Below are 144,179 nucleotides of genomic sequence, written 5' to 3' on the forward strand. Positions count from 1 at the left end.
GCCACGAAGACTGGTGAAATACCTAGCCAGAGCTATAGCAGAAGCTTGTTGATGGCTACCAAAAGCATCTGGTTGAGGTGCATTTTGCTAAGATGATATTAATAGGGTGTGTATGCATATATTTCAGCTTGTATTTATAATTTTGAACCTGTGTAGATTAGAAAAAATCCAATAAATCCAACTCTGATGCTGTACATCCAACAGATTTATGCTGTATAATCATGTCACTCTGCAAAAACACCAGTCCAAAGAAGTCATTAAAAACCCAAAATTACGAGGACATTCATGTCCATAATGAGTGTATGCAAACTTATGACCACAACTGTATACAAAGGTATCGACTGTGAGGTCACCAGGTGGTTTATGATTGGCATTTTGCAGCTTACCATCAGCTAACATTATTGAGCTATTAGCACTGCAGTCATAAAATGCAAAGACACATATCAGCTAGTTGGTGCTAAGCAAAAACAAAAAACAAAAACAAACAAAACTATAATTTCACTCACGACAGCTGAAGTAACAACTTCTCAGATGGTCCATACCTCACAGAAATTCATAGCACTAATTAAATAATCCATTATAAAGAGTCTCCAACAGCATGCATAGGGTGCTTCCACTGGATTAGCCTAGCAGCAGTCAGCTCAGGTCAATTAACATGGCCACGCCCCTAATACGTTTAGCCAGGCAGATGAGTGAACAAAAAAAAGCAAAAAGCAGTCGTTATGAAAGGGGAAGCTAAAGAATGTTTCCACTTCCAGGAATTAACAAGTTTAAAATAGCATCGTTATCTGTTCTCTTTTTGCTCTGAAATATTGGAACAAGAGCTCATTAGCCTGCTCTCTGCAGGGTCTGCATACTGCTGAGTTCCTTATTAACAAGTCACTCAAATGCAGCACTGTTGGAAATGACACGTTCGTGTACTTAAATGAACCTGCAAAAGTCTGACCTAGTGTTGAATTTACATTCCTGATTGTTTAAATACATTCTTCGTAAATCTGTGAAGATAAGATGTGCTTATACATCTTATCTCCGCTTTTGCTAACCTTGAAGTTCAGAAAGCAAGCACGTCCATACAACACAGATATACTCTGCAGGCTATACGTGCACTGAATGACACAGGAACCCAACACTGACTGCAAATGCAGGTGGACATTGTCACTATGCTGTGACATCAACCACTGCAATGTGTTTTAGGTCCAGACATGTTGGGTTATGGAGCCTCAGATTAACATGTCTGACCTAGAGCGTGGAGACTGATGAAGTGCAACACAAACAGACACACGTATCAGCTAATGAAATAATAAAATATCACCAATCAAAAAATGAAGTTCTCCGATGGTCTGTATCACCCAGCAAGCCGTAATATTTGTCAGATGATTCTATTACCCAATTTCAATTCTGATACCCAATTTCGTTGTGCAAGAAACTGCACAATGACAATGAAAAGCTCTAAGTCTCTAAGTCTATTAAAAATGCTCCAACAGCAGCATGTACCTGTCAGTCAAAGCAGCCACATGTTAACATGCTTTTTAATGCTATGAAGTTGGACATTTTAACAGGTGAGTCTGTGGGGATTTACTCAGTTTTGAGCCCAGCCCTAAAGAGCCATTAGAGAAACTGGAGTTTTTCGCACTTCTGCATTTAGCTTCAATTTTTCAGCCCCACAGACTGCAGCCCGGCACCCTTTTGCATCCTGTTTAAAGCATCTCTAAGCTGCCTTCAAGCACCTATGTGAGCTTCAACCATGAAACCTACAAAAACGTTACAGCTTCCATTTCAAAAGGTAAATGGAATATACTTCTTTTTTTACTTAACTTGAGACTTAAAGGTGTTTTCTTACTACAAGTCTCAGTCACCTATTCACTCAAATACTTTTTCTATGCCTAAGCATATAACATTCGCAGACACACACTGATGGATGCATCAGGGGCAACTCGGGGTTCAGTATCTTTCCTAAGGAAGCTTAGCCACAGGCTCAATAATACCAATGGGAGGGAATTCCAAGTGTCTATTAATGTGCATGAAAATATATCCAAGGATTATGTTCATCCTTTATATACAGTCTATGGCATTAGCATCAGATCCTGTTTTATTACTTAATTTAAAAAAAATTGTTCTAGTATGTTGTAAGTCACAAACAGCTTCCCCAGGTTTGCCTTATGCTGCACTGCACTTCTGTGCTCAGTAGGGGGCAGTGACATCAGATACCCATGAAGCCCCCCCACGCTGTCACTTATTAACAGATAGTACAGTATGAATAAAGTTTCCAGCTGCCCTGGACACATTCCTGTGTGTAATGGTATCCAAGATGGTTTCTCATATTTGCCAGCACATTTCTACCGCAAACACAGACACTCAGCTTTGTGGTCTGTGGTTCACTTTGATCATTTTTTAAAATATATCCATTATGATTTAATAAATGTGTGACCAATGTAACAGTGAAAATGCAAGATGATAAAATATTTATTGAGTATGTTATGTATTATACTGTATAGCTATCACAGAGGGGGGTCAGGCCTCCTTCATTATCATATTGTTGCCATGGCATTTCAAACTCTCTCCAGAGGGAAGCCGTGGATGACAAAGAGGTGATGAGAGGAGTGAAGTTCTCCAATTCACTGGGACAGCGTATGATAGCTGGGGAAGAGTAAAGAGCACACAGGCAGATCCAGGATACTCGCTCAGAAGATGAGCGTTGTTCCCATGAGGAGAGTCCTGAATGACAACGGTAAGACCTGCTATGCAATTTTAAACAGCCCATCATCCTGTATGCAGATTACACTAAGCCGCTGTAGCCTTTTCTTCCACTGCTGCTCTTCTTAAGTGGACTTAGGGTTTTTCTTCTGCAGGAAACTGCTTGACACTCATTAAATCACTGCTGTTTGATATTCATTAATTTATTCCATTTGCACTGACATGGCCTTATTGGACACGTTTCTGGTCAATTCCAGCTCTGTGTTTAAACATTCATGAGTGCCGTAAAAGCCGATTACACTGTGTCTGTGTTTCTCTCTATTAATCCAGTTTAATTAGAGCCAAGTGGTCCCTGAACTTTTGGATGTTAAGTCTCAAAGAAAGTGATGTCACTGAACACTAAACACCGGTTAAAACTATTGGGTTAGCTAATGTGTGCCTCCATTCTATCATTTCATTACATTTTAGACAGAAGAATCTAGGTTTAAGGTCAGAGTAAAGGTTAAAGGTCATTCAAGTAGTTGTTAAAGTTAGAATAAGTCTGCAGGAAAATAGATGGAGGTCAATGTAATGTCGCCTAAAGCGATGGAAACACAACTGAGTGCATGTGTGTTGGTGAAGCAGCTGCACACAGATGGTTTTAGAGGGTCAGTCAGAGGTGGACCTTTGTGCAGGGTCGGGCAGCGGTCCATTATTTATTCATGCCGACGTATCCAAAAGGCCGCCTAATTGCACCAGGAGGAGCCCAATTACGCACAGGGGCCTGCGGCCGCTCTGTCTCACATTCACAGGAAAGTGGGAGGTGGATCACATGTCAGCTATGACCGATGCTGTGCGTCTTATTTACATTTGCAGAGCTCGGGTTCAGCTCTGTAAACACACAGTGTTTGTGTGTGTTTATATGCTCGCTGGAACAGCAGATGCTGGCAGGAGTGCCAAACAAGAAAAGACAAATGTTGTCAGATAGACTGGAAATTGCTTACAGAACCTCTTGACAAGTGTTTGTTTTTTCTCTGATCATGGCAGGCAAAGGTAAGGTGTTTACGGTGCTGCTGGTTGTGTATTTGTGTAACATGAGCACACATACGTAGTCTTTGTGTTACAGTGGGCTCCGGCGAGGATGTGAATACGAGCTCTGGGATGGAGAAGGCGATCAGCAAGGAGCCTTTCTCCTCCCTGCTCCCTCGACTGCATTCATCTTCTCATTCTACAGGTGATATCCAGTCTTAAAACTTGCACTGCTTATCTCATACTGTATTTACCAAACTGCAAGTGAAATGCAAGAGAAAACTACAATTTTCGCAGAACTTTCATCTTGTGAAAATTAAGCATACAGCATTTTTGCTTTCATGGTAATTTAGAGGATAAGTAGCAGGCAAACGCTGCTAATTAAATACTCAATTAACTGGCTGGTCATCAGTGAGTGACAGTGCTTATATAAAAGCAGAGGTTTTGGCAGTTTGCAGGTCAGTATTAAGACATGCCAAGGAGAAAAAAACATTTGCAATGATTTTAAAGAAGCAACTGTTCCTGCCATCAGTCTGGGAAGCCCAACATTGTACAGTGAGATTATTGAAGACAGTCACCAGTCTTCCCAGGACTGGACATCCCAGCAAATTCACCCAAGGTCAGACTGGGCAAAGCACAAAGAATGGTAAATGGCCTGTATTTGTATAGCGCTTTACTAGTCCCTAAGGACCCCAAAGCGCTTCACACAACCAGTCATCCACCCATTCACACACTGGTGACGGCAAGCTACATTGTAGCCACAGCCACCCTGGGGCGCACTGACAGAGGCGAGGCTGCCAGACACTGGCGCCACCGGGCCCAGTGGACACAACGATCGAGACTGACCAAACCGGGGCTCGAACCGGCAACCTTCCGATTACAAGGCGACCTCCCAACTCTTGACCCACGGTCGCCCCGTTAAAGAAGCTCCAAAAGACCCCCAAAACAACATCTTAGGCTCTAAAGGCCAAGGTTAGCATGTTAAACATCAGTGTTGATGACAGTACAATAAGAAAACGCCTGAACAAGTATGGCTTGTTTTGAAGAGTTGCCAGGAGAAAGCCTCTTCTCCCTGAAAAAGAACACGAAAGCAGATGCAACTTTGTAAAGTTACATCTTTGCATGTTTGAATAGAGAGCAAAAGAAATCCTTAATGTTATTATTAATACCCGCTTTTAAAAAACAGCTGCCAACAGAAACTAACAATATCTAACAAACCCCGACACTTTTCTCTCTATTCAGATAATCAACACCGTTCTTTGTATCGTCTCTCCAACTTCCTCCCTCCACCTCTCTCGTGCCGCCTTTGTTTCTCCTCAGCCTATCATCTATCTGATCAGGTTTACCTACAGGCTGCAGATATTTTCCAGCAGCTGTGTAGAGACAAGCCAGCCAGCCAACATCAGCGTCTACATTATGGAAAAAAGACGGAAACATCGCTGCTCAAGAGCGGGGACAAAACCATGGAGAAGCATGCCTTCCAGCTCGCCTTTAGCACACTTAAATGTAAGATTACAGTGAACTTCTACAGTGAACAATTTAGAATAGCGTACCATACTTTAACCATATTTAGTTTTATGAATGCAGATGAACTGTACTGTATATCCAGCATGGAGCGAGCCCACTGGTGGTTAAACATAAAGTCAGGGGGAAATTAATTTGATCCCCTCTACTGCCACCTCTGAGGACTTTACCCAACTCCTAGGGATAAGGCAGCCTTATCTCTATAATGAATAACAGAGGAGCTGCAGCATATGTCAGCTCCAATATTCACTTTCTGAATAGCATCTTCAACTGCAGGCAGCAGATTAAATAATATATAGTCATACATTTCATTTCTCCACGTGACTGCAAATTGCTTGAGTGGAAGTGCAGTACATGTCTGTTTGGGAGGTGATAACAGAGTGCATGCCATGGGCAGACACACACACACACACACACACACATATATAAATTCACTTTAAAAAGCCACAAGTGCGCGTATAGTAAAAAACACAACGTTTTACATACATTATTTGACCATTTAGGTGGCAGCAAGTTTTTCCAGATACCCGTCTTTTCTTTCTGGTTGTCCACAACCACCTACAATGTAGGTAAACAGAATTTCTTCTAAATATTAAAGCGCAGCATTTTGTATTTTTGCAATAAACAGTTTGTAAAATGCACATCATTGATCCTCTATGACAAAACAAGAAATAGTCATCCTGAGTTTGAACATAAGACAGCATAGTTACTAAGTGTCACTACCTATTTAAATGTTCTGTAAAGTTCATTATATAGGTTTATCCTTCACTTTAGCTCAAGAATTCCCTTCGTGATATATCTAGAGGCCAACATGGTGCAGTCGTTTGATACTATGTGATTCTGTTCCCATGTCACCATTTCCAGAATGGAGGTGTGTCAGTTTAGCCACTATGACAGAACCAGCTAATTTGACTGGCACCTTGTTTGGTTATAGAATTATTCTGGGTAGACATCCACATCTAAATGATAAATCTCCAATACTGTGTAGCATTTAGGCTACTTTAGCCATCCCATTATTGGTGCACATCTGCAAGCCGCTTTACAACCCACCTCCACTCCTACATCCCCCTTTTCTTCCAGACTTTCTCAGTGTCACATCTGTTGTCATCTCTGTACCACCAAATATAAAATTACTACAGATGAAAATGGCAATATCATGACTACAGCAGCCTCGACTGAAACACATTTATGACATGCGTATGTATCTGCATGTGAAACGAATTCCTGTTATATTGTGTATTGCATGGTGAACTTGCACAGGTCTCTGGACCGCCACAGAGCATAGCAAACACCCCCCTTCCATTCTTGCCCAGCAACACGAGTAAAGGAAGGGAAGGGGCAAACAGATAGGGTTGGCGGGCTGCTTTTGAAGTGTTGCTGCATGTTGCATTTTTCATTCACTGGATAGAATTCTTTATCATGAAAATTGCATGAATATCTATGAATGGAATACAATATTTTTTTAAAAAGGTTTTTCAATATTAAAAAAAAAAAGAATTCTGAAATCCTACAGAAACCAGTTCCAGATGCCACACACACGCACACACACACACACACACACACACACACCTACATGCAACATACTCACTCTAAATTTGGGTATTGGCCTGGTTTTGCCACACAGAGCTGGTAACCATAACAGAGCATTTGGCAGCTAATGAGGCAGATATTCTCTCAGGAGGAGGTGGAGACCAAATTAGAATTAAAAGAGGTGAATTTGGACTTACATTTGTCAGCTTATCAGAGGCACGACACCAACTGAACACTAAACTTTCTGCATTCATTTTTTGTTTTTTATCAACTGGTACCATCTTGCTGACAGAGCTCAACAGTGACTGAACACAGTTTTAATGGCTCCAGTTCCATAAGTGATTTTCTGGAATAAGCGTTTACTCCATTGACAATGTCTAAAATCCTTATAGAAAGACTTTTAAGCCTTGAACCAACCCAACCAGTTATGATATGACTCATGGCAGTGAAAGAGATGATTTGAATCAAAAAATAAAATGAGGCAAAAGACAAGACATGTCTACATAATTACTATCTGCATAATTGTCTACATAACTACCCAACCTATAAGCAAAACTATCCCAGATTTCACAGGAAATGAATTCCAGCCTTGTCAGATTTAATCCTTTTCAGTGTTCTTTAATAGCTTTTGTTGTTTGTGTGCATTAATGTGTACACAAACTTACACATTTCCATGGTAACAGCAATCACAAATGTCACTGTTTCAGTTCAGGATTCTGGTTAGAGTACTTCTTTCATGTGACAGCGCAAATAAAATGCAAACACAGGTTTGTGGTTTCCACAGGAGCTCGCAGTAAGTCTGCTTTGGATGCTCACAAAAGTATGGCTCATAAACAGGTTTTTTACTTAGTTTTCCCACCGGAACCTCTCTATTGAGCTCACATTGAGTTCTATTTGCCATAACCTCGTGATACTTTTGTGTTTTCTTCTGAACAGGAACACTCATTTCCAGAAATAACTTTCTTGTTACTCTGAGTAATTTCTTGGCAGCAGGGACAGACTGACAAGATAATTCAGGCTGGTTATTTGACTCCATCCCAGGGCACTTAGACTGACACTATGTGTTACTTAATACTGCCTCCATATCATAATTTCTGCTGTGTCTGCTATCCCTGTATTGTTGTCGTTCCTGCATCATCGTACGTAGCAATGTTGCAACTGACCAATCACATTGCTGTGATGTCATAGCTTTGCAATGTGGTCGGGGGAGTGAACAGCATTTCTTTATAGAAAAGTAATTTATAGAAAACTAGTGGAACAAATGGTAAGCATTTAAAGTATATATAATAATAACTATATTATTATTCAAATGAAGCTGCACCAATCAGATGTTTTAACATCTCCATCACCACTGGTTGAAATGCAGCCACAAACAATGACAGAGCTTCCACCGTGTTTACATATTGCTATATGTTATATGTTAATGTTAAATGGGAAGGATTTCTGTTTTTGCAACATTCTGCTAGACACAAAGTGCCCAGAGACACAATTTAAAATCAGTGCAGTGCTGCACTCCATATGTGATTAAAGTGTTTTCAGTAAACTGACTGTTTTTCCATGTTTAGCAACAAAATTGTGTCCAAAATAAAAGTGAATACATGTGTAGACAGTTGTCTGCATCTATAACAGTACAAAAGGAATAAATGAACATTTTTAGGATATTATACATGTTATTATATGTGTTATTACTCCCCTCAGGCTGAAATTCACGCACCATGTTTGTCTGAAAGTTATTTGGATTAAAAATGCAAAGCTTTGGGACAAAGAGCCTGTCTGAACCTGAGTTTTCAAGGTTCAGGCTGCAGGTGAACCCTCAAAAACCCCTCTAGGAATAAACTAATCAATGCACATACTAATTTCTAAAGGGAGCCACTGACCTAAAAAACAAATAGCCTGCATGTTTTAAACAGAGATACGCAGTAAGCTCAAGGATTTTTGTTTAGCACTTTTAGTTTTTAATTAACTCTGATTGGCACTTTAGCATTTCTTCTTCATTCTTCCACCCTCTCGCTCTCTCTCTCCTAGAACTTTGTATTCCCAAATTCATTATACCAAAAGGTTTTAACTTTATGTGTAAAGAAGCAAGTAGATATACTTATACTGAGTCTTTTTAGAGGTCCTTCTTCTCATTCCTGCGCTCTACTAATGCTGCTCAAATTGACCGTCAGGGCACAGGGAAATATCCCAGCATCCACCACTGACTGGCAATGACTTTGCAGGCTCTGGCATCTGTAGTTCTGACTCTGAATCAGAAATTATTGTGTATTATCTAGAATAATAACCAAAACACAGTTGCTGTTAGCATATCAAAAAAGACCCATGACCTTGGTTCAGCTGAAGACAGAGCTTCAAAATATCAGCAAATACAGCCAAACTGTCTACATGACTAAACAAGTCACAGAGTATGAGTATCCTCCGCTTTGATGGACACTACGATTCAAATTTCTCTTAATTCATTAAAATTCAGCCGATGTTTTCTTGCCTTTGTTCATTAACAACTTTGTTTTCCTCCTAGATCAAGATTTACTCGAGGACATCATCTCCGACAGCTGCTTCCATACTTCGCAGCATATTGTGAGTCCCACCAGATTTGACATTTGGGTGTTTACAGACTCAAATCCAATTTTTTTTTTTAAAAGAAAATATGAAATACGCTCACACACTGAGTGTGTGAAACAGTCTGGGAGTTATCTGTCTTCAAATGAAGTGTTTGTGGCTGTATGAGTGCGATTCATCCGAATATTGCGGAATGATAGCGAGGGAGGCAGGGATGCAGTTAACGGCCATTTGTATTCAGACGTGTACATGGTCTGGCTGGTTACAGGTGGCAAGTGATACACACAAGGGAGAGGCAGACACACTCTCTCTGACTGGGAACCGTAAATTACGCTGTGAAACACTGCGCTATGACACATACATGGATAAGAGACTCGCTCCGCTCATGTGTGGCTCTGTGTGGGAATGATAAGTTGAGGGAAACGCAGAGAATGGGCTGAGGCTGTTAGTCTGCGAGTGCGACTATAAAACCACCACACAGCTCTTTATAATTCAACACACATCCTTACTGCAACATACATATTCTACCTCCTGCACACACACGCACACCCTGACAAAAAGAGTGCGTGTACACAGCCATAAGGAAGAGTGCAGACGGACGTGCTCATCATTTTTACTTTTCTCTTTGGTGATCATATATTCCTCTGTTAAAGAATGAAAAGAACCCTTAACTTCAGCTTTTGTGAACATTTCACTGCCTTCTAACTCCTTTGTTTGGTTTCCTGGTTTGAAATGTCACCGTTTTGACTCAGTGGCACCCAGTGTTTGGATTAAAGGAGAGCCAGAGGGAGGCTCAGACCTCTCAGCAGAGAGCTGAGCTTCCCCTCAAGCTACAACATTTTGAGTCAAAGAGCTAAAACAATAGAAATAAATAACCATCAATATTTTTATGGTGCAGCTTCACGTAGAAGAGTCCGAGTGGTGAACTAACCTGCCTGCAGTTCAGAAATCTCATCAAGTGAAAATATTTAACACAACATCAAACCAAAAATACGACCCAGGGCTGTTTAGGAGCTACACTCCTCTATCAGACAAGAACTGGACAATGTTCCTCTCCCAGAAGTCCAGCAGTTGGTCTCCTCAACTCCCAGATGTTTACAGAATGTTTTTAAATGAGGCAGGGATGTTACACAGTGGTGAACAAGGCCCTGTCCAATTTTTTTTTGAGATGCATTGCTGCCAGTAATTCAAAATGTGCTGATATTTTTCTTAAAATTGCACATTTTCTCTGTTTAAACATTCTTAAATATATTTAAAAAATACAAAATATGGTTTTATAACATTTGCCCAGCGGTTTTTTGCCCATTTTTGCACAGCAGTCCAATTGTTTCAGCCCTGCAATGTTTTTCAGTCTGACGACTTACTGCCTTTGGCGATGGTGATGCTGTTCGACTTTCAGGACAAAAAGTTTTCTCCGTGTGAACGTCCAGCGATAGAAGAGCAAGAACCCATCCAGGAAGTCAGGAACCTGGAGAAAAGTCTCCACAGGTGTGTGTGCGCGAGTGTAAAAGTCACATGTGAACATCAGAAGTTTACTTATGCGTAACCAAATAACCAAAACTGAATCAAAGAAACATGAAAATGGGCTCTGCTGTGTTTTTACAGGTGTAAGACCAAGCTGGCTGCCTCTCTAGCTCGCTGCAGAGTGAAGCAGAATCTGCAGAGTGTCTCCTGCTTCCTGTCCGACAGTGTCAGGACCAAACAGCAGCGAGCAAGAGGTCTGCCACTGTGCGCATGGATCAATACTCTCAAGATCAGGTAGGTGCTTGTTTCAGCATGATGGTCCCAAATTTATTTCTTCGCTGCACAGAAACAGCTCACAGCAGCCATTGTGTTTCATGGTACGTTCAAGAGCCCAAAAATGTCCTATTTGTTATGTGCAAGTTAAAGTGTAATAGAGCGGCTGTTTATTAAACTCATTGTTTTTTTGGCTTAATGCAGCATGTGTTTAATGCCTGGTAAAGTTTACTGGCAGTTAAAGCAGAATACTGACATGCTGCTAATCAGAGGGCACTGGTGTCTCTGTATTACAATGATCTAGTCTCCTGTATCTGTACCTGGTGATGTGTGTCTCTGACAGCATGTTTCGTCCTCTCCCTGTAGTCTTGACGAGATGTGTGAAGTGTTACAAAGCGCCGGTTTGTGTCAAGCGGAGAACGTGACCGAACTCAAGGAGTCCACATTCTGTAGGGACCCCCTCTGTCCCGACACACTCATCTTCTCGCAGCATCTTCAAGCTTGGCTCCAGCACAGCAGCCTCACCGCCACACCTGTGCTGAACATACAGGTAGAAATCTGGGTTTACCTATATTTCAGTCCTAAGAGCTTGAAAAGAAGGTGAGTAGACTTCTTCTGAGGTTTTTGGAAGACATGTCACCTTTCATCCAAGAGGTTTCTTCAGTATTAAAATTAAAGGTGGAGAGTCCCAGGTATTTGAACCCTTGTGGTGGGGTTGTTCCTTGGGAGGTAGCTGTTGACTCGCTGTTAATGTGTAGCTGAGTCTCCAGAGTATACTTGTACTTTGACCTTTGACCTTTGAGTATACTTGTACTTAAAGGTCAAAGGCCACTCTTTCAAGGATGCCAAAATATGAAAGCCAAAATAACTTGAAAGAGGAATATAAGTGACCATCATCAAACAGAGGTGGTGGCTTAGGACACCTACTGTCACCCACCTACAATTTATTCTTCAGATCCCTTACCAGGGACCTCAACCCCCACTCACACCACACGTCAGGTGACCTAAATGGCTCACATGATTGGGTGGGGCAAGGTCTGACAGTGCTTTCCCCCAAAACCGCTGGTGATATTGACCCCTGCCTTTTTTCAAGCTCTTAAGGCGACCATGACTAGGATAACTGAGAACCTGCACAACACATATGTTTTCTCTGGGGTGAGCACTTAAACATAACTTTAGCAAACTGGGGCAGAGTGCTGGACTCATGAGGTGTTCTCACACGTAAACTCAAGACAACATCAGCAGAGTCAGGGCAGAACAAAGTAGCACACAGCAGGAGATCTTTGGGATTGGACACATTCTCACCACTGGAAATGTTTAGTTTAGGTGAAGATGCTGCCTGAGACGTGGGAGGTGTGGATGCCACAAAGCCACATAATCAGACAGTTTGTAGTAGAGAGCTGGCAGATTTAAGCCCCTCAAGTGACTCAACCAGGATTTATGTTTTCAAGCGGTGGTGCTTATTGGAAAATGTATACAGACTAAATCAAGTCAAATCTGCATTCTTTCTAATGATCAGCAGCGGGACCTTTCTCTAGAAGCAGAAGTATGTCAGATTGCATAAATGTCTATGAGATGATTAAAGCTCTCCCTTACTTGATTTACCTTGGTAAAGGCTTTCTTAATGGATGTATGGTCTCAGCAAAGCCTTCTAGTATTATTTATTACTGCCTGATGGGGTCCTCAGTTTCTCAGTCAGATCTAGTCATACCTATGAAGTCTGGTTTCAAAGAGCAAGATGGTGATGACCATCAGCTGAAGTCAGAAGGGAGTAGAAATCTGTTTGTAAATCTGAAAGAGTCAAGGTGAAAGCTGAAGGTAAGAGTTAAAGGCGAAAAAGGATTCAGCGAGAGATGAAAATCACTGCATATATTCAGATTAAAGAACAGCGACAGCGGAAATCCAGCTCACTCATTTTTGTCAGCTTTTCTATTGATGGTCACTTTATGGCCAAATTTTGCAGATCATTAGCAACACGTGCATTTAGCATGAGCGCCGTGTGCTCCTCTATAAAAGACTTAAATTAAGAAGGAAAAAGTTACAAGTTTTGAAATCAGCAGAGAGAAATGCACTCAGTCTGTATAAAGGCTGCCTAATAGTCTTTTTCTAGGTGGAAAGCACTTCACCGCTGTGCGATAAAGTGCAAGTTTTGCCCTTTGATCCAGGCCGACTTCCTGTTGTGATGTGAAGTCTGAAGTCTTGAGTTAAATGACTTGAACTCCATTAGCTGCACAGCGGTCTGTAAGTCCGGAGGGTCCAGCTTCTTTGAGGAGAAAGTAGTTCACCGGGCTTGTGTGAATAACAGACACACCTGTATGTCTGTCTTTGTAGGACAGGAGCGTGTGCGTGGCAGCAAGTGTGTTACGCCCCCTGCTGTTTGATAAAAGTGACGTCCTGCTAGCGGGGGCCTTCTCAGCCATGACCGTGGCACACGTCGCTGTTGTGGCTGCTGCCCGCTCGGTCCGAGTGCTGGTGTGTGGTGCTGAGCACAACCCCTCACACAAAGAGGAGATCCAGGAACTGCTCAAACAGATGGACTTAAAAAGTGAGTGACAAACACTTCTGGATCTGGAATGTCCTTGTTGCTGCTGATGTCACTGTATTTGTCCTTTAAGCTTTAACATTCATGAACCCTAACCCTGAGTTTTGAATATTACATATGCTGGCAGCACAGTGCCAACACTAATCCGATCACTCAGATGTTGCTCTACATCCTGTTGAAGATGTTCGTGTCCTGTCACAAGCGTTTTACGGTCTGGATGACGGAGATGCCACCATCCAGCGAGTAAAGGTCATCATGGTGCTGCCTCAGTGCTCGTCCTCTGCCCTTAACGACCCGGTGCCCACTATCCACAGTGAACACGGAGGTAGGGAAATATAAGCGACCCCAACCTCCTGTTTCAATGAGTAAACATAATCTATGTCTGTTTTGTTTTTTTACATTTGAATATTATGCAGTCATGTCAAGTAGAGTTGAACAAGGGCCGAGTGACTTAAAAACTACTTGCAGACTTAATACAAGCTGATGCTGGAATAGAAAACATCATGAGGGTAACATGAAGAGTCCACACGTTAAACAGGTTCTCCTCTGCTGACAGACTGGGGTCTGCTGCCAGATTTGTCCCATGGTTCTGTTTCCAAGAGAAAAATAAACTCTCTGACCGCCCAGCAGGCAAAACTGCTGGCACACGCTCTCACTTGTGAGTAAATACCAAGCACACACACTTTTCACCGACCGAGCTACCACTTAAACACGTTCTGCATTTTTATTCCTGTTGGTAAAAAATCCATTTATTTCCTTCCTTCATCAGTCCCAAAGGTTCAGACTGTGGTCTACTGCACACGCTCAGTGTATCCCGAGGAAAACGAACAGCTGGTGAAGAGAGTGTTAGAGAAAACACACACTCACCCCAAACTGCTGCCCTACAGGTACAACAAACACACTCGGCACACATGCTCCATCTTTATACAGTTGTCTGCTTAATAGGCATTTAATCCTTTTAGTCATATATAAATATAAAGTACTTTTTTAATCCACAGGCTTAAACAAACACAAGCGTAATGAGGAACCTACAGGGCAGTGTAACAGGAAACAGGAGGCACTTAAACCATCTCAGATACTTTCTGTTTAATTGGATGGTCCTTTTTTTTACTTTTATCTTTTGGCATCATTCGTTCATTTCCACAGCAAATAGAAATGTAAGCAATGAGCAGCCCATCTTCTTTTCTAGGGCTCAGCTCACCGCCAATAACCACAGAAACCAAATGTCATTTCAGCTTTTTTAAAGCTAAACTGTTCGTTTTTTCTTATTGCAGCTTGATTATTATCTCTGAGTCCAAACACACAAAGTAGGACAAACCCTTGCATGGGGCTCATGTGAGCAAAAACTCACGAAAGCTATCAGATAAAGCATGCTGACCTCGATAAATTCACTTTGTAAGCTTGGAAAGCATGTGATTCCAGCGGATATGGCGGTTTGGGTCACCATTCCTGTGCACAGATTTCTAAATAACCTATTATTTTTACCTTTCTATAAGAGTGTGTGTGTATGAGAGAGAGAGTCTGTCAGCAGGCTGATGACAGTCTAAAGGATCAGCTGCTGTTACCGGTGGGCCTGAGATTAATCCCGCAGTCGGGGTAAACGGGGCGGAGAAGATTTCAGAGTCTGTTTCACGCCTGCTGCTCCACAAAAGTCATTTCCTACCATCCGTCCGCTTAAAGGAATCCAAATGTTATTAAATCAGCTCACATAAGCTCTTTTATCAACTTGCGTTAGGATTTTAGGCACATGTTTGATCTCTGTGTTTCCAGTATCTGTTCTGTGAAAACACAGTTGTTTCAGTTGTTTTTATAAGGGATGACAGTGGACTGCAAACACCACTGCACTTCAGCGAAGTTTGGAGGAAGGAAGGAGTGATCAGTTCATAGCCAGGTTTTTGACACAGTTTTTGTATGTTTGCGTCTGTACGCTACCACAGTGGATTTTAAATCAAATGGTAAATGTGTGATTGAAGCACTGACTTTCAGCAACTTGCATTAACTGTTTAGGAATGACCGGCACATTTATACACAGTCCACAGAGGCTCGAATGTACTTAGACAACTGACGAGCAGTTTCATTGCCAGGTGAGGTCTGTTCCCCTGGTATTTCATGACAGTGTTGAACTTTGTATTTTATATGAGGCCCAAAGAGATGTCAGTGCAAGTGGGGGAAGCCGCCATTAGGCTGAAAAGCCATAATAAACCTATCACAGAGACCAAAAACATCAACAGAGGCCAAATCCACAACCTGGTATGTTCTTAAAAACAAGGAAATTCCTTTGGCCGGCTCAGCAACACCAAAAATTCCTGAAAGACCACAGAAGTCAAACAAAGTGGGATGATGACAGAATTACAACCAAGTCAAGAACACTCTGAGGGAGGCAGGTGAGTCGTTGTCAGGATCTACAATCAAGAGATGTCTCCATACAGACGGTTTATGACAAAGTGCAAACCACTGGTTACACTGAAGGACTGGAAGACCTGATTAGACTTCAGCAGAAAACATCTAAAAGAGCCCGCACAGTTCTAGGAAAACAGATTCTTTGGACAGATGAAACCAAGATGAACTAGAAGAGAAATATAGAAAAGCAGGGAAACTGCTTTTCCCCAGATAATTACCAGATTATTTTTCAAACATGGTGGAGGCAGCATATTGACATGTGCATGTATGGCTGCCAGTGAAACTGGGTCATTAGTGTTTATTGATGCTGTGACTGCTGTGATAGAAGTAGCAGGACTTATTCAGGGCAGCATGGTGGTGCGGTGGTTAGTGCTGTTGCCTCCAGTTAATGTAATACTTTTGTTAAACCCATCAAATTAAAGCTAAAAGTCTGCACTTCAGTCACATCTTTACTATTAGATTTAAAATCTCCTGTGTTGTTGCACAGAGGCAAAACTGCAGAACCTGGATCAATATCCAAATACTTATCAGCCTAACTGTGCATTCTGCTTCCACACATGTGACTGCAGCCATTTAACTTAACGTGTGAGCTCACAACCCATTAGTTTTATTTTAATAGCATTTAGTGGAGATGAATAGTTGCCCCACTAAACTGTGTGTGTAAACACTCAACATAAAGAGCACCTTGCTTTCACAATCAGCATTGCATTGAGAATTTTAATGCGAACGAAGGTCACATCTGCACATCATCTCCATATTTCAGCAAGATTTAGACAGCGCTTGGTCCGCTGAGATTTCTCATTCAACATCCCCTAAAATATTGAATCCTGAAGGGAACTTGGGCCAGAAGTACGGCCTGACAGCAACAGCTGCGAGGCCCATAAACAAGACTGTCCTTAGGCTGTGAACAGGACAATCTGTCAAGAGACACCATGAGGAGCACCTGATGAGCCACCCGCTCCCATCCACTTACATACAGGAAACCTTTGTGCCTGTAAACTGCTGCACTGACACTGAACTGCAGGATGCCCACGTACTATTTCATGTGACTGCTGCTGCTTGTATATCAAGTAAAACTGCCAGTAGCATTATTTTTCAAGAACTTTGCCACGGCGCTAGAAAGTTTGAAGAGAAGCTGAGGCCGATTAAACAAATCCTGTTTTCTTTATTTGGTTGTCAAAATAATTTATTTCTCTTTGGTTCAATTTCCAGAAGCTGCCAGTTCTTGTGCGCGTTACACAACCATTTATTCACAGCAGGGGGGCTCCGACTTCTGACGACCAAGTGCCAATTTAGGAAATTTGTTTGTGACTGAGGGCCGCACAGGAAAAATACATCAAAAACATTTAGCATTAGTTACCGTTCTCTGTAACTATGTTGGTATTTTTTATTATGGTTTACAGCCTTTTAATCATTAGTGTGGTGGTATTATTATGACCCCTGCTTTATCAGTAGCTCCTAGGAGGTTTTTAGCTGGTATCGTGGTTGAAACAGAAGAAAAACACCCCTATGGTTTCATATCTGATAAACTGTGCAGTGATCATCTTTCATTGGCTCATGGGCCACACAAAATGTTCCCAAGGACCACAACTATGCATCCTGGGCTTACAGTAATCCTCGTCTAAATGCATGTGATGATGACGAATCAGTGTGAAAACGCTTTCTTTTTCTTCCCGTTCTGTGCCGCTCCCTCAGGGTGAATGGTCCAATTTTCCCAGACGACTCCTCGTCAGGAGGCGAAACAGACTCACACAAGTTTTTCAGGCTCGAACCATCGAAGGTCACCAATGGCTGCTTCGTCGCCAGACTGTCCCGACAGGTGAGACACATGGGAGGAGGAAGCTTAAGATGAAAGTAAGAAGAGAATAAAGGACAAGGCTGCTTTCAAAGGACTGAGATTTTGTGGTGTGTGTAGAGTATTTACGCGTGTGCGCGCTTGCAATTGCTTTGCAACAAGACCTTCCAGTAGTGCTGAGGCTGCACTTCTTTGCAGTCTGTCTGCAGGGAGGTCAGTCAGCTCTGCTAGCCTGCACACGCACACACACACAGTAGGTAGGTGTGTGTGTGTGGACCATTGCTCTGTAAAAACACTGCAGCATTATTCCAATATTCCATAAAAATGAGACAAGCTAAAGATGAAATGCCTGTGAGCCAGCGAAACATTTCAGTGCTCCAGAGCCAAGATGAATGGATAATTCTCTGTGTCGCTCTTTCAGCCTTTCCTCCAAGCCCTCCAGCCTTGTTGCATCACCTCATTGCTCCATCCATTTGCCCCCTCCCCTTTCTTGCCTCTTGCTGCACTCATAAAAAGAGGGAAAAATACAACAGAAGGAGCTGAGACGCTGCTCCTTTGATCACCTGCAGCTCGAAAAATGCTGCAGTGAGGTCCGTAGAGCCACAACAAAAACTATTCAATCACATTGAGTTTATAAAGGTTTACTCATTTATAAAAATACATTTACATGAGTTGAAAGTGATATTTAATATGTGCCTAGTAACGCTGATCATTTAAATCTATTATCATAACAGAATGTTGCAAAAGACAAAGAAGCTTTAAAAAATTTGCTTCTGCAGTGATGCAGATCTACATGCTAAATGTTCACATCTGGAAGTAAACATGGAAAAGATAATGTAGCATCTTGAAAGCTGAGGGATGAAACGAGTTTAAAACTCCTCGACACCTTTCTGAGTGCTGAAGAAAAAACAAGAAAGTGCCTTTAAGTGAAATCAGACATTTGACAACAAGAAAAATGAGACTTTATGGAGGCAGAGACGTTAATTGACATGCATGTACAAGTACACAACAAACCTGTTTGTGCAGACAGCAAACTCAAACGCTGGATGCTGTAGGACAAATGAGCGTGAGAAGCACAGCACACACCACCCGTGTACTCTGCTTGTAGGTACTTGTCAGTGTGAACAAGCCAATTCCTTCAGCAGAGAAGCACTGTTTTGAGACACGGCTAAAAGATCGGTTAATAGAATAACAATTAAAATATAGCACATTCTGCACTCTGTTTGTGACCAAAAGCACATAAAAGTTACCAGGAATCATTCTTAAATTGCTCTTTCTTCCTGGATTTGTCCTACATACACACACACACACACACACACACACACACACACACACACACACACACACACACACACACAGTGTAGCAAGAGACACAAATAAGATATATATTATAAAGATCAGGTGATTGATGTGCAGGAAAGGGTTTCATTTAAACGTTCTCATGCAGAATGCGCTGCTGGTTAAAGTATCATTTCTAATGCAAGTTGTATCTTTCCAACACAAATGGGCACGCTGCTGCCGACACCGCTGTCCCGTCCAGCTCACCGTTGTAATTTAAAATCTAATGATCACATTGACGTTCACTACAGTGACTACAATGAACACAGAGAGCTGCGGCTGCAGATTTTGTTACACTGACGCTGCTGAGATACCTCATCGATGCGTGCAGATACACAGAAATGAAGGAACGAGAGCCCGTGCTCATAGACAAGGGGACAAACTGCACCTGTCCCACATCTGGGAGGTTGTCGAGCTCTAATCCCCTCTCAAGTATCTCCAGTTTTTTCCTCACAAAATGTAGATTTAGCATTTTAATTTAAAAATGTGGGGTTTACACATGACTCAAGGAGCTAGGCTGGAAGCTCTGTGTGGTTATCAGTGCTGTTTTGAGCTAATAGCTGAATTTTGAGTTTTGAAGAGTGGTCACATTTTCATGATCAATCAATCAACCTGATAGGCGAGATATTTCAGCCTGGACCAAAGTGTTAGACCAATGATCTTGTCACTGAAACTAAAAGTAGACATTTTCATTAGAAAATGATTCATCAGCCTAAACCTGAAATATTTTATCTGTTAAAGACGTCTGACGGGCTGCAATCAGTCATACCGCTCTCCAGTAAACTGTAGTCTTCTGCATTTTACCACCACATTGGCAGCGCAATTAAAGTTCTGAGGCTTATGAATGACTCAAAGTGTACAATGCTGTCAAAGTAAGAAAAATGGAAAACTGCAGAGGCAGATTAAACTCTCGGGGGTGAATAGAAAATGCATTTGTAATATTTTTAAGCAGCTTTCATAAGAGAAGAGAAAGTAAATGGTGATTCAGAGAGACTGTGACAGAAAACAGACAGTTGAAGGCTCGGGAAAATTTAATGGGATTTCTTGTTTCTGCACTGCCGATGAAGACACCCTTTCACTTCTATGCATATAATACTCAGGCTGTAACATACAAAATTCATCTGCAGTCCTGTAAAACACTGAGCATGTCCTTATAGCTTCCATAGGAACTAGGAGGGCAAGTAGCAGCCAGGTGCTGATAATCAAATGCATTTGATTAAGTGATCATCAGCGAGTGTGAGCACCTCTGTAAAAGCAGAAGTTTGCATAATTTGCTGGTTTGGAGCATTCAGGTGTGTGTTTATGTGGATTTACTTTGAAGCCTTAGGACCTGGGCACCTTACAGTCATGGATTTTACCATGAGCTCCTCTGCATGCCGACATATTCTAGAGTCAAATGTGAGACCATGTGTCCAACAGCTAAAAGATGGCTTAAATCAGGCCACGCAACAGGACAGTGACCCCAAACACAGCAGCAAATCTACAACAGCATGGCTGAATGCCCGCAAATCTCAGTGAACTGAAGCAGCGTTGTAAATAAGAGTGGACTAGAATTCCCCCACAACGGCATGAGGGAGAAAACCTTTACTCATTATTTACTTTGGGTATTGCTGCTAAAGGTGGTTCAGTGCATGACTGAATCATGGGGTATACTTAGACTTGCACGAGACTGCAGAGTCCTGTGCAAACTTTCTTTTCCACAAGGTTATTTGGGTTTCAGTGTAATGGAAAGTTATACATTAAAAATGATGTTGCCAAGGTGACTTCATGAAGTAGTTTTGATCCCTTGAATTCAGCTTCATGGCTTTCATTATCTTAGTTTTTGGTTGCATAAATGGTCGTTTTTAGACAAGAGTTATTAACTAACAGCAACAAGCTTGGTTAGCAAGCTGCATGGAGTATAAATACACACAGAGATAAATATGATCTAATTTGCACAAAGTAACAAGAACTGAGCACAGACTTCTTCAGACCACAAGACAAATTTACAAAACTCACAACATGATAAAGATGCCTCGAACTCAGATTTGCCAAAATTTTTTTATACTGAGCTTCTAATCTGTGCATTTCCTCTGTAACATGAGTCTGTGGCACTAACACACCTTCTAAAGCCAGTCTGGAGTGGCAGTGTGGGAAGCTACACTGTGACAATTTTCAGCCCGGGGGCTTGTCAACAAAATTCATCTTCCCCGAATTTATCGCTTATCTTCCCTCACCTTTTATTCATGTATTTGACTGGCTTAATGGCCTTGACGCTTTAACGCTGGATGATTTTTCGATTGGTCCTGTGTTATTAAAAATAGTTTGTATACTGCCATGAGGTCACTATCCACACAGGATAACCTGTAATTAATTTGGCAATGCTCGTGCATCTGATCGGATAAACCGAGATAAATTTCAGAGAACTTCTGAGTGCAGGTTGGTTATTCAGTACTTAAAGAAGAAAAACCGAAGTTTTACTTCGAGGGCTGGCAGCTCATGCCATCGTGCTACACTAAGACGCTGAACGCAGTGGGACAAACATTACAAACACATTAGCATTTTTGTTGTAAGCAGGGTATCATTGTGATGATAGCATTCAGTCCAAAGCCAGCTGTTTTCTCACATGGGCATAGAGGGGAAACATAAGTGGCTGTAGACTGTGAGCATCGTGGTGCCTTTCAGATGATATCCTTTATTTGCTGCCACGATGCTGTGTAAAAGCCTCCTCCCCCTCCTCTGCAGGTTCGCCTTATGGCTGTAGCTCATTTCCACACCATTGTGTTTTTATTGTGTAGATCTCCCCTGTGCTATGTTTCCCCTGAGACCAGTAATTTTAATACATTGTGTCTTCACATTAAATCTTCAAACTGCTCTTTCTTCTTCAGGCAGATCCAACTAAGGTGGAAACGGTCCAAGATGTGCTGGCAAGGGCGGCGGCAAAGGGCCTCCTGGGTGGAATGATTCCCGAACAATCAAAAGCTGCTAAAAAGGGGAAAAGCAAGAAGAATCGAGCAGCATCAGCCAGCAGCAAACCTTCATCCTCCTCCAGCCTCGAGAGGGAGACGGGAGGAGAGCTGGCAAATGGACGAGATCCATTCACACCTTCAGGAGATGAAGAGGAGAAAGGCGAGGGAGACTCTAAAGATGGTGGTGAAGACGAGGAAGAGGAAAAAGTGGGTGAGACAGAGAAAGAGGGGGAAAAGAAGAGGAGGGGGCATAAAGGGCGTAAGCGAAAAGGCCATCCAAAGCAAAGCAAGAAGACTACTGTCTCTACGCATGAACCTAAAGGCCACAAGAAGAAACAGACAAAGAAAAAAGTCAACCAATCACATCACAAGAGGCGTCGGACGAAAAGCAAACCGAGACGAATACCTCGCCTTACACTAGCTTTAATGTCCTCTGCAAAACCCTCCAACCACTTGTCTCCAATCACAGCTCTGGCACAGAGGATGAGCATCAATCCAGCGTTTAAATCACAGCAGACATTACTCAGCACGCCTTCCCCCGCTGGAAAGCATCCTTCAGCCGCTCTTCCTGCCATACCCGCTCCCCACACAGCCTCCACGGGACTAAACAAACAGCCTGAAAGAGCACAGGAAACATCGAAGGACGCAGCTAAACCAGCAAAAGAGGCGGTAAGAGCTGACAATGTGAGGCTGCCACCAATCTCCTCCACCTCCTCCACCTCTCTGCGCAGCAGGAGTGGCAGTTCTGGCTACCGGCCTCCGTCTGGGACCTCCAACTCCCAGCAAGGCAACATGTCTACATCTTCATCCTCAATATCTCTGCCTGATGTATAAAAAAAAAAGTATTCTCACTGATGTTTAAATCACAGGAATGTACTAACACCACATTAAGTGCTTTTTAATTATTACAATATTTATTTATTTTTTAGCCATTTTTGTTGCTTAGATTTGTTTTTTAAATATATGTGGTTCACTCATAAACTACATACAACTAGTAATTTATGTTGACTAATACACAAATAAATTACTACTTGGGCCACAGTGACGCTACAGTTCACTGAAGAGCAGGTCGCAGTATTTGTCAGATAAATGCATTAAAATCTAAAAGGCACCAACGTTAAAGACACAAAGTGTAACTACTGACCTGATTGGTACCCATCTATCAGTCAAAGTGGCCACACAACTGAAAAATGCAGAACTTAACATGATTTAGATGGTTTATCATGTAAAAATTAAGTGCTTCATATAGCTGTCAGAGGCCTGGCTTAAAGGGGACATATGCTCATTTCAGGCCCATATTTTCCTTTGTGGGATCTCACGGTTGTTTTACATTCACAGTTTAAAATGAGGCTTATTTATCTTAAACTGGAGTTTTAAAAAAAGCAATAAGCTGAATATGCCAACTACTTTGTGTTACTGTCTGTCAGCATTGTGATGTTTATAACCTGCGAGTGAGACCCACAGTGAGGAAAAGCCTGTTTTGGATAAACGTGGCCCAGAAGCCAGAGCACCGAACCAAACTCGGGACTCGGAGAACTGTTGCATCACTACGCCATTTTCATTTTTGCTTTTTCCTCCAGTAAAATAATGCACATGCCATCTCTTTAATCTTTAGTGATACACAAAAAAAAAAAAAAAATGTTTCATGGGAATAAATAACTCTTAATGACTCACGAGCCGCAGACAGCTCAATCCCAAAAATAGCTGCAAACACACACACACAGGTTTTATAATGCTGTTTATTCTCACAATTGGTTACATTGATAAAGTGTACAAATCAGTGAGCAGCAAACGGAAGCAGACACATCCATCAGTGGGAAATGGATAGTGTATATGTGTGTGTGTGTGCGCGCGTTGTTTATGTGCAAGACTGACAAGAGATGCAAGGAGTCCACTGCTGCTACAATCTTCCTCCTCACCCTCCGGTCAGCGGTTCAGATGGAGCAGTGGACTCCCAGCTCTCGGTACACTGTACAAGGTGAAGATATAATCCATAACCTGCTGTGTTCTGCAAAGCGGAGCTTGTTGTAGCGTTGTGACTTAACCGGGGACTGAGACGATGACAGTCATGAGACTTTACTTGCCCCAACTAATAAAAATCAGTATATACCTTTTATAAAATAGAATAAATAAAATAAAAAATATTTCTGTTCAATACATACAGTCTCTCTCTCTCTCTCAGACCATCCCAGAGCATGCAAGGCTTTTCATGACTTTCCATTTCTCCAGATCAAAAGAATGCATAGATAATTGCTAAGTTAAATTCAGCATCAACTTAACTGACAACTGTGAGCGTTTCCGATCGCCTCCGTGTTCATTATTTGCTCTCGTATTCTTCGTTATCTACAATGTATATCAGTATTTTACACTTTGGCCATTTGGTGAATTTTCAAAAAATAGAAAAAAAAAAAATAAAAAAGGCATTTCATTAGAGGAAAATAACAGGCAAACAAATACATAAAAAAAAAAAAAAAAAAAAAGAAACATAGCTTATAATGATGATTAATGCCAAATGTTACATGAAATGGGTATTATGTACACAAAGTTTTTGTCATCTCGTTCACATTTCAGCATCCTTGTGACAAAAGAAGAAATCCTCTCCATTACTAAAATAGTTTCTTTGCGTTCCCCCGTGGAGCCAGCAGACGAAGTGCAAGACAACATGCTGACCGTTAGCTAAGCCCCGCCCCCCTCAAATTACTGCCTCAGCCCCTGTCAAGCATTTCTTTGTTTTGTTTTTTAGGTCTTTTTGGGCAGCAGCCACTTATTTATCACAGAAATGTGACGCAGCACAAACAAAAACAACAAAAGGCAAAAACTGGGAATCTCACAAATCAAGGAAAATACCACTGACTTCAACTCAGCCTCCTAGTAGATGTACCTAGTTTGAAACTCCTATGTTGCCTTGTTCTCGCATTTACAAGATTTTCTGAAAACTTGACCTCTGACCTTGAAGTCAAGGTCACTGATATTCAGACTTGTCCGAGACTTAGTAGATGCAGCTACGGTATCAAATCCTACGTCAACTTGTTCTCGAGTTATCGCACTCACAAACTTAGGTGTCCACGCCTCGCAGCTACGAGGGGAAACCCTCCACTCGGCACCGGCACACCCACCCGGAGGACTGATCTGGACGGTCAACCAGAGAAGTTTGGTGACTTCTGCATTGGGTCTCCATAAGGTAAACTTCTGTTACTGCTCCCCTATTCACAGCAGGTAGCTTCATGTGTTTGATTTGGAATATTTGTTTGTTTTTATCTTTTCCAACTATGGGATGTCATTCCTGATATGAAGGCATCTCCTGGGAACTTGTGCATAGTTACTGAACCACAACAATTCAAGGGACGGCTGCAGTTTGACATCTTCAAAGTTAAAAACAAAAAAGAAATCATGGAATTGTGCAGTATTAATCTGGAAGTTTTGAAATTTTAGTTAAAGCAAAAATAATAATGAATTTTGGACTTTAGACTTTCACATGCTGCGTCACATATCTGCAGTAACTCTTGAAACCGTATTACGTGCAGACTAGCATCTCCTGCTAACCAGCAAACGTTCAATTTTGGACCCTAAAAATGATGAACGTTATGAACAGACTTTGTACGTTTTATGAAGAGTTGGGCCATATTTTTTAATCCAGCTGTTGTTTTAACATTAGGCAGTCATTTTGAACCAGCTGCTAGCAATATCATGCTAAATGTCAGAGGCCAGGCTAATGCTTCTGGCATAAAAGTCTGTGTCCTCAGCAGAAAGTGAGCCATGATCCATTCTGCACTGACCTTGTTAGTCCCAGGATAACCAATCAGGTACACACAGTGAAAAATGTACCACCATACTGCAGCAGGTTGAAATACAAACACAGATTACATTTATGCTTTAGTGTTTCCATTTGGGCTTAAAGGAGCCTATAAAGAGAGGACAGAGCTCTGATGTAGCAGCATCGTCTGGAAAGGAAACCCAAGCCGAGAGTAAACCCAGAGCTTGACAGGCTGTAATCAGGGGGTTTAGCAAAGGGTCACCTAACAGAGTATGAATCTGCTGCCCCACACCCAGGAGGGAGATGTGTTGTTGTGAGGATTTTATGTGATTTTTAGGTGACATAAAGGACTTCATTAGTTATTACCATACATCCAAGCTTGTCAGATATGTGATAATAAGGAGCTAGCAGGTGAAACAGGAACTCTGCACAACACAGACACAGAGCGAGCGGTTTCATTACACTGATGAAATCAGACGTACAGTGAGTAAGGAAACACAAGGCGCGTTCAGCTGAACACAATCCTGGAGACAGACCGATATAGAGTCCATTAAAGTCCGTCAGTCTAAGTCAACGCGTCTCTCTGCTGGCTTTCCTCTAGAAAACATCCACAGCTCAAGAGAAAATTGTCCTCTCTCTTTCTCAAATCACAGTTCACATATCAGCTGTGGACTAAGAATCATCACAACCACACCCAGGTATAAAAACACATTCCTTAAGTCTTCTTGTCTTCCTCCAGGCTTGTTTTTTTTTAATGCCACCTATGATCTTTATTAGTTTAAATGTCTGATGACTGATACTGAGGTGGGATTTAAAGGAATAATCCGTCAAACTTCCTCCAACATGTGTATCAAAGAGCAGCAGCATGCTGAAGGTCTCCTGTGTTTGGAGCAGCACTGTACTATGCAGGGAAGCAGAGGAGAGAGGGTCGGCGCCACCCGCCCCCATCTCGTCCTCCGTTATGGCTATCTTCTGTCATTTCCTAGAGGGATGAGAAAAGAATAACAACGTAAACAAGGAAATGCGCGAAGGATGTTTCGGGTGAAAGGTCACCACTTGTTCAGACGCTCCAGGGCTGACTCTCGCACAGCTGATGAGAAAGAACGAATAAGACAGGATAAACGAACCGTGCGACTTCTGATTTCTCACCCTCGAGTCTCTGAAAGCAGCAGCAGTGTATTGATATTGTATAGAATGATTCACATTTAGATTAAAAGTTCATGCAGGGTCAAGTGGTTGGAGGGTGTAGACTGAAACAAATCTCTTTATCTTCCAATGATCATCCAATGATATGAAACTTTTCATCTTCTCACGGTTACAGTCTACTGAAGATGATGAGCAAGAGAGCTGGGGGAGACAACCAGGTGGATGAGGGTGGAGGGGGAGTGTGGCCAGGTGTGAAAGGTCATGCTGTCAGCACAGGCACAGACACAAATGCACAAAGAGCATGGAGAGATCAGCGGTTTGGCGGCAGCAGCAGCACACAGGATCACTTCCTACTTCTTCAGTTCCTGCCCTCTTCTCCTCTGCTGCTGTGAGCTGAGGGGAATGAGACGTACTTCTATGTACACCATCGCCTGCATGGCCGGCACTCAGGTGGTCCTCTTCAGATGTGGGGTTGGTGCCTTTTTAATTTTCACTTATTTGGAGGAAACAGACTTGAATTGCGGCTCAAGAGCCAATTAACTCTTGAGGTGAAATTCCAATTTGCTTCCAAACCAGTGAAGGAGTTATGACAGGTTAAACCCCCCACCCCCAAAAAACCCAAGGGTTTTACTGCGTTTCCATGGCTACTGGGGTCTGCGGTGGTGACGGGTTTTGGCAGCGATGCGTCGAGTTACCATGGTGACTTGGGGCTGTGGTCGAAAGCCGGTAGTGTTTCACCATGGTTACTGTGGCAACTCTGTGACGGGTCTCTTCTGTTTGAGGGTGTCGATGAGAGACAGGACGCCTCGCTTCACGCTGGTCGACACCCGGCGGGACACCGAGTCGCCGGGAGGCAACGAACCGCAGGCCTTCTGGGAGGGCGGTCGAGCCACCAAACACTTCTGATACCGCAGCTGTGAGAGAGAGAGAGAGAGAGAGAGAGAGAGAGTGCGTAAATTATGGACAGTTACAGCTGCTGAGGATACGACTGTGGAGGGGCGAGTGTGTGCGTGTGTGTGTGTGTGTGTGTGTGTGTGTGTGTGTGTGTGTGTGTGTGTGTGTGTGTGTGTGTGTGTGTGTGTGTGTGTGTATTTATATCTTTGTGGGGACCAACAGCCCTTTAGGGGAACAAAATCCCAGTCCCCACAAGTTTGAAGGCATTTTTGAGACTTAAAATGTGGTTTTAGTGTCAGGATTATAATACGGTTATGGTAAGGTATAGGGTAAGGGTTAGGCATTCATTAAAAAAAAAAGAAAAAAGAAAGCATTATGTCAATTAGATGTCCCCAAAAGATATGAATACCCGATGTGTGTGTGTATGTTTGCGTTTGGAGGGTTGACTGCACCAGTCAGACTGCACCTCTGCTAGCTGTGATCAATAGTAATGACTAATGATTCTTGTCACCATCAATCTGTGTGTGTGTGTGTGTGTGTGTGTGTGTGTGTGTGTGTGTGTGTGTGTGTGTGTGTGTGTGTGTGTGTGTGTGTGTGTGTGTGTACACGTGTTGTTTCTCTATATATCCAATGTTCTGATGTGTGATCAATAGCGCAGTCAGCAGTCGACCACAGCAGAGGAGGGCGAGTAACCTCCACTAATGGGATGCATCGCAGCATAAACAGCACAGATGGGACTCTGGGTTTGTGATCACAGGGCATTATAATGATGAAATGGAAACACTGTAAAGGTATTATGGCTTTCACACAATTGTTATTACTTCAAATCCATATACAGTACATCCTCTTTGAGAAGTTTTCAGCAGAGCAGGAAACACCGCTGTGTGCAATCTAAAGCATTTGCCGTTTAAACAGAAAATCTATAGTGGATAACCTGCAAGGGCATCCTTTAAAACACACTGCAATTTAACTGCAATTTAACTGCTTTATCCTGATCTAAATGCATGTTTTAAACCAGCAACACTTTGACATGGGGCCTCACTGCAACTTGAGCAAATTGTACTGGTTAGAGCATCTGTCAAGACTGAACAATCAAACCCCAACTACACTACCGCCAAGGACATCCACCTTCAGAGAGGGAGGCTCTAAAGATCTGTGCCCGTCTGTAAAACCTCTGCATCAGTAACATTAACATCAGCTGGTAACAAAGAGCTTGTAAAGTTATTTAAGTGCAATCAAGAGTTCAGAGATTTAATTAAGCTACAGATAAAAATGCAAACGGCTCAATGTTTCTCTTCTTTTACCCATTTCAAGTTCTTTTACATCTAACTCTTAATCCATGTACGGACCACAGTGCTGAATTTGAGCTCGTGTGACTCACCATACAAGCTGCCTGTACGGCCTCGGACACGCTCCCAGCATTGGGCTCACACCAGAAGACGTGACAGTCGAAACGATGGCCGCCAGCGTCCATGATGAAGGCAAACGTGTGCACGTCACGCCCAACGCCCATGAAAGACAGGAAGCGAACACGACACTCTACCAGCACTTCCTCTTCATCCTGCGGACAGAAAGTCAGAAATCTTTAGACATTAGGTACAAAAGAGATCCCTCTCATCAGTATTTTATTTAAACAGCTACAAACAGCAGCTTGGCTGTTCAAGCTGGACACCATGACTTCTTCACTCACACAGGAGTGGAGTTTCTGTGTGAGCTGCGACTCATCGCTCGGGTCAGCAGCTTATTTTCTCTCGCTCCAGAATGCAAGGTTTGTGTTTTTTCAGCATTTTTCTAGTGTAACACATTGAAATAAACAGTAAGCTGTGGACTGTTATGGATTTATATATTTAGAGTGACTTTCTGGTGAGGTCTGAAAAGGTTGTGCTCATTGGAGCCCTTCCTGGAGAACAGTCTCTTCTATATGTGTCTCCAGAGGTCAGGAAACCAGTCGGGGCTCTTTTATAGGATTTAGAAAAGTATTTTAATATCTTCCTAATTCTTTCTAGACTAAAGGTGAAAGAGAAAGTACTTTTGCTCGGTTAATGTGTTTTAGAAACAATTACTACAGAGAAATGCATTTCAAATAATAATAATAATAATAATGAAACCAAATGCAAAGCAAAGTTTCACACAGTGTGATTACAAACTACTGCTTATGCAATGAGGCGCGGTATATCGGGCGTGGCCAACACCGACAGAGGCAAATCCAGGTTTGCATGAGTTTAAATATTTCGACTTTGATGACAACTTAGCTTCATGCTGCTGTTGGTTCTTCAGTCAATCCTGGAGAAAAGCAAAGTGAAGTCAAGTGTGAAAAGTGTCCACTTCAGGCACTGCTTGTGTTTTTCATCCATTATGGATTTTTTTCTGTTTCTGACATGAGTCATGAATGCAAAAGACGACTTTTCCTGTTCCGACCAGCAACCAATCAGCAGTCCACATACACACACCGTCACTCATTTTGATCTGTGTTGGTTTTTGGAGGACTGCGTATGCATAGGTTGCACACCCCCTTTTGCATAAGCTCTACATAATCAAATATGTACGCAAACACGGTGCTATAAATCAAACATCAGGGGCGAATATTCGCAAGTTTCCAACTGAATTCACGCGAGTAAAATGAGGCAAAACTTTGCTTGTGTTTGGTGGGATTGCATTATAAGAGCTCAACAACATCAGACCTGTCTGACCTTGTCTTTGCTGATGGTGACCGTAGCGTCGGCTACATTGAGGGCCACCGGAGTCCAGTCGTCTCTGCTGGAAGAACCAATCAGACTGTCTATAGCTCCATTCAGTATATCCATGCCTGATGTAGAAGGTGATAAAACAAAACATTTGAATTAAATAAACATTCAGAATCAACATTAACATTTCATCACTCTGTGTGTATGTGTGTGTGTCACACCAACCTATCGGTCTGGCCACAGGCATCATCCCAAGATAGAGCACCTGAAACTTCTGAACCAGCTCTGTCTTTGGTGTGGGGAACTCTGCTGAGGAGAATTCAACACACATTTGAATAGGTGCTCATAAGAACACATAACATAAAGTACACTGAACTGCACCATGTTATTACAATACAGGGTGTATTAAAAAATAATTAAAGAATCATCTTATTTTAAAAGGCTTTTATTTTTATTTTAAATATACATTGCCTAAATTATACATTTTACATATGAATCTTCATCCAGATGTACGGCACATGCTCCCTATGATGGTCAGACTTGTCTCATGGGAGCATGTCTGTAGTCACTGCAGCCACCGCTGTTGTTATGCTGAAACCATGTGAAACTCACAACTTGCCTCTTTCTCACAGCACGTGTTTCAATTGTTACCGTTGAATGGCTGTGGAATTAAAGCTTTTAGAAATCAGGTGATTCTCTTTGATAAACCCTGTATTATTCCAGAGTGCTCACGCTTTAATATTTGAACTGCTATCTTTGAGTGCTTGCTGCCATCATAAATAAATAATTTCCAAATGTAGTGTTAAATATTTTAACCAAGACTTCTGTTGAAATATGTCACAGTAGACTAGAAACACATGTTCACATGTTTTCTTATATTGTAAAAGTTATTGTCAGTAACCACAGCGGTTTTATTTGAGAAGCTGACAGGAGCAGACCAATCTCTGTGTGTGTGTGTGTGTGTGTGTGTGTGTGTGTGTGTGTGTGTGTGTGTGTGTGTGTGTGTGTGTGTGTGTGTGTGTGCGCGCGCGCGTGTGCACAGTGATTAGTTGAGCACAGCTAACGCCGTCTCTCTCAGAAAGACTGATAGGTGACAGGAGATAACAGAGTGAGTTATGACAGGAAGCGGATGCTTGTTGTCACATCTCTCATTAAATGACTGAAAAAGATCCATCAAGTCCTCGTCCTTGTAGGCTGCTCATCTATTCAGCCCTATTCTCCTGCAGTGTCTTTTAAAAAGTCACCAAAGTCTTTCACAGAGGCTACTTTTACCATCTGTCGGACATTTAAAGCAATTTTTTTTTTTTAAACTTCCTCCTTTTTTTGTAAATCTAAAGGTGAGATGATGAACTGCACTGGACCACAAACCTCTAAATATGTCAAGTGGAAAGAACTGCTAGGCAACCTGTGGAGTTTTTGATCGTTACTATCACACTCGGTGCAGGTTTCTCTCTAGTGCACTGATTGAAAGTTGGTAGGCGTGAAGCACGAGGCGCAGTAGCAGCACTGGTCGAATGGTGGAGAAGGAGGCAGCAAATGGATGTGTTTTATGAAAAAGAAAATGCATTAAACCCCTGTCAAAATTCAAGGCTGCAATAATAAATCTCTCCTAAATCATCTTGTTATAAATTCACATTAACTAAGAAGGACATTACGATAAAAAGCCAGCTATTTTCTGACACATTCGGCTCTCCCAAATGGCCAGTTTGGACGCATCCTCAGTGCCACAGAAATGATAGCTCCCCGTGCGTCTATTGACGCATGCCAGTTGTCGCATTTACTCTCTCTTACACACACAGACAGACAATGAGTTGCTTTGTGTAATGTATGAAGCCTACCTTGTAAAGGGAGATCAAGTCCTGCCTGCATCCTGTCCTGGAGGGAGCCTCCTGCCATCGCTTTGGCATTCTTTCTCTCTGTCATTATCTGGAGGAGAGGCAGGGAGGGTTAGAGAGGAAAGGAAAAAGGAGATACAGAAGTATGAGGAAATGGCATGTAAAAGAAAAAAAGCCAAAGTGGTATGCCGTGACAGAGACACAGAGGAGGAGAGTGAAGAGACAAAGACGAAAAAAACCCAGAATGTGTGAGAGTGCAGGAGGATGGGTGAGAGAGGGAGATGAAAGCATCAACACGAAAACCTGGAAATGCTTCACCCTTGATACTGTCGTGCTGTCTTCCCATTTCACCTGAAGAGCACAGATGCGCACTCACACACACACACACACACACACAAATTAATCAGGTCACACTTCTCTCTCCAACACAGGGTGATAGCCTTTTCTCCCGAGCAACACACACACACACACACACACACACACACACACACCAACACAGGGTGATAGCCTTTTCTCCCGAGCAACACACACACACACACACACACACACACACACACACACACACACACACACACACACACACGAAGCAGGTAAACTGCTTCACCCGTCGCTTTCACAAACCCCACTTATTTTAAAAAAAGATTTATTTTTTAAATGCTGGAGTAACAGGGTTCATTTTTCAGGGTCAAATTCAAGTACTTTTTAAGCACTTTCAAGGCCCATTTTCAAGCTTTTTCAAGCTTTAACTTTGCATCACTTCAGTAAGACCATGTAAAAATTAAAACAAATAATCTCAGGTCGACTTAAATGTCCTTTGTTCCCCTTTTGTAAAAACAGAGAAAAATGCACCACACAAAAATACTGAAAAAGGAAATGGTTGCCTTATATGCATATAGTGCACAAACTCAAAAAACATCAAGTTGTTAGAGATATTCATCTCCACTTAAAAACACAACAACCCCACAAAACAAGAAAACTGCACCAAACTCCACAATAATACACAGCAAGGCCAAATTAATAAGTCTTATTATCAGATATTGATCCTTCTTTCCTGTGTGACACAAAAATAGGAGATGGATGTTGGTTTGTTTTTTTTAGTTAAGCACCCACGCCCCCGAAAATGGGCGCAAAAGGGAGGAGATCACATTTAATCGGTTATAACACGAGGTCAGAAATATAAGTGCCGACATGAGTAGTGTCACAGGTAATATCCATATTTTCATATATGACTTAAATGTGAACCAAAGCCTATTTTCAAAGGTGTTCTATGCTATAAAATACTTTTAAAAATTAGGTGAGGGAAATAAAAATACAATTTTTCTATGTTTGAGTCACAGTAACTTTGACATAGTAACATCTGCAGTAATATTTACACCTCTGATGACATCTCACAAATGTTAGCTTTATTTTGTTACCAAGACTGTTTACACAGAGTTTGTAATTGCAGAGAAATACTTCATTTATTTTGGTCATTTCATTTTCGAGCAGGAAGCTCACCCTTTTTGTTATACCCTTGAGATGAACAGAGTTTTTTTTAATTAAATACATATTCTTTAAATAATGTTCCCTTTTATAAAAAGTAGGACAATAATAAAAAAACACATTTATTATAGCTACGTGGAAAAAAAAAAAAAAAAACCTGTCTTGTTTTCTGTTGTCTGTTATATAATATTAGGGATGTTCATGACAATTAATTTCTTAATCAAATGGACTAACCAACTAATCTAAAACTAAGAAACACTGAAATTTTAAGTTAAGTTTGAAAACGGTTTAAAAAAAAATACCCCATTCCAAAATGCCTTGTGACAATCTCATTGGCTCACGGAGTGATGATGATAAAAGGACACTTTTAGAGTCTTTGATCCTTTGAAGTTTTTTCCATAAATAGGGGTGAGAAACAGCAATTTTCAGTTCGTTTCTTCGCAGCATTTGTGTTTGCAGCCATCAAACGTTCACCACAGAAACTTTTGGAAAGCTTTTCAGAGTCATTTTATATGAACTCCAACATGTTTCTAAGACAACACCAAGCAAGTCAAAAAGATTACGCCGCCTCTCCTTCCTGGCGTGGCCGGCCAATTTCCCCAAATGGTGCCTCATCCTTCCAAAGAGCACTGCAGGACAGTAAGAAGGAAAACTACAATCTCCAGAAAAAAATTCAACAACTTGAAGAAGAGAAACTTCAACTGGAGGAGAGGTGCAAACAAATGGAAGCCCAAAATCAAGTCCTGGAAGAAAGACAACAGCGCCAGCCTGACATAAAACTTATTAATGAGGGCTGGGGAATTAAGTTTGGACAGGCCAGGGAGCAGATTGTGTTTCTCATTAAAGAAAACAAGCAAAAGAGCGCGGAACTAAAAAAAATGTCCGACCAGCTTCAAGACAGGAAAGCGACGATTGATGAGATACAATGGGAACTCCAAAACATGGACCAAAGAAATATGCTGCTCCAAAGACAGCGCGATGAAGCTGTGGAAAAAAATAAAGAAATCCTCCAACAGAAGGAAGAACAGGACAAAAAGCAAAGAGACATGCAGCACGAACTTAAAGGCATGCAGGAAAAATACAGAAGCCTGAAAGTAAGCTTGGATCAAACACTGCGCCAAAATAAAGACCTTCTTCAAGAGAAAGACCAACAGGAAGAAAAACTGAAAGAAGGAAAACGTATTGTCCAGGACTTTGAGTCTAAAAATCTAAAACTGCAAGGATTCTGTAGTGAACTGAAGGTCAAAACAAGTGAGCTGGAAGGAGAAAAGGCAAAACTGGAAAGACAATGCTCACAGATGCAGAAAAGAATTGATCAAATGGCGAGAAACAACTCTGAGCTCATTAAGGGGATACTGCTGGAATTCAATAACTTGAAGCGTGAAAACACTGAAATGCAGGCACAAAAGCAACAACAAGACAAAATACATGAAGACCTGCAGCGCACGCTCCAAGAAATCCAGAGTAGAAATACGCAGTTAGAAGACATGCACAAAGAAGTTCAACAGAGAAATGCAGACATGCACAAGGACAAGCTAATGCAGGAGGCAACATCCAAACAACTCAAAGACAAGCTTGAAGAAAAACAAGCAACATTGGAACAGGTGGAAAAAAGATGCAACAAACTTGAGAAGCAAAACGCAGAAACGATCGATGAGTTGAGAACCCTCATCCTGGAAAAAAAAGCGCTTGTGGAAAAGTGCATGAAAAAAAAGAAGACAAAATTCTTCCGCTTGTTCTGGAGGAGGGACGCTACCGCTTCCTCACCTGATGCAGCCTCATCTTGCTCCACCTCTGTTCACCCCCCCAACCAGTCCCGGCAGTTGACTGTCCCCTCCTGAGCCTGGTTCTGCCGGAGGTTTCTGCCCGTTAAAAGGCAGTTTTTCCTCCCCACTGTCGCCTAGTGCTTGCTCAGAGGGGATTTGTTGGGGTTTTCTCTCCTCAACCTTGTTTCTTTATTTACTTGTTTAACTTTTAGTTCTTACCTCATTTTAGCTTGTTTCTTTATTTACTTGTTTAACTTTTTGTTCTTACTTCGTTTTACCTCGTTTCTTTATTTACTTGTTTAACTTTTAGTTCTTACCTCATTTTAGCTTGTTTCTTTATTTACTTGTTTAACTTTTTGTTCTTACTTCGTTTTACCTTGTTTCTTTATTTACTTGTTTAACTTTTAGTTCTTACCTCATTTTAGCTTGTTTCTTCATTTACTTGTTTAACTTTTTCTTTATTGACTTGCTTGTTTAACTTTTTTTTCAACTTATGTAACAAAATAATAAACCAATTGAATTTATCCTTTGAGTATTTGTCATCTAATCTTTACAGAATGTTTCCAAAACATTTTCAAACACTCAGATCTGTCTTTTATTTTCTTCTAAATGGGGAACTAAAAACCCTGGAACATGGTTTGAAACACTGAAACTGTTTCAGCTGAAGTCATACGTGTGTGTGTGTGTGTGTGTGTGTGTGTGTGTGTGTGTGTGTGTCACAGGTGACACGGTGTCACTAGTCAGGTCATCATGTTTAGGCTCATTCACTCCAAAATTATTTAGGCCAAATCTTAAAAACTGTGTCATTGCATACAAATTTTCAATTCATTCAGTCGCACAAATGCAGAAATAATTATTTGCAGTATCTTATCTTATTTATTGTGAGAATGTCATGCCTGATCATTTGCACCCACACCACCAAAAATGGGGGCAAAAGCGAGGAGATCTCATTTAATCGGTTTTAAGAAGAGGTCAGAAATATAAGTGCCGACATGAGTAGTGTCCACAGAAACCTCTGAATCTCAGCTAAAAGCTCATTTAAACCATTTCTACACCACTAAACAAAGCAAAGACAACAAACAGTTAAAAGAGCAGTTACCTCACCATGAATCTGGACAGGTAAGATCCATATTTTGATTTATGATTTTCTGGAGTTAAATGTGAACCGAAGCATATTTTCAAAGGTGTTATATGCTATAAAATATTTTTAAATAAGTTAGGTGAGGAAAATGAAAGATCCAATTTTTCTACGTTTAAGCACCACATCTGAAATTCAAGCACTTTTCAAACCTTGAAAGGACAATATTAAAATTCAAGCATTTTCAAGGTTTTCAAGCACCCATACGAACCCTCAATTAAAGACTTTAATCAAAATAAATCTTTATTAGCAACCAATGCTTCACCTTTTCTTATCAGTTTTCTATAAAACAGGCTGACTGGGAAAAAACAAAAAAACAAAAAAACCTATGTTGTTAGATCGGGTGTGAAGAATATGGAGGGGTAGGAATGGCTCCTCTACATTTTCAGCTAAAAACACTTCAGAGGCGAGCATTAGTAAAACCTTTCGAAAAATAAAATATTTTCAGCTCTACTCAGAATTAATTTCAGCACCAAATTATGAGAGCATATAAATGAAGAAATCATTCAAAGGTCTTTTCAGACGCTGAATATAAAGTTCTGAGGCTGTGAATGCCTTTTAATGAGGCAAGTCCATTAACTAAACGTTCAAAGCAGACAAAAAACACACAGTCTGAATACTGTCCTTTCAGCCCTGTTTGAATTCACCTGTATTCATCAAACAGAGCAGAGAAAGCTCACTGATAACTGTGTTTGGGAGTGTGCTTTGACCATGTGATGGATGCTAAATAAGATAAAGCACTGCAGCATTTCTCCAGCACCATAACTACAGATTAATTTTTTTGCATTTTTGCTTTATGGGTTTTAAGATGAGCTTGCGTGCTAAATAATTTTGTGCTTTTAAAAAAATAATTCAAAAAATTTAAATCCATCAACACTACATTTTCTTCTCCGTGAGCCTTTCCTGTTGAGTGGGAGGGAAAACATTTGTCCAACTAGTTGGCTAGCTTCATCAGATCCATCTGCCAAAATCCCAAAGTTAGCCTCCTGTGTCTGGAACCACCTCAGGCCTGAACAACTCACCCGGGAGCAGATCTCGTGCAGGCTGGTGGCGATGGCTTTGGCTGGTGTGTCACAGCGGAACACATGACATTTCAGGATCCTGGTGTTTTTATCCCTCGCCACATATGCAAAGTCCCTGAGAAGAGGAAAACACAGTTGCTTTACAAAAAAAACAAAAAAACAAACACACACATTCACAACAGGAGATGAGGTTTGCTGGACGAGTTTGTTGCTACTTGGAGAAAAGATAAAGCAAAAATGTGTATTCATGTGTGTGTGTTTACTTCTGAGACTGACAGGTCTTGGAGACAGATGAGAGATGAAGTGACCTTTTGTAGTGGGATGAATACAGGACGGACACACGGACACATGCACACACACACAGACGACGATGGACCCCAAAGATCAATAGAGCAGCGTGATGCAAGAGGGAGTTGAATAGAGTAACAGCAGGAAAGAACTTTCCCCTGGGCCCACTGAAGCCGAAAACAATTTAACTCAGCTGAATAGAAGGAACGAAGAATAAAAAGGAGGAGGAAAGGAGATGGGATGGAGAGAGGGATGAAGACACAGGATACTTTAAAGAAGAAATGTAACTGCAGCAAATTAAACCAGCGCATCACACACACACAGACACACACAAAGACATAAGCCAATCTAAATAACTCCCTTCAGGCTGTGTTTCAATATGAGATGTAATAGTCAACCGATGCCTGAGGGTTAACAAGATTCCTGGACGCAGATTCTCAGGGATGTTCTCCACGAGACATTCCTATTTACGTGTGTGTGTGTGTGTGTGTGTGTGTGTGTGTGTGTGTGCGTGTGTGTGTGTGTGTGTGTGTGTGTGTGTGTGTAAAACAAAGTTTAAAAAAAAAAAAAAAATACTTGTAGACAGACAAGGACAGGGGAGGTGACCTTCATTTCCTCCATGTCTGAATGCATGCACGCAGTGGTACAGAGTACATCAAGAGCCACTTTGAAGATGAGACAAAATGAGACGGAGAGCGGAAATTAAACAATAAAATGATGTAGAGGTACTCTACAGGAGGAGAGCTGCAGATTGAAAAGGAAGGAAGGAATGTGTTTACCTCTCTCTGTATCCAAGAAAGCAAGGAAGGAAAGGAAGACAGGTTAGTGGGAGGGGAAAAAAAAAAGGGGGGGGAAGGGAGAAAAAAAAATTCATCGCACCAGCGAGCGTTATTGCTGGGTGACAAAAGGTTTCAAAGAGACGCACTTTCACATGGAAAATTAACCTTGAGTGACATTTTCACTTCTCCTGCCGTCTCCTTCTCTCCAACAGAGTTTCAGTGGCGGTACGGTAAAATGCGCGTATATATGCACACAGATCTCAGCAGCACTGCAGGTGATCTTAAACGCAGAGTAACTCTGAACTAAAAATATATATGGAATATAAAGGAAAAGAGAGAAAATGGATGTGGGGACTCAGGGTGACGGAGAATTCAGGTTGGGTACAGTTAGCCTTAATTGCTGCTGAAGGCTCGCATATCCTTAAAAGACATAAAGAAAGAAGCTTTTTTTAAAACCACATAAAAAAAAATAATTAAAAAAAACTTAGAGCAAGAGAGTGGGTGAGTCGAAAGAGGAAGGAGAGAAAATTGGAAGTGAATTGTAACAATGTATAAGATAAAGATAAAAGCCTAAAGACGAGAGCAGAATAAAAGAACCCGATGAGAAGAAGATAAAAGTCAAAGGGGGGAAAAAAGGAGGATTGGAGAGAGAGGGGGCGGGAGAGAGAGTGGGAATGATATCTCATTTCTAATATAATCTTATCATCATGCCAACGCCCCTGAAAATGTCAAGGTTGCTGTGAGGATGTGTAATCGGTGGTGATAATGAGTTTCGCAGCACATGAAGAGAGGGCTCTGGGGGCTATGGTTCCAGTGCTGACACAACCACTTCACTGGGGTGTGTGACACAGAGAGAGGCAGAGAGACAGGGGAAAATCCCTGCTCTGTGCAGGTTTCAATACAATCCACATGCTCACGGACCGTGACTCGTAAAAACAAAAGAGAAACTGGGCTAAAAAAACAACAAAAAAGCTTTCATAAACTTACACCAGCATGCAGTCGTTAATTTAAAATTTTTGCTGATACACCAAAAAAAAAAAACTCCTCTCTTGTATTTTTAATCCTGGACAAACACAAATTACATTGTTTGGAGCTTCTTGCTGTTTTTTAAAAGTCCATTTTAACACGAAATGAAAGCTTCTTAATTGAACTTCTGCACCTAAACAGACTCTTAACAAGACGAGCATCACCTGTGTCCACCCCCATTACATGTCAGAATGGCTCTTTTGAAAGAGGGTGAGAGTAAACAAGTATTTTTCCTTAAAAAAAAAAACCCCAAAAAACTGTAATGATAAACACCTCCAATCATACACATGTAATAAAAAAGAAAGAAAGAAAAAAAAAACACCCTCCAAAAGGCCTCTTATCTGTGGTTTCTCCTCCTTTTCTTCTTACTTTAAATAAAAGAGCAGGAGCGATGCTTCCAAAAGTGAGGATGAGGTGTTTAAATGTACTTACAGGGGTCTGTCGTCCTATCCTGGCAGGTAATCCCGTGACCGGGAGGCGTATTTACAGACTCACACCATCAATTTCTGGTGATACCGAACTGCACTGCACGCGCGCTCTCCTCAACCTGTCTGCTCCACACCCTGTGAGCACTAACCATACCTCCCCCTCTGGCAGCCTCATTCCCCTCTCCCTCTCTCCTGCCAGATCCCCCTCCCTCTGACCACCTCCTCTTCTCCTCCTCCCTTTGCTGCAGCCCACTGTTCAGACTATCCAGCCATATGTAGATGTGACAGATCCCAATAAAGCATTTGGAGAGGGGGGAAAATTGCTTGTGGTCCATGTGGTGGAGGGATTTTCAGCTTTATTATACGGAATAACATCGACACCTGCGCGATTACGACTGCGTGTTTGTGAATGAAAGAAGAGAGACGGACCCCCAAGGCATCAGGATTGTGAGGTTCTGCATATTCCAAAAAGCTTTTAGCCCCATCCCGTCTCCTGAGTACACCCGTGATCGTGCATGTGTGTATGCCAGATTGAATTATACAGTAAGCACCAACTGTTTCAGTCCCCAGTCACCCGGCTGTGCCTCATAACCTACATTCTGTAGTGTGCATGCTGCAGCAGTGCACAGCGTCCTCTGCTGGTTGCACACGGCTTAATTTTAACCTTCATATGCCCAGAAAAAGAATTTTGAAGCTCCTTTTCTTTTAATATTTATCTCATTCTTACTTCAGGAAGCTCAAACCAAGAAGCTATCGTGTACAGTGACAGCACGATGTCAGTGAAGCCCAGTCAAGCTGAGGTGAAAGTGAGGGACAGACAGTCAGGTGGGGATTTGTGGTGAAAGAGAATAAAGGCCACTCTCTGTGCCATCCTCGACTTTGTAGTGATGAATTAATCTGACATTAGCTCCCCTTCATCAATCACCAACTCCCCTCTCCTCCACGTCAACTCTGCCACCTGTCTGCTTGCCCTCATTTGTTCCCATGACCTTTCACTGAGCGAGTGTTTGAAATTCGCCATCGACTTATGAGCCGAAGCACTGAAACGCTAAACAACAAAAGGATGCTGGCATCAATGAGTCAGGACCCAGATTACCGCTAAATATACAGAAATCTCTCTGAACATTTACATTCCAGGGAATTGATTTTGAGCACAGTGTGAGACGTGCTTTTATACACACTGTAAATTATTCATGGAGATGAGAAAAGGAAAGTCAAATTTAAGGGAAAAATAAAAACAAAACAAAACAAAAAAAACTAACCTGCCATTGTCCCGGCCAACGCCCCAAACTCGGATACTTGCGATTGGCTGAGAATGAAGCACGCTGCGGTCCATGGGGTCGACTAGGTTCAACATATTATTCTCCAGCATGAGGTACATGTCCTTCCCCTGGGCACACAAACACACACAAATCCTTCAGAGCTCATCATAAAAATATGCGATCCTTATTTCCTGCAGCTAGAGTCACAGCAAAAACAAAAAAAACAAAACAGTCCTTTAAATGCCGGCAGCTTTCAGTACAACTGTTGCATATATTTATTTATCCGTGTGTACATGTGTGTCCGTGTGAGCTCTCTAGCTTTGAAGGTCTCTAAATAAATTATAAAACCCTAGAAAGAGGGTGCTGGGAGATGAAAGGTTATTAAAAGAGGGATCGAGCCCTCTCTGTCCATTCTGTCGCTTCACATTAAATAAAAGCGCACCGCAGAGACTTCATAGCACTGCTCTACTTCCCTCCCTCCGTCTCTAGACACATATTTCAGAAGGCAGTTATCCACGCTAACTGGTGCTGCTCCCTTCTTTCTTTTACGCTTTTCTTCCGATTCATCTTCCTAAGCATTCCCTCCTCCTCTCCTTCTAAAAGCTGCAAACATGCTGCTCTTTATTTTAAACAGGAGAGTCTTCATCACCTCTCCCCAGATGCCAACGGTGTCCCGGATGTCGTTCTTGCAGTAGGACAGCTGACGGATGCAGTTGTTAACAGCGACGCTGCTCTTTCCAGGAGCCAAGTCCTCCTCGGCCATCTCCACCCAACCCAGAGAGCGCACGGCGAAACACTGAAAGAAATGCACACAACAGATGATCACACTATCATACACAACAAATACAAAGAAATCAAAGAAGTGGAAGAGCATCCCAAGATTTGAAGAACTAAAAAATTGAAATTTCTTTTGGGAATCACGGATCCCTTGGCACCACAAACATGGTGATGTTGGAGGCGTGTATAACTTGCACACCTGTGCTTGCAATATTGAAAGATCGGCTATAATGTTTATAAAGTATGCTGCCATGTTTCTCAGACCTCTGAGGTAGCCAAGCAGCTCCGAACCGTGACGCTCACACATGTTGGGTATATTGTCCTTCCAGTAATCCAATTCCTTATTAATGCCGTTTTGTCACTATGGGGCACAAGGTTTACAAAGTTGTAGAGCTGCCAGCAGCCAGTTTGCTGTTACTCTGTTTTTTTTTCTTTTTTCTTACCTCCTCTCAACACTAGTGCGGACTGTCCTCTATTTGTACAGGACACAGTTTGTCTTTTTCTGGATTGCTCTACATCTTGCATCACTTTAATATATTTTCTAAGCTCCTCTAAGCTTGCTGTAATGGACAATGAATGGTTCACATGTACAGATCATTCTCAAGAGCAGGCTCTGTCAGTAAATACACTGCGCTTGCCTTTAGCGGTTGTGGCTTGTGTGGAAGAGTGAGCCGTACATTAATTGCAGGGTTAGTCTCAGGGTCAGTCTCCTGCCCGTCCACATGTTGATGCAATCTGCTGCTAGTCTGTCATACCAGTTGATTTTGAATGAGTGAAAGGTGGAAAAAAGCACTCTGAAGAACAACTGAGACTAAAAGCTATTAAGTGAAGAGCATTAATTTAATTGTGACCATCATGAATAGCAGACAGCATTTTATGAGTATTCAATGCAGAAATCCTGGTAATTCCAAAGGGTCAAATCTTTTTCTTGGAGCTGTGCAACAACTGCGTGGCTCCATAATGAAGGAGTCCGGGTGCTAAACTGAGCTGCCTGCAGTCTGTTTCCCTTTTACAACTGGAGCAGTAAGAGATGCCAGTTCCCTTCGAGTGTTGTTAAATGACAAGGTGATGCAACACAACAGAAATCATGCATAAATATATAAAAATATACAAAAAAAAAATAATAGTTTTTTCAGTCAGTGATATTTTGCACTTTAGCTATTTTCAGATATATTCAGAGAGAGTTTAAATGGTTTGTAAATAACTGCATTGGGTTTTTATATTTTAAACAGCATCACAGCTTTTTGGAAAACAGTAAAGTAACTTTTTTGTACACAGACAGCAAGTTTAAAGGTCATATGCCCCTGTTACCTTTAATGGTAGTGTCACTTTGTTTAAAATGACACATCTGAGATTGGAAACTTGTAACCTCTTAAAGATGAAACCAAACAAACAGAAAAGATAAACAGATGAAGAAAACAGAAGAAAGTTAAAGACAAAGAGAGGAGTGAGACCAGTCCCTCTGCTCTCATCAAGTATTCATTGGATTTCTGCAGTCCATTCAGAAAGCACTCTGCACTCTATATAGGTCAGGGAGGGAGACAGAGACCGTCACAGTCACACCAACTCGTGGCAAGTTTGTTCTAATGCAGTCATGTTTCCACTCATGCTAGGCTGAAACTGCTTTAGAGTGAGATCTAATACGTAATTAACTTCTTTTGTAGGCAGAAAAATGATCACTCCAATCTTAAAAGAGCAATGGCTGATTTGCTTCTCTGTAACATGCGAGTGTCCGAGCGTGTTGCCATATCAAAAGCCCGAGCTGCAGGCATGTGTTTGTGTCTGGTCTTCATCACAGTGTCACTGCTGCCTAAGGACTGTGAAGGCTGGGACACCAACCAACCCACTGAGTTTAAACTCTGATGAGCCAAACACACCTTGAACCTTTTTCAGCACTTTAACAATTAATAATAATACTACTACTACTACTACCATTATTATTATTATTATTATTATTATTATTATTATTATCATTATTATTATTATTATCATTATTATTATTATTATCATCATTATTATTATTATTATTATCATTATACCACCATCAGGAGAATCAGAAGCAACAGTGGGTACAAAAAAGACAAAATGAGGAAAAAGGTTGGAAACTAGAACAAAATTGAAATCCTCCTACATCTTAGTCTGCTGACGGTTCATGATGTCACACGATACCTAGCAACCACCTACCAACAGGCTAAAATGACCCATTTGTTGTATTTATGCACATGTAACACTTTGTTACATGTGCAAATTAGTAAAATCTAATTTAGCAAATCTTTTGATATATGCAATTTATATTGATATTTGTAGGTTCAATATTACATTACAACACATCACTTTACACATGACCTTAAGAAGGGACTATATCAAAAGTTTAATGGTAAATAACTCCATACAGGTACTTAAGGCAATGTATCTTGGACATGTATCAGCGTGTTTAATTCATGGCAAATTATTAAACAACCGATGACTTGCAAGAAAAGTGCTCATTAAATTAAATATTTCCTAATTCTTACTTAATACTGCTGGAAGAACTGTGGTCAAAATAATCACATTTTCTTCTCTCAATCTATCAAAATAAGGGATGATATGTAAAAACTGTCACACGTCTTAAATAGTTTCAAATAAACCTTAAAATTTAATCAAAGTGAAAACGATAATACAATAATTGTTATTTATAGACAAAATGGGGCACAAATTAAGGAACATGGCTGACATGTTTGAAAAACTTTGGTTTTTAGATGAAGGGAAATTATAACTATCTGATGAAACTGGGTGGGAAATGAAAAAAAAAAAACCCTTAGACAGTATGTATGATAGTGTGCAAATACCAACATGCATAAATGTAATGAATGTGTACAAGTTTTTTGTGCTTTATTGTCAGTACATTTTTTGGTTATTGTGGATTGTGTTCATTTATTTTAGTCTCACCGGAATCTGCTGCAGCTTATGACAGAATGCAGTGGGTCTGAGTAACACTGAGCAAATTAAAATTTAATTTATACCCCGAGGTGACCTTTTGCAAATGAATGCCATCCTCCAGAGTAGTAAGTTTTACTGAGCCTGAGACTCCTTAAAGGCTTAAATGTCTCATTTGAATTTCTGGTTTGGATGCTTAAAGAGGGGTCCACCACTGAAGCCAATTTCATCTCCGAGGAAGTTATCCCAGAGAGAAGAAGCAGTGTGTAAGTTAACTGCATAACTTGTATTTTCCTCTTCCACCACTGGGGGGCAAGCTTTCTCTTCTTTCACAAAATAAAGTCATCCAATACCAACAGCAGCAGATCATGAGTGCTGGAAAGCCGAGTGTAACTTTAACAGTTTAAAGGATTAGACAAGCCAAGTAAAAGTCTGGAATGACGAACTTTAGACACTGAAAAAATTGAAGTACTTTTATAAAAAGTAGCTTGTTTGGCACTTAAATTCTAAAATGATCTTTTAAGTTAATTCATACCATTTTTAAATACAGAGGCAGCAGCTACAGAACAACCTCACCTGAGTCAGCCTGTCCTGTGTCTAAGACCACACATTATAAAGACATTCGAAGGCCAGTGCGTAATGCTGACCTTTACGTGAATAAAGTTCAGAAAAAGGGTTTTACCTTTGCTTCGGGGTCACTGTTAATACTGCTGGATTCTTCTTCTTCTGCTGCTGGACGGCTCCTGAAAATAGTTTAAACATGAGAGAACTATTAGCTGCTTTGTTAGCAAGGTTTCTGTCTGATGTGTGAATTTACAGAAGCTACAAGCAGTCGATACACTAGCAGAACATGGACCCTTTTCCTGAAGAGAGGATCTAACTGGCTGCTTTGGCTAAACCTGTTACACTTTAATTAAATACAATCTCCGAGAAACAAAGAAGAGATTAAAATACAAGACAATCTGTTTAATAACTGCAGCTCTGGAGGCTTTCAGAGATTCATGCACAGAGGCTGGATGGATTTTTGTGTCTTCTGTATTTTACCTTAGCTTGAGTGACGCGTAGCGAAGCGTAGCACCCTCAAACTCTTTCAGACTGGGGTCGGGGTTCACTGTGGCTGCCTGCAGGTCCTGATGCACATATGTGAAAATCATAGCAAAATAAGCCTCCGTATCCAGCAGGGGTTCCACCCTAAAGCATCTTTTACACATGCAACCTGGAATACTGTATGAGAATATAAACTGATTGTTTTGATAGTGGCTTTGTTACTGAAACACTCTCCTGAATTAAAAAAACAAAACAAAACTGAATGATCCAACAGGAGTAAGTGCAGTCAGATAAGATTCTGATGAAGACATCCAGATTTAACAACAAGCAATAAGAAGATGAGCTGGCATTATCCTTTTAATGTTAATATGGATAGGTTTTAGGGATTCCTACTATTAAAAAAAATAAAATTACTCCTTCTTCCTCAGCCCTCCTAAAAAACAGATTATTTTCACAGGATTGCTGGTCATTTTGCTCCAGCCAGATCTGTGGCAATGTCCAGAAATATTACCGCTATAAACTGAAACACCTATGTGTAACCGTCATAAAATTCATGGGGCACAAGCTCCTGTGGTAGAGGCGCTACAAGACACGAAACAGATGTAAATTCTGACCCTTCAGCGTGAATGCCAGCATGCATCCAAGTGTGGAGCGAATGCTGCTGCTGCTGCTGCTGCTGCTGGATGGATAAATGGCATTGGTGTGTTATGTGTAATGGGGCATGCTGCATTCAGAAAGGAAAAGGTTTATGTGGTATGTACACACACTGGTGTGTGAATACGCAGTCAGATCTGTGCCAGCAGAACAGAAAGATGAAAATATATTACTGGCGTATGTAAAGAAAGAAACAACCTAATGTGTCGCTGGAGTCGAGTAAACAGACATGTTCTTACACATCAGGCATGATCAAAGGCTGCGGTTTGTGCAGATATTTTTACGTTCAAGCATCAGCCACGCATGCTTTTTGCCCAGGCAGTGAACTTCAGCACAGGATGTATAAATGCACACACTCAAATAGTTGGTGAGGTTAGACCAAGAACAAGACTCACTGACACCGAGTGCATTATACTTGCCTTCCACATTTCACTATCAATTTTTCCGCCAAATTCACTCCACACCTGTTTCTATATTCGGCGTTAAGACACAAACACACACACACACAGTGGCGGGTCAAGGATTGGGAGTCAAAGGTTGGGTGGAGAGGGGGGCAAGGGGATAAAGACAGAACAATGTTGTTAGCTAACCAGCTTACTCTACACTCAGATCTGGTTGCAATACGGAGCAAAGCAGCAAAACATTTCCTAAATAAAAGTAAAAGTGCCAAGAAGAGTCCAACGGGACTTTCCGTGTTTTCCCCGATTCGTTTTGCTCCCATTGAACATTCACCTCGCTACTGAGAATCTGTCGATTCTTGATTAGTAGAATGTAAGCGACACAAACATACAGGACCCGTCAGCAACTGTTTAGACCGTGACACCATTTCTGTTGTTTTCAAGCTTTACTACAGCACAAAGATACAGTAGTTACACTGAAAGTGTGCAAAGAGATGAGAAAAAGTAGAAAAAGACATCAATACAACTAGAAAATCATTATAAAAGTCACACTACTAAAAGCTTAAATACTAGATGTTATAGTGACTGCAGCTGATGTCCGATGACCATTACACTTGTTCCCAGTCTTTGCCCCTTGAAAGCTTACTAGGAGCTCTCTTCTGAACTGAGGGGTGAGTCTCTGGTTGTCAAATGTTGTCTTTATGAGGGAAGGCATGTTGAAGTGTCAGAGTCCAAACACTTACTGACTCCTCTATATATGATACAAGGAGGCAAATACAGTAATATACACGTACGGGTGCAGAAGGAATTATTTACAGAACTAAGGAAAAAGTGAAAAAAGATGCTACAAGTCTGAGGGCAGATTGGGACTCCTACCTTGTCCTCATCTTCGTGACGCAGAGAGCGACAGTCTTGATCCACACCCTGCAGAGACGTGGAGCGGGGCTAAAGAGACATCAGAGAGAGAAATGATGAGACTCTGTTTAGTGACATCCTGCTGCACAGAGTTGGTCTGTCTGCCATTTTAGCTTTTGTGCAGCTGGGTGATACTCGAGCAGTCTGGAGCTCGATCGCATCAGATGGATGTGCCAGAATGAGATTGAGGCACATCCATCTGTCAACATCAGTCCATTCTCACTGGATCGATATTTTATCTACATGGGGCCGCTCTCTATCCATCTCCTTTCCTCTCTACATTTCCACCCATCATTCTACATGATTGACTGATTGATCGGCTCAGTGTTCTTGTATTCTGCTACCGGACTGGAGTGTCAGTGGTGCTCTCCCTCTCACTCCCTTTACCCAGCTGCTTTGATGCACATTTAAATAAAACTACATTGAAACCCAGACAAATACACTGCGCCGTTTAAAACTGACACATGGAAGCGTGAAAATAACTCTTGCAAACCGTGATGAATATCACAGACTCCTGTGAAGTACAATGTAACACAAAAACGATGGTGGCTTACAAAGTAACAGCTGTTCACAAATCCACATGTGGGGAGTGTGGGCTCGTGAGTGGACAGAGGCTCCACTGAGCTGTCAGAGGTGGTGCTGCCCGAGCGAGTCGACCCCCTGAAGAAGATCTCGGCCTGGCATGACTATAAGCACATGGAAACACAGAGGTATTAAAAAAACATAAAGACACACTGTTTAATCCATATTTATTGGAGTCAACGATGATTAATGGATTCAAGAAATAAATTTTTTTCCCCTCTTGTTTAGAGAAACGCTCGTCATTTGCACTTGACAATCTTGCTGTCAGCAGCACCGACTGGTCCTCATGTCAGTTGCATAAACATTATAAATTGTAAAAATACCTGTTCATAAAAACTCACAGCAGCGTTAAGTACAAGTCATGTACATATTATTCCCAGAAGAGCAGCACAGAGTGCTTAATTCATTTCCAACATAGGTGTTATTACAGTTTTCCTCATAATTATTCTGTGCTGTGTGCGGTTTTGTTGATTTATGCTAATCCAAAGCTCAATATAAACATTTTCATGTTAATCGCTGTGACATTTCCAATTTTATTAATGCTTAGCTGTTATTAAGAGTCGAGAAATTTCATTATCAACTAAATTGCATTGTAGCCAGTAATAGATACACTACCTTCACTGCATTAAAGTTTGACTTTATTACTTTGTTTTTAAATCAAATTGTTTGACTGCATTACTTTCCCTTCATCTCTTCACTTATGCTGTCAGCTGATTGCCTTCGTCAGAATGTATTCTCAACTACAAAAAGAAAAAAATTACTGTTTTCTATACAAATTAGTCAAAGATTATTTTTATAGGACATTTTAAACAACCTCAGTTGACCAAAGTGCTGTACAGGTTATACCAAATAGACACTGTACATCACAGTCACTAAATCAATCATAAATTCAGACTTAAGACCAGGCAGTTCTTATTGTGAAGAAAAAAAATGCATTTTGAAAGCATGACTTAGTCAAACTCACGGTCAAGCTTAACATTATGACCATCTGCCTAATATCGTGTTCTTATACTGGTAAACCAGCCCTGACCAATCAAAGCATGGACTCCACTAGACCCCTGAAAGTGTGCTGTGGTATCTGGCACCAAGATGTTAGCAACACATCCTTTAAGTCCTGTAAGTTTTGAGGTGGGGCTTCTGTGGATCGGACTCATTTCTCAAGCAAATCCTGCACATGGTCTGCAGCAAGATTAGGTAGGTGGTATGTGCCAAATTAACATCCACAGTGGTCATAATGTGAAGTCTGATCCATGTATCTCTTATAAGCAGTTGAAAGCACAGACTTAAAGTGATGTTTTTCACTTTATTGTAATGTCCCTCACCTCGTGGTCTGGAGTGGGTGAGGGGCTGAGTGAGCCCAGGGAAGGTTTACGTGGTGTTGAGGCTGAGTGGTCACCCAGGGCCGTGGACTCCATCTGTCCAGGGGGTTGTGGATGAGTGGCGGGCCGCTCCCACTGAGTGGTACCTGTAGGAATGTGCCAGTAGTAGATACCAGCCATGTCTGTAATCTTCTTCCATCCTGGAGGCAGGTCAGGGTCTGTCTGGAATGACTGCTCACTCCAAATATCTGGTGGAAGAAAAACACACATTTGGATGGTTGGATGAATGGATGGATGCAGTGTGTAAGGCCATCATTCTCCTGCTCCGTTTCCCCCCAAACTTCCCGTCTCTGTGGCTGTTTTTGCACCATACAGTTAATTCAAAGTGAACCCACATTGAGCTACGTCAACAGCTGAGCTGGATTACCAGCATCTGCTGCAGCTGTCCCTTTTAACAAACCATATCTCTATGTGCACAAGAACGCCTGTAAAGCACTTCTGTAGCATTTGTTAAACAAAGCCCTACACACTTTTTAAATGAAAGATATCACACGGGCAAAAAAAAGAAATAGCAAACACACAGATATCAGGATTTCTCTCACATCTAAAGCAGCTGAGACACTTTCTCAATGAGCGACCCACTCAGTACTTAAAACATATTACAGTTTATTCAGCGTGACACAAATGAAGAATTGTTCTTCACTGGCCCTGGTAATTGTGTTAGCTTCTTCACTGAACCCTGTTTTAGATAAATGTGCCGCTTGATTTCCATGGGTGTGTGATCTGTTGTTCTTCGATTTAACGTTAAACTCCTTGTAGTACCAAATAATCCCACCTATGGTATCTTGGAGCTTCTAACAGTAGAATGGGAGACATAGCCTTCAGTTATCAGGCCCTACACTTGTGGACCCATCTACCAGTTTAGATTCAGAAGAGACGTCCTCTCTTCAACTCAAAACTTTCAGGTGACCCCGATCCCTCAGTTTAGCTGTTATAGGCTCAGATAGCTTTAGGACTTCCTGTGAGCATTTCCTCTCCACCCACCATTAAAATTGTGTCTCATCTCTCCCATAGTGGTGACGTTTTCCCCTTCACATTTTTATACATAGGAAAGCTATAGGTTAAATATAATCAAAGCAACATAGTAGTTAAACTTCATACACAAAGTTGTTCATTGTTCGACATACAGCTCAATTAAGTGGAAAGAAGAGGGGTAATACTCCGTAACAGTAAAGTGCATAGAATTAAATACTCATGAAACCCTGTGGAGAAGGTGGGATTAGGACCCAGATGCAGGACTCATGAGACAGGAAATGACTTCAAAACAGCTTTAATGGTCAAGTCTTCCTTAAATACACAAAAAACCCTAAACAGGACAGGAGCCAAGAATACAAATCCAGGACTATAGGGAAGCACACAAAACAAGAGAGCACACAGTATAGGGGGAGGACAATAAATACACACATGGTAATGAGAGAAAAGGAAACAGGTGGGAAACACAGCAGCAACAAATCAAGAATAACGAGACAGGGGAAGTAAAACTAGAGACAAGAGACAAAAGACTACCAAAGTAACAGATGGCAGACTCACACATGTGAAAATGACATAGAAATACCAGAAATATGGACAGAAGACTGAAGAAACAGAATGAGAACAGAAACAGGGATTAACAAACTAGTAAAGAAACTAAAGACACAGATAACAATAATTTCATGAGAACCTAAAAAAAAAAAAAAAAGCAGAATTACCATCATAAGCAGAAGGCTACAGAGCTTAAGGACTTGAACGGGAACACAGAAGTAATGGCATGAAACAACACCAAAGGGAACTCGTATCAGCAATAAGGAAAAAAAGAATCATAAACCCTTAGAAATACCAGAAAGCCAGATTATCAACAATACAGAACAAAGAACCCTAATACACAGAAAACCTTAAGATCAAAACCAAAAAGACAAGGGGAAAAAAAAGTGTCAAAAGCTCAAAGGAGTAAGGATGTGTCTTACAGGGGGTTTTAAACATGTCAAGTGTTGGTGAGGTCCTAATGGTGAAGAGGCGACTGTTCCAAAGTCGAGATGCAAATACAGCAAAAGTCTCATCTGTGCTTTAGTCTGCTTCTCAGAATATATGCATGTACAGATTTATGTGAAAATTAAACTTTCCTCCACCAACAGAACACAACATCAGCAAACAGAGCAGATGTCTGTTAGCATAATTTATTGGGCAGTGATATATTTAGAGGAGCTACAGCTGTTACCTTGAAAACACAAACGCACACACAAACACATTCTGTGGAGATGGAGTACTTAAATTAATTTTTCTTCACTCTTGGACTAAAAGTCATCTCATGTGAAGGTTGCAGTTTCCTGGCAGCATGCACATGCACGTGCACACACACAGACAGAGTGAAGTATTGATGGGATCTTTGTGTGCCTGTGTGGAGATGATGTCGTGGCAGGCGTAGTAAAGACGATCCCAAACTCTGTCGGGGATGTAGCAACTCATAAAGGTGATATAAGCTCCAAGGGGCCGGTCAGCTGGTGCTGCGTGTATTTATGTACGTTTGTGTGATTGCAAGGCGTTCTTGAACTGCTGACCATGCTGATGAAACGCAGCGAGTGGGCTCGTTGCCACGACAGCAGGCCATATGTCATTGTGACAACGAGGTCGGGCCAGACTGTGATGGCACTCAGACACACATGCGTGCACACACAAGTTATTAAGACTTCAGTTTATCTCAAAGAGCATAAATCACAGAAAATATAGAAAAACGCACACGCTGGGAGATAAGGACATCCCTCAGGGCTCAAGACAGTGTGGTGGTGCACTGACTGCTGGGAGTTGGAGTCTTTTGAGAATGAAAAATAGGTCAGAGCAAATAAAACTACAAGAGAGAGAATCTGAGCGTTTCCATCTGCTGTGAGCGAGAGGAAAGATGGTGACTTAGAATGGGTGCCAGCATGAGATGACTACTGGATGTGGATTAATGCATCTGCATAAACAACATTACAGAGAAACACTGAAGGAGAAAAGAGAGAGGAGATCTCTGGCTGGAAAGGTCTGAGGGCTACACGATGACTCAAAGTTATCAGTGTCACTCTCTGCAACCAATTTGGCAAGTAAGGAAACAGCATTAGGAGACTTGGTGTGCTTACACTGATGCTGTTAAAGTGCACCTACGCAGCTGGTGGAAATGGGGACCTACGTAGCAGTTAGCCTGTGATAGCCTCGGTTAGCATGCAGCTGCATGCCAGAGTACAGTTAAGCAGGGGGAGGGGGAGAGCTGCAAGCTTCTGGAGCAAAACACATACAGACACACACACACTTTCTCAGCAGATAACCCCACACATGCACACCAGCATGGACATACTAACACAGCATGAACAAACCTGACTGTTTCTGCAGATGATGTCATTACAGAAATAAACTTCATCCCCATGTAGGAAGACACAGACACATGCACGCTCAGACAGCATTCAAACTCTAAGACAACAGTCCAGCTTCCGGCCAACTCCGTAAAAATGCACCTACCCTCGTAATTGACAATCACAATGGCCAGCATGTAGTCTTTTCCCAGCATCATAGTTAGCTAGCTGCCTCTCATACAGCAAAACCCAATGCTGTAACCAAAGAGAGAAGCCCAGACAGAGATGGAAAGAGAGAGAAGGAAGCAGTGATCAGAGTGAGGGGGACACCGCAGCAGAGGGGGTGAGGAGACCAAGAAGGGAGGGAGGGAGAGAGAGAGGAAGGGAGGGAGGGAAAGAGAGAGAAAGAGAAAGAGAGAGAGAGGAGGGGGGACAAATCAAGGCAGAGAGGTAGAGAAAACATGACGTGAAGAGAGAGGCAGTAGGAAAAAAAACATGGGGAGAAAGAGTGAATGAGAGGAGGAGCAAAAAAAAGGATGGAGAGCCTGCGACTGAAGAAAACAGGAGTGAAAGACAAACATGGAGAATTATACGGGGGGGGGGAGCTGTTTCCCCCTGCAGCTGAGCTGTGTTTGCTGCTTGTCTCTCCCCTCTCTATCTGGAGCATCAGCCACATCAACAAGAAAACAAAACAAAACAAAAGAAAAAAGAAAGCTCTACCCTCCCTTTCCTGTCCTAAACCAAACATGCAGCCGGGGCACATGGAAGGAGGCTAAAAATGTGGCACAGTCATCCTTATCAAATTTCTAGGTTTATTATTTTCTCCCTCTTTTCCAGCCTCTCTTGGTTGTCCTGGCAACCTCCAGATCGGCTTTTATTCAGCATCTCATCCAGTGGAGGTGCGAGGACCAGGTGGGTCAGAGAGGTAGAGAGACATGCAACTGTCTCAAACACACTTTGAGCATCACGCGTTGCTTTTTTGGCACTAATCACCATTCAGTTATACTGTGCGTGAGTTAAGGGACCAACCTGGCCGAACACTGGTGTACATGTAGTTGTCCCCTGACACCACAGCCAGTAACTGTTTCCTACTTGTCTGGGCAATGGTTGTTGGTCCTTTAGCTTAGCTACTAACTTGAGTCAGAACAGAACAGGAACTTTAATTTTGTTTGCTCTTTGCGGTGAACTCCACTGTTCTCCACTGCTGCTCTAATCAGCATTGGTTTTTGGACAGACTGCACAGTTGCACGTCCCAAAATACTTCAAATACCTACACAAACTATCACGAATGCTGTACCATGAATTCTGTTTTACAGCGCAGGATGTTGTGCGATAATGTTGGACTTCTATAAATAGGGCTTGAAGGACCCTCTTAGACTCTGTATTTTGTGTGTTGCCACCTCTGTGTGAAAGCAGGGTCATACCAGCCCTCTAGCCCACAATCCCCACAGAGGAATCTATCACACTGCTGGGAAAACAACACAGATTTGTCAACGTGAGTTTGACAAAAGCAGATAGGGGGCACTACAGTATGGGCAGCTAGGTGTTGGATAGATACACTATACTGTCCAAAGTATTCTCTCATCTGCCTTCACACGCACATGAACTTGAGTGAAATCCCATTCTTAAATCATAGGGTTTAATATGACGTCAGCTCACCCTTTGCAGCTAGAACAGCTTCAACTCTTCTGGGAAAGCTTTCCACAGGTTTAGGAGTGTATTTACAGGAATCTTTTGACTATTCTTCCTGAAGCACATTTGTGAGGTCAGACACTGAGAAGGCCTGGCTCGCAGTCTCCATTCTAATTCATCCCAAAGGTGTTCTATCAGGTTGAGGTCAGGTCTCTTTGCAGGGCAGTCAAACTCGCTCATCCATGTATTTATGGACCTTGCTTTGTGCACTGGTGTGCAGTCATGTTGGAACAGGAAGGGACCATCATCAAACTGTTCCCACACAGTTTGGAGCATGAAATTGTCCTAATGCAGTCAGGGAAGTACCGTTTTCCTGGAAATAGCTAAACCCAGAGTCATGTGTCAGATTGCCAGACAGAGAAGCATGATTCGTCAGTCTAGCAAACACGTCTCCACTGCTCTACAGCGCAGTGGTCGCATGCTTTACACCACTGCTTGGTGATGTAAGGCTTGGATGCAGCTGTTCATTCATGGAAACCCATTCGATGAAGCTGTCTAGTCATTGTATTTCAGCCAAACTGAAGCCCACATGAAGTTTAGTGGTCCTGCGACCTCTGCACACTATATGCTTCAGCATCCGCTGACTCCACTCCGGGATTTTACGTGGGCTACCACTTCGTGGCCGAGTTGCTGTCGTTCCTAATCGCTTTCACTCTGTTATAATACCACTAACAGCTGACTGTAGAATATTTAGTAGCGAGGAAATGTCACGACCAGACTTGTTGCACAGGTGGCATCCTGTCATGATACCATCCTGGAATTCATGTAGCGCCTGAGAGCGACCCATTCTTTCACAATGTTTGTATAAGCAGTCTGCATGCCAAGGTGCTTGATTATATAGGCCTGTGGGGATGAAAGTGACATATACAATTTAACTAGTCATTTGCTTCCTTACTGAGCTCCTCACTACATACATCATGGTCTTGGTTCTCTCTTTTAAATGACACTGCAAATAAGCAAAGACGGATCTGAAAGACAGTTACTTTAGTTTATTAATTTTCTGTATAGAGACAGGTATGTAACATGAACAGTGCCATACAGCCCAGCATTTATAGCCTTAACTAATTTGTAATGCACATCCCTAGATAGGCTTTTATACACAATGAAATCCTGGACAAATGAACACATGAAAATGTAATCCTGAAATCCAGACAGCACGACAGTAAAACTGTAAAAATGCAAGCTGCTGGTAATCCAACTTGTAGAGAAATGAGTTACACAGATGCTCAGAGCCTTCAACTTGAGACTGTGAGTCATCAGAGAGCCAAAAAAAAAAAAAAAAAAAAAAAAAAAAAAAAGCAGCAGTACAACTCACCAACTCAGAAAGACGGCACCGTTTACAGCTGAGACCACAGCCTCTTCTTTCTGTTAATCTGGAGGCTTTGTTTATATGACAAGCTATGAGGAACACTAAAGTGCCCATATGCTTATGTCGCAGGACCAGCTGCTATTCTGCAGGAGCACGGATGTGTTTTGCTCGTCTTACACTAAACCACAAGTTTTAAGTGCCCCCCCCCAAAAAAACTCCATACCCAGATTTTAACATAACGCTGGCAAAGAACAACAGTGAACTGAAGAGACCTTCTGCAGACGTAGCCAACATGCAAATACAAGAAAGCAAGAGACCCGCAACAGATGGAGACTCTCAAACTCTAAAAATCACGCAAAAGTTTATCCTCAAAGCTATGTAACAATGAACAATAATAATAATAATAATAATAATAATAATAATAATGATAATAATAGTGGCAAAACTGAGTAGCTGTTTGCAATCTAAACAATACAGTTTTTCCTAGATATTTTATATCTAAAGGTTTAAAAAGAGAAATTATCAACAAAGTAACCAAAGACAGAAGAAACATACAGATGTAAAGTAGGGCTACATCTGATTTCTTTTCTATGTCTATATATTAAATATTAGTCAGTGCCATCATTATGCCCATCATTACAGGCTGAGAGGAACAGAAATTGAACAACTAAGAATATCTAAGTCACTCTGTGTCTCAGGGTTATTACTTTTTCTGTATTTTAATTAGTTTTTAAGTCAACTTCTAGAGTGGATGCGCTTCTTTCAGTTACATTTTTATTTAAAATTGTTCAGTATTAGTCTTTATTAGTTTTCATTTTTAAAGTTCAGGATTTGCACACATAGAGAAGGTAATTATTGTAGTTAATTAAAACTAAAACTATGTTAGACTAACAGCAGACTACAGCTTTTCTCTTGACCCAGCTTACAGGTTCTTATGGAAAGGTTATCCATTATCTAATATTTGCAGAGACCAGATGCTTGTATTCACAGATATATAACAGTGATGAAGCTCAAGGTAGCTGATCAATACAGACGAATACAGGTGCTACAGGGGAGAGGAAAGCAGCTCCTTTCTGTGGAGCTTTAAGATGAGGGGGGAAAAAACATCTAACACACCAAGATATTGGCAGCTAGTTTATGCATTAAGTTAAGGCTGGTTCACACACATATGCTCAGGATGAAGCTGGAAACAGGACACAGCTGATCTGGCACACCAACCCCCATGAGGTTACAAGGGCACTTCCTGTGCCTGAGGGATTCTGGGAGATTTACTGGAGGCTGGAGTTTTTGTTATTCTGTTTAAGCAATGCTTGAGCTCTGCATATCCACAAATGGACGGACACACACACACTCGAATGTGCATGCACACACACTCTGGGTAAATGGAAACATGTCATCATCAGTAGAGAGGACGGTGAAACCGCTAAACAGCAGGAGGGGAAAAACCCCCAAAACAAAACATACCACAGTAGCTGACATAAGACTCGCATAAAAACTACACTAAATATTTGTAAATAACAGTAAAGTTTACTGCATTAAAGCTTCATGGGCTCTGTGTGTGTCTGTGCGTGTGCGTACCTGTCTCCTCTGGCGAGTTGCTCTCCTGGGACAAGGTAGTCCAGCTCAACTCTTCGTCACTGGGGTTCAGATTCTGGATGCGGTTCAATGCACAGTCTGTCTTTGCGCCAGTTCTTCTGTCCTTCTTCGTCTCTGGAGAGGAGGATGAGGAGGAAGAGGAGGGGCAGGAGGCCATGGAGAGCAGGGGAGTGTCTTCTGGACTGGGTTGCTTGGGTGGGGAAGGAGGAGGGGGTACCGGAGAGTTCTTGCCAGATTTGAGGAGCTTGAGGTTGGAGTGGAGGTCAGAAATGAGCTCCAGGCCTGGAGAAACTTTGTGGTTCTTCACAGGGGGCTCACTGTCGACTGTCAGTAAAGGCTTCGTCTCCTCATCTTCCTCTTCCCCCACCATCTCATCTTCCTCGATCTTCATCTTTAACATCATTTCCTTCTCAGACAAGATGCTGATGTCATTGGTGTCCTCTGAGTCAAAGTCCAAATCAGCCGTGCTGCTGCTCAGTTTGAGCTCCACAGTCGTGTTTATGTTACAGTCCAAGTCAGGCTCTGTCGTCTGCTCAGCCTCTGCATCACTGTGAGTATCTGAGTTAAGGTCGGCATCTTCCTCTCGATCATTATTGGTAAGAGTGTGACTGTCTTGCTCCTCTGCCACGTTGACATTTAGGTCATCTGCTATTATTTCTAAATCCATCGAATCAGGGTCAGTTGTGTTTTTGTTGTGGTCCTGGCCAGCTTTACGAAGCTGGTTCGCCCCGTTCTTTGCTAGTTTGGGATTGTTGGGAGTTAAGGACTGTGACGGGGATGACGATGGAGATGATGATGCTGATGAAGGTGGCACCACTTCACCGAGGCCCATGGCGGCCTGGATGCTGGTAAGCGCATACTTCTTCCGACATTTGGGAGGAGTGGCGGAGCCTTGTTTGATGACATCGCTGGTGAGGAGCTGGTTGTGTGAAGAGCGAAGGCTGAGTGAGGTGGGGGGCGTGGCGGCGGGGCCATTACGATTGGTCACGTCTACTGACATCATCATTGCACCAGACAGATCACCTGGAGCAGAAAAAAAAGATAATAGTGAATTTAAAAACCTAAATATCCACGTGTTAATACACAGACAACACACAGGTGAGACATCACTGTCAATAACATCTATACGTTTGTTTAAAAAAAAAAAAAAAAAAAAAAAAAAGATTACTATGAATGCCAATGCCTTTTCATTTTCTTATACATTATGTTAATTTCTTCATGCTGCTGCCAATGTCGACTGTTTGGTTCTCCATTTGCATTCGTTGTATGTGTCAGATTCAAAGAACGTCGCCCTAACTTTTTCGAATTTTGTTCGACTAACCACTAAATACAGAATGAACAATTTGAGAAAGCACTGCAGGTCCCTGTTTTTATTATGTCAGCATGCCATCCTAAGATGTTATGGCGCCATTCACCACTAGTCTAGGGCATTGCAAGGAAGGTTCTTGTTACTAGCAGTGCTAATGTTCTGGGAATAACGTGTGGCACTGCATGTGTGTTGGGTCATTATTGATCTGTACTATAGATAACCATAGCTTTTGTGGGATCTGGCAGATACTTCAAGCAGCAGTCATATCATGAAAGACTCAGCTGCATAACATGCCCGTGCCATAACACCGCCTTACCACGATGGACAGATGATGTGGTCTCCAGTCTTCTAAATACTGTTCTGTTGCCACTGTTTTCATACACATTCCAGTTGATTTAATCCTTTCAAACTGTATTTTGATCTTTTCTCTGATCTAAACTCTGATCTCATGTTTCTATTTAAGCGTCAGTGGTTTGCATCTTGAGGTAAACTCTCTGTATTTACATTCAGGAAGGCGACTCTTGATTGCAGACTTTAGACTATGATGCCTTATCGCCTACAAGAATACTCTTGGCTTGGCCAAATGGTGCGAAGGGATTTTGTTCACTCCACTTTATCTTCTGTTGTCTTTGAGACCTCTTGCCGTTGCTGAGCTGGCCAGTGCATTCCTTCTTTTTGAGAATGCGCCAAGAGTGGTGGTTAAATCAACAATTAAGTTTCTGCTATCTCTCTGATAAGACTGTTTTGTTTCAAGTCTAATGAAGCCCTCCATTGCTTGCATCAACACCTCTTTGACAGTTCCCATTAAGAGTTATCAAATACAAATTAAACACTTGGGCTTGACTTTTATCGTGCTGAATAACGAGGAAACAAAAGACAAGTGGCTATAAAAAGGCTTATCAAACAACTAGCTGATTGGTTTTTTTAGCCTGTGAAAATGAACATATGGTTTAAAAAAAAAAAAAAAAAAAAAAAAAAAAAACAACAACAACTACAATTGTGATTCTTAAACTGGAAATGCAATATTTTTTCATGCATCTTAAATTTAAGCCAAAAGTATATCCTTTAATTACAGTTCAAATCAATTGTGCTGCTGAAAAGAAATAACAATTATAAAATGTTTTTATTTTTCACATAGTTATGGACCTGACTGTGCATGTAACAAATTATAAATAATATTTGTCATTAAAGATTAATAAGAAAAAAGTCAGCCATCTTCAGCAGTGAATAAAGTCCAGTGACTTTAAGAAAAATAAATTCTTCTAACAGCGTTCCGTTAACTTTTACAGTTTGAGCTGCTACAACATGTCTTTTATTTTTACTCATTAATGCATAAACCTGCCGCTACCAGCAGCTTTTAAGGTGGAATGTGAAAACGCAGTCACATAAATCCACAGATGTAAGTAGAAAGTTCTGCGGGTGACCTAATAATACTAAAGCACTAATTTACAAGCACAAAGACGGCGGTTTACTTCATTCTACAGACAACAGCACAAATAATAGCAGGAGCGCAACGAGCAGCCCTTTTGAAGAGTTGAGTAATCCACTAAATATTAAAGTGTAAGCGCAGGTTTTACGGGTGTTCGAGAGGCAGCTGAAGGAGAACTGATGTGTTTTGATATAAGGGTGAACTCATCTGTTGAAAATTGATGGGGGCCGTGTGGTCTTGTTGAGACAGCTGTTCATGAGAGATAGTTGAAGCGCAGGATTCATCAGTGGAAAGGCTGCTTTATTAGAAAGAAGTTTGCTGTCTAAACCTGAGATCTGAAAACTGAAATCTGGAAAATTGGGATTTCTGAACACTTGGATACAGAAGAACACAAACCGTCTATGCACAATTACGAGCATAAATATGCACATTTCTATTGTCTCTGCATGCCAATGTGATCTTGCAGAATTTGTTAATGTACAGAGGTGCACTGCTGCTACATGGTCGACTCTGGATCTACTGTAGACTCTGGATCTCTGACTGGAAGTGTGACTAAAGCCCTGAAACACTGCAAACGCACCAGAGCTCACTGTAAAAATGACCTTGCTCCTTATTTATCTTATCCTTGTGTTTCTCCTCCTCCCTCCAGCACCCCACACCCAGCTCTGCTCACAGCTTTGAGCCATCCAGCCATGCCAAGTACACTCTGATAACATCCTACCCTCTAATCCCAAATAAATGAATACTCCTAACAGCAAGTACCACAGCCACATCAGGCTGTGATACCGTCAGTGTTAAATTCAGAAGCAATTTGCAGTAAACTGCATGCTTCAAACTTAGTAAGACATGACTGTAGGAGTCATTGAAATACTTCACTCCAAAAATGCCTACAAATACATAAGAACAACCTCTAGATTTCAATTTGACCACAACTCTCGTTTATGACGTTTGAATTGTCACCAGATTAGGTGAATGTGGTCATTTTATTTCTTCACTTTGCTCGGTTGCACCCCAGAACATGTATAGTAACATATTTTAATATTAAAATATGAGGCCATCTGTCTAAAGCAGTCTGAAGCTTAAATGAAACTGGGTCGTGTAACAGGACAATGATCCCGAGCACATCAGCAAATCTACAACAGAATGGCTGAAAGAGAAAATAATGAAAGTGTTGCAATGACTCACAGTACAGACCTCAACCTGATTGAAATGCTGCAGTGGGAACTTAGGAGAGCTGTGCAAAAATGACTGCTTCAGTTTATCGAGGTTTGCAGGCAATAAGTAAAGACGACTGGGCCAAAATTCCTCCACAATAAATGTGAGAGACTGATAAAGTTGCTCAGAATACAAGTTATAGTCGCTGTAGGTGGTTCAACAAGCTACTGAATCATGTGCTTAGTTTTAAACAGGACTGAATGACTGTACTGTACCAAGAGAATGTTTTTAAATACTCCAAGTTTGTCTGTTTATTATTGGGTCGCAAAAACAAATGAGGGAACAAGGAAACGAGTAGAGAAATGTGTCCAATATACACAGTTTATTGGTAACTGTTAGGCATAATTGGAAAAAAAAGCACAAGTGGTGATAGTGCAACCTAAACTGAAAGGCTAATGAAGTGGTTTTGAGGCATTGATGTGCGTGTGTGTGTGTGTGTGTGTGTGTGTGTGTGTGTGTGTGTGTGTGTGTGTGTGTGTGTGTGTGTGTGTGTGTGTGTGTGTACCTGACAGGTCTGTCATACACTGGCTGTGGTCACTGTTCAGAGTTAAGTGGACTCAGATCTGAGGGAAAAAAAGAACAAAATGATCAGAAGAAGAATGAAAAGAATTACGAGAAGTTGTTGGATTGCCCACAGAGACCGCATTCATCCAAGTGAAACCCACTGACAGCTGGTTTCTATGGAGACAACACAACACTGTGATAAAGCGAAGATGCTCGCCACAGAAATCAAAATTATTAAACGGAGACTATGAGTCAAACATGGAGGAATCAAAGAAGAAATCAGTCGATAGGGATCTCAGAAGTCTTCCATGCTGTGTCCCTCACGCACACTGACCTGAGTACGTCTGATTCTGCATGTATTATACAGTAAAAAGGGAGACGGAAGAGGTTTCTGAGACAGCAGAAACTAAAGTGGATATCCAAAGCATTTCTGAATAATTAAACAAAACACACATAATGACAGAGCTGCGGTCAGGGTTATAGAAGTTATGTTAGCAATGCTAATCTACTGTTACTGTAAACACTAAGCTAATCCAACAATCCTTCCTTCCTATCATAAAGCTAAGGTGGTATCTTAAAGGTGGGGGGAACCTGGAAATGATCGTTTTCTTATCAGGTTTGAAGTCACTGAAGCAGTCCACCTGAGTCACTCCAAGGAAAATCTGTCAGTGCATTTTTAATGAAAACTAGCACAATTTTATATTTCAGAGGCCTTCAAAATACATAACAGTAGGTCAAAATTGGGAACTTTTTAGGTTGCCTTATGACTACAGTAATTCAGAAAATAATTTTTTTATACAGAAGGAATCACAGCTCTAAGACAAGCCTGAAAACGTAGGTTAAAAGTGAGACATGTGCTACCCAGTAAAAAGAATCTCCACATATAATATTATTCCTACATTATTTCAGTTCAACAACTGACAACAACTTTTTTTAAAAATAGCTGTTGTGTACCTGAGAGCTAAGGATGGTGGAAAACTCCAGGATGGAGCAGGTCCATACTGGTAGTCAATGGTTCTTTCTTCATCCAATCATAGCTTCACTGAAGCAGCAGCAGCAGCAGCGTCCTGAGGGAGAGTAACATGAAATAGGATTAATGAGAGAGACTGAGGGAGGGGTGAGCAGAAAGAGCCAGAGGTCTGAAGGGCACAAGAGGGACAAATAATAAAGACATCAATTATTCACAACCTCAATCAAACACGAATACACAAGATGGGTGTGTATGTTTGGATATATATATATATATATATATATATATATATATATATATATATATATATATATATATATATATATATATATATATATATATATATATATATATATATATATATATATATATATATATATATATATATATATATATATATATATATATATATATATATATATATATATATATATGTGTGTGTGTGAGAGAACATAAGGTTCATTTTGTACAGAGCTCATATTTCTCTCTTTGGTGCAGTCGGGCCAAACCTTTGCTGACTGGAACCATCATAAACTTAATGCCGCCGGAGGCTTGTAAACTCCCTCTCCTCTGCTTTCCAACACACACACACACACACACGCACACACAGACAGCAGACTTTTGGACAGTTCTTATTAACACACAACTATGAGAAGCAGGGAGAAAGATAATGAGTATAGTTAGAGTGGACCATAAAAATCCCACTTACATCTGGATGAAGGGCTGGAAAGACCCTTGGACTGATTTTAGGGTATAAAAATCGTAATAACTTCAGAAACCGTTTACCTCATAACACGGTTATTTTTAAAAATCATCAAAGTGGCTTACGGCAAAAGATAACTTGGAAATCAGCTCACCTAAAAGATTTTATTGCATCATTGGATAAACAAAAATCTACTTTTTAATTGTTGCTATTTTCAGAACAGGAATAAGGGACTCACGACCAAAATGAGGGTCCCAGCCCTGTGATGGGTCATGATAAACCATATATAGTATTTATGTAATCCAAAAAAGTATTTTGTAAATTATTTTAAATATTTAACTCAAATTTTAAATCTTTTAAAAAAATACATAAAAGAACTAAAAATCACCTTCAACAAGCAAATCACCAGAAGATCAAAATTTACTCGAAGAAAACACAGATGAAATATTTCATCTTAGGCTCCTGTAACGTTATCATTAAAGATTTGAGTGGTACACCAAAGATTTTCGGGTTTCCAAATTAGAGCTGCACCTGTCTGAGATTTGTCTCGAGTAACGGTAACAAACTGCTGTTCTGTGGATTAGTCTGTTCGGTTCGGCGTTGGCGTCGTTCTGCGTTTGCTCCGCCACAAGGCAGAAGCAGCTATTGGGAGAGCTAATGTAGCATTTCACACTTACAATGCCAGCAGCTTTACTTTGCAAGTTTCTTACTTGACTGCAAAACTGTAGGCGAGTGAGTTTACACAACACTCGCAACACAAAGATGTTTTGGCTTCTTTCTCGTGCTCCTCATTCGTCTTACCGAACCACTCGGAGGGACGCTGGTTCAGAAAAACTTGTTGGAAAGCTTTTATAAACACTCATGGCAACATAACCCAGTGTTGTGAGTGTGATTAATATCATATCACGTCATTTGTCTCCTATTAGCTACACATGCAATGCGTGTCTGAGTGTGCAAAAGAAGAAAAATCTAACTAGCCCAAAGCTTCACTTTGAGCTGAAATGTGACCAGTGAAAATAAATTAGTTTAATGTTGCCAATAAATGAAATACAAATTCAGTGCATTATTCTTCTTCTATATATCAGATAAAGTTGTTGTTGCTTCATGTTTAAAACGAGCCACGGCTAAATGCCAATTTCAGGACATGTGCTAAAGTGGAATTAAAGGAACCAAGGCAACAGAGCTGCAAAACATCCCATAAACAACAAAAGTTCTCCAGGCTCACATCATTTTTCTACAGGTTTACATAACTGAGCAGTGTTCTGAAGTTCGCATACATCCAAGAATGTGATTGTCAATATTATTTAAAACTTGAAACATCGACACCAATCTGAGTATCGACTTACACAACAGTCAAACATCGGGCTTGTCTAAGTGTTACGGCAACTGTGATAAAACACTCAAACATCTGAGGAGAAGCTGTATAATTTTCAACAGCTGCGCATACTCTAATGCTTTTTTTCATACATTTTTTCTTTTTATTTTAATGGTTTATGTTGGGACACGCAAGATCGAATGGACTACACTATCTGCCATATCAGGTGTAAGGGTTTAAAAACTCCTGGGAACAGCAACACTTTAGGAATCACACCGTGAGCAGGCACAGATGGGTTCTGAAGGCAACTCAATTTTCATGCATAATCTGAAAAAAAAAAAAAATAAATAAATAAAAAAAAAAGAAAAGTTCAGACAAAGAAAGAGGGTTGGTGTTTTTAAAAAAAAAAAAAAAAAAAAAAAGCAATTGAAATGTTGCATTCTGGGATTAAAATTACAAGGCATGCTCGGTTACTTGGATCCTGCTGCAGCAAGTCTGCATACCAGAGAATATATGTGACTTTGTGGGTATTTGCACAAAAGGGTGTCCACACTGAAAACAAATGGATAGTTTGCTGCCGAGTCTGGCAGTTTGGATATTTGCCTTAAATCTAAGCAGCATTTGCACAATAATCACTGCAGTTCATCCTCACGCCTATGATTTGGGAGAAGGCTTGAGAAGGAGGCCATAGCAGTCTAATCTCAGTTCTTTCTTAGTTTGTTAATACACACAACCAGATCTATTATTATTATTATTATTATAATCATCATCATTATTATTATTAAAGTAATCTGCACCAACCACCATCTCACTGGAAATCAAGTCTGCACTTCCTCTAATGACTTTTTGAGCCTGGCTTCACAATCGAGTCAATGCACACAGACTCTAATGTCAAAATGCCCAGCTCTTACAACACCTGGAACCCTCCCGTGTCCTCCTAATGTACTCTTGTTTTCGCAAATCACTACATATCAATAAAAATGTGGTTTGACAACCAATAGAAAGGGTAGGCAGAGACCACCCTCATTAACTTCTGATGCATGCCCAGTCCTTTTGTACTAAAAGCAGGCCTGAAATATGACAAACTATTCAGTTCAGAAGAGATCATGAAATGTTTATTCCTAGAAGGCCTTAAAGGGGTAAATAGAGTACAAAAAAATAACCCTTTTTAGTTATTATGGGGGAAATAAAAGGACTTCTGGTCCTATAAATGTCTATGAGGAAAAGAGTCCTCAGCTCTGACCTCTGTAAGCACTTTCCCAATGAGTTTATGGACTCAGGCACTCATTACGGATCATAGTGAATAAAACACCAAATCCATTTTGTAAATTTGGATTATTCTAACATTTTTTTTTTTAAAAAAAGCAGGATTATCCAGGATATGCTCGGATAGGCATGCAGTTTCAAGAGTCAGATCCACCCCACGGTTGGGGTATCTGGTTTCAAACCCTGAAAACGCTCATTTCATTAAAAAGAAAGCAGTGGGCAACTTCATGATGGCTACATCCATCTTTTGTGCTCCCTACGATCCAGACACAGGGCCTCACCTCCACCAACTGGAGTCACTTAACTCGACTGCGCTAAAAAAAACAAATACAGGCCGCTGTTTGGTGCAGACCATTTAAATTTGGTCTAAACACTTCGATGCATAAAACTGGAGGAGTTTGTCTTTAAAGTTTAAAGTTAGCACTTAAAAATCAGTCTTTTCATTTTAAGTCCAGCGAGCTAAAGTAGTAAAAGACAACAAAAAAGCATCACTGTCCAAACACTAAATACAGACTGCAGTGAAGATGCCATATCATTATGATGTTAAAGGAAAAAAAAAGGGAAAAAAAAGAGGAGCTGGAGCAACAGTTCAGGAATGCACTAAAACGATAAGTCTGAATCCCAACTACATCTGGATCTGGATCTGGGCTGCATCGGAGCGTCAGCACCTTTGAAGCACTCCTTGCAGTCCTCTGTTGTGGATGGTGGGGGTGGGGGGCTAGACATAATTAGAGGGCCTATCTGCGGGCAGGGCAGCAGTGGTACCGATACATATAGGGACAGACGTTCAAGCTGAGACACAGACATTCAGACAAAACACTCACCGGGAGGGAGGGGAGGGGTTGGTAATAAGATCTAGGATGTGTCACAGTCTGGCACTGACCTTTAACTTCTGACCTACAGGCCAGCCCACTGAGTGTGTGCTGTTTTTTGTGTGTGTGCGTGCCCTTAGTGTCGTCTGTATGTCGGAGTGTCCAGATCCTAAAAGAATGAAGGAAACAGCTGCAAACACTCCATCGCTCTCCGTGTCTCTGTTTCTTTTTACGTGCGTGCTGTTTCTAACCACGGACACTCTGGACTGAGATTGCTTTTAAATTCATACGCCAGGTGGAAGCCTGCCAGCAGTTTGATGGGCCTCATCCCTCCTTCCTGCACCGCCCTCTCAAAGTTTCTCACCATTCTAGTTCCCCTGCTAATCCCACTTGACTTTTACCTTTTTCCCCCCTCTATCCTATTTTCTTGTCCAATTCCCTCTCTTTTCCGGGCTTCCACCTCATTCATCCTCTACCTTTCAACCCCTCACTCGTCTCTCTGTCTAGAAGAGAAATGCTGTCTTTTCCTCAATAAAAGTGAAGGGGGTCTGTAAACTCACATAAAACCACCCATTTCTCGCTATAACACTGATTTACAGCCCCCTCCCCTCTCTTCTCCCCCACGGCTCGTGAGAAATCCCATCTGTTACCAAAAAAGACTGACAAGAAAGCAAAACTGTCGCAGTCAGAGGCCAGGCCGTCGGAAACAAAACGGATGGATTCAAGCCAGCAAGACAAGCCGAGCTATGCAGAAACAGAAAATGCAGCGGGGTGTTTTTCTGACTTTTTGGATTAGGACGTGAAACTGTAAGGCAGCTGCACAATAGCAGGCAAACTTCCCAGATCTTTCTTGGCTTTGTTTTCATTGGCTGCAGAAAAGCCCAGGCCTTCAACACGTAGCTGCAAACTACTTCCACGACAAGCTGACAACACCACTGCCCAAAAGACATGCTGTCAAAGGTGCAGAGCTCCTCACGGCCCAACCACCCGTGTCCCATTTAATTTTGCCTACTACATAGCCTACATCTAAACTATAATGATGCACTTTTGAGCTTTTTAAACTTTTTCAAGAGGCTGAGGAGAAGAAAAATGAGGATAAGAGAAAGAAAATGTAATAATAACAACAATATGCAGATGATGACGACTTAGAAGGAGAAGAGGAAAAAATACAGGCGGAAGAAGAGAAGTAGTAGTAGAAGAAGAAAAAGGAGGAAACGGACAACTGCTAGATGAAGGAGTAAAGGAAGATGAAGTAGAAGAAAAGAGGGAGAGCAGAAGAATGAGATGAAGAAGGAAGAAGAGGAGAGGAGGAAACAGAAGAAAAAATGAGAGGAAAACAAGTTGTAGTAGAAGAATAACAGAAGAGGAGGAGAAAAGAAAGAAGAAGCAGAAGAGGATAGGTAGAAGATGAAGGAGGAGAAGGAAGAGTGGAAGTAATGCATGTAGATGAAGAAAGAGGGAAAAAGAGAAGAAGCAGTAGATGAAGAAAAGGAAAGACGAGGACGATAACACGAAGAAGAGCTAACTAGGTTAGTTTCTGCTAGATGTACTTTACGCTTCTTCCTTAGAGATCATTATTTAGGATTTATTGAAGATGCTCTTTGTAATCTTATTTGGAGAGCATCCTCGTGATGAATGCAGCAATGGTTAATGTAACACGCGAAACACATCAATCAGCCCTACACAAAGCCAAACAGACTGAAGGATAGATTTTCCTGACGTCAACCTCTCTCGAAGTGCGTGTGTGTGTGTGTGTGTGTGTGTGTGTGTGTGTGTGTGTGTGTGTGTGTGTGTGTGTGTGTGTGTGTGTGTGTGTGTGTATCCTTGAATTGTCAAAGCGGGAAATAACAGAGACAAAGTAACACTTTGACTGGGACTGCAGCCCAAACAAACAACCTTATGTACACACAAACAAAGCTTGCAAACAGAGCTCTAAGTTGTGAGCATGCTCCCACGGCCGTGCTTCGTCTAAGCAACAGGGATGTATAGAGAGTGAAGGACGGACACAAATAGCTCCATGTTTAAGGCACAATTAAAGACTTACAGCATCTCTGTGTGTGTGTGTGTGTGTGTGTGTGTGTGTGTGTGTGTGTGTGTGTGTGTGTGTGTGTGTGTGTGTGTGTGTGTGTGTGTGTTTGTTTATGAATGTGTCGGTGTATGTGCAGCTATATCACTTTCCGTCCGGTGTGGTTTCCATGGGCGGGACGGTGAGAAGGGGGACAAAAAAAAAAAAAAATTTACCACAAAAGAAAGGGAAGGAGGGGGGAATTTTCAGGGTGTGCCAAAGAATCTAAGGCATGTGAGGGTGGGTGGGCCAGGGCCACTGTGAGGTGGGATGGGGGGCAAAAAAAAGACTAATTAGTCAACAGGAGGAGCAGCCAAAACACAAAAACTACATGCCTCAAGAATGAAGGTAAGTAATGAGCATTTGTGAGCACATGTATGTACACATTCCCCTCACTGACCCGGAGCAAACTGAGCTCTTCAACACTGCTGGTGACAGTGAATGCCCTCTGCATGTATACTTGAAAGTAAATGGGTCAGCTGTGACAGAAAACACATATAGAGTTACTTATTTAACCATAACTCTCTCAACACGTCAGCCAGTCAAAGGGACAGGACTCCAGAGATATACACACACACACACACACACACACACACACTGCTCCTGATGAATCGAGCCCAGATAAAGTCAGAAAGCAACTGCAGATGACATGAGGTTAAAGAATTATATAACACACTTAGAAAATGAGCCCAGAAAACATTCTGCAGGGTTTGAAATCTTTTGAAGTAGGAGTGAAAAAGAAAAAAAAAACTTTTCAGAAACAAAGCCAAGAGACTATTTCCTGGATTTGGGAAACTTGGGACCGAGCATGCACTAACCCCTCCCCCATTACCAGACCCCTCTTTCCTGTGGGTGAGCACGGAGGTCGAGGGAGGGGGAGAAAGGGTGCACCACGAATACAGTGACACTGAGCGAAACACAGTAACACAGATGAGCCGGTCCTGCAGCCAGAAAGACTTTGACGTAATGAGACCACAGCTCTTTCCTGGACCCAGCGCTGACGGCAACAAGTAGTGCCAGGAGTGTGACAACAACACGTTTATAGTGCAGCCTGTCATGTGCCTGCAGCTCAGGGTAATCGTTTTCCATTTCATGGTTACAGGATTATATTACAATATTACTTTTTTTCATAATTTCAAATACCTTTTCTTGTTTTTGTAAAGTTCTCTGTATTATTAGTGATCATAACATCTGTTGAATGCCTAAAGTACAGTTATAAAAAAAATACTGACTATGTGGTAAAAAAAACACTTTAGCAAACTAAACTTCTACTTTACCCCCCTGAAAACTCATGATTTGTGATAACTTTAATCATAATCTGCCGAATGTGTCAATTTCCCACCCTACCTTAGAAATAAATGGGGGGACGGTTGACTATTCACTTAAAGACTCAGTGTTACTTTACTTAACAAAAGTCTGAGATAAAGACAGCAAATTTTACAATCTATGTAAGTAAACTTGAATACTTAAATCCTGAAGAGTCGATGTGTGATTTAAACCTCGTTGTGAATTTTTCTGAGCTGTATATTTTAACAACAGAAGATTCTCCTCTGGGTGAAGGCCAAAACTTAACATTTAAGAGCGAGTGCCTACTGTTTTTTTATATGTTTGAAAACCTCAGACAGTCTCCTGGTAATAATGTGGTGAGAAAGTTTTTAAAAATCCCAGCAGAGCATCCTCCTTGCTGTCCTCCTTTTTTAGGGCTGTTGTAATAACCAGTATGGAACTGGCACTGGTTCCATACTGGTCAGTAGCTAGGTATTGATAAGCAGCTAGATAAGCAACGCTGTTATGAGTAGTTATGCAAAATTGACAGTCCTGCACATTCAAGAGTCGTCTCACTTTACTACATTTAATATAACTAGAGAAATGTTCTAAATCACCGAACTTTCTTTCTTTTTTAATGCTCCACTACCGTGGTTTGTCGACTATCATTAAACAACAGAAATAGAAGAACATGCTAAGGTCCATCCAGTGCTTTCATTTCAGTACGTACAGTCATTTGAGAGCAGTGTGGGGTGGGGGTCATCTTCGATCATCAAATAGTTCACGATTAAAACTGAATACTCATTTGACTACTGTTGCTAGGCACCCGAACCAAAGAGTTAATCACTCAAAGTCACCACGGGAACAGCATCTATAGCTCAAATATCAAGACTGAATCTGAGGCTAAAGCAGCAGGAAAAGGTGCTGCGAGCCACTTACTGGCATGATGAGCTGTGTCATGAATCCACAGGAGTTACTTTTGCTCTCAAATTTAACTAATGGATTAACAGGTGCTGTTTGGTATTCACCAGCTGTCAACTGTATGAGCTCGATCACTAACGAGCCTATGGCCACTCATCTACCTGAACATCATGATGCAGTTCCCAATACTGCAGAGAAGATAGACATTAAAAAGACAGAGTCCACCTCCCCATTGTATTAAACAATCCCACTCTGTGCCTTTTACCACATTTCTTACACTTTACACATAGTGTAAATTCAACACTCTGTCTGACACACTCATTGAATTAACACCCGTTAGTTACAGCTCAGTAAATCTGTTGGCGTCATGTGTCAGCAAACGTCTCAACATCCACCAGGCCAGGACACCCCATCTAATGTTTTGGTTAAGTTTTGTTTCAGCTACATACTTAAAATGAGGGAAAATGTGCAGAAAATAGAGAGGTTCCATTTCAACTAAAGTCTTATACATTAATTTGATATACCTTTATTAGTCCCACAAGGGGGAAATTTGTTAAAATACTAACATCCACCAGGTCATTGGTGACCTGCTTAAGCAGCGATCACACCCTGCTATGGACACAGACAGCTGTAGATATCATGGACCATTAAGTCCACTAGAACAGGAATGACTAATGTCCACTTTAACTAAAGGGTGCACAGTTGGTGCACTGTATGTCTTCATAGATAAGGCAGTTTTGATCCAAAAAGCTGTCCAGCATGCAGATGTCCTCACATGTGTATAACTATAACATGCCTCTTAGGGGTAGTGTTAGGTTCTACTTTAGCCATGTGCTAAACAAAAGCTAGAAGATTATACCTTTCCAATCAAGTCCTGTTAATCCATTTTGGCTTTACAAGTCATCTGCTATAATATTCCCATTTGGGTGTGCCAAATAGAAGGAAATGCCATTAAAAAGGAGCAGATGCGAAGCCAACTCTAACCCAAACCAGGTCACCGGTCGCCTGGTGGACATGAAGAGGTTAAGCCGGTAAAAATCACAGGTTACCAAATATAAAATAAAGTCCCAGGTAAAAGTGGGACGCTTGCATTGTGAAGCTGAACTCTTAAATTCTGACTCGCTCATTCAACCAAACACACGAGTATTCTCATCCTCTTTCATCTCACTAAATACCGAAAATATCTCTTTGCAGACCAAAAGGAGAATAAATAAAGTGTTCTCCATATTTTTATTTCTGACTCGGGTTATATTTATACTATCAAACCTCATGCTCCTGTCATTTCTTTTATCAATATGAGTCAGCAAAAAGCAAGCACTTCGCTCATTAGACCTTCTTACTACTTCTCACTTGACTGCAAACATTACAGCTGCTTCATATTCTTTTGTTTGGTAGAAAGAGAGGATATTGGCTATTGGAAAGCCACACCTTTCCCCTCTGAAGAAACACACAGAGGGGCGGACAGACATGGCTGTGCACAAAAGGCCTGTCACATCCAAGGCCAGGGCAGAAGCAGTGGAGAGACTGCGTATCCTATATATAGCCGAAATGTGACAGGACATCCGAGAGGACAGGGAAGTCTAGACGCAAATGGCACAGCACTTACTCAAACTGTGTGTGTGTCTGTGTGTGTGTCTTCAGCACAGTCTTGTTATCTCACCTTTCATTAGACAGCCTGTGTCAAGCTGTTGCATGATAATGCCACAAGATTGTATTAATATCACAGCCTTGTGTGATCAGATTGGCTGGAGGCTTGGCCTTTATTTGCCAAATCAAAGGGGGAAAAAAGGAAGGAAGGGAGACAGAAAGAGGAGCAGACACTCAGAAAATGAGAGAGAAAGCAACGGGGTACTAGCGTCAGAGATGTGAGGAGAGTTGGTGGATCAGAGCGAGTGACTCATCAGAAAAGGAATGTCCCATCACTGCCAAAGAAACTACAGACACCGTTGCAATGATTACTCCGTCTCCAATACTTTAAATCACCCCATCTCTGGCTCTTGTCACCTCTTCCTCCTACACAAAGCCTGTCTCTTTCTCCCTCTGTCTCTGTACCGCTTATCGTCGTCGTTTCCCAGCTTAAGCAGGCCATTCTTCTCTTGCTGGATACTGCTTTTGGATGGGGATGACAAAGCTAGCTAAACCACAACTGGTGGACCAGCTCTGCACCACCCCTGTTAGGAGCAAACGGAGGTCCAAGACTGCCAATTCGTTTATTCTGACGAGTGAGTGCAAAGCCAATGAGCAAATTCCAGCACTGTGTGGTTAATCAAAGCGACACTAGTCAATTAATTTAAATTCTAATCCCCAATACAAGTTGTTTTAAATGCAACTGCGGTTTTATGAATCACAGTAAAGATATGGAGACGAGGCTGGCACTGCATCACATCCTTACCACAGATGTTCGGTTATTTATACTCCCACCACAGGATATGATGTAGGCACAAGAAACAACTCAGGTCGTTAAAAAAAAAGAAAGAAAAAAAAGAACACCACCACAATGACTGCACACATGATTCAACTTTAAGATCACCTGTCATCCTGTGCATTCACCACACAGGAATTTACAGGCTCTGCCCTTCCACATCAAGATGGAAGAAAGGGTTCGTGGCAATTTTACTAGCCATTTCTTCTGTGGGTTTTTAAACCAGTCGAAAAACCCCTACAGATCCAAACCATTCAAATATACATTACGCCCTCAAACCTCCATCTGTACATGTATTTTGATTAGGGCTGCCACAAACGATTATTTTGATAGTCGACTAGTCACCGATTATTTTTGCGATTAGTCGACTAATCGGATCATGCATCCATTGGACGTAAAACGTACAGCTTATTGCACCAGCAGCATCTGCTCTTATATAACATTAGCTTACAGTTTTAAGTGTTTAGGGTATGTGCTAACTAAAAATAAAGACAAGATGATAGTTTATTAAATTTAATGAGATTTACAGATTGTTTCGGTAAAGTTTAATAAACTCCTTGCTATCTAAAATATAACGGGACACCGGAGTATATTCTCGAACATCTCACACTTCTGATAATCAGTTGTCTGCTTGACGTTTATTCAGTCGTGTATAAACTATAACTTTAATCTCAGCCAAACCGATTTACTCAGGAACAAATAAAATACTCAAAAAAAAAAGGCCAAACAATAACATTTTTAAGTTATCTAACTGACTTATATATGTTTAACCTGAGTAGCGAAAGACAGTGGTGGGTTTGAAAACGATTTGCCGGGAGTCCGGTGTTCTCACGGGCTCTAGTGAGCCTTGCCCCGGCTAGCTATCGAGCTAGTGGGTAACAGACGTCTCGAAAACGTCGGAGCGCTTTTGAAAATATGTGGTGTCTTGATAAACTGAGCAAATATTTGAGGTTTACACAGCTACATTCTCGCCTGAAAATATGTTAAACGTTTATTTTGTGACCCAGAAAGATTAATAAGAGTAATATTAAAACTAACTAGCTGCCGCCATTGTTGAAAACTGAGCAGGGCCGCGCTATGAATTCTGGGACACTGCTGCTTCTTCTTCTTCGGGGTTTAACGGCAGCTGGCATCCTTGTACATGCAGTGCTGCCATCTTCTGTTTCAGTCCGTTATTACACTCTTAAATCCTACTACTTATTCCTGCGTCTTTTGTGATCTTACAAAGCTTCAAACGATGCGTCGACTATTAAATCAGTCGTCGACGATTTTGATAGTCGACGTAATCGTGACTAGTCGACTAATCGTGGCAGCCCTAATTTTGATGTAAAAAAGTTTTTAAAAAATAAACAAAAAAACAAAACAAAACAAAATCAGTGTTGCCTTCTTCTATTCCTGTTGTTCACGAGTAGACTGCAGTGACTCCAGAGTGCTTTAAACAGGAATATAAATGCATGAGGTTGTGTTGGCCTCGCAGGTCATACTGAGCAACGTCAACCATAACCGCTGCTTAAAGGAAGCCGCTGATCTTGGCACACAGCTGATGTAGAGAAGACCTAATATTTGGCTAAAACTAGTTTTCTCATACACTTTCAGGGATCAAGTGACCTGCGTTACCAAGTGGAATCAGAGAAATAGTTTTCAATTAAAGCAGCAGTGGGAAGGTGATGAAGCAGGCCTCGACAAAGCTATGATCTACGATAAGTCAATTTTTTCAAGAGGCATCCTGTGTCTATTTTACATTTACTATTATGTTATACATTTGCCGTGCATATCAGTGTCACTACTGAACAGTGAAAAGCAGCAGTGTCAAACATACACTGCCTGGTCCAAAAAAAAAAAAAGGTCACACCAATATTTTGTTGGTCTGTGTTAGCTTTGATGACAGCACACATTCACTGTTCCATTATTTCCAGAAGCTTATGCAATGTTACAACACTTATTTCCATCCAGACTTGCACTTTTTCACCAAGATCTTGCACTGATGATGAGAGTCAGACCGATACATCAAGTCTTCTTCAGCAAATCCCAAAGTTCTTCAATGAGATTAAGGTCTGGACTCTATGGTGGCCAATCCATGTGTGAAAATGCTCTCTGAACCACTCTTTAACAGTTAGAGCCCAACGAATCCTGGCGCTGTCAAATATAATTAAAATATCCCCGTGCCACAAATGGATGGAAAAAGCTGGTCTCTCAGTATATTCAGGTAGTCAGCTGAACTTGTTTTCTGAACACAGACCACCTAAAAATTACAATGAAAACTGCAACCACAGGCTTGCATGGTAGGTACTAGGGATGGTCGATGCACCATCACTCTGGAACAGGGCAAATCTGGACTCATAAGACCACGTGATCCTTTTTTCATTGCTCCACAGTCCAATCTTTATGCTCCCTGGCAAACTGAAGCCTGTTTTCCCAGTTAGCCTCATTGATAAGTGTTTTCTTCTGGCTACAGAGCTGTTTGTTCTATCGTTAAATTTTTACAATTTGATTTCACCAAACATATAAATGATCTCCAATCCTTTTCAAGATTTGTGCCAATTTGCAAGGGAAACACAGCAAGGGCTTAACATATTTTTGCACAAATGTTGTTCTTTATATCTGAATGTTTGGTTCTTTATCGTATCTCCTGGCTAAACGCTTAAAGCAATAGTTTCAGCTCTACTTGCTATTATTAGTGCACTGTAAATATTTTGCTTGGCAAGCCCTTCACATTTTTCCCCCACCCCTAAAAATTCTTTGTGAAATCCAATTACCTGCTAACAGAGGAACACCTGTCCATTTACCCAAGTGGTCCTTGAGACATGAAGTCCAGACTCTCACTTCTATCACTTCTTAATCCTTGTTTAGAGACAGCGCAAATCCTTGAACTTTTTTTAAGTAGGCCAATTTACAGTAGCACCTGGGGCTCTGGCCTTTATAGCCACTTTCATCACATTGTATTTTTCATATCATATGACCGTGTGTGTGCGTGTGTGTTTGTTTAAAAGCCAAAAGGAGGCGAGAGGAGGGAGAAGGGAACGCCAGACCAAAAGCCAGAAAAAAAACCCTTATGCAGCTGAACTGAGACTGATGGGTGTATACATGGGAAAGTGCAGCCATGTGGAAAAGACAACATCAGAAACAGAAACATATAAACAGGCAAGTCGCAGAAAAAGCCCCCTCCCCCCCTTCCAAAAGTAGAAATCTCCGTCCTCGCCTCATCCTCAGGTAATTTGGAGGCAGAATAACGTGCATACCGATGACCCAATCACGGGCCGCTCTGACAGCAAGGAGACAGTCCATCGGCGAGGGCTGCCAGGAGCCGACACGCTACACAAACAGAAAAACACACAAAAAAAAGAAAAGAAAACAAAGCGGAATAAAGCGGGGGGGGGGAAAGAAGGCGATGAGGAGCAAGCATGTGGGCGAAAAGCTGTCAAAAAACAGGCAAGACAGACGGACAGATGGACAGATGGAAAGAGGAGAAAAAAAGGGGCCCTATCATCTGGCTTCACACCCCACAGGATGAACAGGGCCTCTGTGCTCCTTCCCTGTTCAAACACACCTCACGGCTGTCTGCTCCCTGCAACAACAATGCGCACACACACACGCACGCACACACTGCAGCCTGCCTAACAGTGGGCACAATAACCCTATTGAGAGGCATCGATAGGGGGCTGAAAGTGAAGAGAATGAGATGCTGAAAAAAGATTGACAACTCACACATACAGTCTCCCGCACCCAGCAGCACACATAAATCCACACAAACAAATCGTAGCGTGGTTATCCTGCCAACATGACAGCCTGGGATGAATCTACTCTCTGCTGTCCTTAATTCATCATTCATCTGTCCAATCTGGTCACACACACACACCACACACACACGACTAAAATCACACACATAAACAGTTGTTTGGTCAGGGGCGGACCAGCAGTATTGTTACACAGGGGAAGAAGGGTGGTGGTAGCGGATCTCCGAACTCTTTATCTGATTACTCACACACACCCACGCAGAAACGCTCAGTCATACAAGCATGTACACACATGCACACTTTCACCATGCTTTCTCGTCAGCTGCTGTGCATGACCCCGACCACACACAGACTAACGAGTTGGTGCTGCAAGGCAAGAAAGTCCCGGGATCGTTCACATGCAGGTTTATCATCTTTCCAACAACTGCACCCATTCTGCAGAGGACTAGCGCGGCTATCGAAACATATTTTAGGCTGTGCTCAAAGCTTTGCAAGGTGACAGCCTGGATTAGGGTCAATCAACCAAATGTGACAAAAATGCCCACCTGAGCCCCTCCATCACACGATTCAAGTATTTTTAATGAAGGCATGCAAAACTTTATCTACATACTAGGTCCAGAAATTTTGCTCTTTTTAAAAATCCCTTCTTCTTCTTTTTTTTGCATTTTTAGCCCTTATAAGTACAACAACTAGCCACATGAAGGGCTAAAAACAAACAGACCATCTCTGGTCCGTGTCCTTCTGCATGTTCACTTTATGAGGATTCTGAAAATCTTCTTCAGCACCTAAAGCCATTTGATCAGCTGTTATATGGAATATGTGAACACCATTTCACAGCTACCAGTATTTAACAAAAAATGACTATCTCAGAAATCATTTTCACACTGCAGGACAGAGCTTAAGGATGAGCCTGGTATTAAAATACAGGTTAAAATCAGGACCTTCGGGAGGTGGTTTATCTCATGTTCTTTGAGGGACTGTAAAACTGCTAAACTTCTAAATTCCTGATTCTTCAGGAGTCAGGTGCCATGCGTTGATTCATTTCATATAAAAACGAGACATTACTGACTTGCGCTTGCATTCTGTGCATGTGCGCAAATCGTGCAGCAGCACGTCTTCCTTTGAGGATGAGTTGGCATTTTGAAAGCGAGGAGCTCATACCAAATATTACCAAAGCTAAAACAAAGACGCACTCAGGAACAGTCTGCAGTGCTTGGCCCAAAACTCGACCCATAAATGTCCGAGTCACTTTTTCCACACTCAGCAACTCCTGATTGCTGTATAGAAATGCTACAAGGGGGAGGGAGGGAGGGCAAAGGAGTGAGAGAGAGAAAATGACGAGGGAAAAGAAGGATGAAGCGACGACAGAGGCTGGCAACACAGAGAGGAGCAGAATATAAACCAACTTAACCCAAACCCAAAAGCCCTGAGCAATTAGCAATGACATCATGTACACACACGCACGCACGCACACACTGCAGAGAAGGGCCAGGTTTGAATGAAAAGCAAGACAGCAGGGTACAGAGGCTGCAAGGATAGCGAGGGAGGCGAGGCAGAGGATGACAGTGCACCATTTCTACTATGGTGGTACAGCCAGTGACACATTCAGTTTTGCAATTGCACAAATTAACTCACCAAACCGACACCGCCACAACCACAGCTTAAAATAGAGAGCACAAGCTGTTTACCAACAAAGTGCTTACAAAAAAAAAAGAAGAAGAAGAAGCAAAGGCAGAAAAAGGGAGTACTGGGAAGATATTTAGATCAGACTCAAATCATGCTTTACTCATGAGGCCTTTTAACATGACTGCACCTTTGAAACAGATACACCAGTAAGCAAGTACCAGTGCAAATGTGATGCAAAACAAATACAACAGAGCCAGGAGAGAAAGGCTTGCAGTGAAACCTCAGTGCTGCACTCTAAAAGAAGAAGTCGGGTCCTCTGACAATTGGTGTTATTGTCAACAACTTCAGCCCTCCTTCTCCTCATAGGCTGTAATATATTACATGAACTGTGTCCTGAGCGTTTACAGTCTTACCACAAGAGTCAACAGTGACGCTTCCTCTAGGTGTTTATGCACAATCATTACATATCCCAAACTCTCACTCTCTCTCTCTCTCTTTCTCCTCCCTACCTCTAAGAAAATTAAAACAGGAAAGCTATTCACGTCCTCCTCTAGATTCTTTATAGCAAAAACATAAACATGCAATTAAGTGGCTCCATGTTTGCATAAAACAAACAGCCGTATCTTCTCAGGGAGCTCTGGCAGAAACAACCAGAGGAAGGCTGGAAATGATTAGCTAGCCACAACCAACCAGGACCAAGCACCACTGCAAGTCCCTGACTGGGCTCCCAGGGGTTTCTGATGGCCTACAGCCCCACAGACTATTCAATGTAATATGCCTAAGTGAAGAGAATACCCCCTTTATGCCTGTTTGTTTCACAATGAGCCTTTTTATTACTTAAATTGTTGCTGTAAACAGAGCACGACACGGGATGGTTTCCAACCTCTGGATGGAAACCACAGGACAGAAAACTGGCGCAGGCTGAATTAATCTGTCAGCTAATTAGTTACAAACAGAAAATTAATAATTGATTAAAGGTTTAAGCCACTGTTGGAGTGACAGACAGATACTTGTTGGATCAATTATCTTAAATTTAAATGATTTACTATACAACTGAAGATGTGAGGAAGGTCACATTGTTGCCTGATCCATGAATAACTGATAAAACCACCAATCTAGGCTTCACTCCAAAATTTCTGATTTTTTTTTTATTTTGGTCAATTGCCGAAATGAATATTACATCGTACTGACTTAGCTTAATGCAGCAAACTGGTTAGTTGCCTCATATGAAGGTATTTAGGGGTGTGAAGCATAAAAAAGCCTTGTTTTTGTCTTGAGGTTGGCCAAGTTTGGATGATTGGACAGTTTCCCGAGTCTCTTACCTGAGCCTAGGCCCTCTGCATGAAGACGACACACGTTTAAGAGCCGTTAGGTGCCACAAAGGTTATTTTACACGTATGTTGTGTCCACAATTGGACGGTTCTCCCGTTTTTCGCCCCCCTCGATACAGCGGCTGAGTTAAAAAGTCAAGCTGGAGTCAGCGGCAGCTGCCTTGCCCGCGACCGTGCTCCGTTTACGGCTGCGCTTTGAACGTTGGACTCCCTGAACGCTATGTGAGAGCTCGTTCACGGACACCGGGAAAATACGTGACAATAAAGTGAAAGAAGCACACCCTGGGTCCCGTAAATGCCCCCTCCCCTCCTCTGCCGCCCCAGCCTACCCCTCTATACCACCACCACCACCTTCGCCAACCGTTTGCAACACAGCGGGCCCCTCAGATGCCAAAGCACTGCGTCGCCCGGGGAAGATTACGGGAAAAGTTAACTCCCGTTTTTCATTTGAACGAGACGTAAAACGACCGCAAGTCCCTGCGTTGAAGCGAAATTTATCGGCATACCACATCACTCACCTCTTCTCCTGCGGGTTCACGTACTCCTCGCAGAGCTCCTGTCTCTTTTTCTCTCTCTCCACCCCTCCGTTCTCGGATTGTTTCCCTTTTCTCCTCCCTCCCAGATGCCGCTGGTCTCCGGCAGGGGGAACCGGGGGACGCTGCTCCGGAAGCAAACGCTCCTCTGATTTTACTGCCTACGCAGAGAGTGGCTCTAATCTAGCGCTTTAATCTGTGATGCCTGCTGGCAGGTTTAAATCAAGATGTTTCAGTAGGAAAGATGAACTGTTGGTGAGGAAAGCATTGTCCCAAAAAAAAGTGACAATGAAAATGTCGACAGAAAGCGTGATTATTCCTAACACACGAGATGGGAAGGAATACCTGCAGAGAATAGGTTAAAATGTATAATATAATAATAAGCAAGCATAATGTGGAAATTACTGTATAAGCAGTACTGTGCAAAAGTCTTGAGACATCCTAATTTCTTTCTGAAGATCTTCCAGAGTTTTCCTTTGGACATAGGTTGTTTTTTCACTATTTTTTCAGTCCAGATCTTGCACCTGAAATTTTTCAGAGGAGTTTGTTTGTTTGTTAAGACACTTAACACATCTTTAGGTACACACAATTTGTTCTCATATCTTTAGTTGAAGTCATATAAAATGCCAATTGGGGCTTTATATAGCTTTATTTTTCAGCACGACAAGCATCCCAAATACACCGCGAATGCAATAAAAGCACACTGGGATAGAAAAATAGACCCAATGAACCAGTCATGGTTTGGCCTCCCCAGAGCAAAGATCTAAACACTATTAAAGTGTTGTGGGATCATGTTGACAGAGAACGGAACAAAAGGCAGACAACATCCAAAGACAAGCTTTAAATGCCCTTTCAAGAAGCCTGGAGAACTAAGACTACTTAAAGAAATGACAAGAAAGCTGCCTGAAAGAGTTCAGGCTGTGCTGAAGAATGAAGGTGTCATACCAATTATTGACTTTCAAGCTTATTTCAATTTTTCAAACTCTGTTTTTGCCATATATATTGAATTTTTATGTATGTTTGCACATGTTGGTATCAGAAGCTGGTTTTCCTTACATGCACAAACAACCAGCACTTCAACGGGATCCATGTCTGGACCTTTGCTTTCAACTATACCATTTTATAACATCAATTCAATTCAATTCAATTCAATTTTATTTATATAGCGCCAAATCACAACAAAAGTCGCCTCAAGGCGCTTTATATTGTACAATAGATCGCACAATAATAAATACAGAGAAAACCCCAACAATCATATCATATGACCCCCTATGAGCAAGCACTTTGGCGACAGTGGGAAGGAAAAACTCCCTTTTAACAGGAAGAAACCTCCGGCAGAACCAGGCTCAGGGAGGGGCGGCCATCTGCTGCGACCATCAATTTCTTCTATGTGGAAATGATATTGATAGCTTCATTCAGGCTATTTCCCTTGCACATCTGCAAGCATTGTTAGATATCATGCATGCTTCATAGTAGGTATTAGAGTCTTTGCTTTAAAAAGCTCAAAAATGTCTACTGCTGCTGTGGCCTCCCTCTTTGATTTGTCTGTCTGTTTTCACTAGCAAACTACAGATTTGCTCTAATGCTCTGTGAACACTGAAGACTTTCTCCTTGCAGGTCAAATTAGTGGCAAATCCATGTTATTGTAGATTCTTTTCATTTTTACTAGATACAAACACTTTTAAGCCTCAAGCAGTCTGCTCTTGGGCTGAATTTTATAGGTTGTTTGAAATTTTTGTTTGTTTATATTTTAAATCCTTTCCCAGACTCACACACTAGCTCTATGGTTTTAAGGTCTGATCAAGTTAGGGGTGTACTTACCTTTTCTATGTGACTAAACTGTTATTTCATTCCTTTCAACTGTGAAAATAGTACAAAATGTCATTTGCATGTGTCTTTGATCCCCTTATCCAAGCACTGGTGCATAAAAGAATCAAATATTTGCTTGATCAAGTATGTTCAAAAGGTTAACTATTACAGCAAGTACAGTGTAAATAAACCTGTTATTATAGCCGTTTGTACTGATAATAAGCAAAACTGTGCAACAGTTGAGCCACAAACAAAAACTGAATGTGTGAAATGAACGTACTTTTGCAAAACTCCTGATAAACACTTTGCTAAAAGTAGACTTGCAGACTACAGTCACAGTCAACACCACTATTGTGTAGGCTATACCATTTTGGTTCTGGCGATTGTTAAGATACATTTCATAATATACACAAATGAATGCCATATAAGTGGCATTATATAAATATGCACTAGCAACAGTGCATATTTAGTTAAGGCTGAAAAATATAATACATAAGTACATACACAAATTAAAAAAAAATCAAATCAATTCAATAAAAGTTACGTGGGCATAATCCAGTTTAGGCTGGAGCCATGTTGGGTCTATGAAATGTGGAGTTTAATGTATGCTGGAGTTTATGTTTGAGTCAACACGTGGAGTGAAATATTTCTGTATTTAGAGGATTTAACAGGTTGCTTTTGACTTTTCCTCCGCTGCTATCAACTGGTCATGATAACATTTACAAATTTAAAATTTCTATGAGTTGTAGTTTGCAGTGAGCGCTTTATGTTGCAGCCTTAATATGAATAATACAAATAAAGACGAAGCTTTATTTTATTGATTTAATCATAAAATTAATATGGTGTCATTCAGCATAGACCAAATTTATCAAAGGGGAATAATCTTTTAAAATGATGACACCTGGTGGTGATATCTACTTACTACACTGTGTGTGACGTGGTACTTAGGCATTTTGAATTAGTCCAAACTAAATCACATAAATGGGTCTTTATTCTAAAGTTATTTTGTGACACACTGTGTCAAGTATTTATAACTGATCATTTCATTTCACAAAGAATGTAGCGCTTACACGGTTAACAATAAAATAAAGTAATTTTGGCGATTTTGCTAAAAAAAAATCTAAGCAAACAAACAAATAAACATCAAATGGAAAAATGGAAATATTATTTATTTACTTTAGCAAATATTTATGTTAAAAAATCTACTGTCAGCTTTGAGGATTAACAAACAAAGACAATAAGTTTTCCCACTTGAGACAACTGTTCCTGTTGGGGGAGCAGTAACTAACTACTTAACAGCAACATTTAACTATTTGGGTGCAAATGATGATATTTTTTTCTTTAATTAAAAACCCAGTTGGAACTGCTGGCATGGGCTCCAAATCTCCAGTAGCCTCCATTACATGAAATGTAGTAAGTGTATTTAAGTAATGTAAATCTAACTAATCTAAAGAATATGTCTACTTTCAAGATGAAACACGGGTGAATCTGTGAATCATATCTTACACATGTCTCTCATGAGTGATATTACATCATTCCTGTCACAAGATAGAATAGAATAGAATAGAATAGAATAGAATAGAATAGAACAGAATAGAATAGAATGCCTTTACTGTCACTATACGGTTGTACAATGAGATACAGAGCATCCCCTACTCAGTGCAAACATGCTTGGGGGGTGGGTGGGAGGGGCACAGAAGCTACATTGAAGCTACATTCATTTTTGCAAACTTTATTTTATATATACTATATTTATTTATTTAAGTTTCACAGAAAATAAAATGTTTTTCGACCGGAAACCTGGCCAAGAGGGCAGCAAAAAGCAAAAATTGCAACAAATATAAACGCCTGCTGTGATTACTCCAATCCTCCAGGGGGCGCTGTGATGAAGCCACCTAATACTTGCAGACCAATCACCGTTTTCCAGCAGTTTGAACAAGAAGCGGGTTTGGATTATTCCGATTTATAACAAGACAAGAAAAAGATAAAGCTAGCAACTATGGATACAGGCTAAAACTGTTATTACTCTTGAGTTAGTTGAGAATTAGTTCTTCGGTTACGCTTTATTAAAATCGTTGTAGTGGTTTTGTGGTTTTGCACAGTCAACGGTCGATATATAAACCTGTCAGACTGCGGCTTACTCCTGTGTGCTCTAGCCGCGGTAAATCTCCATTTGTAGTTTATAAAAGTTTTACCTTTTGGCACGGTTGTAGCTGGGAAGTCAAACATGAAGCCAGTAAAGCCGCTATATCTGAAGACATACGGGAAACAGAGGCGGAAGGTGTCCGCCTGGATCTCACCTGAAGACCGCAAGCAGGCCTTCGACAGCACCCCGTCCTCCTCGGATGTCTCCGTCTTTGAGCCCTCCAAACCTCAGAGGATAAGGTATGTTTATAATTTTCTTTACTTAACCGTCTTTTCAATATTTTCTCAAAAACTGTGCGGCTACTTTTTAGTTTTAGCTCATAGGAAATATATTATCATTGGTGTGTATGAAAGCCAAAAAAGCCACAGAAATGCCAGTCCAGTCACATAAGTTTTTAGTTATTAATATATTTATAAAGGATTGGTTTTATTATATTTTTACTATATGAAAATATCAATCTTTATTTATAAAGCACTTTTCATACAAAAAAAAAAACTGTAGCACAAAGTGCTTTACATGGTTAAAAGCAGCCCACCCCACCCCACTCATTCCCCACACTCTCATTAACAGAAAGGTCATGGATACACACATCCCCACACACACACACACACACACACACACACACACACACACACTTAAAGAGTAAAATTGGGCTGGGTACGCATTAGCCAAGTGAGGAAACACTATCACAGGGAGCTGTCTGCACCGGGAGCCGGTCACAGACCGCAGCCTCCAGGCTGGGCACGCAGGCAAAGAAGCCCCCCAGCCAGGCTGAGAGGATCCACAGAGCCCCAGCAGCCACGGTCGATCACAGCCCCGGTGCAGAGAGCCCCCTCCGAGGAAACACTGGAGATATGACCTAATAAGAATATAAACAGGATAAAAAGATGAAATAGATAAGAGTGGGATACAATTTAAATATAAGTATAAACAGAGTAAGAAGATAAAAAAAAAATATAGTTAAATATCTTAAATACACCAAACTGTAGCTAATTACAATAGTGGCAAAAATGTGGAGTAAATCAACAGTTTGTACATAACAAAACATAACATAACAACCCCCTGTGGACGTGTGCAAAGTACAGTTTAGTTGTCAATCAGAGTTTCTTGCTCTGATTGTGAGCATTGCTCCATCTGCTTTTCATTTAACAGGGAAAAGCGCACCAACGCTGTGAGTGACAGAACCGTTCGTCCTGCCAAGAAGAAAGCAATCCTTTGTCTGACTGAGAAGAGTGTGCATGAAGGGGACATGAGCAATGAGGAGAACGCGCCTCCTCTCCCTCCACCTGCTCAGCAGAGCAGGACAGCCAGGTCTGTGAATATTGTAATAAATGGTAAATAGCATTGCAGTCACTAATACTGCATTTGAATTATTAGATTATCTTAGTTTTTTGTATTGTATATGTGTGTGGTCCACATTGTTTCTTTTCCTTCCTTAGAAGGAAGAAGAGTAGTGTGGCCAGTTGTAGAGCAGTGCGTCCTGCCAAAAGAAAGACCATAAGTCGTATAACGGAGACTAGCAGCGATGAGGAGAACAGCAGGATGCTCGCTCCACCTCCTCCTTCTGTATTAACTCAGCAGAGCAAGACAACCAGGTCTGTGCATTTAAAAAACAAAACAAAAAAACATTACTAACATTACTAAAATGACAATGCATGTTGAGAGTTTTGGGGTTCTATTAAATATAACCACAACTGTGAATGTAAGCAGAGGGTTTGACATTTCTGCCAAACTGAAGGCTGATCCAACCGTTTTCAGCAGTTCCTATGACATGTATTCCAAAAGATGCAGTTTGCAGAGTCAGCTCTTGGGCTGCTTGTCTAAATCAATATCAAATGTAAAAAATATACTGACAACTGCACTTTGGCTGCTCTCAGAGTTTAAACAGATGTCTCAAGTGAAATTTATTTTTGCCAGAGCAGTCCCAAAACAAACTCAAATTTATGATCATACAGAGAAAAACATCTTTACATTTGAGATGCTGGAACTACTTTTGGTGGTTTAAATGATTAAAGATCAGTTGTGAGTTTTACATTGTTTTACAATGTTTTACATTACTTTGACTTGTTTCTGCCTGACTTCTCTCTTTTTACTACTCTCTACCTCAGCACTTTCAGCGATTGGTTTGTAGTGACTATTGTTAGCCATTCGCAACTTTTAAAGCATCTCTTTTGCATTTATTTGTCTGTTTGTGTCTTTGTTTGTGTCTTTTCCCGTTATCAGGACCAGCCGGCTTGTGTCTGGACACAGAGTTTTGATGAAGCGGAGGGGCCAGCAGGTTTCTGTCACCACGGAGAGTGAGGAAGAAACGTCTGCACCAAAAGGCCACAGAAATTCAGATAAAATGAGGACAAACTCAAAGTGAGCATTCGTGTCTTTAAGACCTCTGTTAAAAGCCTGAACAGAAATGTCATCATTATTTGCTGTAACCATTAGCTCTCATCCTCTCTTCTCCTGCTTTCTAGTGTTTATCCTCGTTCTGCAGGCCGGTTTGTAACCCAACGTAGAAGAGCCGCTGCCATAGTCCCCAAAGCATCTGTCAGTATACTCAGCTCCTCAGATGACTTCACTTCTACGGATTTTCCTTACAGCAGGCCTTCCAGGAAAAGAAAGATGCCTCCGGCATTGGGGCCATCAAGTGCGGAGAACTCAATGAGCGCTCCCTTCCGAGAGATATCTCTCAACGAGTTGGCAGATTGCAGTCTTGGACCCTGCCCCAGGAAACCCATCTTTTGCTCTACACCATCAGCAGGCTCCTTCAGCAAACGCGGGAAGCTTAAACCATTTTCAGTCAACGATCTGTCCTGCACTCCTCCATCCATGTCAGTAAACGGCATAGTCTCCCCACCAGATTGTTCGCTTCACTGCCAGCAGATAGACACAGACCTACCTGACCACATAGAACCATCTATTGATTTATTTTCAGAGCCCAAAAGAAGAAGTGAATCAAAGTCTAAGAATGAAGGCGAATTACAGAGTGCAAATCTGCTGTCTGCAGACAGTGGCAGCAGCAGTCAGTTTGTATCAGCTGCAGCAGGAGGGTTAGATTGGCTGATCGAGACTCTGAAGGAGAAATGTTTGTCCACACGCTGCACAGTGCCGCTGGAGAAGTTAGACTTGTTGGCTGAGCCGAGCAGTGAAACAACCTACTCATCCTGTCTGGGACATTCAAGCTCACTGCACAGCCGACAAACGAACGAACAGCCTGTGGACAGCGGCGAAGGGGTCGATCTGTCAGAGTCTTTAAAAGCATCGTTTTGTCTTCATGTATCAGGTACAGTCAATGATACCGGTGATAGTTTTGACCAAGAAGCTTCAGTGAGTCAGAGTTGCAGCACTAACATTTCTCCATTAGTTAACTCTAAGCAGTCAGTTGAACACTCGACCGCATCACCTATGGAGCAGTCAGAATCGGTACTTTATGTTCAGTCTATTCACCACACAGACAGCAGCTCTGAGATTATAATGAGCACACATTTGGAGTCCAGCAGCACCGTGCAGACAGTGGAAGGCAAGGCTATAGTGGCAAAGAGTAAAAGTCTTACTAAGAGATGCTCAGTCCAGATGAAGAACCTGGTTTTGTCACAAGAGCAACTAAAAGGCTTCTCAAAGCAGACAGAGGAAGATTCGGGCAAGACACAATCAGCCAAGACAGAATGTGCAGCAGATCTCACAGCAGGGCTGAAGGAGAAATGTCTAACAGACAAACTTATTGTTGGGATAAAGAGAGTAAATTTGTCACAGTTGAAAGAAATTCTGAGGCCCAAAGGTACTCTGCAAAAACCAGCCGGAGATGTGCCCGACTCAGCTAGTGACGACCAGACAAAGACGGACCACTTGCCCGAGAGCGATGACAGTAAAGAGACGACTGCCTCGAAAGCCAGCGTGAAGAATGAACGTTTGACTACTTCTGAGGATGAGACCGCCTCAGACAGAGAAGTTGTAAAGAAGAGAAAAAAGATGCCCGTGGCTCAGAAGGAAAAGAAACAGCGGAGCGCATCCGCAGACCGCCCTGGGACGATGAGAAAGGCGTGCGTGAGCGGCATGAGCGTGAGCCGCTGGAAAAACAAAGGCAACGCCAGCACGCACGTGATCAGGAGCAGGGCTGCAGACTGTAGCATCAATGAGATGATCCCCTCACAGCACAAGCAGCCAAGGGTAAGAATCAAATCCAGAGTAACAGAACAAAGGACAGCTGAAACAGTAGGCTCGTATATTCAGCAGCGCTGGATGGATAATGAAGGTGATGGTTGATGGGTTCATTGTTGAAGTTACCATTTAAGTTGATGCTTTTGCTTTTCTGTAAATCCCTCCAGTCAGTTTGCAACAAATGATGTTGATTATTAGTTATTTGGTTTCCCGATGTCTTGATGGTAACAGGTGAACAAGTATTTGTTACTTTGTTACTTATTTAATTACGGACTTGTATCATTTATATCAGTGGTCCCCAATCCCCGGGCCACGGACCGGTACTGGTCCATGAGTCGTTTGGTACCGAGCCGCGAGAGTTGAGGCTCGGATGTGAAATTTATGGTTTTTAGGGTTTTTATCGGTTTTTAGCCTTATTTTTTTTTATCATTAACTCTGTTTCCCTGGGTCTTTTCCCATGTCTTATGAATAAATCTTCGTTTTTTGGGGGGTACCAGTACTGGTTTTATTATGTTGTAATAGTGGATGTACTGGACAAAGGATGTTAAATATGGAGCTTCCAGGTAGGAGGAAAAGAGGAAGACCTCAGTGAAGGTTAATGGATGTAGTGAAAGAGGACATGCAGGGGGTTGGTGTGACTGAGGAGTGGAGATGGAGTGAGATGGAAGCAGGTGATCGACTGTGGGAGAAAGAAGCCGACTCTAATTGAGTTTAGAGGGGGACTTTTTGACCCCATCTTATTTTACACACACACACACACACACAGACACCACTCAATACCACTACAAGAGATAGAGGGGGTGTCTGCTCTCTCAGCCTGTACCAGAGTTGAGGACTCTGCAAGGACCTGCCAAATTTAAAGTTAAAACATGCTAACGAAACTAGTGACCAGATAATTATTCTTGATGTTGAACAAGTGGTGTGACAAAAGACTCTAATTGGCTTCCAAGTTTTCCAGCTTACAGTATCTCCTATTTTTACACTCAGTGTACTGCATTTATAAAGAAATCCTGCATCTCACCAACATCACATCTCGGGTGATGGGTAAGCAAATAATGTTTAGGTGCTCTCACACTGTAGTGAGCACAAGCTTCCATGTAGCTGCCATGTAGTTTGGTTATATTCAAAGGAAGGCAAACGTCCATGCAGCCAAAATCTCCAAACCTGGGCAATTTGCATGAAAATAATATATCTATATACAATTTGTCAATGAATTGTTCCTTTAGTGCCACAAATGATTACTTCATTTGATCTCCAAACTTCATAAAAACTATTAAGCTATTGACTCGTCCCGTAAGTGAAGAAGCAGAATATTTGTGATCACAGAGCAGATCTGTGTTAACTCTAGGTTTTTCTGTCATGATGCACCGAGCACTAATTAAACATTTAAAGGCTTTTAAGTAATTTAACTTAAAGCCTGTTGTATGTGCCATATGTAGGAGTTTTTGGGCTCTACCATGAATTTCTCCACCCCGGTGAAAGCAAGTCGGCTCAACCTCTCGTCCCTGCTGGCTGATTTCACACCGAACACGAAAACCTGGAGCCGGATCAAAGCTGCCCTCTCTGTTCATCGCAAAGGCTTGGGTAATGATGTACACTCTGGCGTTCGGATTTTAAACTTTTAGTTTGACTTTGAGAGTCCTTACACTCTCTCTCTCTCTCTCTCTTTCTCTCTCTCTGCCCCCCACCACCCCCATCCCCACCCCCTCATTCTCTCTCCTTAGTGCTGCTCACTCCGAGGAGTTTACGTCAATCAGCGTCGGGCTCTCCTGGGAGGACGGACAGTGCTGATCTCAGTCGGGATCTCTTTACCACACCCTTACGGACGCCACTCCCCAAGCGGCTCCGGTCACAGCTGCTGGACCAGCATTCCCTGGTATTAAACACACATAAGTTATATATTCAGACTTTCTGTTAGTTTCTCTGCACTTTGCATTTGGGTCGTTAGACCTGATGGCGTGACATCCAGGCTGTGGATGCACGTAACCTCCTCCCACTTGTCTGTTGTTGAAGGTTTGTGAAGACGCAGACCTGTCAGATGCAGAGAAGGTGTATGCTGAATGTGGCCAGCAGCATCCTCTGCGCTGGGAAGAGTGCATTCTCCCCCAGCGTATGAAGCAGTGTCTGAAGATTGGAGAGGGCACCTTTGGTGAAGTCTTCTCCACCAACAACGAATCAGGAGACACCGTCGCCCTCAAAGTAAGCACGTTTGAGTGTATTTGAACAACATGTTTTAGAAGTGTAACGTTGACTGAGCTCTGTTAGAGAGTTACAGCTGTGAGTTGTATCGAAGAAGGTAAATATTCCGCATTGTTTTTCATTTTCTGGCCCTTTTCTGATCCTGAGCTCATCTTATAGGTTTTAAGTAGTAGAAAAGAACTAAAAGGGAGCAAAGATACCTCAACATGAAGCTCAGGAGACCAAAATGAATCAATGAAAACACAAAGGGGGCATTGATGATGGCTCAGAACTAAAATTCATTAAAGGACAGGGAACAGGCCAGTAATTTGTAGTGTAAACCACTTGAGTTGTAATGTGCTTCAAAAATAAAACTACTAATGTTACCGAAAAAACTGCAAACGTTCAACACAAGAAGTCCCACGCTGGATTGTATTTTCAGATCATTCCAGTAGAGGGGAGCGAGAAGGTGAACGGAGAGGACCAGAAGACCTTTGGAGAGATTCTCCATGAAATTATTATCTCTAAGTAAGTACCCGCAGGTACACACTGCTCACTATATGCAGTCCATTTGCTGTGATGCTGGAGCTTATAAGGTCTGTATGTTTCAGTACAGTGATACCTAATGGTGAGCCACATCAAAGTACTCCAGCTGAACAGCTGTAATGAGCAGTGTTTGTGTGTTTTGTTTTGTTTTCTTCTACCAGGGAGCTGAGCAGCCTCAAAGAGAAGCAGCACAACCAGACCCATGGTTTTATTGGACTCAAAGAGTAAGTATTCTGTTTGGTCTTTTTTTTCCTGTTAGTGCCTCAGTAGTTTTGAGTCTTAATGTGACTTTGTGTCTATTTTTCTCCCCATAGTCTTCACTGTGTTCAAGGCTGCTACCCTGCAGATTTCCTGAAAGCGTGGGACACATTTGACCAACAGAAAGGCTCAGAGAACGACAGACCAGGTCAGTGAGACAGAGCTCATTATAATTTGTTCACAAGAACATGTATTGTGTATTTCTTAGGGTTAGGGGTTAACTTACTTCTATATTAACTTCTCTCTAACTAAGATTCAACTTGGTCTGTGTTTTTAATTATTAATGTTAAAAAAGTTCTTGCCCAACTTGCCATGTTTTTTGTTGTAGTTGTTCCTTTGTTTTCTTTATGACCAGCTGTAAATTTATAGATTTTTATTTTTTTAGTCACACCTCAATTGTGGCTCAGATTCACCAAAGTGCTGGAAACTTTCCTCGGAGATTTTGGCCTGTATCCACATGATATCATCGCATGGATGCTGTAGATTTATCAGCTGCACATCCATGATGGGAATCTTGTTTTACCTCATCCCAAACATGATCTATTAAATTCAAATCTGGTGACTTTAGAGGCCATTTCAGTTCAGTGAACTCATTGTTGTTGTTTTTTAAAAAAAAAAAACAACCCCCCCCCCCCAAAAAAAAACAAAAAACAGTTTGAGATGATTTGAGCTTTGTGACATAGTGTGTTATCCTACTGGAAGCAGCCATCAGAAGATGGGTACACTGGTCATAAAGGGATGGATGTGGTCAGTGGTGTTTAAATGATGCTCGGTAGATATTAAGTGGCCCTAAAAAATGTGCCCCCCACATCATTAGATCAGTGTTTCCCAACCTTTTGGAGCCATATTTCACATTAGAAAAATCACACAGCACACCACCAAACAAGATTGACTACTTTTTCTTTTCAAATATTTATCTATTGCTATTACCTGCTGCAGTCTCACAGCTTGACTGTTATGTAATTTCTTCTTTGTCTTCTTCTTTTTTCCTGGCAGTTGGTACCCCATTTAATTAGAGCAGGTAGTTGTACTGCCCTCTAGTGTAAGAGAATGTAATTGTTCTGCCCGTTACTGCCTGTGTGTGTGAGTGTGATTACAGTTAAATATTTGTCATAGATTTTTAACAAAACAAAAAACTAATTTTTGATTAAATGGTAAATGGCCTGTATTTATATAGCGCTTTTATGGTCCCTAAGGACCCCAAAGCGCTTTACATATCCAGTCATTCACCCATTCACGCACACATTCACACACTGGTGATGGCAAGCTACGTTGTAGCCACAGCCACCCTGGGGCACACTGACAGAGGCGAGGCTGCCGGACACTGGCGCCACCGGGCCCTCTGACTACCACCAGTAGGCAATGGGTGAAGTGTCTTGCCCAAGGACACAACAACCGAGACTGTCCGAGCCGGGGCTCGAACCGGCAACCTTCCGATTACAAGGCGAACTCCCAACTCTTGAGCCACGATCGCCGAAGAAAATAATATAAAGCCATTAAAAATATTTTAGACTTTCTTTCTAAAATGGGGTCATAAGTGAACCCACTCGGTCCCTAAAATAACCAAGTCATGTGATTTGGGTTTCTCTTTTTGTGTCTTTGCTCAGATTTCTTTGAAAATGACCAAATATTCATAATCCTGGAGTTTGAGTTTGGTGGCATCGACTTGGAGAACAGCAACGGAACGGTAGGGATCAAAGCTTTCCCTGTGTCTTTGTAGAAATGTTGAGCTTTTATCTGCCCACCTCAGTGACTGCTCAGAGATACAGAAAGTAAAGCTGGTAGCCTGGAGATAAAACTACTTTTACATTGGCTGAATGTAGAAAGTACAAAAAGCTGAAAACACTAATGTGTCTGTGGTCAGTTAAAGTGCTCTGTATTCGAATTGTCATTACACAAGATTAAGCTAAAAAGAAGCCTTTGCTTACTTCACGTTCACACTCGCAGTAAAAATGTTTTTAAATTTTAATGATGAGACCGGCTGCGAAAAAATAGGAAGTTCTTGAGTTGAGTCATTACAGCTTAATGTCAGCCAGACCATAAATTACTGCACGCTGGAGGTAATGAGAAAAGATGATGAACATCTTAAAGAAATTCTTTGCTTCTGAAAATTCTTGCTGACTAGTATTAGCTTTGGCACAGCTGGACTTTTTCTGGCTTCTAGAAACTTAAACTGCTGTTACACAACATTCTCATCTCCCTGCAAGGATTTATGAGTATTTTCTGACTTGAGTTCTTACACATGCTGAGCACCTTCTTCCTGAATCTGACGTCTGAATGTGTCGACATGAAGATGACACATTCAGACGTCAGAGCCAGGAAGAAGATGCTCAGCGTGTGTAGCACATGTGCTCAGACCTCATGACCTGTTTTGTTTTTTGCACCTTTTCTCAGTATTGTACTGATTATCGGGTGAATTTGCAGGGATGTTTACTCGTGGGGAAATTGGATGCCTTGACTGTTTACACTTAAATAGTCTAAAGGACTTATTAAGTCTAATTTACGCTCTTGTTGTGTTTTCAAGTTGGCGTCTTTAGCGGTGGCGAAGAGCATCCTTCACCAGGTTACTGCTGCCTTGGCTGTTGCTGAGCAGGAGCTTCACTTTGAACACAGGTACTGACACACATTGATAAATTACAGAACCGACTGACAGTTTCCCAGAGCCCAAGAAGATGCTTACAGATGCCGTTTGTTCCCCACTAACAAACCAAAACCCTCTAGCGTTAGTTAAAGTCTAAAGAGAAGGAAACTAACAAATGTTCAGCTGGAACTCTAGCTTTCCCACAGTGGGTGCGAAATGTGGTGTTACACAAAACTGTGCGTGTGTGTGTTAGATGATTTGTTGGTGTCTTGTAACAGTTTAACCCTACACTTTGTTTATTGCAGGGACCTGCACTGGGGAAATGTGCTGGTCAAAACAACCAAGCAGAAGACAGGGAGCTTCCTCATCAATGGAACGACCCACTCTCTGGAAACCAGAGGGGTGCTGGTTCGCATCATTGACTATTCTCTCTCCAGACTAGAAATCGGTCAGATATTTTTCTACTTGCTTACTGTCATACTTTGAATGGATTGTGTTATGCACATAGTGAATATTAGGTCGTAGTTCTAAAATGTTGCTTTTGTGTTGTAGATGATTTGACGGTGTCCTGTGATATCTCAAATGATGAAGAGCTCTTCATGGGACAGGGAGACTACCAGTTTGAGATCTACAGACTCATGAGACAGGAAAACGGGTCAGTCCATTTAGTGATCAAACACCTATGTGCCATGTAACAGTCTCTGTGCAGTAAAGGCTTAAAGTCTTTATCTCACTCTACGTCTCTTTATCTTTCTATAGCTGTATCTCTATACATCTATCACTGTGCACCTACTAAACAAAACAAACTAGAATGAAAATGTACAGTAAATGTTTTTAGTGAAATGAGGAAACAAACCTGGAAACAATATGAAACCAGTGATACTTTTAAACTTGAACTGGTTACGTTCTAGTAAATTATAATTTTGCTTTGCTATTATGTAGGATTTCTTTTTCTTTGACACACTCATAAAAACATGTTTGTAATTATGTCAAATTTAAAGAAAAAAAAAAAAAAGCAGTGAGGCGAGGTTACATAATTCCCTGTGAATCAGGAGGTCAGGACATTCCCTGCCGTTGGCCTTTTCTCCAGAGCACAAATGTCAACCTGATTTTATGTCGTGGGCCACAGACAGCCCAATTTAATCCTAAGTGGGTCAGACTGCCCTGTCTGTCACTGTACAGAAGTTTAACTGCACATTTAATCTCAGAGTGATCTCAATATAAGGAAAAAGAAGTGAAATGATGAGAATATTCTGTTTTTGATTTTCTTTAAACTTAAATTTTTTAGAAATGTTTAAAATTACAACAAAACCAAACAATTCTGGTTGCTCATTGCCCACACAGTCCTGTAATTATAAAACTGAAAGTTTTTGTTAATTCACAGAAAAGCTGTGGAAATAAAAAAAAAAAAAAAATCCCTCACATTTTATAAAGCAGTCCAGCGGGCCAGACTGGACTCTTTATCAGGTCGGTTCTGGCCCCTGTGCCCTATGTTTGACAGCACTGCTCTAGAGTATCGGTTCACACTGATGATGTAGCAGTCTCAGAAAGTCACGTATCAAATATGACACTCTTGGCATTACAGGGTTAAATGTTAAAGTTCATGACAGCACCGTGAGAAATGCAGTGTTGTTGTTGATTTATTGATCCTCTCATGCTGTTTGTGTCTTTTTATCAGAAATAACTGGGCTGCTTACCACCCTCATACCAACGTACTGTGGCTCCACTACCTTTGCTCCAAGCTGCTTTCCATGAAGTACCGCGGCTCAGGGGGGAGGAGCGCCAAGGACGTGCGAGAGGAGCTGACTGGTTTCTATGACAATGTCCTCCAGTACAGTTCAGCCACAGAGGCGTTGCAGAGCTGCCCCATGTTCCAGTAGCACGAGGATTCACGCAAAGTGTGAGGAAGCTCACACAGAGACCGTTTCAGCATGAAGAGGGTGCAATGTTTCTTCACGCTCGTCCTCTGTTAAGTTAAGACAGTGTTCCCAGTTGACGCGCCGGCACAGAAGAGTTACTTGGAGTGTAGTGCAGACAATGCTGTCATAAAATGACTGAAGATTATATATTGGTGGTCAGTGGAGCTTCTTTATGTTGTTATTCTAATAAATCCATTCACTTGTTTTTTGCATCCTAAGTATAAATTTTGAAAAAAATTATCATGATAAATTTTTCTTTCTTAATCTTGTAGCAATGTGGTTCAGTGTTTGCAGTCTGCATTGGTTCTTAATCTGTTACTTGGTATAAATTAATCACCACCTACTACAACTAATTCACTAATTTATCAAGCAAACATGGCCAGGTTTCAGCTTTTCTTTCATTTTTTTTCTCTAGTTAGTTAATGATGAAACGGTTCACAAACATGTGATGTGATTTCATTTGAAAAGCAGAAGGGCCACAAGTGGAAATAGAGAAGATTAGATCTCAAAAATATGGTATGTAAATGTAGTGTAAACGGAACGTTTAACAGGTAAATCTGGCAGAGGATTCACTTCTGTGTGAAGCGTTATAATCAATAAATGCACATTTTAAGGGTTCTGAATGTTTTTATATAAAATAAAAGTCTGTAAGAAAATGTAAAAAATGAAGCATGTTAAGTTGATATGTTATTATAGCGTACCAGGGTATTTAGATTTATAATTGTTTTAGTATGGTCGAATATAATAGTAATCAGAACTGTCACCTCACAGCAAGACGGTTCTGGGTTTGAATCTGTCAGCGTTTGCACGTATTCCCTGTGTTAGTTTTCTCCAGGTGTTCCTTCTATAGTCCAAAAACATCCATCTTAGCTTAGCTGGTGATCCTAAATTGGCCGTAAGTGTGAATGTTAGTCAATGGTCATCTGTCTCTGTGTATGTCCTGTGATATTCTGGGGACCTGCCCAGGTCCCTCGTCCTCCTGTGTACCCCCTCCTCTGCCTCTAAAAGAGCTGGGATAGGCTCTGCACTCCCGTGACTCTGAATTTGATAAGCAGTTAGACAAAGGAATGGGCTGAAGAAGGGCTCCCTTTATTAAACTGATAGGGAATGTATTGTACTGCATTAAAATGCCAGCAGAGGGAAATCTAGTGGATTATTCGGAGCCCAGTAAGCTGTGAAACATGTCTCCAAGTAGTAGACAAAGTATAACTAAACTGCCTTAAAGTAGTTTGGGTTTATTCCTGTGGATAACCATCAAGAAGAAAGCTTGGTACACTATTTCCCTCCAGAAAGGTGAGATGCCTCCAAAACAAAAATGTATATTATCTTTGAGTTAATAACGTTTAAGTCCTGAGATGAAAAAATAAGTCAGTGGTCAGATTAACAGCAGTCTATAAATCATTTTTAACTAATACCTGAAAGGTGATTATGGTCGTCTTTGGAACAGTGAGTTAAAATCAGATGTGTCAAGTATTTAATTTGATGAATTGGTCAGTAACAGATTTTTCTGGGTAATTTATCAACAAAACTTACCCTACAACTAATTATAAATCATCTTTGTAAAGAATTTCAGCTACTTCAACATTATAAATCCACCTTCCTGTACTGTGCACTACTTGCAGCGGGTGAAGCACACTGCACGGACACACGATGTGAATCTTTTTAGTGATACCCTGAACCACAGAGAAGCATCTGAGCTTAAGCTCAAAGAATGTGATAAACACAGAAAAAAGACGCACATACAAAAACAAAATATTTTATTCAATTTCATCATTAAGATTATTATACATTTTTGCATTGAAACAAGCTTCATTTTGGTATGGTGAGTCGTGTGTGTCCATTTTGATGTGGATCTTGATTGAATATGTTGAATGCTTCCATACTCAAAGAGACACTTGGTTGCTGTTTTTTTTTCCTTTTTCTTTTTCTTAATGAACACCTGCCTGGAATCGTTACACGATGGGATTAGGGCAACAGTTGCATTAAAAAAGGAAGACGTCCTTTAAAAAAAAAAACATATGGCGACATTCCAAACTATACAAACAAGATCCAGCAGGCCAATGTCTGAGAAGAGGTCAGGCATGTGTTTGAGAAGCACTTTTTGGTTGAGCTTTGAGGCAATGTTTGAAATGGCCTTGCTGGTGATGAGCCCATATGTCTGTTGATGTGGTTGTCTGTTTTCAAGGTTCTCTGTTTGTGTGTGTGTGTGTGTTTTTGAGTCTGGGAAGCAAACAGATGTGTATAAGAAGCAATGAAGTGGATATGAGATGTACCTGCAGCTGTTGTATGTGTGTGTGTGTCTGTATGCTTGTATGCATTTGTGCTCAGAAGGAGAAGTATTTGGTGAACCACTCCTGCTTCAGCCCTTCTGTCCCCCTCTGCTCCAGGTATGGCCCCCTGCACGACACAAGACGCAGACAGGTTTAGTGTTTTAATCACAACTAATTCAGAAACATGACGGGGACAAAAACATTAGTAACATTTTATAACATGTCCCACGACTAAGGGCATAATTCCCCTGTAATTAAAACAAATCTCAAAGGATTTTATTTGAAATTAAAATTTTATTATATTCGCACACTACTACTTTAACGTAAGTACACTAGAATAAAGTTGGTAACAAGTCAGGTTTTTACAGGAATTTAAACTACAGCGTAAGCAAAAAAGTAAATAATAGAATATCCATCATGCACATCTACTTAATGAATATTGAATAAAAAAAAGTAAAAAGACAAAATTAAGGCAATTTGTGCCCCAAAAAGTACAGTGTGCGATGTCAGATGGGAACACATTGTTTTTATTCCAAATTAGTTACTTCATACTTAAAGTTACTTATGGAGTCCTAAAATTACATAGTAGTAATAATAATAATAATAATAATAATAAGTAATTACAGTATAATTACTTCCTTGTTTCCTGTAAAAACTCGACTTACACCCTTATGGTAGTGTGTCTACCTTTAAGTATTTGTATGCGAATATAATTACATTACAATTTTGAATTAAATGGCATGTATTACAGGTGAATTACACCTTTAGTTGTTATGCCAAGGTGTTCAATCGCAGTCAGAAAAGAGAGAAAGGAAAGCGGCAGGACCTTGACTGTTTCAGCTTATAAAGACTGACATTTACTGATTACCTTCTTTAGGACAAGACGTCACCTCACTGGTATTTACACTATATTACAGCTGTTTGACCTTTGGTACATCTGTGGCTCACGAGGCAGAGTGGGCTGTGTACCAGTTGGAAGGTCTGTGGCTCAAGCTCCAGCATGTTCAGGTGTTTTTAAAGAATAAAGTGTTGCATGAGTGAAAATGATCAGCCGATAAAATGGCAGCAACTCAATGCATTTAGGCATGTAGACATGGTCAAAACCACCTCCTGAAGTTCAAATTGAGCATCAGAATGGGGAAGAAAGGTGATTTAAGTGACTTTAAATTTGGTATGGTAGTTGGTGCTTGAAGGCCTGGTCTGAGTATTTCAGAAGCGTCTGATCTGCTGGGACTCTCCTTTTATTTTACAGAGAATGGTTTGAAAAAGAGACAATATCCAGTGAGCGGCAGCTCTCTAATAGAAAATGTCTCATTGATGACAAAGGTCAGAGGAGAAAGCTACAGTAACAGCAGGCGTGCTACAGCAGCTAAGAACAAGAAACTGAGGCTACATTTGGGTTAGGCTCATCAAAACTGGACAATAAAATATTGGACTGAACATGACTTTGAGTTCACTGAACTCAAATGGCCTCCACAGTCACCAACAGAGAACCACTTGGATGTGCTAATAGGTGAGATTCACAATATGGATGTGCAGCCAACAAATCTGCAGTAACTGTGTGATGCTGTCATGTCAACGTGGATCGAAATCTCCGAGGGATGTTTCCAGCACCTTGTTGAATCTGTGCTATGAAGAATTAAGAAAGTTCTGAAGACAAGACGGGGTCAAACCTGGCATTAGCAAGGTGAACCTTGTATCGGTTTAATTAATGTCATCACTAAGAATTATTGTTGTATTTGTATGCATAAATCCTCAGTAGTCATAAACTGATTATTACATGATCACACAGCAATGAGTACGCAAGGTCAGGATAACATCCCCCTTCAAAATGTCTGTCTTAATTAGACTTTTTGACTTCCTGCCACAGTCCAAAGACATGCAGTTAGTGGGGTTAGGTTAATTGGTGATTCTAAATTGCCCATGAGTGTGAATGATTGTTTGTCTCTCTGTGTGTTAGCCCTGTGAGGGACTGGCCATCTGTCCTGGGTGTACCCTGCCTCTCGCCCTGTGGTAACTGGGATAGGCTCCAGCCCCCATGTGACACTGATTAAGGTTGGCAGTAAATGTCAAAATAAGATCCACATGAATGAGAAGGTTGTAAAACATGATTCTGTAGCGGGATGATTGGCGTTATTTATTAGTCATGATGTAGTTAATTACTTATTTAGTACTTAAAGTTGCATTTGTAGTAGTACTTGCAAGACCGAGACCACATTTTGCCACCATGACAAACACACAGAGTCACAAATGTGGAAACATCACCAGCCACGCTGTCATGGAAAGTGATGACTGCTGGTATGGCAGGTTTCCATCAAGAGATCTGCTGCGGACGGCTACAGCTGGCTCATCTTGAACTAAGCGCTGAGATTAACACAGACTGACAGCTGATTAATCCCGACATCCAGTTCATGCCAGCGATCTGAGTCCTTGTTGTATCGGATTGATTAATGTCATCACTAAGAATTATTGTTGTATTGCTCCCTCTAGTTTTTATCATCTTTTCATATCTTTATATAAAGTTCAAAAGGTTGTTAATACAACTTGTTGAACATGTGATATCCCTGGTAAGGCTTAAGTTAAAAAGTAAAAAAATATTAAAAATAAGGTGAAGTTTGATTTTGGTTTCTTATCTCACCCTGAGGAAGTCAGCAGGCTGAATCAAAACATTCATACCTGATTGAGTGGGCCTGCAGGTGTACGTGTGGGTCCAGGCAGGAGGGGGACACGTATCGGATGCCCGTCTGAGGCGAGGGGCAGACGGGGAGAGGTGCCGTCGGCGCCGGGGTCGGTGGGATGCAGGAGGTCCGGGTTCTGGCGGAGCGAGAGAGGGAGGGCGAGGAATGCTGGGTGAGGGGGAGGGACGTGTGTTTGTGTGGGAGGGAGGAGGTGGAGTAGTGGGGCGAGGTTTGAGGGTGGGAGGAGGACTGGTGGGGGAGGGTTGAGGAGGAGTGCTGATGGACGGAGGGTGAGGAGGAAGACGAGGAGGAGGAGGAGTGGGGCACAAAGATGCTCCTGTTGTAAGTGCCGGCTGTGGAGATGCTGGTGACACGAGGAGGCGACTCGGCACCTTTCCTCTGTGGAAATAAATAAATAAATAAATAAAAATTGACACATAGGTTAGAGTTTAAAAAAAAAGGATCAGATTTTCAGAGCGCTCAGTATAACCAGCAGAAATCTGGACACACTGATTTATGACTAATATGGCAAAGTCAGTTTCTCTTTTGTTGCTCAAACAAATGATTGGTTAGTTGCACTCAGACTATAAGTGGCCAGTAAGCTAGAAAATCTCCTCCCTGCAAATTCTGCATATTTACAAGCAGATATCTGTTTAAAGGAGGCTTCGCTCTCACATCCAGGCCCACATATTTTATTCTTGGACTCCACCAGAGCAGCTTTGCATGACTGACAGTTATAAACAGTGCTTATATTTAGCTTTTTCTGGATGTTGGTGCAGAGCCTCGGTTCATCTTCTGTCTGAAACAAGCTGCTGAAGCTCCTCTCTCTTTAAGGTCAGCCAACTTTCTTCTGATTGGCTGCCACTCAAAAGCAAAAGATCCAAACAGCAGGTGGCCGAGGCGTCTGTGCTCACAGCCAGAGCTGCCACGCAGATCCAAGAGGAGAAAAAAGCGAAACTGAGAATTTAGAGCAGTCTGAAGCTTGAGCTTCTGGCTTGAATTTGGCTGTTTAGACAGCCAGTATAAAAAATGTAAACTACTGTGTAAAAGTCATGAGTCGCCCTTCATTTCTTTATGTTTTGCAACAAAAATGGGAAATAGGTGCATTGATTTTTAGAAATGTGCAAAGATAAATAGAGATACAGTATATAAGGCAAAAACAGAAAAAGCAGAATTCTAACAAGCTTGAAAGTCAGTCTTTGGTTTGACCACCTTTATTCTTCAACACAGCTGAACTCTCTTAGACAAGCATTCTTGTTATTCCTTTAAGTGGTCTTCAAGAATAGTTTAGGGCATTCAAAGCTCTTCTTTGGATGTTGGCTGCCTTTTCCTTCATTCTCTGTCATGATGAAAAATAAACCTGTTGCCAGTCTGATTCTTTGCAGATGGTACTGCGTGGTGGATCAAAATCTCACGGCACTTTTTTGCATTCATAATCAATTTTGACAAGATCTCCAAAACCACCGGCCAACTATGACAGACCCTCCATCATGTTTTCTAGATGTCTGTAGAGACTCACTGTTGTGCCTCTCTCCTGACCTCATGCATACATACTGACGACAGTTTGAAGCAAAATGTTTAAAATTGGGGTAAGCACTTTATGAGATGTGTTGCCACTGATTTTCAGTCCATTTCTTGTTTAATTTGGCACAGCCTTTTCTACCTATTTCCCTTCCTTAAGAATGGCTTCTTGACAGCCACCCTTCAACTGGGACCACTTCTGATGAGGATTCAGTGAAGCATAGATGGATCTACTGAAGGGCCAGGAGCATCTTTCAGGTGCTGTATCAAGTCTTTGCTGGATTTTTTTCCTATTTCTTAAAGATATAACTTTCAGATAATGTTCGTCTGCTGTAGATGTTTTTACTGAGATATAGGCTTTTGGCTTACTGTGGTATCTTTGGTAGTTTTCATAGATTCAACTAAAGAAATTTTGCAAAAGTCTCCTAAATTTAAAATGAGTTCTTTGCGTAGTCAGGACACTGGTTCATCCAATGCCTTTGAATAAACAACAAACAAAGAAAAACAAATATCTGTCTGAGTGTGCAAACTCAGGTACAAATATTGGACTGAAAAATAAAAATAAAAAAAGCAGCAAATGTCCAAAGAAAGACTAAAAGACCTTCAGAAAGCCTGGAGAACTACTACGCTAGACCACTCTTAAAATTAGTTTATGTTAGTAAGTTTATGTTGCAAAGCAAGTGCCCACTAGTCAATTTAGCGAAATTAGTGAAACTAGTAAAGCCACATGTGTTCAGTTATTATGAAGGCCACCTAAGTTCATTTTCAGCCACATATTCTGTCCTGTAAATACTACACATGTATTAAATCATACTCTGAAAATAGTCTCCAGCTAAATGCACATTTTGTCTTTAAGTAGTAAGTTTGATTAAATCGGCAGTTAAGGAAAATGTTTCATGTCCTTTATGATTTATATTAAAACTAAACAGCAGAATCTGAAGTGTTCGATGTTTAGGCGTTACAGGAGAAGAAGACGCATCCCGAAATAAGTGTAGTTTTACTGAAACTTCTCAGTAACAAATGCATGGACATAAATACAAAAATCTGTGGCCCGCAGCCATCATAGGAGACTGTCGACAGGCTGCAGGTGATGATGCGTGTCAGCATTTTTAAATGTACCACGCCAGATGGTCGGTAAGCACATATCCACGACTGACACCAAACAAGTGCAAGCAAGTGAAGGCACACAGAATCCTGCACTTTACAGCAGCCTCGATTTATTAGTCACACTCCTGAGAAGCTTTGATTAAAGACGCGAACGCCTCAAAATCGATTTCATCATGTATCAGGCCAAAAGTGCTGCATAATATCAGTTCCCACATCTTTCACACATCTGCATCTTAAGTTGCCAAATGCAATGTTAGTAAAAGCCGAGTGATGATGGAGTTATTGCAGGGAGGGGGGCGGGGGGGTCGTTACCACACACTGGTGACGTGGTGAGTGGGTGAACTTCTATGTTTCACTGTTTCGTGCCCCAGAAACCAAAGTCGGCTTCGGCCCAGCGAGCTCTTCTGGCTGGATGGAGGCTCGCTCTCACGCGCGTGAGCCGAACACACAAACTCACCATTGTGGTTGGCGTGACGCTCCCGGGGCGGGACTTGCTGTCACAGAGCCCGAGGCTACTGTTGTCCCCGGCAACAGGAGGGTGGAGCTGCAGCTGATGCCTCTCTTCCTGGAGGCAAGGAGGACGAGGAAGGACTTTCACTGGCCTTATTCACAATTGTTGCTGTTGTTGCTGTTGTTGTAGGGTTTGAGTTGTGTCTGGAGGGTGTAAATGTTTGCTAAGCTGCCTCACGTCACACAGATGGTAGATGCAGCACTCAGTCAGAGGACACTGAAAAATGTAGTTTTCTCCTACGCACACATGACCGCTGATGATTAATGAAGGCACTGTTCCACTGGGTTTAGTCTGAGTCATTTAAATATTTATGGTTTGGGAAAAATGCTCATTTATGCAGCCAGATTTTTAACTCTCAGTCTCAACACACTGGGTGATTTTGATTTTTAGCTTGCTACTGTTAGAGTTTGGATCAGAGCAGCTGCTTTAATCAGTCTGTCTGTGTTTAAAAGATTATTTTTTGGTATATTTTTTTCTTTAGAGAGGGAGTTTTAGCAACTAAACACTTTGAAAGAAATCAAACCAGGGATGCTGCAGTCAGATGGGCCCTTGGACCACCTCAGTCTCCAGAGGAAATCAAAACAACCTCCAAGAAATCAATACAAGGCAGCATTATGCTAAAGATATGTCAAGAGGAATGACTGCAGTGAGTCTGTGCTACACCGCGTGTTTTAATGCTGACCCATGCAGTGGTGTATATCAGTCAATGGGCAAGATGTAGGTTAATTTAAGTGTTCATGTAGCATTTTTAACACATCTTTTACATTGGTTATCCTTTTATTGTAGCCAGTTAATCAAGTTATCCAACACGTGGACCTTTGCTCACTTTATTCAAGTCCTCTGCTAAAGAAAAATGTTGACCACCCCTCAGTTCAACGGTATTCGAGCCACCCACGAGAACACAGAGGTACCCAAATGAATTAAGGGCCACCTACACACTACAGGAGCTGCTTGGTCATGGAAGCCATGAAGCTCCTGGTGCTCAGGCCAAACCTCATGAGTGCAGATTCTGCAAGGGTGTCACTAGGTTTTAGTGGAGTAACTAAAGCACTACTGTAGTGCTTCTAAAATCAGTGGTCAATCAATGCAATGATTACCTTTGTAACCAAAAAGTAAATTATGAAAAAAATTAGTAATGCACATGGACAGGTTGTAGGTCACAGGTTTGCCTGTGAATTCTTAGCAACTTGCTTATATTTTTTTCCATTTTGGTGTTCCCAAAGATGAAGAAAAGTCCATCAGCGTATCAGTAAGATACGATAAAAGTACTGTATATCACCACCTATACATTACACCTACAGGTGGAGCTTGGTCATGGAAGCCTATATCACGAAGTTCCTGGCACACAATGTTTGTGCTGATTTTATTGACAGAGCAAGTTTGGAGCACTGCAGTTATTCAGTCAGCAGAGCATTGGTGGCTTTTACGCCTCAGCACTCGGTGACCCCACTCTGTAACTTTATATTATCTGCCACATTATTGCTGAGGCTCCTAAATGCTTCACTCTGTAAAAACATCACTTAGAGTTGATGGTGGAACATCTCAGAGGGAAGAAATTTCACAAACCAAGTAGTTGAATCTTACTACAGGAGCACAGTCAAACAAAGATCTCTAAAGGCAGGCTGCATGGCTGGGCGACTGAATTTATACACCTGTGGCAATGGGACCGAAAACATAGGGGTGGTCCAGAATATTTGTCCATGTAGTGTATTAATACTTAGCTATAGAAAAAAAAACTTTACACACGTACTTCTTTTAGCTGCATCTGCATCTGTCTCTCATCTAAAGAGACAATACAGTCATTTAAAGATTCATTCTATTAGCAAATCCATTAAAAAACCTTAACTAGCCAACTTTGACAGGCCAGCTGTGGCAGTCAGCACTTTTTTTAAAAAAAGGCCACAATTATAAAGTCTTATTGTTTAAAAGACTCACTCATTTCCTAAAACTAATGGGCACTGTAGTTTTCAGCAATCATTATTCAAACAGGAATAAATAGGGTAATTATTGAGGACTATTTTCAGCCGAGTATTTATACATATTTGCGACAGTGGTGAGTAATTTTGGCAGGACTGTGTGTGTGTGTTGGTGTGTGTGTTGATGTGTGTGTGAGAGAGAGAGTCCATGTTTATCATAATGCATCTGCCAGTGCAACAATGGAGTTCTATGGCAAACATCAGACTCTTTTACTTTTTGCCTTTTGCGAGTCACACTGTGTCTCTGTTGGTTTTACTTCCTGTCTCTGTCTTCTTCGCTCCACTGTGATTTTCTTCTTCACTCTTATTGGTTTTACATGTGTGTAATCAGTCATTTAGTTCTCCGTGTCACAGTCCTCCCCTTCTCCCGGTTGTATTTCAGTCTGTCTATTTCCAGCCCGTGTTTCTCTGCTGTGATCCTCAAAGGTTACCGTTTCCTGTTTGTGCTCGGTTTAGTTTCTGCTCTCTTTGTAGTATTTTTGGATTCTTTTGAAAACCAGTAGAGCTTTAGTCTTCTGTCTTGGATTTATTTTTTATTATTTTTTGTAGCATCTTTTTGTTATTTGGTTCCTTTTGCCCCTTTTTTCTCCTTTATTTAAACTACTGTTGTGATATTTCATGAGTTTGTCGACTTCTACTTCTCCTGAAACTTTTCATATTCATATTTTTATACAGGAAATGAATTCTTTTTACTGTAAAAGTGGTTAAATTACTAAATATTGTAATAAATGAAAATAAAAAGGTACAAAATAAAGCAGACTTTTACTTATGTAATTTCATAATGAAAGCTCTGAATCTGGGTGTGACACTGCACAGCGTGTTCCTCTACATGTCTGAAGAAACTGAATGTGTTTGATCATCCCAAATCGGATATTTTCAGATATTCGGATATTTTTCCCATCCTTTCGCAACAAACCACCAAAACTGATCACAGATACTTCATTTTTTGTCTGATGTCGTCTGTTTTTTCTGGCACCATTTGGGTTTAGGGTGGCAACCCTAGAATTGTCAAATAATCGGTATATATTGGTTCAGTTTGTGCTCTTGCTGATACAAAGACTTTTTCTGTTGAACAGAAAGCAAAACAAACCACCAACCCAGCTAACCCTGCTGAGAGATGTAATTAACCACTTACAGCTGGAAAAGGGAAAATTGGGACTTATTCTTTGGGATATCACAACCCTTTATTGACAACTTTAACAAACCCAAGGCATGGAAAATCTGTCTGTATTATGTTCTTTAACATCCTTTTTCTCCTACTGTTGTTGTTGTTTGATCTTCTGTAATATCTATGCTCATATCATCAGTAAAGAAAGCTGAAAAACCAAAAAACCTGAACTAAATCTGACTATCTCGATGCAATTAGGGAATACAGCCCTAAAGACAGAGGCACGATGGACGGAAATTTTAGATATGAAGTTTTTTGATGAATGGATTCATATACTTTTTAACAGTTCTTGTCAGGGTTTGTTGGAACAGTCAGACTGTGCTGAAATCAACAACATATCATGTGCGACTGTATCAGGTATACTCACTGTTTTACATTAAAAAAGTTGACGTGGTCCAAGTAAAATCTATCTATAAGTATTTTTCCAGTGAAGCATGGCTAACATATCCAGACTACAGGGATGCACTGCTGCAGAAGCCCTGATGCTAACCATAGAAAACTATACTTACTATGCAATATCTGCCACAGATAAATATAAGTAGATAAAAAACAAGTCGAACCATTGAAAAAAAAGTGTTCCTGTTTAAATAACAGGATCATAAATCACCCCACTCGGTCATTTTTGGATCTTTGAGGGTTAAAAAAGTCATATTTTTTGCGTTACAGTGATCGTCTTTGCGTGTGCGCTCACCACTAATCGTTTGATGAGCTGGTCTCTCTCCGTCAGCCTCTCCTGGAGTCTCCCCAGCTGCAGGTCGTCACATCGAGGCTCCCTCCGCCTGCAGCGCTCCTCCCGCTCTCGCAGCCTGCAGTTAAATCATATACAGAAACACACACCTTTCTCACATACCTGCACACCTTTTCACCCCGATACCATGCACCCCCAACCCCTCCACCCCTCCGGGTGTCTTATCTCCTCGGGTCTCTCCTCTACTCACTCGTTCTCCAAGGCCACGATTCGCGCCTGCAGGTGACTCTGCGCGTTGCTGTATTCGGACACCAAACTCTGCATCTCCCTCTTGTGCTCCCTCCTGATCTCCTCCACCTCCTCTCGCCTCTTCTCCTCCTCCCGCTCCTTTCTCTTTTCCTCGTCCAGCTCCTCCTCTTTGATGTCGTCCTCTTTTCTCTCGTCCCAGTGCTTCTGCGACTCCTCGAGTTTCTCCATTTCCACTCTCAGCTTCTCCACCTCCTCCTTCAGACGTTGTGCTTCTTCTTCCAGCTGGGCGTCCCTCTTCTTCCTTATTTCTGCGCTTTCCTCTTCTTTCTCTTCTGCCTCTGAATTCTTCTGCACTGAGCTAAGAAGGACACAGCAGAGGAAAAACAATGGCATATGTGGCATCTTTAATACAAAATAAGAGGTGTTTGCTGGTTAAATACCTTTAAACCTTGCTAAAAATCTACACAAAAAGAAGACGTACACTATACCTCTGCACTATTTTGCCATATACTACAGTACATTTTCAGTAATGTTGTCTACCAGCCAAATAACTGCATAACTATAGTCTAATACAATCCATTTGCATCAGCTAACTAAACTTTGAGTGATGTCCTGTAAAGACAGATGTGTCTCCAGTAACAGATGTTGCTTAGATAGTTTTGCCAAGCTTAGCTTCACAACTGATATCTGGAGCTATGAAGTGTGTCCAAACAAATGTATTATTCAGAGCTTAGCTGTTGAAGCGAGGGGAAAGACAGCATCAGATTGGTATCAGTGGATACTCATGGTTGTGATGTCAGTGTCAGAGTATTTACCCGAGTGGTTAGGGTGCATACAACGTGCCCTGAACACCAAATTCTCAGGTTTATCCAGACCAAAGGTGTCAGTTTTTCTTTTCTGTCTAGATAGTTTGAGATAGTTTGTGCAGAGGAGTGATAGAGAATATTTTGGAAAAAAGATGGAGCTGTCAACAGGAGGAAGACCTCAGAGAAGATTTGTGGATGTAGTGAAGGGTTGGTGTCACAGATGAGGATGCTAGTGATAGGGTGAGATGGAGACAGATGATCAACTGCGGCAACCCCCAAAGGGAGTAGCCGAAAGGAGAAGAAAAATAAGAAGAGGACCAAAGTAAGTAAAGGGATATTCACACAGGAAGTTACCAGTGACAATCCAAGACCACAGAAAGTCTGTGATGTTCAGCAACTTCAGGAATAATGAACGAAATAACTGGGGATGCAAACTGGGTGGGTCCTGAGTTAAACTTTTCTCAAAATCTTTGATTAACGTATGACAGAGTAGTAAATACATTAGAGAGTTACCTAGGCAACCAAGCATCAGCTACAAAGCGATGTGTGAGGAGTGAAACGTTTCCTGTGTGGACAACCCTTAAGATATGTACTGGTCAGAGTCTGAAAGAGGGACTTCTCTTTTTTTAATAACTGTAAAGTTCTGTTTGTTAAATTACAGGACAAAGCCTGAGTGATGAGCTGCTGGTTCATTTCTCAAATTTATGTCTTAGAAAGTGGTTAAGCCGAGGGAGCAGTGCTGACAGATTTCTTTAATAACGTGGAAAAACTCAGAGGTGCTGTTTAAATTGCACTCATTTTTCTTGAGACATCCCAGGCTTTTCATCATCACTTTTATAAAAGGATGGCTCATTAAATGTGAATGTATTTAAAATGCATTTACACTAAGGGAAAGGGGAAAAGATTTGGAGGTCTTCCTTGGGCAACATTTTCTTTAATGGACCAGCCTGCTTAAGATTAAACCAGCTGTATGCGGCCAACAAACTAAAATGGGTTTGACACCGCTCGTCTAGATCATGTGCTGGATGTCATGGCAGATGGCTGCCCCTCCCTGAGCCTGATTCTGGTTCTGCTGGAGATTTCTTCCTGTTTAAAAGGAGTTTTTCCTTCCCACTGTCGCCAAGTGCTTGCTCACAGGTTGTCGTCTAATTTGGGGTTTTTCTCTGTTTTACTGTAGGGGCCTTCCTGCTTTTCACCCCTCAACTTCATTGTGGTGAATGGGAAAGTGAGGCCTTGCGAAACAAACACTGAAACATTCGAGGCAACTCTGTCTGAACTGAAGTTTGGAAACAATCTGACACCACTTTCCACAGCAGCAGCTACATCCTAGTTTTGCTATCATATATTGTGAAATAATGTCACAGGAAAGCTACATATTACACCAGACTCTCAATAATTATGATCAATAATTATGATCACCATGTGTTTTGGAGAAATCCGCAAACAATCGAAAAAAATAAAAAACTGGGATCACTGACGACAGCGAGCTGTGACGCTAATGAAGTGTTTTAGCAAATATTAATGTAACCCTGTTGTTTTGACACACGTGAGGCTGGTTCAGCTGCTTATTAATTCAGTGTGGTGCACGAAAAAACATGTTATAAGATAAAACAGTAAAAAAGTCTGCTGTGCTTCTCGTGGCAGCCACACAGGAGATACTTGTGGGAGACGCTTCGTCCACAGTGGAATGAAGTGTTAAACAATGTAACTCACGATGCTTACAGAAGATGAACATTATTGTTACACTATCACATGAATAATGTTATTATTTAACTCTTTTGTTACGATTTATAGTAACAAATATTTTTTACTTCTTCCAAGTCAAATTTTGCTGCACTGCATAATATGTGTATGACAGTGTCAGTAAAGAATAGTCTATTCTATTCTATAAGAGAAAATAAAGTAACAATGTTCATTTCTTTAATAAATCCTCTCCAGCCTTGGAAAAAACATCCATTCTCACAGCACCCTGGCTGCAGGTGTACATAGGTATTTCTTTTGCCAAGATATAAAGGTGTGGCTAAACAACACATGTGGCTTTGGAGCAAATGCAGCATCAAGTCATTTGGGGTCTCAGTTTGCTGTGGTCATGTGACATGGGTGTTTAGAAACATTTGTAAGACTGATGGGTTTTTGGGTTGTTTTTTTTTATTTTGACTTTATTCTGTCTCCTTCGTCCTCTTCCTCTGCAGCTGTCACAGGTTTGGGTTCGGGTATGAGACTTCATTTCCAACATCCTGGTCTGTGTTCAGAGCTCAAAGGAAAAGTTTAGCAAACTTCCTCCAAACTTAGATGAGATGACGGGTAAATGCGAAGCTCCGGGGAGGAGCTTTGGCTGGCTTAACATAGAGACTGTGAGAAGCTGGGAACAGCTAGTGCAGTTAAAAATATACAAGCTCACCAGTTTGTTCGCTCTTGGTGTTATTTCCCTCCCTGCCTCTGTCATTGTGTTTGGTTTTAGTCTTCTTGTCTTTTAGTTATTTTCTCTTTTACTTTGAACATTAGTTTTCTCAAGCAATTTGTTGCAGTTTTGCTTCATTTTTCTTTTTTTTCCTTTCTTTTTTGCCCTCCTTTGTTACTGTTTGCCCGCCCTCATTAGCTCCGTGTCTGGATCGAACCGCAGTCTTATCCTCAGTCAGCCCTCTGTGTGTGTGTGTGTGTTTGTGTGTGTCTTGTCTGTTGTGTTTTGGTATTCGTTCACCCTCAGTTCCTACCTGCTTGTTAACGCAGTAATCAGCTTTTTTAAATAAAGTTTGTTTGATTTTTGTTCCATTTGCTCAGTTTTTTAATCTGCATTTGGGTCCATGTCTGATTCTGGCACAATTAACACATTTGAGTTACTTTAGCTGCCATGCTTTTGTTTGGTTCGCTCAGCTAAGTCATTCATGAGTTCTTATTTTACGTTGCTGCTTCCAGTGTGGCATTCACTGCAAATTCATTTAGTTCTCACTTTGGTCCCAGTTGCAAAACAATTCCATCAAACTATTTAAACTGACAAGAAAATAGGTGTAAAGTATTTTTGTGAATGCCAAACATTCATAGTTTCTCTGTAAAATCGATGGCTTTCGCCTTGACTGATGGACTCAGTGTTACCGTCCATACCTTTCCTTTAACTGCTTCTTCAGTGCTGCGTTTTCTCTCTGCAGCTCCAGCATGGCGCAGCGACTCTCATCCAGCTGTCGCTCAAACACCTGGTACTGGTTCTGCTGCTTCAGGTCCTTCACACACACACACACACACACACGAATAAAGTAGACAACAGAAGTCAACTTGCTGGAGTTACAGGCAATGAATCACAGGTATTAAGGCCGAGAGGTGTGTGTTTGTGCGCACACGGTGTGAGTGATTTACCTGTTGCAGAGCCATCATTTGTGTGTGCGCCTGTAGTTGAGCCTGTAGGTCTTCTATCTGCTGCATGTGTCTCTGGGTCATCTGTCTGCTCCACTCCGTGTGCTGCTGGGTCAGCTCTGCTCGCTGCTTATCTACACACACACACACACACACACACACACACACACACACACACACACACACACACACACACACACACACACACACACAAAACCACATACAGAAAACAAAATCAATGGGCCCCACTGTTACAGGTACCCTTCTGCTGTTGCCATGGTGAAGTGTATCCATGGCAATGGCAACTTCACTGTTGAATTTATAATCTCAATGCAATGTGTATATCGTTGTGCATGTGTGTGTGTGTGCTTGCTTATTTTGCTCATGCAGCTGTGTACATGTTATCCAGAGTGTGTTAATGCCTGCATGTGCTTATGCTAATGTTAATGCGTGTGCACGTGTGTGTGTGTGTGTGTGTGTGTGTGTTACCCAGCTCCAGGTGGTGCATTGTCTGAAGTCTGTTCCTCTCAGACAGCAGCTCTTCTTTTGCCCGTCTCTCTAACGCCTGCAGCGCCATGGCATGACTGTGTCTCTCTTCGGTTAGCGACTGCGTTTGGGGCTCCTCCAACAAATGAACACACATTTTTTTTTATAACCACAGCTGCAATTTTTCTTAAGCTCACAAAAACCCATTGTTGCAGTAAACGCGCGCACACACTCACAGACCAACATAATGTTGCCTATTCACTGCGGCACTTTCATCAAAGCTGCTAAATTATTCATCACAGAGAAAATCTATGAACGAGCGCACGTAGGATTTTTAAAAATGACTGTGCATCATGTGCGTACCTGCAGCAGCTCCCTCAGTTTCTTGTTTATCTCCTTTGTGTCTTGGACCTCCTTCCTCAACCTGTCAATTTCAGGATTCACGTGGCAATCATCTCCCTGGCCTGCCTTCTTTTTCTCTGCCTGCATTGGTGACAAATTGGGAGCAAAGGATTTTTAAGGCTCTCCGTGCTGTCAAAGTAATCCTGAGATAATGAGTCTGCAGCAAGAATTAAATGGAGATGCCACTTTTGTTTTAGAATGTGCACACTCAAACAGAATAAATAAGCAGGCTTATGGAACAAATTAGAGGAGCCCTCCAACAATTTACCATCACACGCCCAAAAAGTTGAACGGATTACATGAAACATCCCGACTTTAACTTTCTAGAGCGCATCCAGAGCTGTTGTTTCCTACGCTTAAAATACAATAAGAGAGACTCCTTTTGCCTCGTAAACACCCACATCTTTTAAAGTCCTCATTCAAGTTTGAAATGCAGGATTTCTGCCATACAGAAAGCTACAAAACAAAGCAAAGGCGTGATGGACGCAAAGTCAGGGTCATGTTCCCAGACTTGGCAATGATTAGAGTTTACACAACTGTTTTTAGAGGCTACAAAGCACTTAACACAGCTAATAAACTGACCTGGATATGTATCAGGTAAATTTGTATTATGTACATTTGACCTTTAGCATGTGTGTGACTTTTTACCCAGGCCATCTAACCTCTTCTGGAAGCCAACAATTCCAACATACCCCTTGTGCCAAGGGAAGAGAAGCATGGCCTCTGCTCAGCAAAGGGCTGGTGTTCAGGTTTACCCTGATGCATCCATCTGAGTGAGTGTGTGTGTGAGAGACAGTTAAAAAGCACTTAAAGGCACAGAAGAATAATGTGACCTGGAGTAAAAATTGCTTTGAGCGCTCCGTTAGAGTAAATAAATACCAATGCGTGTACCAACCATCGCTTGGATTATGTGTCACATTTATTAAAGCAGGAAAATTTATAAATGCCTCCTAGGAGGGAGATGAAGATGGGCCTGGGAAACAAAGTCAAATTTCCTAAAAACATTGCAGAGACCACTCTGGAACCTGGAAGGACTGGATGGGCCAGTGATAGGAAAAAGGGGGAAATACGAACTGGTGAACAAGGGTCGTTGACGAGGGGTCAAATGGGAGATTAACAGCAGAATCGCTTTGCAAAGCCTACAGCTTCTGGGTTATCACGTAAAAAGAAAAGCCGTCAACAGAGTGTGAGCAGCAGTGAAGAAGTCCTCAAATGACTTCAGATCACTACAGACAAGCCAGGACTAATACCTCATGGATACAGGCTCAGAGATCAGGATGTAAAAGACCCAAAACAACCGATGACCCTACTGAGGATGCAAGTGATGCTTTTCTCCATCATTTAGGATGGAAAGCTGAATATTTTTTTGGGTCATTGGTTGTCAAAACAAGATGATGACATCATCTTTGCCTCAGGAGGGGAAAAAAAAATATTCAACTCAACTATGAACATTGCAGCAGTTCCATTAAGAGTTAGTCTAGGGCTGTCAAACTGATTTAACTCATGCGCAACATTCAGCCCAATTTTAACCCAAGAGGGCTCGACCACTAAAATCATTACATAACAATAACCTAAAAGAAAAGTCATGAAAATTACACCATCCATATTTAAAAAAACAGAGATTTTCAAAGGGGAAAATGTGTATGTATGTTTCAACAACATGTCTCCCTTTGTCTCAGTTTGCTGTCATTACAAAGAAACCAATTCATCATCAATCGAACAAACGCGTCAGCACGCCTCTTCAGCCAAGCTGGTGTGGCAGGTCGTGGGTTTTCAGCAAGAGGTGCAAAGCTGACGATGATTCAGACCTCTGGCTCAGATGAAACGAACAGTTTGGACAGCCACTCCCATGATCTCCAGCTTCCATAACGGCGCTTCCAGTGGCCGAAATCCCACCTTAATTATTTTAACGCTGGATCTCACGACTGCTCTGAGAACATGAGTCACGCTGCTCTTTTGCAGTGAATGAACCTTAATTGCACGGCTGTTTTTAAATAAATACGCCTGATTCAAGATATCAGCTACGCTGCCAACCCGCCTGATTATTTTTCATCTGTTCAGGCAAAATTTGAATAATGAAGCCAAAGCAGAATGGCAAAACAGCCTGATTACGTTTCTAAAGAGACAATCAGGGCCAAGCATCACAAATGGGTTTCTATAATTCGATTTGCAGAGGGCTCACCTGCGACTCTAGCTCGGTGAGCTGACCCTGCAGCTCAGAGATCTGAGCCTGCAGCTCCTCCTCCCGGCTCTGCCATCTCTGCTCGCTCTCGGCGACGGCGGCGTTCATCTCTATCCTGAACTCTGCTCTGAGACGATCCTCGCACTCCGCCCTGGAGGCATACATCAGAACAAAGAGTGAGACACAGCTAACCTACATGCAAAATGACTTTTTAAAATTTCTTCTGGTTATATGCCGTCTAACATTGCAAAGCAGTTCCTATTTATTTTTTGCAGCAAACATGCAGAGGAGCATCCAATTCCATAAAGTACATAAATATAAAATCTGAGTTTTATATTAATGCATTGCCATATTAAGATAATAAGATAACCTGTTATATGTTCAGCTGACAGGTTGGGTTTTAATGGGTGTATTTGAATGAGGGAAAAAAGAGGACATGTACTGAAGGGGGAACTGCGTGTAAACTGATAGTTTCAGGTGATCAAACACATTTAAAATAAATGCAGAGGGCTGGTTTTTGTTTGCACATATGCTCTAATTACTGTCGGCACATGGTGAAAAACAGGCTAATAAAATACGTCTGTCGGGGAGGGCAGACTAATTGGTGATATTGATTTAATTTTCATTAATGTGCCGACACCGTTTACCGGCTCACACAGAATTTTTTCTGCTGCTACATCTAATTTCTTGGCGTGCGTTTGTTCTGTTACAACACGTTCCAAGTCAATAAAGTTTATTCAAACTCGACTGCAGCAAGAGAAAAAGAATATGCCATGAGCTTCAGTTGGAGTGATTTCCTTCCTGACTTTGATGTTACCCAAAGATCATTTAGCTGAGCGGCGGCAGGGGGCTGATTACAAGCAGACTTTGTAATGGAAGCCTGAGCAGGTCTGGCAGGTCTGTGTTTGATCTGCTACCTGATCCGGTCTTCCGTGTGCTTCTGGTTTTGCTCTAGAAGATTCCTCTCCGTGTTCATACGACTCTGCTCCAGGACTTTCTCCTCCAGCCGATGCTTGTCAGCTTTCAGGGATGCGATCTCTCTCTGGTGCCTGTCCCGCTGCCTCTCAGCCTCGTCCTGAATGCGAGCCAGTCGACTCCGAGCCTGATGGAGCTCTTCCTCCAGACGGGAGCACTGCGTTCCACACGAGGATGGAGCATCGGGGGTCGCCTTGTCTTTCTTGTCTTTATGGTGGATCAGTGACTCCAACCTACAGATCTGAGATCACAAGAACATATCTCTTTCTCTTCACATGTCACAGGAACTACAGCTGATGTTTTACTCTCAGTTAGCGTAACCTGACTTCTAACCTCACTGGTGGCATCTTTCAGTTTCGTCCTCAGCTCCTCTCTTTCTTTCTCCATCCTGCTGCGTAGCTCCTCAGCAGCTCTCCTCTCCTCTTCCAAACGCACGCACACCTTCATAAAAACATTCATCCTCATCAAAACTATTATAACATTAGCAAAGAATCTCCTTTTTAACACTCGACCCTACCCTTCTGTCATCTTCTTACAAGTGAGCCTAATTAATAATTAGTAATAATGAAGTGAACATGATAAGAGGGCTCAAAGGGTAGGCAATTATATGATAAAATCTTTAAATTTCTACATTTACTGGGAGCAAAAAATGTCTATTAAATTTCTCTTTTGGTTCAATCTGGGGGTGAGAACTCTCCCTACGGGGGGTCACAAGAGAATTAACTGGATCAAAGGAAAGCGTTTTTGCTACACAAACATAATCGTTCACAGATTTTTTTCCCATAATCCCTTTCTTTCAAATCACTCTGAAAATATTCAGGTTAAAAAAAGAGGAAACTTTTGTTCAACATCGTCAGCTGCTGACAAGCGATGCAGGCTTTCGCTTTATTTTCAAATTTCACAAGCCCAAAATATTTAGAAGCTCTGTTTTAATCAGGCAGCACCCCCGCTGAGGCTCGACTGTGCAAAAGAGAGTCGACTCAGGCGCTGCGTTTCTGTGAACTTCAGTAACCTGGTTACTGTCGACGCTCCTCGGTGGCCCGACCCACGCAAACTTTTTCTCAGGTTCGTGGATTAGACGGGTGAACTTTTGCCTCGACCCTCATGGCTTACGGTACGTGTTTGACTGCAGGCAGGGAGATTTTTACTGTGTGTTGGCAACGGTTTGTGCTCATATCAAAAATAATTACAGCCAAAGTGTGACTGAAGCTAAAAATAATGAAGCCTGTGTTTTTCGGCTTCCACAGCAGGCCGTTTTTAAATTTGAGATGCAAGCAGTGCACATTATAAAGAATCTGTGTCTGGTCCTAACACAGAGCCAGCCTCCTCTTACTTCTTACAGCATCATCTCACTGGGTTCCAGTGCAAAATTACTAATGCTCATTTATGATATATAGCCTCAGTTTTTAAATATAGTAGCCAAACAGGTCAGGTCACTAAGTGGTATCAAAAATGCAGCTTCTTTCTCCGGTTTTCCCCTCTAACCTGATTTCTCCTGTTATGATCACTGTGGCAGATGTCTGTTAAAGTTAAATGTGTGCAGACACATGCTGACCTCTTGGTTGGTTTTCTTCTCGGAGCTCAGAGCTTCTTGGACGCCGTTTAATTCAGCCGCGTGTCTCCTCATCACCTCCTCTATCGCCTTCCGCACCTGCTCCTTCAGTCGCTTCCTGTCCTCCTCGGCCTTCTCCGCCAGCCTCTTCTTCTCCTCCTCCAGCTTCAGCTGCACGCCGGCTCTCTCCACCTCGACCTGTTCGATGTTCTTGTCGAGCTGGGAACGAATGCGGACCCTCTCCACTTCCAGCTCTTTGCGCAGGCGGTCCACCTCTTCCTCCTTCTCTCTCCTCACGCGATCCTTGACCTCTTCCAGCTGTCTGTGGTGCGCTTCCTTTTCCTCGTCTCTTTCTCGCCGTATTCGGTTCCTTTCCTTCTCGAACTGATCCCTCTCCTGCTCCCGCTCCCTCCGCAGGCTCTCTCGTTCTTTTTGGATCTCCTTCTGCAGTTTGTCCCGCTCGTCGTCCGCGTGCTTCTGAATGCGACGCAGCTCTTCTGTCTGGGCTCTCACCATCTCTGAGCGCAAACTGGACAGTGCTTCAGCGTGCTATAAACACACAACACAGCACACTCATTCATGCTGTGCTTATATTTTTGTCCACATTGCAATTTTACCATATGTGCATGTGTGTGTGTGCTACCTGGCGTATCTGCCTGGCGTGGTCGCTGTTGCGGCCGCTGCTCTGCAGCTCCAGCTCTCTGTTCCTGCTCTGCAGACGGCTCACCTGGCTCCTCAGCTCCTCCATTTCAGCGCACACACACACCTCGCAGCCTCCTCGATTCAGCAGCTCCTCTAACACACAAAATAATTGATTGATCGTCTATAGCAGAAGCAGAATGGATCATCTGACCAGTTCTGACTGAGGAAGGGTCTGAATTAAAACCCATTCCTGTGCGATAAATAAAACTCAGAGTTTTGTGCTGACGGGGTGAGATGCCAGTTTGATGAAACTGTTTGCCTTTGAGCAGAAATGAATAATTTGTTACATTTCTCTACATATTATGGCAGCGTGAGCGGAAAACTTAATTAACGGCGGGTTTGAATGAGGAATGGGGACGTGCACCCGGCACAGCTTCAGTTTTTGCAAGCTCGCTCCGAGCAGGGCAGGTAAGATTGACAGGTGCGAGAGGCAGACTACCTGCTCTGCTCTGCAGCTCGTCTTCCTGCAGCAGCAGCCGCTCCTTAGCTACAGCGAGCTCCTCTTCAGCCCGCTTGGCCACGCCCTCGGCCTCGGACACACGCCTGCGATCCAGCTCCAGCTCCTCCTCCAGGTCCTGCAGGGGAGGGATAAAGGCCAGGAAGGAGTTTAGCATGAGGGCAATTAAGGTCAGGCGATGCAGAATAGTACTGCGGGTTGACAAGAGGCCACGAGGGGACAGAAAAGGAAAAAAAAGAGAAAGACGAGAAAGAGAGAGGCTGACAGCAAATTTGACACAGATGAGGGAGGAGGGAGTGAACACAATCAGACAAACAGAAAAAAAATGAGGGATGAAATGTGGTGAGTCAGGGAGCTGTCTTGCCCAGCTGCAAGCCTTTAATGGTCTGCTGTGAGGACTTACTGCATGTCAGCTCCATGCCAGCTCTCACAGGGCTTCTTAATGCTCATGCGTGAGGTGGTGCAGCGAATCTATCCTGCTCCAACTACTCATTAGCAGCTAGTTGGCAGTGGGAATAACATTCAGGGAAGGCAGCTTGTGGTTAGACAAGCAAGATGCCTCCCCCACCCCCACTCACCCTCCACCCCCCAGTTCTGCTTCTACTTCACTCCCTTCTTTCCCATCAACACTATTAGCTGGGCGCATCAGAGACAGGAAGCTGCAACATTTCAATTTCCCTTCCCAGCGCTGGATTATGCACGCAGGGACGAGAGAAAAGGCGCGTACCTGTATTCGCTCTTGCAGCTTCACTGTGTTTCTCTTGCTCTCGGCTAGCCTCTCCAGGTGACTCTCCACCTCTGCCTCGGCCCTCTTCACCCTCTCCCGCAGAGCGCTGTGCATCCCTTTCTTCTCCTCCTCTTCCCTCTCCTCCCACCTCTGCCGCTCTTCCCTCCACTCCGCCTCTATCTTCTTCCTCATTTCCTCTCTCTCCTCGTTTAGATCGTTCACCTTTCGCTCCCATTGCTCCCGCTCCTCTTTCACGGCTCGCCTCTTCTCCTCCTCTGCTCGATCCCTCTCCTCCTTTAGTGCCTTTAGCTCCTCCAGGAGGGCTTTAATCCTTTCCTCGCACTGCTCCATTTTCCTCTCCTCCTTCTTCTTCTTCTTTTCCTCCTCATCTTCTCTTTGCCTATCCTCCTCCTTCCTGTTTTTCTCCTCATCAACGACTGTTTTCTGGAGCTCCTCGCATTTGTCATCTAGTTGCTGGATCTGCTCCTCAGCATTCTCCAGTTCTTTGCTCAGTCTCAGGTTTTCCTCCTGGGCAACACTGATCTGGGCCTTGGCCTCCTGGAGGTTTTCCTGCGCAGCCTGGAGCTTTTCCTCAAACTCTTTTCTCAGCTCCGCTTCCGTTTCACGCTCCCTCTCCTCCGCCTGGATGCGGAAGAACTCAAAGTCCGCCTGCACCTGGAGCCACAGAGGACGAGAGAATAACTCAGTGACCACCTTCCCTAAAAAGCGCCTAATTTTTCTCCAACAACACTCGGAAAAGCCTTTCACACTTTGTTCCGTGCTACAATGATACTTATGCAATAACAAATGCATGCTTGTTCAAAGGTGTTTCACTGTGCTGAGATCTGGGAACTGTACAGACGGCTGGAGCGAACAGTGTGGACACAGACTATACAAAACATTTGTAAAAGGCCAGACTGGCCAATTAGTGGTAACGCTGTGACATTCACACAATACTCAGTATGTGGCAAAACATCATTACCAGCCTGCAATGTCGAGCTCAGGCAACTCAGAGCCGCAAACAACTTCTTCAAAAGTCACAAAACCAGAAATCAGAAAGAAGCCTCAACATGCAGCAAGCTGCAAAAATTATAAACCAAGGGGGGAGACACTGTGTGGGTTTCCTTGACATAGCTCCATATTAGTTATATTAGCTATACTTTTCTTGCAAAATAAGCCTCATTTGAACCCAAAGATTTGCCGTTTTGGGGCATTTATGGAACCCTTATTCTTAATATTTAGATCTGCAGGAATGTGTGTTGACACTGTTCAATACTGTGATAACAAATAAACAAATACTATATGCTTATTAGCTTATTATTCTTTTCCAGAGGTGAATTTCAGGAAATGTTCTGTAACATTGTAATATTTATGCAAAAACCAACGTGCACTGCAACTATTCAGCTCACTCAGCAGCCACTTTGTTAGGTGCACCCAAAGAGTACCGCGAAAATATCCCAAGCAACATTACACCATCAGCAGCCTGAACTGCTTATACACGGCAGGATGGAGCCATGCTTTCATGTTTTTGATGCCAAATTCTGACACTATCATCTAAATGTCACGGCAGAAATCGAGACATCAGATCAGGTAACATTTTTCTAATCTTCTGTTGTGCAGTTTTGGGGAGCTCATGCAAACCATAGCCTCAGCTTCCTGTTCTTAGCTGACAGTAGTTGCACCTAATGTGGTCTTCTGTTGCTGTCGCTGCTCTTCTGCATACCACCTTCTTAACAAGGGGATATTTAATAAGTTACTGTTGCCCTTCTATCAGCTTGCAGCAGTCCTGCCATTCATCTCTGACCACTGACATCATAAATGAGGCATTTTAACTTCACCTCAATGAATATTTTCTGTTTTTCGGCCTATTTTGTGTAAGAGGCTTAGAGGTGGTTGTGTGGAAGATCTCAGCAGCACTAGACTGATTTAAAAAGTGCCAAAACAAGATAATACTATGAAATTAAAGATGTTAGAGACAAATTTTATTAGCATAAGTGTTTTATTATAGATGTTATGTCATTTATGCTCATAGGCACCTGTGAGAGATATCACGCAGTTTTTTTGACACACTCACATTCTCATGGTTTTTGCACCAGTGGCGCTACAACACTCGTCTGCTCTAAAGGTGATAAGGCTTTCTTTTATTGGCGCATTAATCCTGTTCCAGGTTGTTTGATGTGTGACACTTATCATTGTCTGTAGCCTGTTTCACTTAAAAACACATCCCTGCGGTTCATACGTTGAAAGCCTGTCTATGTGAGTCTGGTAGGTTTGTACAGGTGTTTTCTTATATCAGACCCACGCTGATCTACCTGCTTTGACTCGAGAAAATGACAGTACGAAATGAAAAAACATGACAGATGCCAGACATACCAGACAGATAAAAAGGAAAAACATTTCAAAATAAAAGTTTTAGGTCCCCGTGTGCATTTTTTATGTATTTAGTTGTTAAGACGCTTTTTTGTTCCCCCCCACGGACTCGATAGGAAAGTCATGTGGGTATTTATGATTCATGTTGATGTTTTATTGTGGTGCACAGCATATAAATTATGAAGACTGGTTAAAGTAACGGGCTTTCTGAGCGAGGCTGGCTGCCGTAGGTCATGTTAGGGCCAGGTTTGATTTGCTGCCCTCACTGGGAGGTTAGACATTAAATTACAGAGACACAACAAGTCCTTCAGCAACTCATCTGATGATCAGCGTACCCCCACCCCGACCCCCAACCCCATAAACAAGGACTCACACATGCACACACCTGGGCCCCGACTCGCTGCTGCTCATCCAGAGATTCCTGCAGCTCCAGGAGGCGTGTCCTCAGGGCTGACCCCTCCCCTTCGTGGCACGTCTCCATCAGGATCCGGTGCAGCTCGTCGTGGTGGGCGTTGCTCAACGCCTGCAGGGCCGCCTCCTGTTCCTCGTTCTTCATGTTCAGAGAATAAATCACCTGGAGCATCAGCGACAAGCGGGCAAAGATTTAAGAGCTGTGCACATTTAAGCCTTCAAGACACAAACACTAAAAAATAGAGAGATATTTATCTATGCAGCAGTGATTTTTGGTTTGCTTGTTTGTGTCTCCTTGCCTCCCTGCATTATTTTTCCACTCGACTGTTGTGTATATAAGGTGGAGGAAGAAGGGCATCTTCTAAAAAGTGATGTGAAAAATATTTTTTTAAAATATTCCGTTGTTTTGTTTTGTCTCACTGTATTTTTTCCTCTATTGCTTAAATGTGCGAGCCATCGTTAAATAGGCATTTTGACTATGGATTATAAAAAAACATTCACTGAAGCACATGTCCATTAAAAGCAGCAGCTTATCCTCTCTTTTAGGGATACATGACAATTTATCTTTGCAGATAAATGCGAACAAATCACCACTCATGGATGTTTTTAATGTTAATGCATAATGCTCATCACCATGTGTTGAGTTCATGCTTCAACTTGCCATGTCTTTGACTCCCTTAGTCTTGGAAAGTTAATACCAGACTTCTTTGTGATTATTTTGAAGTGTCTTTTTTTCACTTGGTGAATGGTGCTTGAAAAATCCACATTTTTACCCACTTTACAGATACGTGATATTAGACCACTTACCTCCATAAATAAACCACCAAGTCTAATATTTTTTGACTTTCTTGGTTAACTCCCTTTTTTTTAATCCACCAAAATCTGATGACTTAGAACATTAGAGGTCAGAATCCATCAAGCAACGCAGCAGAGATCCCAAAGGTCAAGAGACTGAAAAAAAGCCCTTTTGTGTAGCACTTTTATTATTTTTGCAACCAAATGCAGAATATTTGAAACCTGAATGGTGAGTCATTGTTGAGTAATATTGACTGAATAATGAATTTCCACAACTTGATATGAAAAGATTAAAAATGACCTTGGCCACCTTGTTAAAAATATGCACGTATTTAGAGTAAAACTGGTAGATATATTCAATATTTTATGGGAGTTTTCAGCCTCATATGAGCAGACCTGGTTACATCCTTATGGCAGCTTTATGCTGACAAATATTACAGTAATACAGTGTTTTATCATATATATCCTGTTACAGTGATAGAGTCACATATTAAACAGGGGCAGTAATGAGGGCAGGATGTGTACAAACAATCACCTGTGAGCTAAAAGCTAATGTTTCAGCCTGCTTTCAGAAACTATTTCTTCTCTTGGATCTCATCAACATGATGCAGCACCACTGTGATGCCTCACAGCTGGGTTTGAGTCCTCTGACCAGCTAGGACCTTTCTGTGCATGTTCTCTTGCTCCCAGACTCCAAAGACATGCATGTTAATTTCTAATATAGTGTCATGGCTGTAGCCTGCCTCTCATTCTATGACAGCTATAAGAAATGTAAGAATATAAGAAAACTGATGGATGGAAAGTTTTAATAATGTCAGAGGGAGAATATATCCTGATCATCTTGGGCACACAAGGTTGCACAAACCTTCTGTTTGTGAAAGACAGCCAATCAAAAGAGAGTTGGCTTAAAGAGAGAGGAGCTCAAACTGGCTGCACCAAAAACCAGCTAAAAAAATAACAATTTTGTACTGTGAATTATGTAAATGTACCATAGAGGAGACCAAAACTAAAACTATAGAAAAGATGGGAAGGGGAGACAGATCTCCAGCCTTTGCTAACACAAAGAGCCAGACAGCCATTCACACCTAGATTTGCTAATTAACCTAAACATGCATGTCTTTGGACTTTTGGAGGAAGCTGGAGCGCTCAGAGAGAACATGCCAACTCCTCACAGAAAGCCCAGGGGATTCAACCCCAGGACCTCCTTGCTGTAAGGCAACAGTGCTCTCCACCAGTCGAAATAATACTAGACTTTAAATAGCAACACTGACAAACTGTGTATCTGAGTACACTCAGTGATGCCTGTCAGCATGTATGGAACCTCCCTTCAACCTCTCCATATAGAGCGCTACTAACCTATGAAATACGGCCTGTTTCTCCCCGCTATTCACTTTACCCCCTGCGCCATGTCATCATCTCCTCCTGGTGACCCTGACGTCTCACTTACCCACTCGCAGAGGTGTGTGTGTGTTTGTGTGGACACACGCATGTGCGTACTGTATCCGGGAGACACATGGGCTCATATTTTACTCAGACGCCTCTCTGTCTGCAGCTGGTACAGGCCTGCCGGACATTCCCTGTGTCCCTCTCTCTGCCCAATGTGTGAGTGTGTGTGTGCATGTCATTAATCCTCTCTCACACACATTTACATTACCTCGACACTGTCAGTCTCCAGTAATCTGTTATGTATTTATTGTAAAGCAGGTTTTGGTACTGATGTCAAATTTGAGATTTCTCTAATTCCTGTCCATCAAACGCTGGTGGAGTATGTCACACCGGCTATTCAATCACATCACGATGTGCAAACTTTAGCAAACAATGACTCATGACAGGGAGGAATGAAGAGGACTCTGAAATGGGGACAGGCTCTAAGGGGTAGGACGTTCTTTGCTGTCCTCTTTGGCTGGTTTGAAAGTGAGAGCATAGAGAAAAAAAGATTTAATGAAGGTTATTAGATAATTACTATTAATAATGCAGACCAGTGGTTCCCGTCCTTGGGTTTGGACCCCTGAGGGGTTACAAAGTACACCTGCAGACACCTGAACTTTACACCCAACTCTGTTCATTAACATGCTGTCGAAACAGCCTGCACTCTTCTGGGAAAAATTTCCAAATCAGAATCAGAATTTCCACAACATTTTGGGGTCTGACTGCTGGGATTTGCTCCCATTGAACTAAAGCAGCACACGTGAGGTCATCTACAAAGGGTACATGATACAGCCTGGCCTGCAGTCTGCATGGCAATTTATCTCAGAGGTGCTGGACGGTGTCAAGGTCGTGGCTCTGGAATTTTTCAACGCCAAGCTCATAAGCTAAAAGATGTGAAGACTGATGTCTTGGAAACAGGATCTAAAATGGTTACCACCATATTCAGATAGATTTAAGAGGGACCTATTAGTAACTTTGCATGATTCACAGTTCTAAATAATCCAGATTTATTTTACACTGGACCTTGGTACAATCCCTCAGCATTTTTTAACTTCTCCCTTTTATCCAGATTACTTCCGACTGACATCAGGTGGGTGGGGCTTCTATGCTCTATCCAGCGCCGTGTGCTCGAGATGATACTCGCTCTCTTTGATGTCACATAGAGCCAAGACTAGAAAAGAAATACTAACTGAAGCTAGAGCAATCTGAACCTTTTAGTTTCAGGGATTACTTAGACTTACACTGACTATATTATTTGAAAGAAAACCCACACATATACATATACATACATATACCACGTGTGCTCCTCAAGCTCGGGTCCTCGACCGGAGGAATGGGAAACTGAGGATCCTGTGCAGTATTTTAGTTGTTTGTAGGAGTGCGCTCTTCTGGACCTCTGATGCTGTGTCTGAAATCTACTGGAGCCACTCACACCAGTCATTTTATCAGCTGGCATAGCAGCAATCCATCAATTCTATATTATCAGTCCTTGTCCATGTATGCCTTGTTCCAGCCGTCCACTTCTCATCAGTATGTCCTGGTTCCCCAACACCTGACACAGACCTTGTTAAGCAGGACGACATCCGAGCTATTGTGGTTTCAGTGAAGCCTGTGGACCTACTGTCCCCATACATCAGGAATGTCAAACTCATTTTACACCATGGAGCGCATACAGCCCAGTTTGAGCTTAAGTGGACCTCACCAGTGAAACTCCCCTTTCTGTCAGTGCTGATCTGGGTTGGACCTTCTGTCTGTCTAAGTTTGACACACAGTCAGATTCTGCAAACACCTGCCCCCTTTTGAGCCTCTAATTAGCTCTGATGAGCACTTTTGTCTAACCAAAACCATCTGACCAAACATTAACAAAACGGGTCTTTGCAGAATACCTCATTATCTTAATAAAAGGTAATCAGCGGAATGTGTAACACAAAAAAATGTATTCAGGCTTTTTTTGACCAGCAGGTTCTTCCATCTGCCGCTCTTCTCGGAGTGTGCTTGTGTGTGTGTAGGGGGGGTACTATTTGCTATATCGAGTACATCTGAAGTATCACTACACTGTAAAATCTAATTAGTTCCCAGAACTCAAAAAAATTATGGAAACTCGTTGCCTCAAAAAAATTGAGTAAAGCTTAGCTAAAAATGACTAAGTTAGGTCAACTTATTTACTTTGAGTACTCTGTACAAGCTCATTTGTTCCCAGAACTCAAAAAAATTGGATCAAGTTTACGTAAGATGACCAAGTTAGGGCAACTTACTCATTTTGAGTACACTGTACAGCCTTGTTAGTTCCCAGAACTCAAAAAATTATGGAAACTCGTTGCCTCAAAAAAACTAAGTAAAGCTTACTTAAGATGACTGTTAGGACAACTTATACATTGCAAGTCTGCAGTATTAACAATAACTTGATATTTCTGACTGTACAATACTAATTGTTTACCTACTGACAAAATGTTAAGCTCAACTAAATGAAAAAACAATTTGTGGTAACATGAATATGATTAAAAATAATTAACAACAATTTTTGTAATGATGTTAAAATGAGCCCAACTTTTATTTTCAAACACAAAGTACAACAGCCAACATACTGGACACTGTTCTGCTGAACAACAAACAATTATATTGCCATCACTGTTTTAATCTTACAATGAAACAAAGTCTCAGATGTAATTATTCTGAAAATAAGTTTAGGCCTACCACAGTTTGTTTTGTACTTACATTACTTATATAATCAGAATAAAATATTTATTGTTCTGTCACAAGTGCAGTCTCTAATTTAAACAACACATTTGTTTTGCATTCCAACACATGAGCTGGAATGTTGTATTATTTTAAGGATGGCTTGTTTCCAGTCCAGGCATTACTGCCTGAATGACTGTCATGGATCGAGGTGATCCAAATGTAGGTGCAGAAGAAAGTCTTTAACTTCCCTTAAGTACAGTGGCAGTGGATGTGGGTTGGAGATGCAATGAGCTTGAACCTGCAGGCGACCATCTTCACTGACCACACCATCTGTGACGGAGGACTCATCTCTCCTGGTGTCCTGCAAGCAAACAGTCATATTTTTGAACATGAACTTAATTGCTTTCTTAAAACATTTTTTTCTGCATTTGGTATAGAACAGACTCAATTTAGACGATCTCAGGCTCCCTCCCCACGGGAGGTGACATTCAATGTCCCAATTGTCAGTCTGCATAGTGACCACCACCAGCATACAATAATGTCATGAAAGCATCATTTTAAAAAGGGCTATGCAAACATGGCCAATAACTTTCATTCTAATGATGTGCAAAATGATTTTGGGCACAAAACAAATTTTGCTGTTAGAAAACTTGCAGACTTCACTATATACAGTGTAGACCCTCTAAACTAAGTTTGGGATGTGATCTTTCAAGAAATGCAGACTAAACTGTTGTTGTTTGTTTACTTACACAGCATGTCTTGTAGAATTAACTGGAGTCACCAGCAACAGCATAGTGCAGTCATATCTCAAGTCTAATAACAGAAGACAGGAAAAGATCAGTAAAGAAACAACTTCCCCAAACCAAAGCACAAATAAAACAATAAGTAAAACAGGCTGATCTAAAGTATGATTAAAGTTCAGCCTGATTAATATAAATGTCACTGACAGTTGCTAATATATTGGAAAACCAAAATACTTACCACTGAGTTGATGTCTTTCTGTCCAACAGCAGGAGTGCTGGTCCCGATCGGCCTCAAAGACAGTAAGAAGCAAGCAGAGGAGAAAAAACAGAACATTTTTCAGAAACTGATTTGATCCTTAACGGCTGTGCAATCATTGTAACATAGAGTTTGCTTATGTTGTTAAATAAAGGCTAGATTTGACATTAATAGATGCCACAGATGTTCTAAAGCTGCCACAAAGCATGAAAAAAAAATAGACGTCTCCGAAAACGTCGGAGCATTTTTGCAAATATGTGATGTCTTGATAAATCGAGCGGATATTTGAGCTTTACACAGCTACATTCTGCCTGAAAATATCTTAAAAGTTTATTTTGTGACCCAGAAAAAGTAATAAGATTTTTCATGGCTCCTCCGCCATTGCCGTGCTTACAAGCACGCACAGGCTCCGACAACCGTGGCCGACAAATGCGATCCTCCTTTTCCCCAGACTACCCTTTCTGGGCCACAAAATAACCTTTTAAGATATTTTCAGGCGACAATGTAGCTGTGTAATGCTCAAATATCTACTTAATTTATCAAAATATCACATATTTGCAAAAGTGCTTCACGTTTCGAGAGCTCTGTTATCCACCCCCACATCCCACACCTACCCCACCCCTAACGGCTGCACCTCCCGAAGAATTTTGTCTGGGCTCTTATCTCACTTATTTATTTCAAACAATCAACAGAAAATTTCACCACATAGTTTTATGTAAGGTTTTTAAGGCTGTGGTGTTAATTTTAAGTAACATGAGCCCAGCGGCAGCAGCAACGCTTAGGCTAACACTAACTAGCTAGCAAGATTTTAAACCTGGTGCTAAACTAAGAGAAGCCACAAATCAGTTTGAATAAGAGTAAACATTTACTCACCAAGTCAGTGTATCAGGTAAAGATCCACAGCAATGACAACAATAATATCTTGAACTGACGCTTCTCCAGGTTTGCTCAACATATTCCATAAAAATGCACCGTGAACATGCGGACTGATCCCGAGAGGGAGGAGGACGGTAGTCACGTGGCATTTTCAAAACACATCTTTCATCCTTCCGCACTGAGAAGCAAAACTTCCAGCTTACTTAGTTTTTCTAAGTTAAGACAACTCAAATAAATGGAGTTTATCAGCGTTTTTGCATAAAAAGTACTGGTAACTTATTTAAATTGAGTTCTAATAACAAATTGATAAAAACTGAGTTCAGCCTATTTAATATTTTTAATTAAACACAATATTACATTTTACAGTGTACTTGACCTACCAGAGTCACCTTTTCATTCCTCTGAAAATTAATCACATGACCTAATCTAAGAAGGAAAAATGATCAGCCCAAGCTCAGTCAGCGATGTATTAAAGAGCTATCGCTGCTTTATCTTTAGAGTTACAGGACAGGTAGGAAACCACTGATCTAAATCTGTATGACATGTTTTATCTTTATCATAAAAGCAGTGACATCTATGCACTTGAAAAATCCACTCTTGTTCTATTTCATGCACTCAGGTGGGGGTTGGAGGAGGCTTGCTGCTACTCTAGAAGTTTGCTGCCTTACCTATTTAAAGTATAGGTAGGATATTTATGTCACTGGCATGAATGAGTCACTTCAACAGCTCCTACTACCGCTGCGCTTACCATTATCTGTTCATTTTTATTCATACAGACAGTGTATGTTTAGCGTCAGCTCACTTTAAGGTCAGATTTAAGGAAAACCCGCTTTCACACAGTTAAGTAAAACTACTACATGCCGTCACGAACAGTATTTATCGGATTTATTTTAGGAGCTGGGATTAAAGACGGCTTCACACTTTGATTCAGCTCTCTGGGTTTAAATCTTTGGCAGCTTGGCCAGAGAGTGGCGAGAGCCCGCCACTGTAAATCCTGCCTCGAGATCCCCTTATCGATCCTGCCGGTCGATAATGTTATTCATGTGGCCTCACAAGCCAGTGCCTGTGCTCATTGACAGTAACTTCATAGTCAGCAAAGCATGAAATTAATATTCTGTCTACAGTGTAAAGGAGAGCAAGAGACAAGGCAGCTGAAACAGGAGTGAGACGTAGACTTGACTCGCTCGGTGCACAGAGGAGAGGTTAGGCAAAGAGACAAAGCAAGCGTGCACACAAACACACACTCTCTTACATCAGCCGCCCTCTCCCACTCTCACACATACCTCCACACATATCAAAGAGGGTACTGGGTGTGCTGGATTACAAAGCAGGGAACACAGCGCCTAGTGTACACTTGATAGGGTAAGTGCAGGAAATCCAAAGACAGAATTAGAGCCACCAGTCTGACGTGTAGGTGTGCACATAAGCACACACTTTAATATGCTACTGTTGATCTCTGTGAGTCATGCAGAGACACTACTCCTCTCTCTGTAGTCGTGTGTGTGTGTGTGTGTGTGTGTGTGTGTGTGTGTGTGTGTGTGTGTGTGTGTGTGTGTGTGTGTGTGTGTGCATGCAACCTTATGTGAACATTCACAACAGCTGGCCTGACACGGTCAGCTCTCAATTCCTTCCCATTGGCTTCTTTTGCCATGTAAACACACTCCGACGTGCTGCTGGCTTATCTTTAGCAGCACCCATTCAGCCAGGGCAGACTGCTCTCACTGATGGGGGAGAGGTGTGGGGGGGAGTCGTGCAACTCAGGATGGGTGAGTGGAAGAGAGATGCAGACGTGAGGAGGTGTGTTAAGTAGAAGTCCATATGTGTGGGTGTGTTTGTGCGTGTGTGCCTCCATGCACACAGAATATGAGTTATTAAATATATAAGGTTACCACAGCTGACCCATTTCCTACTTCCTCTCCTCTGCTCTCCACCCCCCAAACAACTCAAATAAACCATGTGCCACATGCCCAGCATCCCAATGCTCAGGGGAAACCAAACACACCAAATATGTGTATCGGTGATTCTTATATTTCAGCCGCGCTCCGGGTTTCATTTACTGTGGTCGCCACAGAGCTAAAGCGGGGCTGGCATGGCATGCCATGAAGTTTCAGGGGAGACAAAAACAAGTCCTGGCTTTCTGTGGAGGGAAATCAGGGTGGAAAGGAACGGAGGGGCACGAGAGGTTGAAGGACGGGGTCGGCGAATTCCCCTAACAAGCACAGACACAAGTGCTGACCCCTCATCTGTGTCATCTTTGTTTGCCTGGGCCTGTGTGCATGATAGGAAGTCCAATTTTTTTTTTAAAGACACAGAGGTGCATCCACAAGGGAAGATGAGAAGTGCACAGTCATCAGTAATTGTCATAGCTCAACAAGCCATGGGTCATGCCCTGCCTCTGTGAGCATTATTGTGAAGATACAGAGAGGGTGAATCCCCACATGCAGCTGCTGCAGCTGTTAAACTCCCTGATAAACACAGAGAAATGCCATGTTGGTGTACCAAGCTGTTAATTAACTGTGGGGATTCATCTGTTTCACACCACAGTTAATTGACAGCACACCTTTGGAGTCGTTTTTCTCTCTGTTGGTCAGACAAAGAAGCATCACTCTGGGCTCTTGCCCAGTGAGCTGTGGAATTGTTTTAATATCCTAACCGTCCAGATTATAAATCGATGCAAGGTGATGGTAATCCATAAATCTACTGATTGATTAAAATTGCATCAGTTCTAATTGCTGCCTGATGTCTGGTGCTCGGGATCTGCAGCTGTCAGTCACGAAGCTGATCCAAGTTTTCCCGTCGTTATCCCGAGATAATGTAAAACATGTAGACCTATGTACCGACTTTATAGCTTCTTTTACCAGCCTGCTCCTTTTAAATTATTATTATTTTTTTTATTTATATTATTTTAAACTATGGATTTCATGTGTATTTTCATTTATTTTGACGCGCCGTCCGTGTCTGAGTGTGAGGCAGCCAGCGGATCATCAGTCAGCCTGACAGGAGTGACATCCGGGCGGCGCGCCTCCCTCCCTCTCTCGGTGTCACCGGCGGGTCTTACCTTGGTGAGCTGAGCGATCTTCTTGCACATCTTGCTGTGCATTTGATAGTCGTACAGCTCCTGCTCGATGTTGGAGAACTCTGCCGCAGTCCCGTTAACGGCGGAGCCCGGCCCGGGGGGCTGTGCAGCCTTACCGGCGCCTGAAGCCATAACGAAGCCCCCCAGGGGAACTTCCCAGGCCGGAGGATAGTCAGAAATGATCCCGCCGCCTCGCAGATGAAAATCCCCACCAGAAATCGTGTCAACTTTTTTACTCGCGCATCTCATTCCCCCGTCGGCACACCCTCTCCCGCGAACGGCATCTCGAGTAATCCGCTGCAAAACATTTGGGAGTAAATCGGCGGGGCTCTCCTCGTGCGTTCCCGTTGTTGCCCCCCTCTCCTGCTGTCCGCCCGGTGATCGCGGAGGTCACACGCTGGAAGTCCATCGGGGACGCGCTCGCGCCGACCGACCCTTTCCCTGTTGTCAACGGATTTTTTTCCTCCTTCTTAGTCTAACAGGGAGCGCTGGAGGATGAAGGCGTACAGTCCGACCACCTGTCTCGCGGCAGGGGCGGAGCGGGGCGTGCGTATCCTATGGAACATTACCGGAGACAGCTCGAGAGGCGCACTGCTGCAGTGCTGCCCCGCCCCTACCGGAGCTGCTGTATCAATGCCGATCAGCGTGCGGATGGGAGGTGGAGGAGGAGGAGGGGGTCTCTGGGGTCCGGTCGTGTGATTTTACTCCATCAGTCAGATAAAAGGGGAGCACTGAGGGCAGTGTCAGTTGCTGTGGACGAGCACACGATAACCCACATGCTTTGACTGTGGACTGATTTCATTGAAAAAAAAAACAGAACAACTACTAGCACTCACTATAAAAGGTGGATTAGCACAGATGAAGGAACTTCCCACACATTTATTTGTTTCTTAAACGCACTACTTTCCAAGTACACATGCACACCTCGTTGTCTCAAAGAAAACCCCTACTTAAGAGTGTGCAAGCAAATGAGAGCGCAGTGACTCACTATATGAGTGGACTCCATTTACTAAATATTCATTTCTCCACCTTAAAGGTGTAGCCTGCTCCAGAAATGTGTTGCTGCGGTTTTCATAGCGTTTGGTGGACTGACAGAGACAGGTTAAAAAAAAAAAAATGCAGCAGAGTGTCAGGATGTAATGAGAGGATCCAAATGCAGGGGCATTAACAGGATTTTTTTTCAAGGGTTATAACCGACCAGAGGGGGCTCATGGGAAATCAGAATATGCTTTCAGAACTAAAAATCACTCGAAACTGGTTGAAAATCCAGTGAATTGTAATGATTTTAATGTGCACAAAGGTAACTACTGAGAAAAATACAGTGGACTCTTTTTTTTTTTTGCACAGTAAAGAAATTAAGGAAAGGTATGTGAGAGGATGTCCATCGTTCAAAACCAGGCTGTTAAACCAATAGATTTTATTGCCTGTAATATTATTTAACATTATACAGATATACATTTACAGTGATGTGTTGACGGGGAGAAAACAGTTTTTCCGGTTGTTATTTATCTGCAATTTTTGTCTGTGATTGCATTGATATAATAGCACAATATGTTTGGAGGTGGGGATCAAATTTCAATGTGGTGGGTGCCTCACCCCTTCCCAAAGTGGGCAGGGCTATATATACACACAGAAGACAGAATGAATGACAAAACACAGGGGTCCAAGGTGGAAAGGACGTGGAGAGGGCAGGCAGTCACAACGTAGGATAGATGCCATAATCTGAAGTGTCTAGTTTTTGTAATTGTGTTTATCTAAGGATAGATCATTTTTGGTCCTTGCATCCTTTTTATAAATGCGATGAATCTACAGATAAAGTTGAGCCTGTGAGGCACTTGAACATTATGGACCCAAGTGCTTGAGTTAACTATTGAACACTGTCTTTTAAGTTCAAATCTTCAGTTTCTAATGCAAGATTTTTGACTTCTTGGCCTTTAAGCTGATGCTGAAGTAAACCCTGATACGATAAGATCAACTCAAATGTGTGTGGTTATTCTGGAGAAGGGTGAGATATGATACGTGAGATAATATGGCAGTTTTTCAGATCGCCAAAACCTTTGGCTTTAGCTGTTTGCATAAAAAGTGTCACAAATAAGCAACAATAAAAATGAGAAAAATATGCAATTCAATTAAAGCATCCCTTCACAAAAAAAAGCAGTTTTCTCAAGGCGTTTTTATATTGTGAGGCAAAGACTACAATATTAGACGAACTCAACAAGCAGATGGTCCTCCTATGAGCACACCCCCGACAATGATGAGAAAAACATCTCCTTAATTAGAGGAGACCTTCAGCAGAACCAGATTCAGGAAGAGGCAGAAATCTACCATTGCTGGTTTGTGGGTGAGCATAGAAAATCTCATTTTTGTTTCCCATTTCCACAGTGCCGGTGAATTATGGCACAAAGTGGACATGATATCAGACATTTATAAAGCCAACTTAACCATTATAACATCCCCCCTGTTTAGGCTGTTTGCATCAACCCTCTCACATCCAAGTGTTATTCAAGCACAGACATATACAAACATTTATGACAGAGCAGTTTGGTAGGATAATACCTGCTTTGGCCAGACCTTCTGTGCCACTTACGTTTTTCTGATCATTTTTTGGGACACAGTTTGACTCGCACCATCTTGGGCCTAAATCTCTCTGTTTCTGAAACATTCCTCTTAAACATTTTTCTAAATGTGCCCCAGGAGAGTGTGTTGCTGTGCCACCTTTATAAATCCAGTTTTGATCTAATGACAGCCTAGTTTAGTTGAAACAAACTGATTATTGGGCCACATTCTTTGGTGGTTCACATTATGCATCATAATCTCAAACAAACATGAGAAACTAGGAGCAGGTAACCAAGCCTTTAAATATGTAGGCCTAAATGTGTTTATTACCTTGCAGTTAATACAGAGTTTGAATCTCAAACAATTTCTTGTCACCTTTGCAGTATTTACAGATGTACACAGGTTTTTTTTTTCCATCCCTCTGGCTTCTGATGCTGTAGCTGTGTCGTCTAATGCAGGGATAGTTTGTCCCTGTATTGTATAAATATTTAATATGATAATACACCTTCATGATAATCCCTGGCCTACATGCACACAGGTCTAAAGCAAACAGTCTGACAGAGTGCCATCTATATTAAATTAATTTCCAAAAATAGATGCCATAAAATGAGGAGCCCTCTCTGCCTGTGTAGAAGCACGTTTTTGCCCTCCTTATGGGTGAGCTGTCCCCTCCACAGCTGTCCAGCAGCTGTGGCCCTGGACACTGGCTGCACGATACTAATGACAAATATATTATACATATGAGTTAAATTATAAACATCAGTAAGTAGTTCAACAGAAATTCATCCATATGATTACCTAATGTATTTATATAGTAGTTTTAAAGAGAATAGGTTTTCAGTCGAACTAATATGGTTGTTATAAAGTAAAAGAGATGCTTTCATAAAAGTTGTTAGTCACCTCAGTTAATTCCTTGCAGGAAACCAAGCTAAATAAAAGTTTAAAAAAGGGTTAGGGTTAACAAAACAAACAAACACAAGAACTCAACTAATAATTATTGGTATATTGCCATTTTGATGTATAAACATAATGCAGAGGAAATCAAAAATACCCTTAAATTACATTTTTGCATATCTACAAAATCTGTTAAATATTTCAAAACTGTGAAAAAAGCCATCAGTGTCGTCTCAGTGGGTTTGATCTATAGAATAAAACCTCCAAATATCTTCATCACACTATCTTTGAATATTTCCCCAGTAATATGACATCCAACATCATTCAGTTGCCATCTTATTTGCCAATGGGTTGATTTAATTCAACAAACTGATAATGATATTTGACTAACATATTAGGGATACATACGGGCATCCATAAGTCAAACTTTTAGGCTAGTATTTCAAAATTTAAATTTATTTACTCAGAATTTTGAATTAGAAAGCCGGACTGCATTTTTTAGATTTTTTATTTATTAATTATTATTATTTTTAGTGACAGAAACAAGCTCTTTTTAATTTAAAAATTTGAGAAGCTTTTATTATGTTGTTTTCTCATTAAAACAAGTATTCTAATATGGCAGTGACAAGAGGTCAAATATCCATTGTTCGATTATCAGATAAAATAAATAAATAAATAACCTTTTTTGTCAGCTATATCCTCCAGAGAATCGCTTACCCGCTTGGCATACACCAATGACTGTAGAAACTACAGTCATTGGCATACACAGGAAAAAACCATACACGTGACGCACATACGTACGCAAACAACTCAGTTCTCGCGAGAGTAAAATTCAAAAACAGGCGGTTGTTCACTGAGAAGAAAACTGACTAAGAGGTACGTTTTAAAGCTCACGCGTTAAGCTTTTGGCTTTAATACTACTTTTCATGTCTGATAATTATAAAACGGCTCTCTAGGGACTTCGTCGTGCGTGACTTAATTACGTTGCGTTGTTTATTTTCTCTGCTCTTGTTTCACTGGTAATTCTCTCGAGGTGGGTTTAGGAAGCTAATGAGACACCGGAGACCATCAGGCTGCTTCCTTTACTGCTCGCTAATAGAGACATTTCTAACAGCAGAGTTTACTCTAGGTAAGCCTGCTTCGGCTCATGGTATCACTATCTGTATTAGTTTAGGTTTCTGCGAAGGAAAGATGACGGCGGACAACGAAATAGACATCAAGGAGGCGTTTCAGCGCGCTCAGAAGGGCCACAATAACAAGGCAAAGCTGGTGGCGAGCCTCAAGAGCCGCTACAACAAGGTAGGAGATGATGCTTTTTTATCAGTCTCTTCCTACTTGTCTTTCACATTATCCTGGATTAATGAGTGCATTGTGATATCTTTAATGTGATAAAATAACTCAGTTTATACGAGAAAGTATAAATGCGCTGTCTTCTTAGATATGGAAGAAATACAGTAAAGTGAAATTAAAGCTTGTACACAGGTTTTCATTCTCCTTCGTCACATCTACGGGTACTCTCTATATATCCTCTTGCACTACGTGCTTGAATCTCCTTTGAGGTCTTCCTCTTTTTCTCCTGTCTGGCAGGAGACAGGAGACTTGCTTAAGTTTCTGGAAGTTTAAAGTGCTTGGGGGCTGTTTGTATTAAACTATCGGACAGAAAGCAAACTAATCTCAGATTAACTGAGATGTCTGGATTGTTAAATAAGTCTTTCAGATGACCTAGGTTCTTATTATTGATCTCATAAGCAAGGACCCTTCTTTCCTCTGTCTCGTCCCTCAGCTTGAGGATAAATCACTGTTCCACGAGGAGTTTGCGCACTACCTGAAATATGCAATGATTGTCTACAAGCGTGAACCTGCAGTTGAAAACGTCATTGAGTTTGTTGCGAGGTTTGCTACAAGTTTCCAGTCTCCGCCTAAAACAAACGAGGGGAAGCAGCAACAAGAGGAGGAGGAGGAAGAAGAAGAAGATGATGATGATGCTGAGGACGATCATCCATTTCAGAGTTTCATCTTCAACTTTCTGTTGGAGGTATGAACATTATAATGCTAGTTTATGCCTGTGAGCATTGTTTTTTGGTGTTGTTAGTGAAGTGACCAGCAAATTCTTGACCTATTGATGATGATTTGTTAAAAATTTCTCCCTTTTTTTCCTTTTTTTAAACAAGTCTGTTAACCACAAAAATTAAAACTTGTACATTTCTGATTTTGCTCTGACTTTTTGAACACAAAGGCTTTGAGGTGATTCTTGTCTATACTGCCTCTCAATCTTATTTTGTGGTTTCCCATATGACTTCTTTCTATTCCTTATGTATTCACATCTGTTTTTCCTCATACACTTATCCTGATCCAATCTATGTTCACAATTACTCTCGTATCTCTGCCTTTTCCCTCCTAATCCGAGTTTTGTGCCTTTCGCTCTTATTCTAATTCTCATTTTCTGCCTTCCTTTTTATCTCAGTCCCACAAAGCCAATAGTCATGCAGTACGTTTCAGAGTGTGTCAGCTGATCAACAAGTTGCTGGGCAGTATGGCTGAGAATGCACAGATTGATGACGATCTCTTTGATCGCATCCACCAAGCCATGCTGGTCCGTGTCACTGACAAATTCCCCAATGTGAGGATTCAGGCTGCTTTGGCCATGACCCGCCTTCAGCAGCCAACAGATCCAGACTGTCCAACCATCAATGGTTTGTTTTTTTTTGTTTTTGTTTTTGTTTTTTTTAAATATTGAAATCTGTGACTTATTATCTAAAATTATGTGTTGAATCCCCCAAATCCTCTACATGGTCTTAAATTCTCAATCTTCTCTTGAATCTCACTTCTTAGAAAGTAATTATTGTCACGTTTTTTTTATTTGTTTGTTTTGTATTTGTGTATCTTTGTTACTGTCACTCAAACTGCAGAATTATTTTCTCCTCTAGCGTTTATGTTGATTCTGGAAAACGATACTAATGCCGAGGTGCGACGTGCCGTTCTGTCCTGTATTGCAATGTCCCCTCGGACCCTCCCCAAAGTACTCAAACGCACTCGAGACATCAAAGAAAATGTCCGCAAGTTGGCGTACCAGGTACCTATGAATGTAAAAATATGTATCCACTGCAAGGGCTGGTTGATTACGGAGATTTGCACTAAAACTTCCATGTGTGTTTCTATTTAAGGTTCTGGCTGACAAAGTTCACATTAAAGCTCTTAGCATTGCACAGAGAGTAAGCCTACTGCAGCAGGGCCTCCATGACACCTCAGGTAATACTGATTTTTGTGGTTAAATAATACTATTTTTATACAGATGCATTTTTAACTTCAAAATTTGCACTTAAAGTAACGCAAAACCCCAATCAAAGCTGCTGCTAACTTTTTAATTAGTAATACACCAGTTATTTTTTTCTTCATTGTCAAAAATGTTTGTTTATACAGCAAAAAGCTCTTTGGAATAATGAGTGATCTAAAAGTTAAAGAGATTTCATTACCAAATATAAAATGAAAAACACATTGGAGAAGTTGAGCCCTTTTTTACCCCTCGGCTTTAAAAGGCTGATTGGATATTGAACTTTGACATCCAAGTTTGTGAATTTGATAACTCGACAACGAAGCAACGCTTTCAAACTGATACCAGAAGTGTATCAATCTCAGGATTTGAATCTGTGACCTTGACCTTGAGGTCAGGCTTTCTGAAAATTTTGTGAAGGCAATAACTCGAGAAGGAAGTCGCCTTGAATTTTGAAATTGATAACATAAGTGATAATAAAAATCTCTGACGAGTTTATATCTCAGTGATCTTGACCTCAAGGTCAGGGGTCAGAGGTCAAGTTTTCTGAAAGTCTTGTAAATGTGATAACTTGAGAATAAAGTGACGTAAGAGTTTCAACTTGATACCATAGGTGTATCTACTGGTGTGCTGATGGGTACCACTGGGCACCGCTAGTATTTTTGTTTATGTAGAGGAAAAAGTGTCAGAAATATCTGTCGATTGACAGGAATGGTTCTGCTGTATATGTGTCTGATAGCCTGTGTGGTTTTCAGAAGCGGTAAGGGAGGTGGTTTGTTCTCGTTTGTTACCGGCCTGGCTGCTTCGGCTGGATGGGAACATCATTGAACTGCTCCATAGGCTGGATGTGGAAAACTGTGCAGAAACGGCTCTGGAGACCCTGAAAGCGATCTTCAAAAACATCCCGACTGAAGAGCTGCTGCAGAACCGAGTAGAGCTCGACAACAGGTACTCTCACTTCTCCTTCTGTCTAACAAATAATAAATAAAGTTAGAGATCATGATGTGTGTGTTTTTAACAGGAGGCTGATCCCAAAGGACAGTCTGACCTGTGAAAATGTGCTTTACTGGAGAGCTCTATGTGAGTTCATCAGGAGTAAAGGAGATGATGGTGATGAAATGCTGGAGCAAGTCTTGCCAGATGCAGCAACATATGCCGACTACCTCTGTGGGTAAGAAGAGCCACTGTTATTGGATTATAAATTGGGGTTTTCTTGCTTATTGCTGTGCTCTGTAAATTCTGGACCAAATAGCTTTTCATATTGGTGGAATTTATGGAATATTTTATTGGGCACTTAATGTGCTTTTAGTTACTTTGTGATGTTTTATTTGAAGAAAAAAAAAAACCAAACAGTTGCCATAAAGATTGTGTTGTGACTCTAGGTATCTGAAGGCAGGTCCGGTGTTCTCAGAGGAGCTCCTTCTGTATGTAACTGTGTGGCTAACTCAAAGCTTATATAACAGCGAGGCTAACTGACTGCTTTTTGTTAAACTTCACCTTGCTGTTTATAAAATATAGTTTTACTTCCAGACAAGTTAAACTGCTTTGCTCATGGTCAGTGCACATAAAAATGGGTGTGTTTTCATTTACAAGAGTAAAACGTGATACTTTAAAAACAATAGTAATCAACTTAAAACGCCTTTAGTGTGCAGCAGGTCAAGTACAATCCAATCCAGGTATGTACCAATCCAACTTTTTCCAGTTGTGAGAAAGAGTTCATTAGGACTGAAATGTCCACAATTTGCAGTTAAATTAAATTAAACAAATCACAAATAAAAGCTTGAGTGAAACACCTCCATGCCGTTGTTGCGTTGCCATTAGCTCTCCCACTCTCCGCGGATCATCACGTTGTCACCGACATCCGACCAAATATCGGATCGATATTTGGAGCTCGTGTTTAGAGCAGCCTGAAGCCTGAGCTTGCATGGACTTAAAAACACTCACACTGAACCCATTAGTTGAAACTTTTGCCATGTTTAATTTGAACATGCACCAGTGGAACAATAAAGAAAAGCACGACATATCCACCTTCATGTTTATTTTTTTAAATAATGTCATTTGCTTTTGATGGGTACCATTATCCTTCGCAGTCCTTGTTAAATTGATGTTTTCTGTGTCCTTTGTTTATTAACAAGTTAATTATACAGATAAGTTATCTCACTTGCAGCAGCAGGTTTCTTTTTGTAATCCTTTAGACTTTTATCTTTTTTAGTAACAATTTTGGTTTTCAGCAAATATGAAAACAAGACAGTTATTGCACCGCATTTATTTTCGTAACGATGTTGTTGTTTTGTTTTGTTGCCTAAATTGGTATTGTGGTGCTTTATGCCCCTAACTCTCTGCCAAGCTGTGTAAGCCAAAGCTTTTTATTTCTTTTTTATTTGAGTGATCTCCATAGTACAAAGAAATCCACTTTATAAAGGAAAGCTTTTAAATTGGCCCTATTTTTTTCCAAAGTCTGTGGGTAATCATGATCTCAGTAGTGATCCAAGTGATCATAGCTGATTTTTGCCATACTCAAGCCGACTGACAGCTCATCTGCTACTCTTGCTGTGCACTGACAGAGCTGTTTTATCACCAGTCTAGTGCTTGTGTGAGTGTGTGAAATACTGACGTGTGATATGCTCTGCAAATGAATTTGATTTAGCTAATTGGCAAATCTAACATTTGTCTCCTCGTAAAATGGGTTTATTAATTTGAGAGAGGTGACAAGTAGCTGGTTGGTTAAAAATCACTCCATCGCTGACTGATAACTGACTCGGCTGTGTGACATTTGGGAAAAGCCTTAATTTTGTTTATGCTGTCAGAGTAGCTGAATTATTCTAAATGAATGGGCTCTGAGAGCTGCTGTTGTCTGACTCTGACTGTTGTAGATATCTGAAGGCTGTGCCTGTGCTGTCCGAGGAGCAGAGGGCCGACTTTAACCAAGTGGAGCTCGTCATGACCAAAGAGTTCATCTCGCACCAGCTCATCCATCTCATCGGTTGTCTGGACACCAACGAGGAGGGTGGCAGGTAAGATGAGAACAAGGTTGAGGAATAGGAATTGGATGCAAAACACCTTAAAATGCATGTGGAAATCAGCTGGGAAAGAGGAAGGATGTTTTTGGAGGGTGATGCAAACAGTCTGCTATTTCATTAATCAGTATGTCCTAACAAATATAGCCCAAAATGGTATAAAAAAAGTCTTTTAGAGCCCTCTTCTGATGTTTCCTACCCAAACAGCAGGCCAGAAATAAGAAACAAGTGTATGAGATCTTCATATTGTCAAAACTCATACAAGAAAGTATTGTCTTTTCTTTGTTTGAGAAATGACTGCCAGTGAAGATTATTTTCTGACAGTCAACTAATTGATAAATTAATTAAAAAAATTTCAGACCCAGATAAGTTGATGTGACAGGTTAGACGGTGAGCTGACTGGTTGGTTAAATATTAAATTAAATATTGTTTTGATTTGTTTGCTTGTCTGTTTATCTGGATAGCTCAGGAGGTTCTGGTCAGATTTGCATGAAATTTTACTTTTGGGTTTCATCCAACTCTGAAGTAATAAATCTGTGGAGTCAGTCTGGGTTTGGAACCAGACTTTGGTTCGTAGTGGCAGCTTGAGGCTTGGGGTGTAGAGCGGGTCATCTAATAATTTGAAGGTCACTGGCTTTATCTTCGACTAATCCATTCTGTGTGAACGGTGTGAGTGTGTCTGTGAATGTTAGTAGTTTTCAGGCTTGCGACTCTTGTTTATATATAAGACTTTAATTAATTTGGTAGGAGATCCATAATGTTAGTTTTTTGAAGTCTGTTTATTCATTTAACGGTTAACCAGCCTGATGAGGGGGTTTGTTTATGCTGAGCTGTGGGTGTTCGTAGGAAGCG

The 144,179-nt window shown here is 41.6% G+C and overlaps 5 protein-coding genes across 18 annotated transcripts in view; 3 read left to right on the forward strand and 2 right to left on the reverse strand.

The window, feature by feature from the left end:
• The first annotated feature begins 2,584 nt into the window (after window positions 1-2,584).
• On the forward strand, window positions 2,585-24,552 carry LOC116329064 (putative methyltransferase NSUN7). The gene is made up of 13 exons (XM_039613550.1): window positions 2,585-2,728; window positions 3,800-3,907; window positions 5,023-5,208; window positions 9,272-9,330; window positions 10,664-10,800; window positions 10,918-11,070; window positions 11,416-11,599; window positions 13,381-13,594; window positions 13,773-13,916; window positions 14,148-14,249; window positions 14,361-14,478; window positions 17,687-17,810; window positions 21,992-24,552. The coding sequence occupies exons 1-13, from the start codon at window positions 2,689-2,691 to the stop codon at window positions 22,904-22,906; spliced, it is 2,484 nt and encodes an 827-aa protein (XP_039469484.1). The 5' UTR covers window positions 2,585-2,688; the 3' UTR covers window positions 22,907-24,552.
• apbb2b (amyloid beta (A4) precursor protein-binding, family B, member 2b) lies at window positions 23,794-81,637 on the reverse strand. 5 transcript variants are annotated; one of them, XM_039613548.1, is made up of 18 exons: window positions 81,550-81,637; window positions 63,555-63,667; window positions 62,602-62,659; window positions 58,126-59,166; window positions 50,188-50,432; window positions 48,838-48,969; window positions 48,245-48,313; window positions 47,390-47,440; window positions 46,314-46,399; window positions 45,952-46,012; window positions 42,226-42,372; window positions 41,577-41,704; window positions 37,794-37,908; window positions 32,389-32,476; window positions 30,776-30,856; window positions 30,557-30,672; window positions 29,248-29,427; window positions 23,794-27,886 (listed from the first exon to the last, which is right to left on the reverse strand). In XM_039613548.1, exons 3-18 carry the CDS (start codon window positions 62,615-62,617, stop codon window positions 27,716-27,718), a joined length of 2,727 nt encoding a protein of 908 aa, XP_039469482.1. In that variant the 5' UTR covers window positions 62,618-62,659; window positions 63,555-63,667; window positions 81,550-81,637; the 3' UTR covers window positions 23,794-27,715. The 5 variants fall into 5 exon arrangements, with proteins under 5 accessions (XP_039469482.1, XP_039469480.1, XP_039469481.1 ...); XM_039613546.1 differs by having other exon boundaries at window positions 30,776-30,859; XM_039613547.1 differs by lacking the exon at window positions 81,550-81,637 and adding an exon at window positions 81,023-81,395 and having other exon boundaries at window positions 30,776-30,859.
• Window positions 81,638-85,279: 3,642 nt separating this feature from the next.
• Window positions 85,280-97,876, forward strand: haspin (histone H3 associated protein kinase). Its single transcript, XM_031751069.2, has 16 exons — window positions 85,280-85,758; window positions 86,672-86,830; window positions 86,959-87,114; window positions 87,743-87,880; window positions 87,985-89,677; window positions 91,108-91,252; window positions 91,393-91,544; window positions 91,682-91,867; window positions 92,289-92,374; window positions 92,554-92,616; window positions 92,707-92,798; window positions 94,258-94,337; window positions 95,175-95,263; window positions 95,537-95,679; window positions 95,784-95,886; window positions 96,910-97,876. Exons 1-16 carry the CDS (start codon window positions 85,601-85,603, stop codon window positions 97,109-97,111), a joined length of 3,645 nt encoding a protein of 1,214 aa, XP_031606929.1. The 5' UTR covers window positions 85,280-85,600; the 3' UTR covers window positions 97,112-97,876.
• A 1,014-nt stretch (window positions 97,877-98,890) lies between these two features.
• Window positions 98,891-134,188, reverse strand: fam184b (family with sequence similarity 184 member B). 6 transcript variants are annotated; one of them, XM_039614115.1, is made up of 18 exons: window positions 133,572-134,188; window positions 123,711-123,899; window positions 120,956-121,630; window positions 120,211-120,346; window positions 119,713-119,864; window positions 119,073-119,618; window positions 117,851-117,958; window positions 117,460-117,758; window positions 116,543-116,693; window positions 114,322-114,441; window positions 113,962-114,094; window positions 113,476-113,606; window positions 113,227-113,342; window positions 109,320-109,676; window positions 109,073-109,199; window positions 105,184-105,291; window positions 102,097-102,497; window positions 98,891-99,547 (listed from the first exon to the last, which is right to left on the reverse strand). In XM_039614115.1, the coding sequence occupies exons 1-18, from the start codon at window positions 133,836-133,838 to the stop codon at window positions 99,475-99,477; spliced, it is 4,089 nt and encodes a 1,362-aa protein (XP_039470049.1). In that variant the 5' UTR covers window positions 133,839-134,188; the 3' UTR covers window positions 98,891-99,474. The 6 variants fall into 6 exon arrangements, with proteins under 6 accessions (XP_039470049.1, XP_039470050.1, XP_039470048.1 ...); XM_039614116.1 differs by having other exon boundaries at window positions 109,073-109,187; window positions 123,699-123,899; XM_039614114.1 differs by having other exon boundaries at window positions 123,699-123,899.
• Window positions 134,189-137,824: 3,636 nt separating this feature from the next.
• The window catches only part of ncapg (non-SMC condensin I complex, subunit G), an 18,456-nt gene continuing 12,101 nt past the window's right edge, over window positions 137,825-144,179 (forward strand). Inside the window, exons 1-10 of one of the 5 annotated variants that reach the window (XM_031751052.2) lie at window positions 137,825-137,915; window positions 138,209-138,338; window positions 138,823-139,074; window positions 139,504-139,732; window positions 139,967-140,112; window positions 140,204-140,288; window positions 141,066-141,258; window positions 141,332-141,481; window positions 143,184-143,324; window positions 144,174-144,179. The exon at window positions 144,174-144,179 is cut by the window's right edge and continues 118 nt beyond it. In XM_031751052.2, coding sequence (XP_031606912.1) covers window positions 138,231-138,338; window positions 138,823-139,074; window positions 139,504-139,732; window positions 139,967-140,112; window positions 140,204-140,288; window positions 141,066-141,258; window positions 141,332-141,481; window positions 143,184-143,324; window positions 144,174-144,179 — 1,310 coding nt within the window. In that variant the 5' untranslated portion in view covers window positions 137,825-137,915; window positions 138,209-138,230. The other 4 variants (XM_031751055.2, XM_031751054.2, XM_031751056.2 and 1 more) reach the window with 4 other exon arrangements.

This window comes from Oreochromis aureus, linkage group 6, assembly GCF_013358895.1.
Source record: "Oreochromis aureus strain Israel breed Guangdong linkage group 6, ZZ_aureus, whole genome shotgun sequence".
Lineage (NCBI taxonomy): Eukaryota > Metazoa > Chordata > Actinopteri > Cichliformes > Cichlidae > Oreochromis > Oreochromis aureus.

Bases quoted from the DNA above. Each gene is read 5' to 3' on its own strand.
- apbb2b (XM_039613546.1), bottom strand. The intron at 46,013-46,313 runs GTAAAATACAGA...AACTATTTTCAG, and splicing joins TACGCGTCACTCAAGCTAAG to GAGCCGTCCAGCAGCAGAAG. The intron at 37,909-41,576 runs GTTAGTTTTTTT...TCCTCTTCTCAG, and splicing joins GTTGGCCGGGACAATGGCAG to GGACTTTGCATATGTGGCGA.
- haspin (XM_031751069.2), top strand. From the start codon at position 85,601: ATGAAGCCAGTAAAGCCGCTATATCTGAAGACATACGGGAAACAGAGG. The intron at 86,831-86,958 runs GTCTGTGAATAT...TTCCTTCCTTAG, and splicing joins CAGCAGAGCAGGACAGCCAG to AAGGAAGAAGAGTAGTGTGG. The intron at 95,680-95,783 runs GTCAGATATTTT...TTTGTGTTGTAG, and splicing joins TCTCTCCAGACTAGAAATCG to ATGATTTGACGGTGTCCTGT.
- fam184b (XM_039614114.1), bottom strand. From the start codon at position 133,838: ATGAGATGCGCGAGTAAAAAAGTTGACACGATTTCTGGTGGGGATTTT. The intron at 109,677-113,226 runs GTATGGACGGTA...TGTCCTTCTTAG, and splicing joins AAGAAGCAGTTAAAGGAAAG to CTCAGTGCAGAAGAATTCAG. The intron at 99,548-102,096 runs GTATGAATGTTT...TGTGTCGTGCAG, and splicing joins CTGCAGGCCCACTCAATCAG to GGGGCCATACCTGGAGCAGA.
- LOC116329064 (XM_039613550.1), top strand. From the start codon at position 2,689: ATGAGCGTTGTTCCCATGAGGAGAGTCCTGAATGACAACG. The intron at 10,801-10,917 runs GTGTGTGTGCGC...GTGTTTTTACAG, and splicing joins CTGGAGAAAAGTCTCCACAG to GTGTAAGACCAAGCTGGCTG. The intron at 11,071-11,415 runs GTAGGTGCTTGT...CTCTCCCTGTAG, and splicing joins ATCAATACTCTCAAGATCAG to TCTTGACGAGATGTGTGAAG.